This window comes from Pleurodeles waltl, chromosome 8, assembly GCF_031143425.1.
Source record: "Pleurodeles waltl isolate 20211129_DDA chromosome 8, aPleWal1.hap1.20221129, whole genome shotgun sequence".
NCBI classification, from domain to species: domain Eukaryota; kingdom Metazoa; phylum Chordata; class Amphibia; order Caudata; family Salamandridae; genus Pleurodeles; species Pleurodeles waltl.
Genome location: NC_090447.1, coordinates 99666939 through 99811117, shown reverse-complemented (window position 1 = coordinate 99811117; position 144179 = coordinate 99666939). Strand labels below are relative to the sequence as shown.

The 144179-nt window shown below is 45.9% G+C and overlaps 1 protein-coding gene across 1 annotated transcript; it reads left to right on the top strand.

Moving 5' to 3' along the window:
* Positions 1-96530: 96530 nt before the first annotated feature.
* Positions 96531-141315, top strand: MRPL48 (mitochondrial ribosomal protein L48). Its single transcript, XM_069203834.1, has 8 exons — positions 96531-96664; positions 105233-105285; positions 106264-106301; positions 111013-111101; positions 126196-126365; positions 131520-131622; positions 139873-139962; positions 141013-141315. The coding sequence occupies exons 1-8, from the start codon at positions 96644-96646 to the stop codon at positions 141085-141087; spliced, it is 639 nt and encodes a 212-aa protein (XP_069059935.1). The 5' UTR covers positions 96531-96643; the 3' UTR covers positions 141088-141315.
* The last annotated feature ends 2864 nt before the right edge of the window (positions 141316-144179 follow it).

The window sequence follows — 144179 nt, the reverse complement described above, 5'->3', positions numbered from 1 at the left end:
TAAATAAGGGATCACCCAACAAAAATGTGACAACTATATTATTATAACTACTCTCAGTTATTCCAATTTTAACCAGATCATCTCCGTCATTACATTTCTCTCACATCATACATATAACTCAATTTTTCTGTTGAGCAATCCTAAGTTTAGGATCTATCTGTAAACTTCAAGATCTAACTTCAGCTTCTTCATATTATTGCTAAGCCACAGAGCCTAATAGGTCTATTATGTTTATTTGCAGGAATCAAATTCTCCATTTCAGGCAGTGTGTCTAAAAGGAAGTTCATAATCCACTTCGAAGTCTTCAAGTAACAGAAGTAACCCAACAGGATAGACATGTAAACACTACGGGGGTCATTTTGAACACGGCAGGAATCCCCGCCGTGTTCATGCTGGCGGTCTTATCACAGACCGCCAGCCCTCTTGAGACCCCGCCGGCCAAATAAATAACATTCTGCTGGGCTGGTGGGCGGAAACAGTGTTTCCGCCCGCTGGCCCAGCAAAATGCTGGGCCGGGACATTGCAGAAGGCTCCACATGGAGCCGTCGTCAATGCCACTGTGTGGCGGGTGCAGCAGTGCCCGTCGCGCAGATCACTGTCTGTAAATCGGGCAGTGACCTGCACGACATGGCCCTGCACGGGGGCCCCGGAGCACCTCTTCTGCCAGCCTTTCCCTGGCAGGTGAAACCGCCAGGAATGGCTGGCGGTACAAGGGTTCTTTATCCAGAGGGCAGAGCTGCTTGCAGCACTGCCCTGTCGGATGAAGAATTCCGCCATCGTCAGGTTGCTTGTCGGTCGTAGCCTGGCGGTGGTGTAAGGCCACCTGTGGCGGTCCCCACAGTGTTCATTATGTGGCGGTCGAGACGGCCATGACGGTGGCGGTAATTTTCGCCACCGCCGGCATGGCGGTCTCGACCGCTGAGTTTATAATGAGGGCCTACATGCCAAGCCATAGGAAAGAGGAAGACTTATACCTGTAACACATTTTGAAAAAAGAAGAGGGTATGTGCATATGTAACAATGAGATAACATAATTATTGACCATTATTCCCTAAGCAAACTAGTATAAGTATTTTCTCCAAAATGTTTATTAGAACTATGATATAACCTTCTCTCTCTTTCAACTTTATCATGTTGATATATATTTTTGTTATTGGATGATACAGACACACTAATATACTAATTAAAACTATAAAAATAAAATGATAAAATCTATTTTTAGAGCCAAGCAAAGCTTTCTTTACATGTAGCCGTTTCCTTTCTATAAAATGCACTTCTAATAAATATTAGAAACAATACTAAGGCGTTCCTTATGACATTGGCGGTAAATCCCACTTACCGCCACGCTGACGGCCGCCAACCTACCACCGCGGTGGCAGATATCCGTTCCCCATATTATGACACACACACACCAATCGAACAGAATACTGCCACATACACAAATCTGCCAGACCAAAGGTCAGTGATAAAGTGGCAGTACCAACACCCATACCGTTACGCCAACAAAACAACGCCCACCACATTATTTCAACGGTGGTAAACCATTGGCGGTACATACCGCCGTGCTCAGAATCGACACCCACATACAAAACAACACTACATTGGCCAAAACGAAAATCACACACCTGACACTCATACACACACACCACACCCACACCACTATAAAACACCCACCCACAATACCCACAACCCTTACAAATACCAATTGCTACCAGGAGACTGAGAGGAAGAGCACAGAGACAACTAGACACACACACCACTCACACCCATACATCCCTCACGCACTCCACATCACACACCCCACCACATTACCCAACACACTCACACCAACACACACCACACAACACCCATGGCACCACAAAGGCACCCTTGTTTCACTTAGGAGGAGTTAAGGGTCATGGTGGAGGAAATTGTCAGGGTAGAGCCAGAGCTCTTTGAAGTACAGGTACAGCAGATTTACATTGCAAGAAAGATGGAGCTATGGTGGAGAATCGTGGACAGGGTGAACGCCGTGGGACAGCACCCAAGAACAAGGGACGACATCAGGAAGAGGTGAACGACCTATGGGGGAAGGTATGCTCCATTGCAGCAAGGCACCAGCTTGCCATACAGAGGACTGGCGGTGGACCCTCAACTCCTCCCCCACAGCTCACAGCATGGAAGGAGCAAGTACTGGAAATACTGCATCCTGAGGGACTTGCTGGAGTAGCCGGAGGTCTGGACACTGGTAAGCAACATTTACTACCTATCACTCCCCCCAATACCTCCATGCTATCTCACACCCACACCCTCACTCCCATCACTCCACTCCATCCCACACACTGCACCTACACATATGACTAACCCCAATGCCCAGCCCTGCATGCTATACCAATGCATGGACAGCCCTCCCAGCCCTGCATGGACACCCATCACTAAAGCATGCACAGCATAGGGGAACTAACAATCCTTCAAAACATCAACATACACAAACCAAGGTGGCAGGGCAACACCAACGATAGAGGGGAAGCCAGGGATGTACAAATGTCATACACATGAAGCATAATACATCACTTACATCCCCAAAGGTACCCAGCCAATGTCAGTGGAGAGGAGGTGCCACCACTATCCAGTCCCCCAACAGAAGATGCCCCCAGTATTGACAGTAACTCTGGACTTCAGGATCTGGAGGACCTACCTGGCCCATCATGACCACTGGACAACCGGTCACCCAAGCATAATCACAGTCCACCATGGAGCCAGGATCCAACACCACAGCACCCATCCAGCGTACCCAAACCTCTGTCTCCAGGACACGTCAATCAGCAGTGTGACCACCTGTACAGGGACCCCAGGCCACACCTCACCCCCAAGACAATCAGGGACCTGGGGTCAGTGGCAGTGGGCACACCGTTCAGGGGACAGGGACACACGCCAACAGGGAAACTGGGAGGACTGCTGTGCGCAGGGGGAGGACAGGACCAGGGAACCGACTGCCCAGGAGGCACCAACATTCCCAGGATACGATGGGGCAGATCTTTGACAACGTGCAGGAGAACAGGTGGCTGCAGGAGGGACAGTACCAGGGGATCAGGGAGGACTTGCAGGCCATCAACACCACTGTGATTCCCGTTGCAGGGGTGCTGGCAGACATGGCCAACATCATGGCCAACATGATGAGGGAGGCAACAGCACACCAGCGTGCCGCCACCACTAGCCAGTCAACTGAACAGCCCTCCACTTCCACTGCTGCTAGTGGCCAGGAGGCCCCACCACAGGACCCACAGACCACCAGCATCCCTCCCCCTGCTGAAGGTGAACCAGCCTGCAGACGTTCCCTGTGACCCAGACAGAAGCCAGAGATAATTGCCAAGACCACTGCCAGGATATGAGATTCTCGTGATTGTCCCCCTTGTGTCCCACACTATCACCTTGTCCACCTTGAACTGCCTTTGCTCCCCTTCCTATGGACACTTGGACACTGCACCTGTGCTACAAACAGACTGGAACAATACCCTGGACTTTCCTCCATCATCACCCTATTCCATTGCACTTTCCCCTTTCTTAGCACTACAATAGACACCCTTGAATAAACTCAAATACTTGTATTTCATGTTTTGAAACAGTGTATTAACGGAAACAGTTATATCCGTTGCAAATGAACTGTACAGTGTGAGAGCATAGAAATAATGACCTGTAGCTGGCTGTAGTCAGCACATCAATACACAGATGTAATTGCACTAACATCTGTAAAATGAGAATCCACAGGCGACATTAAGTAGAGGTAAAAAGTGGGTAATGCCATCATGCCACAGCCAAATACACCAATAATCAAAGAAATGTTAAGTTGCACTCTCACCTGTGTGTCATTGGACGTACTGACGGATAACTGATGTTCTGTTGTCCTCATCCTCAGCCTCTTCATCCTCACTGTCATCAGGGTCTACTGCAGCCACCGGGGAATCTCCAGTCTCCTCCTCCTGCAGAAAAGGTACATGGCGTCTGAGGGCCAGGTAGTGCAGCATGCCACGACTATATGGCAGACCTTCTTGGTTGAGTAGCACAGGGATCCATCTGTCAGATGGAGGCACCTGAACGTGGCCTTCAGGAGGCCGAAGGTTCTCTCGATAATCTGCCTGGTTCGCCCATGTGCCTCATTATAACGTTCTTCAGCCCATGGTTGGCATTCCTCACAGGGGTCAGCAGCCATGATAGGTTTGGGTAGCCAGAGTCACCTTCAGGTATTGAGGGACAACATTTAGCCACACACTATCCTATGAGGTTAACATCGGAGACATACACTAACATACTCTGGGTGGTGACCAAGGCTCACCTATAAGCCACACCCTGTGCCTCTGTAGTTGTGCCATCACATTTAGGATGCTGCTATTCATCAGGACAAAGGCATCATGCACCGACCCAGGATGGTTAGCATTGACGTGTGAGATGTGCTGGTCCGCCAGGCACACCATCTGCACATTCATGGAGTGGAAACTCTTACGATTCCTGTACACCTGTTCATTCTGGCGGGGGGACAAAAGCAATATGTGTCCCATCAATCACCCTAATAATATTGGGGATATGTCCCATTGCATAGAATCCAGCCTTCACAGTGGTCAAATCTTCCACCTGGGGGAAAGCTATATAGCTGTACACATGTTTTACCCGGGCAGACAACACTCTTGCCAGCACAATTGAGAACATTGGCTGTGACATTCCTGATGCCAAGCCCACTGTCACTTGTAAAGAACCTGTTGCCAGGAAATGGAGCACTGATAGCACTTGAACAAGAGGGGGGAGCCCAGTCGGTTGACGGATAGATGAGATCAGGTCAGGCTCCAACTGGGCACGCAGCTCTATGATTGTGGCCCTGTTCAGTCTATAGGTGAGGATAATGTGCCTCTCCTCCAGTGTAGCTAAGTCCACCAGTCGTCTGTACACTGGGGTATGTCACCATCTACTATTCATCCGCAGCGGTAGGTATCTAAGGGACACAAGAGTGAGTAAGCTGTCACAATTTGAACTACTACACCACAACAGCAGCCCATATAGTGCACTTATGTATTGGGACAGTGTAGGTTTTGAAGTATGTGCCTATTTAACCTGTGACACAGCAATTGTCAATAGGCCTGTTCACCCCCCCTGAAACGGCGACCGCCTGTCCTGTATGGAGGGACAGGTGGAAGTGAGGTAATTCTGCCGACGTTGGGCGTCGTGGCGGAAGGCGGTCGTGCACCGCCGTGCAATTCCTCATTGGATAATATTGGGCCCTATGGAGAACAGTGGCCAATGGGGATGTAAGCCGGCGGTGACGATGTACACCGCCGCGGACGTGACCGCCATTTTCTGTCTGATTCCTCACTTGTTTCCTGACCTTCAACAGGAGAAGACCTACACTGCGTGTGCTGCTGTGACCTATGTCTGGAACCTACCATGACCCGTGTGACCGGGAAAAGGGCCCCTGCCTTCACTTCAGAGGAGTTGGAGTGACTGATGGATGGGGTCCTACCCCAGTACGGACAGCTGTATGGGCCTCCAGACCAACAGGTGAGTACATTTTGGGCACGATGCATGTGGCATGGATGCATGGAGATGTGTGTGAAGGCATTGTGTAAGGGTGGGGGGGATTCACTGTTGACGGTGTACATGTTGTGCACTGGGCTATGTGTGTGCCAATTGTGATGGAAACGTGTATGGTGGCCAAGTGTGTGACAGGCTGGACTGTTAGTTTAATGGAGTTCTCCTGTATGTATTACCTCTGCAGGTCAGCGCCCATCAAAAGAAGGGATTATGGCGTGCCATCGCCAAGGACGTGCAGACCCTGGGGGGTCTTTGGCAGGCGGAGCACCCACTGTCAGAAACGGTGGGAGGACCTGAGACGCTGGGCACGGTAGACCACGGAGGCCCAGCTGGGGATAGCCTCCCAACGTCGGAACCTGACCCCCTTGACAGCCTGCATACTGGCGGTGACCAACCCAGAGCTGGATGGGCGCTTGAGGGCATCACAGCAGCCACTAGGGGGTGAGTACAGTGGGCATTACTACAATAATTGGTAGGTGGCATGGGATCCAGGTGGTGGGTGTGAGTTAGTGGGTGCCCATTAATGCCAGGTCAGACATTTCAGAGTGATCCAGCTCAAGGGTAATGGGAGTATGGCAAATGCAGGTAACCTAGCTTGTTAGCATTCCATGTCAGTCAGAGCTTTGTGGGTCCCAGGAGGGGAGCATTTGGAGGTATGTGGCCCTCATCTTGCCGTGGCATCTAGCCAAATCACTGACAGTGCAATGCATAGTGCTCAATCTTGATCCCTGTGTGTGACGGTGCTGTGTATGCCAACCGTGGTGTTGGTGCAGTAACTGACCCAGTGTTTCCTTTCTCTCTCCCACCCCTTTTTTCTTCTGTCATCCTGTCCATGTGTGCATTAGCAGCATCTGGCGGAGGAGCAGGGGCACTGGCGACAGAGGGAGCTGCATCCCACAGGACCCTGGGGCAGAGTCCACTGTTGCCGAGGGAACCAGTAGGACGGAGGGTGAGGGGAGCACCACAGCGGAGACAGGAGGTGACAACACAGACTCAGATACCTCCTCCGAGGGAAGCTCCCCGGTGGTGGCGGCCACCTCTGTGATCACCCCAGCTGCAGGTACAGCCGCCACCCTTGTACCAGCACCGCCCTCCCAGTAGCCCGTCACCGAGTTGCTCCTGCCCGCTCACCCTGGAGGGCGGGCACCTCCTTCACCCCAGGCACCTCAGGGTTTGCCCCAGTGAGCCCTGCTGCCCTGAGTGAGGAGGCTGTTGACCTCCTGAGATCCATCTCTATAGGGTAGTCAACCATTGTGAATGCTATCCAGGGACTGGCATCCCAGATGCAGCAATGCATTCCTGGAGGGCATCCACGGTGGATTGGCGGCCCAACAGAGATCGATTCAGGCTCTGGCCTCCTCTTTCATGGCAGCTATTGTCCCTGTTCCTACAGCCCCCTACAACTACCACTTCCCAGTCCCAGTCTCCTCGACCCCAACTCATTCCATGCACACATATAGACGAGCATGTACACAAGACAACACACAAGAGTGGCACAGTCAAAAACAGGCACAACACTTCCTCCCACAAGCACTCACGCAAACACCAGACAGGTGCAGACACAACCACATCCACTGCCTCCACTGTGTCCCCCTCCTCCTCCTCCACTTCCCTCACAGTCACGTCCACACTCACACCTGCATGCACTCCATCAACATCCACCAACAGCATCACCACACCAAGCAGCACACACACCTCACTAGCAGACACCTCCACGACATCCATCCACACATCCTCTCTGTCCCCTCCCACCCTGTCTGTCCCCCATCCTAAAGGACACAAACACAAGCACTCAGACACCCAACAGCCATCCACCTCACATCCGCACACAGCCCATGCACCTGCACCCAAGTCCAGCAGACATACACCTCCAACAACCACTCCCTCATCCTTCACTCCCAATACTCCTCCAGCCCCACGGTCCCTAAAAAGCATTTCCTTTCCTAATTTGACCTCTTCCCTACGCCTCCCTCCCCGGTCCTGCACGTATGGGCAGGGTGCCAAGGACTCAGCCCAGCACCTCAGCCGACCAGTGGTGGTAAGGATACCAAACCTCCATCACAGAAGGAACCTGTGAAGAAGGGGAAGGGGCCTGCACCACCTGTGAAGAAGGGGAATGAGCCTGCACCACCAGGCAGAGAGGGGAAGAGCCCATTCACCCCTGCCAGGAAGGGTAAGGGATCCACGACCCATATACAGCAGGAGACGAAGCACTCTACACCAGCGGAGGCTGACACCGCCACCACCACCAGCTGCCACGGGCCCCCCACCGCCAGCTGTGGAAGTGTAGCCATCAGAGAGTGCAGAGGCTGCCCAGGAGGCTCTTCCATCTATCCATCACCACAGTGCAGCCATCAGAGAATGCAGAGGCTGCCCAGGAGGCTCCTCCATCCACCACCACAGTGCAGCCATCAGAGAGTGCAGCTGCTGCCCAGGAGGCTCCTCCATCCACCACCACAGTGTAGCCATCAGAGAGTGCAGAGGCTTCCCAGGAGGCACCTCCAACCACCACCACAGTGCAGCCATCAGAGAGAGCAGAGGCTGCCCAGGAGGCTCCTCCATCCACCACCACAGTGTAGCCATCAGAGAGTGTAGAGGCTGCCCAGGAGTCTCCTCCATCCACCACCACAGTGCAGCCATCAGGGAGTGCAGAGGTTGCCCAGGAGACACCTCCAATCACCACCACAGTACAGCTGTCACCACCAGCAGACGCTGTGTAGGCCACACTCCAGGGGCTGCTGTGTGAGTTGGCCCCATCCAGAACTAGTGGGCAAGTCACCCACTTCAAAGACTGTGGCCTTGCACTCCCCAGGACAGAGCAATGGGCATGTTGCCTCCTCCAGAACCAGTGGGCAAGTTACCCACTTCAGAGACGGTGGCCTTGCACTCCCCTGGACAGAGCAATGGGCATGGAGCCCTCTCCAGAACCAGTAGGCAAGTCACTCACTTCAGAGACTGTGGCCTTGCACTCCCCAGGTCAGAGCACTGGGCATGGAGCCCCCTCCCGAACCAGTGGGCAAGTCACCTACTTCAGAGACTGTGGCCTTGCACTCCCCAGGACAGAGCAATGGGCATGGAGCCCCCTCCAGAACCAGAGGGCAAGTCACCCACTTCAGAGACTGTGGCCTTGCACTCCCCAGGACAGAGCAATGGGCATGGAGCCCCATCCAGAACCAGTGGGGACGTTCCCGTATTTGGCTGAGGACCCCCCAATCGCCATGAGGTACCTTCCCACTTGCAAAATGATGCCCCTGCAGTGTTCTCTACGGATGTGTCAAGATACAGGTTGGGCCTTGGACTGAGCCCTGTGGCCTTGTGTGCCCTTTTGACTTTGGACTGGGTATTGGCCCTTTATTTACATCTGTAAATATATTTGGTTAGTGTGGTGGGTTTTGCTATGCTAATACATTGACAGTACTCCAGCATTGTGGTCCGTGTTTTATCATGCCGTGTGTCGTGTGCCATTGGTTTACGTGTGCAGCTAGTTGTGTGTTTCGGGTGTGTGTGTGTTGGGTGTGTGTTGTGCATGTGTGTGTCACTCTTGTTTTCCTCCCACCTTCCCTTGTGTGCTAGGCGACTGTACATACTGTTGTCGTCTTCGTCGGCGTTCGTGTTCCAGGTGGAGCATGACGTAAAAGATCATCGGGAAAACTTGCAGTTCGGGTTCCATGGTGGCGTGGTTCTTCTCTGTGTCTCCAATGGTGAGTCCTTTCACTTCTGAGCTCTGTTTCCACCAAACTTTTGTTGGCGTTGGTACCGCCCCGAAAAAGGTGGAGGTTTTGTGTGTCTTAATATGGTGGGCGGTACTTTGTATCCCACCTGGCTGTTGTTGGCTACCGCCGTGGTGAATGTTGTGTCCGCCATGGCAGTTGGTGTGGTACATTGGCTGTCTATGGGAGTTCTCACCGCCATGGTCATAATTTGGTGGAACTTACCGCCAGCTTGTTGGCGGTATAACCACCAATTTTTCACTCACCACCTGGGTCATATTGAGGGCCAAAATCTCTAAACAAGGTACAAAATAATTATACAAAATCTTCACAAATGTTAACAATTTGATGTAAGTAATTTCAGTTTTCAAAAATAAGTTGATGCAAGCAGATGCCGGCATAAAATTCAGCAGTTCAGTTCACAAATCTAAATGCAGGTACAAAACTATCTTCAGCTGGATATCTAAGGTACAAAATGAATATTCTTCAAATGTGGGCATTACTATTAGAAATATGGGCATAAGCAAAAATCTCTATGACTCTAACATAGTTATGTAGGCACACCATGAAAAATCAAAACTCAAACATTTTCTTCTCAATGATTCAAAAAAATCAGTTCCATTACTCACTGTTGATCACTTTCATTCTCAGTTCATGTCAATTCATGGAGGTTCATCAAACAGAAATTGATAATGTCTCAGATCAATTTCTCTGTCTTCTGGTTTAAGCTTTGCCAAATATGCCCACTCAGGACTTTTCATACTTCTCTTCTTTGGCACTCTTACTGTTGTAGATCTCCTGACTTCAGGCTTTTAAGAATCTCTGTCATTCAGATCTGTCACTGGTTTAGCTGATTGTTCTCCATTTTGATTCAGACTGTCAACTCTTTGCAACACTTTTTTCCTTCTCTCACACCTTTATACTTAACAGCTTGTACCAAGCTTCCATCTTCAGCCACTCTTGTTCCGATTACCTATTTTTCATCTTCACTTGTTTCTTGATTTGCACAACTTGTAGCTGGAACAACACGAGTTGTTCTTGGAAATTCAGAGTTCAACATTTTGAAGTTTGATTTTCTTCTTTCATTTTGTTGTTATTTTTCTTTTTAAACTCTTTGTTTTTGATCTCCTTAAACTCTGTGTTCTTCCCACTGTGGATCCACGTAGCAAACTTGAGCTTGACCTTGTGAATTAGTGGTTTGTGTTACTACTTCATCATCCACAGCCTTCACTCTTTGTGTGAGATGTGTAAATCCAATGCAGCAAACCTCCACACTTCCCAGTAGTGTTTGTCACCAGTATCACCTGGAAAGGAGCTTTCCACCAAGGTTCTAGGCAATTCATGTTTCTTCGCAATGACCCAATCACCAGGCTCTCAGTTGTGGCAGTGCTCTTGGTGAAGGTGTAGTCAAATTTACCTGGTAAATGAGAGAACATACCAAATAAGCCACACCTTTGCCATAATCCAGAACCAGATCATCAGTAATGTTCACAAATGTAGCTGAAGGAATAACAAGAATTCTCATAGCCTGTCCTATTAAGACTTTGTGGGGAGACAGGCCTGTAGTCTTGTTGGATGTACTTCTCATATTCAGAAGGACTAAAGTAAGGGCATCTGGCCATTGCATTGCTGTTGCTGCACATACCCTGACCAGTGTTGCTTTCAGGGTAATGTTAGCCCTCTCTACAATTCCTGAGGCTTCTGGATGGTATCCACAATGGAATGTCTGTCCCAGATTCTGCGCCGTGCATAAGCCCCTCACAACCTAATTTGTTACAATTAATTATTTTATTAAACACTAAAGAAGTTGGTGAACCGAATTTAGGGATACATTCCCTTAATAAAAGCTTGGCTTTAATGAGTCCATAACATCTTCTGGTTGGGTATGCTTCCTCCCTCCAAAGAACTACTAGGAAATGGTTTAGGCCTTTACATAGGGGCATTCCAACACAACCTAGGCATAATCTTGTAAAAGGACCTTCTGATTTTTCTAAGTGACTCATGTACAACATTTACCCGCTGGCAGGTTACACACCTTTGCCACAAATTATCTGTGATAGGTCTGAAATGGGGATTGAATCAATACTTCTTAAATGTCATAATTATAGAATCATATCCAAAATGTGTAGGTCCATGTAAGTACCCTGCCATTGGCAGCAGCCTCTTTCATCATTTGATTTCCATACATCATCTTTACTTTGTGAACATCCTCCTTTCTCCCATCTTTTCTTTTCATTCTCTGGCACTTAATTTTTTAGTTCCCTAACCTTATCAAGAGACTCAACTAACATTGAAAAACATTATTGACATTTTCCATTTCACAATCTGATTCATCATTTGTTTCCAACGTGCTAGGTGCAAAAGCACAGTACTTCGCAACATCATCCATTAAAGAATTGCTCCCTGAAGCTATGTTGTCTCCACTCTTGTCTGTGGCACATTTAACAACAGCTAATTTTGGGGGGAATTGTAGGGCCTCTAGTAAATCTATAATTTATGGCCAATTTCTAATAAGCGTCCCTGCAGATATCTAAAAACCCCTTTGTGACCACAATTGGCCAAAGTCACGGCCACCACAAAACCGTATTTTCTATCTATATAGATTGTAACACTCAATCGTTTTTCCAAGCAGCATGCTTGTCACAACTCAAGACTACATTTGCACTCACCTGTAGTTTCTAAACTTAGCAAGAGCAATGAGTAATCCACAAATGACCAACTGTGCTCTGCAGTAACAGTGATTAATGCTCTATGCCGAGAAAGCTGAGGGGAAGAGAAGGAAAAGGGATCTGAGAGATAGAAAGCTGACCATTGGTGTTGCAAGACCTCTGCCCAACTCTGCTTAATTGTCTGGCTTGTCTTGGAAGATGTGTCTTTCCCCTCTGGCTTGCAGGCACTGCAGCTGTGTAGTGAACAAGAGTATAAAGTTAGTACATGAAAGTAGCAGAGTAGTCTGTAGGAGCTATGCCTTCATTGTGATCACTTATCTACTTCTAATATTTACCTAGTGTTTTGAAGTAAAGTCTAAACGCATGAATTGACGGTCTGGTTCACACACCTACTCTCTTTGTTCTCAGAGTTCAAGCTTTGCAACTTGTCAAACTCAGCTCCTGGTTCCTTCACCAAAGGTGCTATCATTTCATTTGGTTAGCAATAGTTATGCAAAGTCTTTTGGCTGGGATTTGCATTGATCAATAATTGTCTCTTAATACTTTACTCGCTCTCTAACTTGCACCAGAATTTTCAATGTTTCATGCTAGGAGAACCCCTTTTGTTATTTCCTCTATGTGAAGGCTGGCTGAGTCTAAAAAGATTAACTGCTCGGTTTAGTAATGTCCTTACTCGTGTATTGTCTGTGCATTCCATGCTTGGTCTACAAAGTGCAAACTAGCATTGAATGGAAATCTTACTTTATTTTTCTTCCCTTCAGTTTCACAGGGGGGGCACAGGTATGCAGCAACGGAGCGCTGCAGGAGGATCGGATCTGGCCCTCTTCAGATTCAAGCAAACGAGGTAAGTGACTGTCCTTTCAGAAACACGCCTCTACATCTGTGGCTGTTGCAGAGCAAAGCACCGCTCGGACATGGGCTTTTATACTGTGGGAAACAAAATGGCCACAGAGATTTCTAGATCTTGCACAACCCATGTAAAAAGTTCCAGGTCTTCCCAGGCTTTCAAGGTATTGGATGGTTGGGTGGTTACTAACGTCTGTGCTATGTCATGTTATGCCTTTACTAGAGGGGGGCATATAGCAGAAACATACCCCTGAGCCACACCTGCTACTGCTCCCTGATGGAGGACCCCTTGTGGGCCGCAGGGGTCTGCGCTGACTCCTGTCAGGCCTGACTGTCCTCTTCTTCTCTTCATCCCACCTGGTATTTTGAGGGCTGCTGCTTGCCCATACCACCCTGAGAGCAGCCCTGGGGACAGTCACCAAGGGCAGTATCTCGTACTTCTCAAACTGATCACTGGAGGCCAGCCTATGCGTTATTTAAGTCCCTCCCCCACTTCACCACCTCATCGGCCTTCAGGCCCACTGCCACAGAACCAGATGCATTCTGCTTTGCCCGTGCGGTGCTTCACAGCCTGCCTGCTGCCATGGGGAAAGCCTCTTGTAGTGTAGTACATTTATGTAAAACTGTTTAGTGTTTCACATGTAGTTTCTCTCATTGTTACGAGAGTGTTTTATGCATGTTTATTCTTATTGTGTATATGTATTGGTACTTTCCTCTTCCCCCTCTGCTCTGCTGTTTCTCTCGAGCGAAATGTGACCTGGCACTCGTGTCTTGAGAGGGAGCGGTTGAGGGAGGTGGGATTAACTGGTGTGGCTGGAGTTTCCATCTTCAGGAATTATCTTTAATAAATCACTTGGATTCGGATCATCCTACTTCGTTCATGACTGCTTATTCCACAGAGGGCCGTCACTACACATTGGCGACGAGGACCCAAAACTAAAGGTCAAATAAACAACAAGTTGAAATTACTATGTTTTAGATGTGGATCCTCTACTCACCTTGCCAATAGCAAAGACTGTCCAGCTATCAACGTAATTTGCAATAAATGTACCAAAAGAGGTAATTTTGCAAAATGTTGCAAAACATTATCCAAAACTAAAGTTAAAGTTCAAGAACTGGATTTTGATGAAGATCGTGAATATATTCTTCAAGTTGTTAACAATGTTAATTGTGTTTCCAGTACCTTCTGATTTTGTCAATGTAAATGGTGTCTCCATCTCTATGATGATGGATTCTGGTGCGAAACCTTCCCTTATATCACAACATGATTTTACAAAATATTTTAAAGGAAAAGATTCCCTCGTAGAACCAGATGTTACTCCATATAGTTATGGTGGTAAGCCTATAGAACTTAAAGGATATTTTGAAACCAACATAGATTTTAAGGGTACCACATTTTTGGGAAGATATATGTTCCTGTAGTTGGAGATACCATCCTAAGTTGGCCTCATCAGAAATTACTGGGTATTATTTTAAACCCAAATTTGATTCCGCAAGTACAAGTGCAGAAAGTCAATGATATAGGAGTTGAGTTCATGCATGAATTTCCTGATGTATTTGCTTCCAAAGTGGGTGTGTGCCTGGATACAAACACCACATATGTTTGAAAGAAGACTCTCAACCTGTGGCTTGTAAAGTTAGGTCCATTCCCTTTGCTCTTTATGAAAAAGTAAAGTTAGAACTTCAAAGGTTGCAATCAGAAAATATCATTGAGAAAGTTGAAGCTGCACAATGGATTGCACCTATTGTAATAGCCACCAAAAAGTCTGGTGATATCAGACTATGTAATGACCTCAGGAACCTAAATAAAGCAGTCATAGAGGATACATTTCCCTTGCCAAATATTAGTGAAATGGTCAGTTCGTTGGGGCATGCTAAATACTTCACAACTTTAGACCTGAGCTCTGCATATCACCAAGTTCAGTTGTGTGAAGAATCCAAATTGTTGACATCATTCATAACACATTTTGGAGTTTTTAAATCTAATAGAATGCCATTTGGGTTGTGTTCAGGAACTTCTGTTTTTCAGAGGCTCATGAGTGAAATCCTTGGTCACGTAGATTCTGTCAAATTTTTTCAAGATAACGTACTTATTTTTTCCAGATACTCTGGAGGAACACATCTCGAAACTCAGAGAAGTTTTGCTAATTTTTTGCCTCAAGGGAATAACGTTAAAGGCAGATAAATGCAAGTTTGCATGTTCTGAGATTTCTTATCTCGGACATATCATTTCTACTGAAGGAGTAAAACCGAAAGATGACCTGGTTAAGACAATAGTAAATTTAGCTGACCCTAAAAGAAAGGAAGATGTACAAGCTTTCCTTGGCATGGCAGAATTTTATTCTAAATATGTACCCAACTTTGCGAGCAGATTATACTCCATCAGATGCCTACTCAAGAAAGGCACTGAGTTCATATGGTCTGATGAGTGTAAGAATGAGTTTATTGATCTTAGAAATGCTCTATCTTCCGCTCAATGTCTTAGCAGTTTTCAACCTGGGTTGCCATGTTCTATCATCACTGATGCTGCTGATAAAGGATTAGGTCGTGTCCTTAAACAGATAGATGTTGATCAGGAACGCACTATTGCTTTTGCATCCAGAGCATTGAGAGGAGCAGAATCCAGATATTCGACTATAGAAAAAAAAGCATTGGCAATATATTGGGTAATCAAGAAATTTAAACACTTTCTTTGGGGATCTTGTTTATTGTACAGTCAGATCACAAACCGTTGCAAGACATTTTTGAAAAAAAAGGGTTAGATTGCATTTCCACACGTATTTGCAAATGGATAGTGGGACTTCAAGATTTCCAATTTTCTGTTAAATATGTCCCGGGTTGTGAGAACAGAACAGATGATTGTTTGTCGAGACTGCCGTCTATCAGTGGGGATATAGATGCAGAACATTATTCATGGTGGGTTGATGAAGACATCAAAGTTTGTGTTGTTACGGATGGATGTATTTTAGAGAAGGAATGGTTAGAAGAACTTAATAAGGATGATGAATTGTTACGCATAAAGAATTTATTAGTGTCTGGAAAAAATTTATCACATTCCGAAAAAGAGGGAGTGTTGTATAAGAAAATTTGGAACGAACTTTCAGTAGAAAGGGGTTTGATATTGAGAGGTACTAGGCTAATTCCTCCTGCAACTTTACGCGAGCGTTTGATATCTTTTGCTCATTCTGGTCATCATGGCATTTGCAAAACTAAAGAAGGGCTGAGGAATGCTTATTGGTGGCCGGGTATGGATTTAGCTTTAGAAAGGAAGGTCAGAGACTGTGTTGATTGTAGACTTGCAGACAAGACGTTAAAAAAGAGATCACACCCCATGGAGTTGAGAGAACTTCCAAAGGAAGTGTGGGATGAGGTGTCACTAGATATTATGGGACCTGTGAATTGTGGATCTACTTCTAAATACGTGGTGGTACTGACAGATATTTTGTCCCGATGGCCTGAAGTTTTAGTTACGTCAGACATTACATCTATGTCTATTATTAAATTTCTTAGGAACATATTTGCCCGAGAGGGTAATCCGAAAAGTATTTTAACTGACAATGGTGTTCAGTTTACCTCCAAATTGATGAATGATTTTTTAACTGCAAGAGGCATTGTACATAAAAAGTGTGCTCTATACCATCCAGAATCCAACAGCATGGTTGAACGCTTCAATAGAACATTAAAAGAATCCATCCAGTTGAGTAAGCAAATGGGAGAGAGTTGGATAGAAGCTGTGAGGGTAAAGTTCCAGGAGATCCCTATGGGCTGCAGCATTTCTTTTCCCACCCATCGGGAGCTCTGACAATTCTTACACAGGCCTGCCACTGCAGCCTGAGTGAAATAACGTCCACGTTATTTCACAGCCATTTACCACTGCACTTAAGTAACTTATAAGTCACCTATATGTCTAACCTTTACCTGGTAAAGGTTGGGTGCTAAGTTACTTAGTGTGTGGGCACCCTGGCACTAGCCAAGGTGCCCCCACATTGTTCAGGGCAAATTCCCCAGACTTTGTGAGTGCGGGGACACCATTACACGAGTGCACTATACATAGGTCACTACCTATGTGTAGCTTCACAATGGTAACTCCGAACATGGCCATGTAACATGTCTAAGATCATGGAATTGCCACCCCAATGCCATACTGGCATTGGGGAGACAATTCCATGATCCCCCGGGTCTCTAGCACAGACCCGGGTCCTGCCAAACTGCCTTTCCCGGGGTTTCACTGCAGCCGCTGCTGCTGCGAACCCCTCAGACAGGTTTCTGCCCTCCTGGGGTCCAGCCAGGCTTGGCCCAGGAAGGCAGAACAAAGGACTTCCTCAGGGAGAGGGTGTTACACCCTCTCCCTTTGGAAAAAGGTGTCAGGGCTGGGGAGGAGTAGCCTCCCCCAGCCTCTGGAAATGCTTTGATGGGCACAGATGGTGCCCATCTCTGCATAAGCCAGTCTACACCAGTTCAGGGATCCCCCAGCCCTGCTCTGGCGCGAAACTGGACAAAGGAAAGGGGACTCCCCTGACCTGCACCTCTCCTGAGAGGTGCCCAGAGCTCCTCCAGTGTGCTCCAGACCTCTGCCATCTTGGAAACAGAGGTGCTGCTGGCACACTGGACTGCTCTGAGTGGCCAGTGCCAGCAGGTGACGTCAGAGACTCCTTCTGATAGGCTCTTACCTGTGTTGCTAGCCTATCCTCCTTCCTAAGTAGCCAAACCTCCTTTTCTGGCTATTTAGGGTCTCTGCTTTGGGGAATTCTTTAGATAACGAATGCAAGAGCTCATCAGAGTTCCTCTGCATCTCTCTCTTCACCTTCTGCCAAGGAATCGACTGCTGACTGCGCTGGAAGCCTGCAAAACCGCAACAAAGTAGCAAAGACGACTACTGCAACCTTGTAGCGCTGATCCTTCCGCCTTCTCGACTGTTTTCCTGGTGGTGCATGCTGTGGGGGTAGTCTGCCTCCTCTCTGCACTAGAAGCTCTGAAGAAATCTCCAGTGGGTCGACGGAATCTTCCCCCTGCAACCGCAGGCACCAAAAGACTGCATCACCGGTCCTCTGGGTCCCCTCTCAGCACGACGAGCGTGGTCCCTGGAACTCAGCAACTCTGTCCAAGTGACTCCCACAGTCCAGTGACTCTTCAGTCCAAGTTTGGCAGAGGTAAGTCCTTGCCTCCCCACGCCAGACTGCATTGCTGGGTACCGCGTGATTTGCAGCTGCTCCGGCTCCTGTGCACTCTTCCAGGATTTCCTTTGTGCACAGCCAAGCCTGGGTCCCCGACACTCTAACCTGCAGTGCACGACCTCCTGAGTTGTCCTCCGGCGTCGTGGGACCTCCTTTTGTGACTTCGGGTGAGCTCCGGTTCACTCTTCTTCGTAGTGCCTATTCCGGCACTTCTGCGGGTGCTGCCTGCTTCTGAGTGGGCTCCTTGTCTTGCTGGGCGCCCCCTCTGTCTCCTCACGCAATTGGCGACGTCCTGGTCCTTCCTGGGCCACAGCAGCATCCAAACACCCTAACTGCGACCCTTGCAGCTAGCAAGGCTTGTTTGCGGTCTTTCTGCACGGAAACACCTCTGAAAGCTTCTCCACGACGTGGGACATCCATCCTCCAAAGGGGAAGTTCCTAGTCCTCTTCGTTCTTGCAGAATCCACAGCTTCTACCATCCTGTGGTAGCTTCTTTGCACCCACAGCTGGCATTTCCTGGGCATCTGCCCACTCCCGACTTGAGTGTGACTCTTGGACTTGGTCCCCTTGTTCCACAGGTACTCTCGTCTGGAAATCCATCGTTGTTGCATTGCTGGTGTTGGTCTTCCTTGCAGAATTCCCCTATCACGACTTCTGTGCTCTCTGGAGAACTTAGGTGCACTTTGCACCCACTTTTCAGGGTCTTGGGGTGGGCTATTTTTCTAACCCTCACTGTTTTCTTACAGTCCCAGCGACCCTCTACAAGCTCACATAGGTTTGGGGTCCATTCGTGGTTCGCATTCCACTTCTAGAGTATATGGTTTGTGTTGCCCCTATGCCTATGTGCTCCCATTGCAATCTATTGTGACTGTACATTGTTTGCACTGTTTTCTATTGCTATTACTGCATAATTTTGGTATTGTGTACATATATCTTGTGTATATTTGCTATCCTCATACTGAGGGTACTCACTGAGATACTTCTAGCATATTGTCATAAAAATAAAGGACCTTTATTTTTAGTATATCTGTGTATTGTGTTTTCTTATGATATTGTGCATATGACACCAGTGGTATAGTAGGAGCTTTGCATGTCTCCTAGTTCAGCCTAAGCTGCTCTGCTAAGCTACCATTTTCTATCAGCCTAAGCTGCTAGACACCTCTTCTACACTAATAAAGGATAACTGGACCTGGTACAAAGTGTAAGTACCCCTTGGTACCCACTACAAGCCAGGCCAGCCTCCTACAAGATATCTGTGGACTCATCCAAGAAACTCACAGGCTGAAGTTTCAGTTTTCAAACATCTATGAAGCTCACCTTGCTCTAAGTACTGTTTAATGTGATATTGATAATTTAAATAACTGAGTACAGTGAATTTGATTTGCCAAGCTATTCCTTCAACTCTTCAGTGGGCTACACAAACTAAAGGGGGTAACAGATTCACATTGATGACAGTGTCACATCAATGGCTCACTACTTGAAGGAGGTGCCAGTCAACATTCTGAAGCAAGTCAGAGCAGAAATAAGCAACCAGTTTCAATAGGACATCAAGTAGCATCTGACAGACTGACCCCTATGAATGTCCCTCATTGTACCAGCTCCAAGAGGCAGTCTAGGGGCCAAATCTGCATCTGTGTGGACAAACGCAAGCAGAACCTTGCAACCCAAAGAGTATGACACTCACCTCCCCGAGACTAGGATATGATTCACCTCCTCAAATGTGCTCAGATTTTTCCAATGCTTGATCTAAACCAAGGATATATCATGGGCCTGCGTTGTTACTTGGGCAATGTCAGAGTATTTCATGACAGTATCATGGGACCTTTGCTGTCTTGGACGTCCTTTTGTGACTGGGGGCTCAGGACCTGGTGGTATTGCTCTTGGTTAAGCTGCACAGTTTCCGAATGATGGCCAGGTCAGTGATGAACCTGTCACAGTCAGGCAACAATTCTGATGTCCTTGATTTTTCTGGGGGTCTGCACTCACCCCTTGGCTAGAGAACACCTAGCTAAAAAGAATTGTAGATTGCCATTTAGAAATTCTGTTTTTTTCTTGTACAGATTTGGGTCACAGTCTGGTATCCTCTGTAAGACTGTGGTAGACTTTAGTGGTGGTCTTTGATATTATTTGTGCATATCAGGATGCAATCGCTTCCAGTCCTACTAGAGAAGGCTTCTCCAACAATTAGCTCGTGAGCTACTAGTAGCTCTCCCGCTACCTATAAGTAGCTCTCCTCTGTGCAGCACACTGTACTAACTTATAAACTTTTGCTTGGCTGAATAAATATTTCCCAAAATTGAAAAGTACTTATTTAGGACATAAATGTGTATATTTTCAGAACTGATTAGCTAATGTTCGGGGGAAAATGCTATGTAAAGCTCATTGTTTGAGTGATACACCATGCAGCATTGGAGAGACTTATTACTCTTATTGCCTTGGTGCCAGGGGCATTGCGACTATGACTGTAGTGTATTAGACAGGATATCCGGAGGGGAGACTTTGGAGAACTGGAATTGGAGGGGAGAGGGGATAGGAGCCGGGAGAGACAGGGAGATGACTTGGCCTCTAGAGGGAAGCATTGTTAGTAGGGTTTATCTATTTGTTTGGGTGGTTCACATTAGCAGGACCTGCAATCTGGAAGCTTATTGGACACTGCTTGCCTACTCTCTGGGTTACGATATGGGGGATGGCGGGGAGGCTGCTTTTGGTGCGGTCCAGAGAGTAAAAGCTTAACGGGAGGATCTTCTGTTGACAGAATTGTGGTCTTTGCAGGAGCTATATATTTCATTTACTGTCCTGAGTTGTGTTGTGTTGTATTTTGTATGTTTATACTCGCAAAATAATAATAAACAGATTTGATCCATAACTTGGGCAGATTTCAATATGGTAGAACATGCGTTGGGCACTTCAAGCAACTAATCCAGGATGAGGGACATGTCCAAACTCAATCTACCTTCATTAGAATCAATCTCCGTAGCACTGATGATCTGCATCCTTGGATGATCGGAGGACTATATTCTTTAGCTTGGTTGTCATTAGTGCAGGGTTTAGCTAATTCCAATGGGCAACACCACTTCATGTTGTTGAACATGTCTGATATGAAACCTTTTATAATCTTGATTGATTTGTAAGGTGAAGTGTTCTTCAACAGCAGCAGCTGCGTTGCCATATTCCTAATCATCTCCTCTATTGTAAAAGTTAAAAAATAAACTGGTGTATTTCTTCTCCTGCACAGATGGCCTCTTTACAGCAACATCAGTTTCTCTGGTGGCATTGAAACATTACATTAACCTCCCTGTCTAGATTTTGTAGTGTGGGGCTGCTGTTACTAGTGCAGTTAGATCACTGAGTGACAGTAATGGGCAGGCCACCACCCTGCTGTAGTATCTGATGGGGCTGGCCACCTTCTCAGGTGACTCGTCTTCCATATTTAGGACCCCTTCAGACATGGCACATCACACCAATCTTCAGGGGCTTTGTTGTGCCCACTGATTCTTGCTTTAGAGAGAAATCTTGAAAACCTTCTTTGTGTGCTCTCACCTCTTCATGCTTCATGCTTCTTTACATTCCATTTTTTCAGTCTTTTTGTTCCGCTCTGATTTGCAGGCGCTTCACGATATTTTGTGCTCTAGGTTTGTATTCATTTATTGCCTTTCAACAGACCTTCATTACTTGCTGTGACCTCACTCAGAGAGAAAGAGAAGAGGCTTCTGTCTGGCCCAGTGTGAGAAATAGAGGCAGCTTGAGCTGGCAGAGCCTTTTCACGTTACTCTCTAATAGGATGGTACACAGATGCAGAATCAACTGTATACAGTATCAGGGGCTGCACAAGGGTTGACTGACTTGCAGGTAGCAAATATGCTAGGGCTGTGAGGAATGAAGTGGGTAAGGATGCAGACACACACAACAGGATAACATGGGCAAATGGTTATCACAGAGAAAGGACCCAGGCACCATAGCGCCCTATTATTAGCTCCCATGGCCATACCTGGCCTCCGTTTATGTGGCTGAGTATGCCTGGCATTTGACCTGAGAAAATCAGACATGTCGTATAGTATGATGACATCACTGAACATCAAATCACACGACCTGTGGCCCAGTAATGAGATCTTCAGACATCACAACATGCTGCCTTACCCTTAACAGAGGATAGAACTATGTGGTTTCAGATCTAGATTGCATCAAAGTAACACATATAAAAACATAAATGGGTGCTCTTTGTGCATTGTGGCACGTTTTAACATCACTAACACACATCTTCAGCAAACATGCTTTTGGGGTGCACTCATGTGATGTCCTGTTACAGGTAAGTGTAATAATAAGTTTGCTGTTATGGTCTCCATCTTGTAAGGTATGCTCCTAAAATCTTTGCTATTGTCTCGTCATACTGCATCGGGTCAGTGTCTTCTGCCATTTATACTGATTTTAGTCTGGACAGGTGCAGCTGGGCTTGAATTTTGCACTTTGGTGGCCTGCTTATGAAGCGATCGGAAGACCTACAAAAGTCCTCATGTTCTCTTCTTTGAGAGAGACTCAACGACCACATGTGTGGAAGAAAGGGGCATGGCTGATTAAATGCTCTTTAGAAGATGATGGTCCATCCATGGTTTATTGTGTGAGTTTCCCAATGCAAGGCGAAGGTGAATCTTTTCTTGTGATATTAGCTCCTGTTTGAACTATACATAACAGAAGCATCAACACATGATGGATCCATCGCAGCACATTCATTCATTTTATTTTGTTTGCATTCATCACTCACTTGCTACTGGTTTTGTACCTACTTTTTGCAGTCAGAATTGCCTTTGGATCACCTGTTGGATGTCCGGGCTTGGCTCTTTTCTATTTCCCGATATCAGGGAGAGTTTAGTGCCTTGCTGGTCTACTTCTGCAATAACTGCTATCTTCAGTCAAGATCTATTACAGCTACAAGATTGCCAACATGATTTTTCCTCTCATGGTTTTCCCTTTCTATCTGGGACCCCCTCAAAGAGACATAGGACACCTTTCATGTGTACTGTAAATTGCAGGCAGCACTGTGGCTAACTGAGGAGTTACCCTTTCCTCAGGTAGCAATGGAGCTGGCTTCATGCAGGAGTATCTAAACCAGGGGACAGTGAGGTGTGAAATGTCTGCACCTACCTGTCATCAGCCTTCTCGAAGCAGTAATCTGAAGCAGTCAAAGGGCCAGCCCTTCCTAGAAACCTCCTCACCTTGAGAACTAGAAACTGCGGTCTCTACCCCTACCATCTACCAAATGGTAGTGCTCATGAAGAATTAATCCGTAGTCTTTTAATATCACAGACCTCATGGAATTTTGCAAGGTAACATTGTCTCCATTCTCCTGTGTCTCCACCCTCCACCCACAGGAAGCCAGACAATACATTTCAACTATCTGTGGAAGCTAACCTTCTCTTCCCTCTTGTGCTATGTGTTAACCAGTGGGATCTAAAGCGGACCTCGCTGGCACAAGTACTTAATCACACCCACATACACATAGCTCTACAACCTTACTTGTGATACAATCACATTGCACACACATGCACTTGCCCTGCACACAGGATGTAAGACAGTGAAAGATTCTGGGTTTCACATAAAAGCAGAACTTTGCATGAGATGGGTAAGTAGACACCCCACTACCTGGCAGAGAAATAGGTCTGGTCACACTAAGGATTCACAAAACACAGTACACTGCCACCACAGTTTTACATGATCTACTCAAGGCATGGACAGTAGTCCATTGGCTGCAATGAGGATATGTTTGGTGCTTCCCTTGAGGTCATATGACTGGCCCTGGAACTTGCATTACCAGAGAGAGGCCTAGGCCTCTGTGCGTGCTAGTTTAGAGTGATAGTGAGGCCAAAATAATAGCAAGTATGCTAGTTTCACGTGTGGGAGAATATGCCCATTTACCATGCAGGAAACATTCTTGTCCCAACAGCAAGGAAGGCAAGAGGAAGGAGGCTTAAACCATTACAGCTACTCTTGACTCCCACTCTGTTTAAAACAAATACTATGAGCTCTGGCACTCTACATTATAAAGAAGGGGGTTGGCATGGGACTCCACAGAGCCTGTACCCAACCAACGATAAGATAGGAAAACCTTAACGATGAGACTGAGGGGGATCGAGAGAAAGTGACACTGGCATCACCACCAGGATTCTTACCCTCTCTTGACACTGTCTGACAAAAGTGGTACCTATTGGAAGGCTTGAGAATATTCCCTACCTAGGCTGGCACAGCAATGCTGGAAGATCATCATGCCGGGTGTGTTACAGGAGCACTCCATGGAAATGCCAGGCTTCTAAGATACCAAGCTGCAAGGCTAGGTCCATCCTCATAAACGAAGAATAAAATAGACTGGTTTCTAGATGTCACCACGGGAGTACTGCAAAAGCTGGAGCGATCTGCTTGTAAAATAAATAAAACAATAAAAGACTCTTCTCAAGATTTCGAGCAGCATCCAGTGCAGAGTTTGCCATAATGTGATAAACTGAGAGTTCAGGCATGCGCGTACTCTGTGTAGGGGAAGAGGCTAAACATTTGGTTGAGATATAAGGAGATAATGCAGTTTCCTGTTTCCTGAACATGACTTTCTATCATCATGTAAGGACCATGAGGAAGAAAATGGACTCAGTGGTAATGGAACTGTCCATCTTTCTCCTCCGTCACCGACTGCCTATGAATAGTATGTATTGTGTACCTGAAATATCAATGGCATGTATCTTGTATCTGAAATCAAAGTAGTGCTATTTTATATGTTAAAAGGTATATTAAAATCAAATGTGGGCCCAATTCAGACAAAAATGTGTAAATCTGCACCCTTATGTTTACTCTTCGCTTCGTTGCAAATTTTATTTTGTTAGGATTTACAAAGGTTTCCCTGAGTTCTCTTGGCATCCTTCCCACCTTGTAAACAAATGCCCTTGCCCTTGAGAGAAGTAAGGGCCATATGTATGAAAACTGGGGTCTGCGAATCGCAAATAGCGTTTTTTAAGAAATCGCTATTTCCGAGTCGCAATTGGCCATGTAACAAAATTGCGATTCGGAATTAGCGCTTTCTTAAAAATCGCTATTTGTGGTTTGCGAGGCCCATTTACCGAATCTCAATTTGTTTTCATGCAATTTGCGTTTTTTTTGCGATTCGGTAAAAAATCGCAAATTGCGAGAAAGTTCGAGAATGCACACCTGGAGGAGCCTGATGACATCACCAGCAGGAAATGAGTCATCCCAGGCAGTTTCAGGTGCCACACCCAAACCAGCATCCTGAGAGAGAGAGCAGCCCAGCCACATAGAGCAGCACTCAGCAGGAGCAGAAACACCTGAGCCAGGATCGAGACCCCAGGAACATCACAGGAGAAGCAGGAGAGGAAGCTCAAGTTTAGTGAACAGGAGCTGGAGGTACTGACTGAAGAGGTTGTGAGGAGCTATGACCGCCTGTTTGGGAAATCTTCACTCCAGGTTCCTGAGAGCAAAAAAAGAAGGTTATGGCTGGACATCCAGGGAAAAATTTGCGCCATTGGAGTGTCACAGCGCTCCATAGAGGAGATTAAGAAAAGGTGGTACGACCTGCGCTCCCGGGCAAAGGAGAGGGTGGCAAGGAGACTTGCGGAGGCCAGGGGCACAGGTGGCGGACCACCAACCGAACCACCATCCACAACACTGGAGGACCTGGTGGAATCCACACTCCCTGAAGCTGTGACAGGGGTCACAGATATCGACACCTCCGGTCAACCGAGTACCAGCCTAGGTAAGTGCAATGTTGTTTGTGAACCCAATATGTGTATGCACAAAATCCCCTTAGGAATTAGCATGTAATGTAAAGTAGTGTGTGAAGTAGTCCAGTCCACATCTTAGAAGCAGCACAACAATGCATTATGGGAGTTGCGGTCCACTAACTAGTACAGACAGTACCATAACAATGTAATGAAGCATAGTGACACCCAAGGTAACACAACACACACAACACCATGTAGAGCAGTACCTGTACCTTTATTGCCATTTTCAGACAGATAATGTAACATACAGAACTGACATGCTGCATATTGTTGTTGCAGGTGGTCCAGGCCCAGCAGCCACACACAGTCCATGTGTAGGGGAGACGGACACCCAGCAGCCCTCTGACACCAACACCAGTGGGTCCCTCCACATCTCGACTGTACGACGCAGGCCCAGGGCACTACCACTGCTAGACTTCAGCGGCGACTCGGATGTGCAGCAGGAAGGGCTAGGCACACCGTCTGCACCAGACAGGCGCAGCCAGATACTGGAGGGTAGGGGTCAGCCAGCACAACGCAGGAGTGCCACAGTGTCCCAGCAGCAACCTCATGAGGTAGGTGAGGGTCCGTCCTTGTTCGGGGGCCTTGAGGCTGCTATGTTGCAGCAACAGCGCCTGCAAAACAAGCACATACTTAGTTTGGACCGGAACCTGAGAGTCCACAATAGACACATGATGGGCCTGCATCGGCAACTAGACGCACTGAACAGCAACATCGCACAGCTGCGTGAGGGACAGGTGCAGGCTTCTGAGGACACTAGGGACCTTACTAGTGCAGTGCGTGACCTCTGCCAGGAGCTGCGCCATGAAAGGGTTAGCCGGCGCAGACAGGAACACCGATTCAGACAATGTTTGGCAGCTACTGCAGGTCCTCCAACAGGATGGCGAACTCCACAGCACTCATCGCCCGTCGCGCTGTGGCGGCACAAGTGGAGGCTGCACACATCAGCAGGGACGTGGTCCAGGGCCTTGTGCACATCACTAATATGACTGAACTTGTCATGGGACAGAGATCTGCCACTCCCAGTGAGGTAGCCTTGGGGGACACGGAGGACAGTTCTAGCCTCAGTAGTGTGGCCGTACCTGCAGCAGACACCAGACGGCGCAGTGTCAGGTGCAGCACTGCCACTGAAGGTGACATTCAAGGTGCCAGTGAGTTAACTGGGCACCCGAGTGGTGTGCGTGGGAGGAGAAAGTGACTCTTGCCGCAATTACACTGGTGTTGCCACTATGACGTAATAGTGCGTGACTCAGTTCTTTTGTTAATTTTAGTTTTTTCCATCACCTGTTAACTTCATTTATCATTCATTCATTACCTGACGTAAGGTAATACATTTCTATCACTACAGGTACAGTTGTCAGTGGATTGTTGTCATTCATACTCACGTCTGAAATGGTTGTGTGTGATGTCGGAACGCCTTTGCCTTCCCTCTGCTGCACTGGTCCTGTCTGCTGGCTGTAGAGGTGGTATGGGATCGTCATCCTCATCTGATTCAGTGTCACTGATTTCTATAGGTATGCCCCTGGTTGTAGCTATATTGTGCAAGATTGCACAAATAGCCACTATTCTACATGTGGTTTCTGGACTGTACTGTAGTGCCCCTCCACTTTTGTGGAGGCAACGGAAGCGACTCTTCAGCAGGCCAAATGTGCGCTCCACAATGTTGCGGGTTGCCCTGTGTGCTGCATTGTATCTCCGTTCTGCTGGTGTTGCGGGATTGAGGTAGGGCGTCATTATGTAGGTGCGCACTGCATAGGCACTGTCTCCTGGAAGGGACAGAAGGTGTGATGAGTAACTCTGCCATCTGACATGGGTTTGTCATCTATGCGCCAGTGTACAGAGGGACATTACCTAGTAGATATCCTTCACCAAACTCCCCAGCTAGCAGTCTTGTGTGAATACCGCTGTGGCGAAAGATGTAAGAATCATGTGTGCTCCCTGGGTACCTGGCCACGAGATCAGTTATGATATAGGAGGCATTGCATATCACCTGTATATTCATGGAATGTTGGTATTTACGGTTTCGGTACACATACTCTGTGACTGATGGTGGACATATTGCCACATGTGTGCCATCTATGGCACCTAGGACGTGGGGGAACTGTGCTATCTGGTAGAAATCAATTTTTGTCTGCTGTATTACCTGTGGGAGTTTGATGTACTGTTGGAGTTTGCTTAGCATGGCGTTGATAGAGGGTACTCTGTGACACCCCCCCCCCCAGCCGCTGCTATGACTCCTTGATAGCTCCCTGAGGCAAGTAGGTGTAGGGAGCATAATACCTGCACATGGGTGGGTATGCTGTGAGTCCTTAGTGTTCTGCGCTGCAGTATGGGTTGTAGCTCAGCTATCAGATCAAGTATCATGGCTGAGTTCAACCTATACCTCTCAAATATTTCCTCCTCTGTCGGGTCAAATAGTGTAATGCGCACTCTGAAAATGCGCTCCTGTCTCCTCCTCCCTCTCCTCAAACCTGGCAAGATCCTCATCCTCCTCCCCATGACGTAGAGTGCAGCCATTGTGGAAAAGAGTCTGAGGCATTCTGGGCCTCTTTATATAGGTTGCACCTGGTTACCACCTGGTTTCACTTAGTGGTATTTTGCATGTGCAAAATGCCATTCTGCGAATAATCGCTAATTGCGATTTTTTGATGCATCTATTTGCGATTTGGATTTTGCAAATCGCATTTTGCGCCTCGCAATTTCCTACTGGAAATACCGAATCGCAAAATGTGACTCGCAAAACCAGGTCACACTGCAAAAAATCGCAAATTTTGCAATTTCTTATTTTTGGTCTGCAAATGCCTTTCATGCATCGCAGACCACGTTTTTGCACTCGCAAACTGCCGATTTTTGCGATTCGCACCGTTTGCGAGTGCAAAAACATTTCATACATCTGGTCCCTAATCTCTTTTAATCAGGATTCCAAACCGTGCTGTGGGGAAGGATGAACATGCTTATGAGGACTGGTCGTGGATTGCCGCAGTACTGGTCAATGGTTCAAGAGCGCCCCCTACAGGAGAGTGGGACTGAGTAAGGAAGGATCTGTCCTCCCAGGCTGTTATTGCATCTACAAACAGTCCTTTTAAAACCACAGTATTAGGCATCGCTGGCTTGGAGATCTTACAAATGTTGCCATGGAATATAGTGGGCATGGCTAACAAAATGGAGGAAAGGGACAGGTTGGAATTCATCGGTCCATATGATATTTGCTGCTTTCAAGAAACTTGGGCTCGTGATGAAGTTTGTGCTAATGGGTTTTTGGGTATTGACACCCTGGCCGTCCGTTCAAGGAAGGGGCAGCCACCTAGAGGGCTTTCAATATGGTATCTTGTATATTGAAATGCAAGTTAGAACAAGTAGACCCACCATCTTTGTCTTCTAATGTGCAGCATGTGAAGCTCTGGTTTGGAGGCCCTCAGCATGGGGTGGTCGATATTTTGGATGTGTATATTCCGCCAGGTTGGGCCACAGAAGTCCAGGTGCTGTGGAGTAACTGTGCTACATATAATGGAAGTTTTAGAGAGGTTGCAATCAATGATAAATTGACCAAAGAGGACAATGGAGGGAAGTATCCGATGCTTATCTGTGGAGATTTTAATAAGTAACCCTCCAGTGCCATCAGCAACAGTGAGATCATCACAGAAGACCGCTGTTTGAGCATTCCTGAAACAGCTGTGTGTTATTTTAAATCCACTAGAAAGGCTTAGGCATTTTCTGACCTCTTGTTAAACTGCCATCTGCGCTTTTTCAATGGTCGCACCGCTTCGGTTAGTACTGCTAAGGCGACCATTGACAACGGGCGAAGCTCATCACTAATTGATTAAATAATTATTAATATAGAGGCCTGGGAGTGCGTGTGCGACATGGCTGTGATTAGTAGAGTGGAGAGTGACGACAATCCTGTGGCCCTCCGTATGACGTTGTGCTTTGCGAGAGAAGCGTGTATGAAAGATCGAACTGAGGGGAGCTATGGGCATGAGATCGTCCCTTCCAACTGCAGGAGAAGAATAAGATGGACTAGTGAGAAGTACTTATTAGACCTTCCCCAACCCAAATATATAGTGAAGTATGGCACACTAATCACGGATACGCCGACCAATGATAGCAATATAATTTTAGCCGCATACGATGCGAGTGAGGAATGGTTGATACAACGGGGATTGTGCTAGAATGAAAGGAGTTGTTTTGTATGCCCTAGTGTGGTGTAATTGTAGCCTCCAAAATGAAACAGAATTTAAAGAATGCAGGAGAGAGTACAAGAGCTTGCCAAGAAATAGTCGTTTTAGATGGCACTATAGGAGAAACTGAGGGAGGCAGCAGCTAAAAGAATACAAAAAGGTTCTAGGAACTTGTAACAAGGACAGGGAAAGGGTGGTGAACACTGTAGAGACTTACATATGCTTACATGGGCCCATCACTTTAGTACTTTGTATACTGCTAGCCCTATAGGTTCATTGACCCCCTTGTTGGTGCAAGAAATTCCATCTCTGGGCTGTGGATATACTGACTCCTCAAGTGGCTAGAGCATTGGGTGCCATGAAGATGCACAAGGCTCGGGCCCTGATCTTGTGCCTGTTGATCTTTATTGTGAAGAGCCTCAATACAGGGCTTGTATCCTCACCAAAGTGTTTAATTCATCCCTCGCTGGTAATGTTATACCATCATCTTGGCACTCTGCCACCATCGTCCCAATCTTCAAGAAGGGTGATCATGGAAGTCCTGCCAATTATCACCCGATTTCCCTCCTTGATGTGCTGGAAGGTTCTTGGGAAAGTTCTCCTCAACCGCCTGCAGGGATAGATAGATGGCCACATCATGACAGAAGTGCAAGCTGGCTTCTGGTCTTGTTTAGGTACCACTGATTAAGCCCTCCACCTTTATATGATCTTATATAAATTCACAATAGTAAGGAGTCATCGCTGTACCTGATTTTCGTAGGCCTGAAAGCAGGTTTTGATTTAGTTGACAGGAACAAACTTTGGAGGTCACTGATAGACAAAGGGTTTGATATCTCCCTCGTAAAGGCAGTAGTGGCTGTACACTCTTGCAACATGGCCAGAGTTAGATATAGTCCCGGCTTGGAGTGTACTGAACCATTCCTGATGGAACAGGGCATTCGGCAAGGATTTGTACTGGTGCCGCTACTGTTTAGCCTTCTCTTGAATGATGTAACAGATTATCTGCTAGAAGAACTGCTAGAAGTACCGATTATGGCTGGAAGGACGGTTCCAGTACTACTATTTGCAGATGGTGCTGTATTGATAGGGTGTACAGAAAATGCAGCCCATAGGCTGCTTAACCGATTTTACTGTGGTAAAATATCATCGGTAATCAATAGTAATAAGATGATGAGTATGGTTATGCGGCCATCTCCTGGTTTTAAGCAGAAGCAATTGATTGATGGTGTGTCCATAGAAACAGTTAAGTATATTGACTACTTGGGTATTCGGTTTGTGGATAAACTGCATTGTAGCAACCACGTATGGAAGACATCCCTAGTTCTTAAACAAATGGCTAGGGTAGTACTGAAGTTCATGTTCATGGTGGGTGCTAGAAGTAAGGCAGTGGCCACAGAACTTTATGTGGCAGAGCTCTAGGGTTATGCGAATGCCAGCTCATTACAAATGGCTGAGAATAATTTTCTTGAGAGCATTACTGAGGTTGGGACCAGGAACCCCCTTAATGGCACTCTATGTAGAGCTTGGCCTTACACCAATATCAGAAATAGCAGCCCTAAGGCCAGTGCTCTACTGGGTAAGGCTGGTCCATAACCCAAAGGCAACAGTATATTTCAGAACCTAGAAGAAGCCAGCTCAAGTGGTGGCCCTGGCGGTTGTTCGTGGGTGTCCCATGTGAAGAAGGTCCTGGGAGAGCTCCAGTTAGAGACCCTGTGGACAGAAACTAGTAGGGTGAGGCAGAACTTTGTGAAGCAGACTAAGGACCAGTACCACGAACACAAGTTGATGAGGGCACGCCTCGCTCATAGGCCAGGATCACTTTTAAGCAACTATTTCAACAATGTCTGTGCCCCCCCTTGCACTGGGTATGTGGACCAGATATACCCTGAGCTTAGGCGAAAGTGGTACGTAAAGTATAGTTTGGATGTATTACCAATTAGCGACTATATACTTGTACCCGTAGGCTTACGGCTGGGCTAGAGCACTATGATTGCAGTTTCGGAGGAATTGACAACTTAGCTCACTTTACCCTGTTTTGCAAAAAAAATTGACTTTGCCCAGCGCCGGTGGCTCCTCCCCCTTTTCCAGACTTGGGGGTAAAGTGTACCAAAGCAGCACTAGCACTCTGCACTAGGCCTGGCGACATCAGTGCACACAACTCTATAGCTTCTTATGTAAGGACTGCAGGCCCTGCCTTGGAAATATGCCAACTGAGCTTGGTCTGGCCTAACCATAAGAATCCTTTAAATCATCTGTACCTTGGCTCCGGGCTAGGTGATTACGTAAGATAAAACCTGGCACTTTTTCTTTTTTGAGTAGCTTTCTGCAGATTTCACAATGTGTGGTGCACAGCTTCAAGGACAATTAGTTGTTTTTCCCAATCCTTTTTTGCACAAGCACTTTCCTCCCAAGCCTTTTATGCACAAGCACTTTTGTACAACCTGGGTTTGCACTGGTGATGTGGTTGGCTACCTACTAAGAACGGAATAAGGCTTTCAATGTATTGTGATGCTGTAGTGTCTTAGATGATCATGCTGTATGTGTATTTTAATTAATTATGTTTGTGCCCATGAATTAGATGAGCGCCTCAACAAGAGTGTGCGTAGCTGTAATGCTATTAGCTGACAATCTTGCACGTTTTTATGATGTACTTCCTTCTTTTAATAATTGTTTTTGTTATTTTTTTGGTTATGTTATACATATTTGTTTTTACTAGTTGTAAGGCTGACAGCTGAAACAATAAATGAATTAACTTGAAATCTTTTTTTTTCGAAGGTGGAATTGACCATGAAAAGGTTACTGTGTACCCACAAATTAATCTTTGTATGAATTTCAAAACCTTTAGGGCTGTCCTGCCCTGGAAAGCCCATTCCCAGCATCTCTGAGCAGGATGTACTCATGGCTTGTTATCTACCATTCACTGATACAGGAAAATAAAAACTTCATTGTATCAAATGCATGATAACTAATAACCCAAAGGTCGGTTTCAGGCTGAGTCAAAGCACAAGATGACGAGGAGTGATTCAGTTCATTCAGGATCAGGGTGGGAACTCAGCAGGCAGTATGTATGTGTGTGTGTATATATATATATATATATGTATATATATATATATATATATATATATATATATATATATAACAAGGGTTGTCCTCTATGAAAGTGCACTCCCAACAAGTTATGTATTAGGGAATATGGCAAAGCCAGCAACTCACATTAAGGGGGTGATTCTTACCTTGGCGGGCGGCAGAGGCCGCCCGCCAAAGTACCCCCGCCAGAACCCCGCACCGTGGTCGTCAGACCACTGCGGTGATTCTGGGTTTTCCACTGGGCTGGCGGGCGACCGCCAAAAGGCCACCCGCCAGCCCAGTGGAAAACAACCTTCCCACGAGGACGCCGGCTCTGAATGGAGCCGGCGGAGTGGGAAGGTGTGACGGGTGCAGTGGCACCCGTAGCGTATTTCAGTGTCTGCAAAGCAGACACTGAAATACAAAGTGGGGCCCTCTTACGGGGGCCCCTGCAGTGCCCATGCCATTGGCATGGGCACTGCAGGGGCCCCCAGTGGCCCCACGACACCCCATACCGCCATCCTGTTCCTGGCGGGCGAACCGCCAGGAACAGGATGGCGGTATGGGGTGTCAGAATCCTCCATCGAGGATTCATTTGGGCAGCGGAAAACCGGCGGGAGACCGCCGGTTTTCCACATCTGACCGCGGCCAAACCGCCGCGGTCAGAATGCCCTGCGGGGCACCGCCAGCCTGTTGGCGGTGCTCCCGCCAACCCTGGCCCCGGCGGTCCATGACCGCCGGGGTCAGAATGACCCCCTAAGTTCTTTTGACCTTTTCATTATTCCTGGCCTCATATATTCATTCATCTCTGGACACGTGCTTCAGGGTTCATCCCTTCATCAGCAGAGAAATGTAGTCTGTAGTGTTTCACCTCAGTAGGTGCAGCCAGTGCTGAAAGCGTTCCAGACATCTCCTCCCTTGTTCAAAGGCCAAGTGCATGGCTGCTCAGTTGGTTTTAATTGCAGACACCTGATTACTCTGTTAAATACCAGTTCTGCCCCGGTGGGCCTCTAAAGTGAGTTGAAAAGTGCATTCTGGTAAAGGTAGTCCTGCACATTTTATAATATTTTCCCAAGTGGGTTGCTGGAGCCAAGCGAAATAAAAAAAACAGAGTTCATTACCTAAAGTAGGCAGATTCAATCTAAAATCATCGGGTTTGCTGAAAGTGTCCTAACCTGCTGCTCAAAATGTGACAGTCCATTAAGTCACATTTACCATATTCCCTAAAACATAACCTGTTGGGAGTGTGCCTTCATAGAGGACAACCCTTGTATGTATGTATGTATGTATATATATCCCTCCTCCCCCCCAACTCTCTCTCTCTTCCGAACAGTCACAGGCGTGTTTGTCTCCCGTGTCTCTTTCTCTGCCCTGCCTCCCCCCCGGGGAAATGGAATAGGGTGATCTACTTCTGAGTCCCTCTCTACCTAATCACTCAATATCTATCCACCTGTCTTTCTACCTATCACCTATCTCTCACCCTCTTGTCTCTCTCCCTCCCCCATAATGCTTGTTAGAAATGGGGTCCTTGGTTGACAGTCAGGTTACCCCCTGTTCAAGCAAAGACCCTCACTCTAGTCAGGGTAAAAGAGAATCACCCTCAGCTAACCCCTGCTTACCCCCTTGGTAGCTTGGCAGAGCAGTAGGCTTAACCTCAGAGTGCTAGGCGTAAAGTATTTGTACCAACACACACAGTAACTCAATGAAAACACTACAAAATGACACAACACAGGTTTAGAAAAATAGGAAATATTTATCTAAACAAAACAAGACCAAAACGACAAAAACCCACCATACACAAGTCAAGTTATTAATTAAAAATCAAAAAGAGTCTTTAAGTAGTTTTAAAAACACAATAGCGCTGCTAGAGTGAAAATGTACCTGGTGTGCGTCAAAAATAACCCCGCACGGGCGGGCGTGCGTCGAAAATAACTCTGCACGGCGGTACTCGAGTCAAAAATCCAGCCGCACGATGAGTCGAAGGTCCAGCCGCGCAGGTTGCGATCTCCCAGCCTCCGTCAGCGATGCTGCGCGTCGTTTCTCCTGCTCCGTGCGTCGATTCTTCGGTCGCGTTTCCTGCGAGCGTCGTTTCTCAGCTGCGGAGCTGGCGGCGCGTCGTTTTTCAGCCGCAGATCGGATTCGCGTCGATCTTTTCCCCGCACGGCGCTCTGTGCGTGGATTTTCTTGTCTTTAAGCTGCCAGCTTCTCCTTTCAGGGTCCCAGGAACTGGATTGGCACCACAGGGCAGAGTAGAAGTCTCTCCAGAGGTTCCAGGTGCTGGCAGAGAGAAGTCTTTGCTGTCCCTGAGACTTCAAACAACAGGAGGCAAGATCTAGATCAAGCCCTTGGAGATTTCTTCTCAAGATGGAAGGCACACAAAGTCCAGTCTTTGCCCTCTTACTCTGGCAGAAGCAGCACTGCAGGAAAGCTCCACAAAGCACAGTCACAGGCAGGGCAGCACTTCCTCCTCAGCTAACAGCTCTTCTCCAGGCAGAGGTTCCTCTTGATTCCAGAAGTGTTTCTAAAGTCTGTAGATTTGGGTGCCCTTCTTATACCCATTTTAGTCTTTGAAGTCACCTTTCTTCAAAGGGGACTCACACCTACTTGTGAAATCCTGCCTTGCCCAGGCAAGGCCTCAGACACACAACAGGGGGTTGGAGCCGGCATTGTTAGAGGCAGGCACAGTCCTTTCAGATGAGAGTGACCACTCCAACCCCCCCTCCTAGCAGAGATGGCTAATCAGGAAATGCAGGTTACACCCCAGCTCCCTTTGTGTCACTGTCTGGTGTGAGGTGAAAAACAACCCAACTGTCAAACTGACCAGACAGGGAATCCACAAACAAGGCAGAGTCACAGAATGGTTTAAGCAAGAAAATGCTCACTTTCTAAAAGTGGCATTTTCAAACGCACAATCTTAAAATCAACTTTACTAAAAGATGTATTTTTAAATTGTGAGTTCAGGGACCCCAAACTCCACATGTCCATCTACTCTCTAGGGGGATCTACGCTTTAATCATATTTAAAGGTAGCCCCCATATTATCCTATGAGAGAGACAGTCCTTGCAACAGTGAAAAACGAGTTAGCAGTATTTCACTGTCAGGACATATAAACCACATTACTATATGTCCTACCTTATCCATACACTGCACCCTGCCCTTGGGGCTACCTAGGGCCTACCTTAGGGGTGCCTTACATGTAAGAAAAGGGAAGGTTTAGGCCTGGCAAGTGGGTACACTTGCCAAGTCGAATTTACAGTGTAAAAATACACACACAGACACTGCAGTGGCAGGTCTGAGACATGATTACAGAGCTACTTATGTGGGTGGCACAACCAGTGCTGCAGGCCCACTAGTAGCATTTGATTTACAGGCCCTGGCACCTCTAGTGCACCTTACTAGGGACTTACTAGTAAATCAAATATGCCAATCATGGATAAACCAATCACATACAATTTCACACAGAGAGCATATGCACTTTAGCACTGGTTAGCAGTGGGAAAGTGCTCAGAGTTCAAAAGCCAACAGCGACAGGTCAGAAAAAAATAGGAGGCAGGAGGCAAAAAGACTGGGGATGACCCTGCATAAGCAAAAGTCCAACACAACCCCCTACCAGCCGAAAGCCAGGGGGGAACAATCAATACCTTGATGTACTTCCCTGATTGGGGCGATAGAACAAGGACCCAGGCCCACAACAGCAGGGGCATGTTCCAGTTCTACGCCTTCCTGACTCCAGTTGGATCCCTCTGTCCATACTCTCAGGGCCCACTAAGCTAACCCATGGGAAACCCTTCTCCACATCTACAGACACCATCTGTGCAGCACCTAACTTTACTTTGCTCACAGATGAATTGCAATGGGCAGATAGTACCACCAGGGCCAACACAGTGGTGTTGCTCACTCCACCCCCGGGGTGTGACTCTCGTCCCCCCCCCAGGGGCAACTCTGTCCACCAGGACACCAAGCCACGGTGGCCCCGGACAACTGTCAGGGATGAGAGCCCGACCTCAGGCCTCTCCAACCACTGTGACTGCGGAGAGTGGGGGGCGGTAGCCCCAGGTGCCTGGCACCCTTTGACCACTCTCTCTTCCACCAGGTCAGGGATGACAACCTGACCCTGGTCCTCCCCTCTGGGGCTCTGTACCCTCCCTGCAGAAGCGGCACCCCCAGAGTCGAAAACTGTCAGGGTGCTTGTAGAAGCAACCCTGCACAATTCTTCCACCAGTGCAGGGCTGTTAACCTGCAACTGGTCCGCCAACCTGGGGTCTGTACCTTCAGGTTGGACCAGGGCCAGGGGTGAGGCTTCCCTCCCCCTGCCCTCCCTTCTGGGGTCCTGCACCCCCCGACTAGGAGTGGCCCCCTCAGAAGACAACCTGGGATGGGCATTGTTAGCAGTAGCCCCTTCCTCCAGGTCAGGGGGGACACCCTGAACCTGGCCTCCCAATCCAGGGTCTGTACCCTTAGATTGCACCGGGGCCAGGGGTGAGGCTCTTCCTCCCCTGCCCCTACTCTCAGGGTTCTGCACCCCCCCCTCAGGGAGAGTACCCCTTGAAATCACACCAGGGGGGGTGATTGGGCAAACCGCCCACCCCTTCAGGTCAGGGTTTACCCCCTGCACCTGATCCTCCAGTCCAGGGTCTGTACCCACAGACTGGACCACTGCCTGGCAACCCAGGACTTCCTGGGGGGCATACCTACCCCCCACCAGGTCAGAGTTTACCCTCTGAACCTGGTCATCCAACCCAGGGTCACCACGCTGCGGTTGAACCACTGCCTGGCACACCAGGACTTCCAGGGGGGCACACTTACCCCCCTCAAGGGGGACACTGTCCCCAAGGGCCACACAAGAGTCTGGCTGGCGCAGGTCTCCTGACCTCTGCCCATCTGACAGAGTCTGGATTCCCCCCAACCCAGAAATGGTCTTACCAAGGTCATTCCTGGGGGGCTCTGCTCTCAAAGCTGACCCCTGACCCTCCAGGTTCTCCACTGGGGTCCGCAACCCCCTCTCAACCCTCTGTCTGGACTTCTGCACCCCCTCACTAGGAGTGGTACTGCCAGACACCAGAACTGGTGGGACGCTGGCTACAGCCGCCCCCCCAAGTTCTCCTGACACTGTGGGGTCTCCCTCAACAGATGGCCCTATGGTACAGGATAGGCTCCCCTCCTGGTGTTCCCTCATGGAACCCTCCAGGACCTGGGACCGGATCTCGGGCACCTTGGGCCTCAACCCATCCCCACTCCCTCTCCTCTGACACTGGACATGGGGTCCCTCTCCCATCCCACTACACTGGGACCTACCTGGGACACTACAATCCTTCCCTACCTCACCTGGTTGGGAACTACCTAGACCACTCCTCTCAGGAGCACCCCCAAATGCCTCTTCAGACTCTCTGGTACTCACCAAGAGGTCTGCCTCCATTGTAAGCTCCCTGGGGTCAGAGAACTCACACTCCACCTGGTGTTGGCATAGCTTTGGAAAATAAGGACTAGACATATGCTCTCCAGCAATTACATCACTCAGCCCCTCACATGAATTAACCAAAGTACCCTCCACCCAACCATCCAGTGACTCTGCTTTGGAAAAGCACCCCACATCACCCTTCTGAGACTGGTGAAACAGTACCTGACTGTCCCTGACACTCAACCCACACTCTTCTGGGATGTCTTCACACTCCATAACCAGGACTTCTACCTGGGGGGAACCCCTCTCCCTGTCACTCTCACCTAGAGTCAGTAGAGTGTCCTTCCCACCAGTAGGAATATGACTCCCCATGCCAGTTCCCCAATCCACCTCAGGGACCCTGTGCATCACTGGAGCTACCTCATACCCCTGAACCTCCTGGTGTGTGTTAACTCCCTCCTTCAAGTAGGGCACCACATCTCTGGGCATGTGCATTTCTTCAGCAGCACTAGATATAAAATTGTTGCTGCCACCATTCCAGCTGGATTCAGCCCTCATGACTTCCAGCGGTTTCAATTTAAGCTTGTAAGCATAAATCATCTTTTGTATCTCGAAGTCCCTTTCCCACTTGTCATACTCCCTTTGCATCCTCAACTTTTCTGCCTCCAACCGGCGAACCCTTTCTGCCTGTCTGTCCTGCACATCTTTAGGAGTCAGACCCTTAGACGACACCCTGCTACCCCTCCTGGGGACCCTCCCCCCAGGCGTAACAGGTACCTCCACTACACCACTGTGTATCCTCTGCACTTCCCCACCCACATTCTCCTCCTCTGTGTGCCCTCCAGCCTTCTTGATTGTCACCCCGGCCCTCTGTGCCTTTTGCAGCTCCCCCTCCCTGGTGGAGCTCTTAGTGGGACAGTCAAGATCTTTAAGGAACTGTTTCAATTGAGCAACTGAGTACTCCTTCAGTTTCTCCATTTCAAACACAGCTCCAGCTGTTGCATCTCCAGATTGAGACATGATGGTCACAAGTGCAAAGTTCCAAAGGCAGAAAATAAGTTCCCAATGAAGTAAAAAGAATCAGTCAAGGGATCAGCAAAATCATGGAAGTAGAACAAAAAGGAGTCCTTAAGAGAAAAAGCAAAAGATCACCAAACAAGTAGTATGTGGTCACGTAGTGGTCTGAGATCAAAACAGTAGTGTACACTTAATCACTGTATGTCAAGTACAAATACAAGTCCAAATCCTGACCGCTGATCACCAATGTTAGAAATGGGGTCCTTGGTTGACAGTCAGGTTACCCCCTGTTCAAGCAAAGACCCTCACTCTAGTCAGGGTAAAAGAGAATCACCCTCAGCTAACCCCTGCTTACCCCCTTGGTAGCTTGGCAGAGCAGTAGGCTTAACCTCAGAGTGCTAGGCGTAAAGTATTTGTACCAACACACACAGTAACTCAATGAAAACACTACAAAATGACACAACACAGGTTTAGAAAAATAGGAAATATTTATCTAAACAAAACAAGACCAAAACGACAAAAACCCACCATACACAAGTCAAGTTATTAATTAAAAATCAAAAAGAGTCTTTAGGTAGTTTTAAAAACACACTAGCGCTGCTAGAGTGAAAATGTACCTGGTGTGCGTCAAAAATAACCCCGCACGGGCGGGCGTGCGTCGAAAATAACTCCGCACGGCGGTACTCGAGTCAAAAATCCAGCCGCACGATGAGTCGAAGGTCCAGCCGCGCAGGTTGCGATCTCCCAGCCTCCGTCAGCGATGCTGCGTGTCGTTTCTCCTGCTCCGTGCGTCGATTCTTCGGTCGCGTTTCCTGCGAGCGTCGTTTCTCAGCTGCGGAGCGGGCGGCGCGTCGTTTTTCAGCCGCAGATCGGATTCGCGTCGATCTTTTCCCCGCACGGCGCTCTGTGCGTGGATTTTCTTGTCTTTAGGCTGCCAGCTTCCCCTTTCAGGGTGCCAGGAACTGGATGGGCACCACAGGGCAGAGTAGGAGTCTCTCCAGAGGTTCCAGGTGCTGGCAGAGAGAAGTCTTTGCTGTCCCTGAGACTTCAAACAACAGGAGGCAAGCTCTAGATCAAGCCCTTGGAGATTTCTTCTCAAGATGGAAGGCACACAAAGTCCAGTCTTTGCCCTCTTACTCTGGCAGAAGCAGCACTGCAGGAAAGCTCCACAAAGCACAGTCACAGGCAGGGCAGCACTTCCTCCTCAGCTAACAGCTCTTCTCCAGGCAGAGGTTCCTCTTGATTCCAGAAGTGTTTCTAAAGTCTGTAGATTTGGGTGCCCTTCTTATACCCATTTTAGTCTTTGAAGTCACCTTTCTTCAAAGGGGACTCACACCTACTTGTGAAATCCTGCCTTGCCCAGGCAAGGCCTCAGACACACACCAGGGGGTTGGAGCCGGCATTGTTAGAGGCAGGCACAGTCCTTTCAGATGAGAGTGACCACTCCACCCCTCCCTCCTAGCAGAGATGGCTAATCAGGAAATGCAGGTTACACCCCAGCTCCCTTTGTGTCACTGTCTGGTGTGAGGTGAAAAACAACCCAACTGTCAAACTGACCAGACAGGGAATCCACAAACAAGGCAGAGTCACAGAATGGTTTAAGCAAGAAAATGCTCACTTTCTAAAAGTGGCATTTTCAAACGCACAATCTTAAAATCAACTTTACTAAAAGATGTATTTTTAAATTGTGAGTTCAGGGACCCCAAACTCCACATGTCCATCTACTCTCTAGGGGGATCTACGCTTTAATCATATTTAAAGGTAGCCCCCATATTATCCTATGAGAGAGACAGTCCTTGCAACAGTGAAAAACGAGTTAGCAGTATTTCACTGTCAGGACATATAAACCACATTACTATATGTCCTACCTTATCCATACACTGCACCCTGCCCTTGGGGCTACCTAGGGCCTACCTTAGGGGTGCCTTACATGTAAGAAAAGGGAAGGTTTAGGCCTGGCAAGTGGGTACACTTGCCAAGTCGAATTTACAGTGTAAAAATACACACACAGACACTGCAGTGGCAGGTCTGAGACATGATTACAGAGCTACTTATGTGGGTGGCACAACCAGTGCTGCAGGCCCACTAGTAGCATTTGATTTACAGGCCCTGGCACCTCTAGTGCACCTTACTAGGGACTTACTAGTAAATCAAATATGCCAATCATGGATAAACCAATCACATACAATTTCACACAGAGAGCATATGCACTTTAGCATTGGTTAGCAGTGGGAAAGTGCTCAGAGTTCAAAAGCCAACAGCGACAGGTCAGAAAAAAATAGGAGGCAGGAGGCAAAAAGACTGGGGATGACCCTGCATAAGCAAAAGTCCAACACGACCCCCTACCAGCCGAAAGCCAGGGGGGAACAATCAATACCTTGATGTACTTCCCTGATTGGGGCGATAGAACAAGGACCCAGGCCCACAACAGCAGGGGCATGTTCCAGTTCTACGCCTTCCTGACTCCAGTTGGATCCCTCTGTCCATACTCTCAGGGCCCACTAAGCTAACCCATGGGAAACCCTTCTCCACATCTACAGACACCATCTGTGCAGCACCTAACTTTACTTTGCTCACAGATGAATTGCAATGGGCAGATAGTACCACCAGGGCCAACACAGTGGTGTTGCTCACTCCACCCCCGGGGTGTGACTCTCGTCCCCCCCCCAGGGGCAACTCTGTCCACCAGGACACCAAGCCACAGTGGCCCCGGACAACTGTCAGGGATGAGAGCCCGACCTCAGGCCTCTCCAACCACTGTGACTGCGGAGAGTGGGGGGCGGTAGCCCCAGGTGCCTGGCACCCTTTGACCACTCTCTCTTCCACCAGGTCAGGGATGACAACCTGACCCTGGTCCTCCCCTCTGGGGCTCTGTACCCTCCCTGCAGAAGCGGCACCCCCAGAGTCGAAAACTGTCAGGGTGCTTGTAGAAGCAACCCTGCACAATTCTTCCACCAGTGCAGAGCTGTTAACCTGCAACTGGTCCGCCAACCTGGGGTCTGTACCTTCAGGTTGGACCAGGGCCAGGGGTGAGGCTTCCCTCCCCCTGCCCTCCCTTCTGGGGTCCTGCACCCCCCGACTAGGAGTGGCCCCCTCAGAAGACAACCTGGGATGGGCATTGTTAGCAGTAGCCCCTTCCTCCAGGTCAGGGGGGACACCCTGAACCTGGCCTCCCAATCCAGGGTCTGTACCCTTAGATTGCACCGGGGCCAGGGGTGAGGCTCTTCCTCCCCTGCCCCTACTCTCAGGGTTCTGCACCCCCCCCCTCAGGGAGAGTACCCCTTGAAATCACACCAGGGGGGGTGATTGGGCAAACCACCCACCCCTTCAGGTCAGGGTTTACCCCCTGCACCTGATCCTCCAGTCCAGGGTCTGTACCCACAGACTGGACCACTGCCTGGCAACCCAGGACTTCCTGGGGGGCATACCTACCCCCCACCAGGTCAGAGTTTACCCTCTGAACCTGGTCATCCAACCCAGGGTCACCACCCTGCGGTTGAACCACTGCCTGGCACACCAGGACTTCCAGGGGGGCACACTTACCCCCCTCAAGGGACACACTGTCCCCAAGGGCCACACAAGAGTCTGGCTGGCGCAGGTCTCCTGACCTCTGCCCATCTGACAGAGTCTGGATTCCCCCCAACCCAGAAATGGTCTTACCAAGGTCATTCCTGGGGGGCTCTGCTCTCAAAGCTGACCCCTGACCCTCCAGGTTCTCCACTGGGGTCCGCAACCCCCTCTCAACCCTCTGTCTGGACTTCTGCACCCCCTCACTAGGAGTGGTACTGCCAGACACCAGAACTGGTGGGACGCTGGCTACAGCCGCCCCCCCAAGTTCTCCTGACACTGTGGGGTCTCCCTCAACAGATGGCCCTATGGTACAGGATAGGCTCCCCTCCTGGTGTTCCCTCATGGAACCCTCCAGGACCTGGGACCGGATCTCGGGCACCTTGGGCCTCAACCCATCCCCACTCCCTCTCCTCTGAGACTGGACATGGGGTCCCTCTCCCATCCCACTACACTGGGACCTACCTGGGACACTACAATCCTTCCCTACCTCACCTGGTTGGGAACTACCTAGACCACTCCTCTCAGGAGCACCCCCAAATGCCTCTTCAGACTCTCTGGTACTCACCAAGAGGTCTGCCTCCATTGTAAGCTCCCTGGGGTCAGAGAACTCACACTCCACCTGGTGTTGGCATAGCTCTGGAAAATAAGGACTAGACATATGCTCTCCAGCAATTACATCACTCAGCCCCTCACATGAATTAACCAAAGTACCCTCCACCCAACCATCCAGTGACTCTGCTTTGGAAAAGCACCCCACATCACCCTTCTGAGACTGGTGAGACAGTACCTGACTGTCCCTGACACTCAACCCACACTCTTCTGGGATGTCTTCACACTCCATAACCAGGACTTCTACCTGGGGGGAACCCCTCTCCCTGTCACTCTCACCTAGAGTCAGTAGAGTGTCCTTCCCACCAGTAGGAATATGACTCCCCATGCCAGTTCCCCAATCCACCTCAGGGACCCTGTGCATCACTGGAGCTACCTCATACCCCTGAACCTCCTGGTGTGTGTTAACTCCCTCCTTCAAGTAGGGCACCACATCTCTGGGCATGTGCATTTCTTCAGCAGCACTAGATATAAAATTGTTGCTGCCACCATTCCAGCTGGATTCAGCCCTCATGACTTCCAGCGGTTTCAATTTAAGCTTGTAAGCATAAATCATCTTTTGTATCTCGAAGTCCCTTTCCCACTTGTCATACTCCCTTTGCATCCTCAACTTTTCTGCCTCCAACCGGCGAACCCTTTCTGCCTGTCTGTCCTGCACATCTTTAGGAGTCAGACCCTTAGACGACACCCTGCTACCCCTCCTGGGGACCCTCCCCCCAGGCGTAACAGGTACCTCCACTACACCACTGTGTATCCGCTGCACTTCCCCACCCACATTCTCCTCCTCTGTGTGCCCTCCAGCCTTCTTGATTGTCACCCCGGCCCTCTGTGCCTTTTGCAGCTCCCCCTCCCTGGTGGAGCTCTTAGTGGGACAGTCAAGATCTTTAAGGAACTGTTTCAATTGAGCAACTGAGTACTCCTTCAGTTTCTCCATTTCAAACACAGCTCCAGCTGTTGCATCTCCAGATTGAGACATAATGGTCACAAGTGCAAAGTTCCAAAGGCAGAAAATAAGTTCCCAATGAAGTAAAAAGAATCAGTCAAGGGATCAGCAAAATCATGGAAGTAGAACAAAAAGGAGTCCTTAAGAGAAAAAACAAAAGATCACCAAACAAGTAGTATGTGGTCACGTAGTGGTCTGAGATCAAAACAGTAGTGTACACTTAATCACTGTATGTCAAGTACAAATACAAGTCCAAATCCTGATCGCTGATCACCAATGTTAGAAATGGGGTCCTTGGTTGACAGTCAGGTTACCCCCTGTTCAAGCAAAGACCCTCACTCTAGTCAGGGTAAAAGAGAATCACCCTCAGCTAACCCCTGCTTACCCCCTTGGTAGCTTGGCAGAGCAGTAGGCTTAACCTCAGAGTGCTAGGCGTAAAGTATTTGTACCAACACACACAGTAACTCAATGAAAACACTACAAAATGACACAACACAGGTTTAGAAAAATAGGAAATATTTATCTAAACAAAACAAGACCAAAACGACAAAAACCCACCATACACAAGTCAAGTTATTAATTAAAAATCAAAAAGAGTCTTTAAGTAGTTTTAAAAACACACTAGCGCTGCTAGAGTGAAAATGTACCTGGTGTGCGTCAAAAATAACCCTGCACGGGCGGGCGTGCGTCGAAAATAACTCCGCACGGCGGTACTCGAGTCAAAAATCCAGCCGCACGATGAGTCGAAGGTCCAGCCGCGCAGGTTGCGATCTCCCAGCCTCCGTCAGCGATGCTGCGCGTCGTTTCTCCTGCTCCGTGCGTCGATTCTTCGGTCGCGTTTCCTGCGAGCGTCGTTTCTCAGCTGCGGAGCGGGCGGCGCGTCGTTTTTCAGCCGCAGATCGGATTCGCGTCGATCTTTTCCCCGCACGGCGCTCTGTGCGTGGATTTTCTTGTCTTTAGGCTGCCAGCTTCTCCTTTCAGGGTGCCAGGAACTGGATGGGCACCACAGGGCAGAGTAGGAGTCTCTCCAGAGGTTCCAGGTGCTGGCAGAGAGAAGTCTTTGCTGTCCCTGAGACTTCAAACAACAGGAGGCAAGCTCTAGATCAAGCCCTTGGAGATTTCTTCTCAAGATGGAAGGCACACAAAGTCCAGTCTTTGCCCTCTTACTCTGGCAGAAGCAGCACTGCAGGAAAGCTCCACAAAGCACAGTCACAGGCAGGGCAGCACTTCCTCCTCAGCTAACAGCTCTTCTCCAGGCAGAGGTTCCTCTTGATTCCAGAAGTGTTTCTAAAGTCTGTAGATTTGGGTGCCCTTCTTATACCCATTTTAGTCTTTGAAGTCACCTTTCTTCAAAGGGGACTCACACCTACTTGTGAAATCCTGCCTTGCCCAGGCAAGGCCTCAGACACACACCAGGGGGTTGGAGCCGGCATTGTTAGAGGCAGGCACAGTCCTTTCAGATGAGAGTGACCACTCCACCCCTCCCTCCTAGCAGAGATGGCTAATCAGGAAATGCAGGTTACACCCCAGCTCCCTTTGTGTCACTGTCTGGTGTGAGGTGAAAAACAACCCAACTGTCAAACTGACCAGACAGGGAATCCACAAACAAGGCAGAGTCACAGAATGGTTTAAGCAAGAAAATGCTCACTTTCTAAAAGTGGCATTTTCAAACGCACAATCTTAAAATCAACTTTACTAAAAGATGTATTTTTAAATTGTGAGTTCAGGGACCCCAAACTCCACATGTCCATCTACTCTCTAGGGGGATCTACGCTTTAATCATATTTAAAGGTAGCCCCCATATTATCCTATGAGAGAGACAGTCCTTGCAACAGTGAAAAACGAGTTAGCAGTATTTCACTGTCAGGACATATAAACCACATTACTATATGTCCTACCTTATCCATACACTGCACCCTGCCCTTGGGGCTACCTAGGGCCTACCTTAGGGGTGCCTTACATGTAAGAAAAGGGAAGGTTTAGGCCTGGCAAGTGGGTACACTTGCCAAGTCGAATTTACAGTGTAAAAATACACACACAGACACTGCAGTGGCAGGTCTGAGACATGATTACAGAGCTACTTATGTGGGTGGCACAACCAGTGCTGCAGGCCCACTAGCAGCATTTGATTTACAGGCCCTGGCACCTCTAGTGCACCTTACTAGGGACTTACTAGTAAATCAAATATGCCAATCATGGATAAACCAATCACATACAATTTCACACAGAGAGCATATGCACTTTAGCACTGGTTAGCAGTGGGATAGTGCTCAGAGTTCAAAAGCCAACAGCGACAGGCCAGAAAAAAATAGGAGGCAGGAGGCAAAAAGACTGGGGATGACCCTGCATAAGCAAAAGTCCAACAATGCTCATCCCATTTTATCTTTCTATACTTTTCTGTTTAACTCACTCTAACTTACTCCTACCTCTGTTCATCTACCGTGCTTCTCTCTCTTCTTCCCATCTTTCTATATTACTTTTCTTAACTTTATCTCGCTGCCTCTGTATCTGTTTGTGTCTTAACACTCTCTAAGACACTAGTCACTAAATCCCTTTCTTCCTCTCTATACCATTCTAGGTCTCTGCTATCTTTCTGTCTCATGCCTCTCTGCACACTTCGCCTTTTCTACCTCACCCCATCCCTCTAACCTATTTCTACATCTCTAAATGATAATCACTTACGTCTCTATCTCTAAAAGGTTTTACCTTATCTCTTCCAATACACAACTGCAACTCACTGCTCTGTTGCCATCACACCTTCAAGTGTCTCTCCTCCAGCCACTCCACCTCGTCTGTTTACCTAATCTCTTATTCCTCACCTCTCTCTTTCCATCACTGTAACCTCTATCTCCAGCTTGCTCTCTCACTACCCCCTCTCTCTACCCCATCCCTCACCTCCACCTCCTTCTCAATATAGTATATCTCAATTCACCTCACCATACATTTGTCAGCTGGACTCTCCACCTCCCCTCTCTCTTTCTATCTCTGGATCTGATTTAGATGTTGGCGGACCGGTTAGTCCGTCACAACAGGGATGGATTCCCCCATCCACTGAAATCTAAATCCCATAGGATTTCATGGGATTTAGATCTTGGCAGGTGGGTTATATCGAAACCAGGCCCTCTGTTCCTCCTTCACCTCTCTCTGCCTCACTCCTGTTTCTGATAAAGTTTTCTCTCCCTCTGTCTTTTTTCTATCATTCCATGATAGTTGGGTAGGTAGATTTGATACTGATAACCAATATCTGTCAATGAAAGATCCAATTTCTAGCGCTATGTGCTTATATCATATTTCAACATGCTCCCGGGTCCTCTAAACATCAACCAAGTCATTGTCTTGCAACTAAAATGTTGTTGTAAAAAACAATGTACATCTTAGCGCAAAAAAGGAATGGATTCTTCAGTGAATGTTCTCGCTTTCTTCTGGTGCTGTGTGGCTAGTGGATGATGCACAACTTCAGCTTTGCACCTGTTTTGCAACATATACTTTAATACTGTTCAGCATTATGAGGGCTTGAAGTAGCTGAACGTGAGTAATAGATTCAAAGTTGATCTGATCTGGGGCCTCAAAAATGGTCGTGCCCAGGGCCCCAAAACCCTTTAAGATGGCACTCAGCAAAGGTGTATTGAGGCAACAGACCCAGATGAACACAATGGGGCAATAGTACGTGTATGTACATCCCTTAAATAATTCACATTTGCATTTTGTGAGTTTCAAAAGTGGATTTGCATTTGTAAATCAAGCCATTTGCACACAAAATTTCACCTTGGATGCACTAATAGCTTTCTGTAGGGCTCTGTATACCTGCAATGACAAAAATAATATGGTTAGATTCGGGTTTCTAGATCAACCTGGTGGCTAGTTTTTTTGTAAATGCAGATGCCCAAAAGTGTACAACATTTGTTTTACCAAATGTTGGGTAATAGAAATAAATTCATTAAAACATAGAAATAATGATTGGATTCTTTATTGACATGAAAAGCCTTTGAATACACAAGTCAAGTGCACTCTGTATTTTTATTCTACTTTCTATGGTACAAATTCACACTTCAGCTGTGATTTGCTTAATCACGTTCAGTGGCCTGTGCTTCTTTCGAGGCTGTCGCACTACCTGGGCAATCTGCAGCCACAGGAGCTGCCAGTAAATTGTCCGTGGAATGAGGAAGTGTCCCCTGGGGAGGCTGCATAATTCATCCACACACCTTAACACGCCTCGGAATCTGCCCGACAGACATGATGGACGATGCTATGAATTCCTGTTTTTTTGTAGTTGTCACTGTTATAGTTATTATCCTGTTGGCGATAGTTGCCAATAATTTTTTAATTTGACAGTGGCGCTCGTAGAAAAAATATATTCTATGTGTTAAAACAAAGACAGTTTGATAGAGCTGATACCCCATAACAGTGGTTCCCAGGCTTTTGACTTCTGTGGACCCCCACTTTATCATCACTGGAACCCGGGGACCCCCACTGAATTATTATTGGAATCTGGGGACCCCCCCACTAGGAAATTACTGAAAGCTGGGGACCTAATCTGTTAAAATTATTTAATTTTCTAAGCAGTTGCAGACCCCCTGAGGAGGCTTCACGGACCCCCAGGTGTCCCCGGACCACAGGTTGGGAGCCACTGCCCCACGACATGTTTGTGTTCTGAGGTTGGATGTGCTGATCTAAAAGTGGTCCAGTGCCATGTATAGGCCCGGGCACCAAGATGAAGATAGACCCTATTAGCGAACAGGTATTTGCAATACAATAGGTCTCGCATATTTTCAACAAGTTAATTGTCATCTTTTAACAACAGATCCCAGGAGCAAAAACAAAAAAAAACATGTGTGGAAACTGAGAAAAGATAACTTAACAAAATAAAATAAAGTTAGCTTTAAAAAATAAAACTTTGCAATTTTGTTTGTCCTGGTGGGCAAGTTTTTCCCAGTCACAAGCCTTCTGTTTGCGGGTCACTGGAAGTTAAAAAGAACAAAATAGTGCCTTGCTCACTCCGGGAACAGCGGACAGGCACTAATTAAGTTGAAATCAACTAGTTCTTGATCCCTGCTCCACACAGAGAAACGGAAGTGATGCCAGGCTTTCCTTGACGAATTACGAGGCTGTAAAGAAGAGTGCCACACAAACCAACAAATGGTGAGCGACAGGCGGGCTCCAAGCCTTTTACTGTACAAAACAGGTTCTCGCATACGAGATGCATGCGCTAGCTCATGTACTTGCAGGTTGACCATAAAACGTGGCCCATGTTTGCAAACTGGGGCACTTTTAAACTTCTGAAGATATGCTTTGTAGGTGTTCTACAAGGTATTGGAGACTAAATGCATTTGTGCAGACAATATTTGTGGTAATATCAGGGAAATCAATAGTAAAAAGTGGCCCACCGGACCATAAAACAAGCTCACACAGAGCCCACACATGGAACTGTCAGACCAAACGTTCTGGCACCAACAGATTACCCTTTAGGTCAGTGCTCCAGGTGAGATATTCAGCCAGTCCTACCTTTTCAGTCGACTGCGCTTCATGCTGGGACTTGTAGTTTTGCCATTTTATTTGGAAGTATTGGGTTATATGTTCCATCAGTCAAAGTGCCCTTGAATGAGAATTGAAACTGAATGAAAGTGTCATATGTGACATGGGAAATACAAAACATTAATAGGTTGAATGTATGAATTAATCTGAGTCACTGGCCATTACAAGAGTGCTTCCCAGTCCATCTATTTAGTCCTACACTGCAACTCCGGTCAGAGACCAACCATGTGCAAATATGTCTTTGTCCTGATCCAGCGGGAAAAGGCCTAGCCTGAAATACAGTGCCCCATCCTCTACAGCCAGGAACATAAGCAATCTCAGATCAGTTTCGGCTTCTTTCAGCCTTTTCCAGGAGGTGCAGCTTAAGTCCAATGACACAATGATCATGGCACCCAGGTCTGGGCAGATATGTCACAATTAGGGTGTCTCCCTTAAAAAAATACAAATGTCATAGATGGAAAGCTTGAATTAATCTCAGTAATTGGTATATACTAAAGTACATTCCAAACCATAATTTTGTTGCCTACTATGCCAATCCAGTCATTTGCAAATTACTCTTAGGCCTCATTACAGACAGGGGGGGTCAGAAAACTGTCACATTATTGTTTACGGTCGGACTGCCGCACTCCGGCCAGCCAAATTACGATACTGGCAGGCGCATCTGCCAGCGGACATGACAGCGGTCAGAGTTGTACTCAGCCAGGGGGCGGCGCTAAACTCAGTGCCGCCTGGCTGGTTAGAACTCCTCTCACCGCCAGCCTTTCTATGGTGATTTCGCCGACATGGAAAGGCTGGCAGTGAGGATGTGTTGGGGGCCGCATGGAGGACCCTGCACTTCCCATGCCCATGGCATAGTCAGTGGAGGGGCACCCCCTGCCAAACATCATAGGAATGTGCACTGTCTGCTTTGCAGACATTGCACTTTGCAGACAGTGTGCATTCCGAGGGTGCTGGTCGGCCTCCTCTGTGCTGCAAGCTAGCACTCCGTGCTATCTCGTGGTAATCTTACTGCTGGTCTGACCAATGAGAATGCTCTATTGCAATATTCCCGCAGGTCAGACCTGCGGGAACATTGTATTAGGGCAGAGGGACACCACCGCCATGGCGGTAGTATCCTCCCTGCGAGTTTGGCAGTCTGCCGGTGGGACCACCAAACTCGCAATGAAGCCGTTAGTCCTGCTCCAATAGGAATAGCCTGTCCAGGTGTGTTCCCCACTGGATGTGGCTCCAAGCCTTATTGGACATTATCAATGATGTGCAGCTCCTGTTCTGCAGCACTGCCGGTATCCTTTGTCCCATGTTTGATTTGTTTTGTTGAAAGCAGATGGTCACTGCCAAAACCACTCGGGGAAGAAAGAAAGAAGAAGAGAGGAAGCGAGGGATCAGCAGTGTCAACCTAGAGAACTGCACAAAGGAGACATACTATATTCTGAATGTCATGCAGTTAAAAAAATAACCATATGTTTCACTGTAAAGCATGTGAAATAATTATTTTAACAAACACAGGATCACAGCACTGGCCTCTCCCCCTTATTCTCCAGGAACACAACAAGGATTTGGCAAAGAGACCAACAAATGTACACAGTCCAAACCTCCTGACGACTTATGTTATCAAAAAAGCAAGTAATTATTTAGGGAGACCCTCACATTTCGTTATTCTTAATGAATGGTGGTTTGGTCGATTAAATGATCCAGCCTACCCATTTGAGGAATTGGCTATGCAGAGGCTCCTGATTGCTCATATCCTGTATGAGAGCCCGCCCCCTCCATCACGTCTTCCAACTACGTCCTTAGTATTTCAGGTATGGGGAGATATGCTCAAGACCATAGACAGGATCAGGCATTTAACTTGGGATGCCCCCTTATGGAATGAGCGTTGGCTTCTGCAGGTCCTGGAGCTTTGGGGTGTTATAAGGAATGGAATCTTATTGGCATCTACTGTTTAGGGGATCTGATGATTTGGGTCACCATTAAATTCTTTGCTGAGCTACAGACACAGTTTGGACTTCATTGAAATCAATTTGATCGATTTCTACAACTCCAACATGCGCTCCTACCCTGTGTCTTGAGTTTGGAGAAGCTCTCAAAGTACAGCACCTGGGAGGCGCGAGTGCTGCTCTGTGAACACACAAGGCATAAATGTTAGTACAAATACAAATCTCTTCTCATATATACCCCAATTCCTTCCCTCAACTTCGCTGAGCTTGGGCTCAAGACCTTGGCCAAATGACAGACCATGATTGGCAGGAAGCTTTGGGATCCCTGGCAGAAGCTGCCAGCACAGCCCAGTTTTGGTTTATATGGTTGAAATACCTGCTTCTGGTTTACCCTATGAGGTCTAAGTTGTGGAAAATGGAGGTGATCACCCCACTGCTCTCCCAGTCTTGCTTTGCCTAGCGGGGGCTACCTCCTTACAGTCTGGGGCTGCCGAGTTCTCAATACATTCCTGACTGGGGTACTGAAATGCCCGGGGAGGGGGATATTGGTCTGGTCCCTCCCTAGTGCTCCCAAATTAGATCTACTACATATGACTAAGGACATGGAAGGTATTAGGTATATGAGAGTACTATCGTGGATTCGACTGGTGTTGGCCAAACGCAATATTGCCAGAGATTGAGAAAGTGTAGATGGTCTGTCGTTGGTGGAACGGAAGAGGAGCCTGGATGGGTTTATGAACCTGGAAAAACAATATACATAGGTAGAGGTTGTCCACATACGCATGGTAGGATCTGGAAAGACTGCTCAGAACTAAGGTATTTTGATAGAGCCTTATGCCACACAGTCCTAGTCTATAGACAATGAGGTGCGCACCTTTGGGTCCTAATGGGCTCTGGGGGCGATGGTGGTTGCGGAGATAATTAGGCGTATGAGCTCCAGACAGTCTCTATGGATTGTGAGCCAATGTTATGTGCTACAAGAGAAGTTTGCGTTTGTTCAGATCCCCTGTATGGGAATGATACTTTGTCAATCGTGCCAGATTCAGGAAAGATTTTTCCACCAGAGACTTTGCCGCCTGTAGTATGTAATTATTTTCGATGAATACAACAGGGTTTCTAAGGTTGCAAAGGATTACTAAGGTTATGATTCACCCACCTTATTGGGGTCCCCATCCCCCTCAAGGGGTAGGTGGCGAGGTCTCTGGAAAAGAGAGAGCTATGCGGCTCTGGCTGTGCATGCTGACTCTGTGCCCTGGAACACCAGAACCCTAGCCCTAATTTGAGAGAGACAGGGTGTGAGAAAGTAGCCTCTTTCTAGCCTTGTTACCCCCACTTTTGGCCTGTTTGTGAGTGTATGTCAGGGTGTTTTCACTGTCTCACTGGGATCCTGCTAGCCAGGGCCCAGTGCTCATAGTGAAAACCCTATGTTTTCAGTATGTTTGTTATGTGTCACTGGGACCCTGCTAGTCAGGACCCCAGTGCTCATAAGTTTGTGGCCTATATGTATGTGTTCCCTGTGTGATGCCTAACTGTCTCACTGAGGCTTTGCTAACCAGAACCTCAGTGGTTATGCTCTCTCTTTACAAATTGTCACTAACAGGCTAGTGACCAATTTCACCAATTCACATTGGCATACTGGAACACCTTTATAATTCCCTAGTATATGGTACTGAGGTACCCAGGGTATTGAGGTTCCAGGAGATCCCTATGGGCTGCAGCATTTCTTTTGCCACCCATAGGGAGCTCTGACAATTCTTACACAGGCCTGCCACTGCAGCCTGAGTGAAATAACGTCCACGTTATTTCACAGCCATTTACCACTGCACTTAAGTAACTTATAAGTCACCTATATGTCTAACCTTTACCTGGTAAAGGTTGGGTGCTAAGTTACTTATTGTGTGGGCACCCTGGCACTAGCCAAGGTGCCCCCACATCGTTCAGAGCAAATTCCCCGGACTTTGTGAGTGCGGGACACCATTTCACACGTGCACTATACAGAGGTCACTACCTATGTATAGCGTCACAATGGTAACTCCGAACATGGCCATGTAACATGTCTAAGATCATGGAATTGTCATGAGTCTCTAGCACAGACCCGGGTACTGACAAACTGCTTTTCCTGGGGTTTCACTGCAGCTGCTGCTGCCAACCCCTCAGACAGGTTTCTGCCCTCCTGGGGTCCAGCCAGGTTTGGCCCAGGAAGGCAGAACAAAGGACTTCCTCAGAGAGAGGGTGTTACACCCTCTCCCTTTGGAAAAAGGTGTCAGGGCTGGGGAGGAGTAGCCTCCCCCAGCCTCTGGAAATGCTTTGATGGGCACAAATGGTGCCCATCTCTGCATAAGCCAGTCTACACCGGTTCAGGGATCCCCCAGCCCTGCTCTGACGCGAAACTGGACAAAGAAAAGGGGAGTGACCACTTCCCTGACCTGAATCTCCCAGGTAAGGTGCCCAGAGCTCCTCCAGTGTGCTCCAGACCTCTGCCATCTTGGAAACAGAGGTGCTGCTGGCACACTGGACTGCTCTGAGTGGCCAGTGCCAGCAGGTGACGTCAGAGACTCCTTCTGATAGGCTCTTACCTGTGTTGCTAGCCTATCCTCCTTCCTAGGTAGCCAAACCTCCTTTTCTGGCTATTTAGGGTCTCTGCTTTGGGGAATTCTTCAGATAACGAATGCAAGAGCTCATCAGAGTTCCTCTGCATCTCTCTCTTCACCTTCTGCCAAAGGATCGACCGCTGACTGCTCAGGACGCCTGCAAAATCACAACAAAGTAGCAAAGACGACTACTGCAACCTTGTATCGCTGATCCTGCCGCTTTCTCGCCTGTTTCCTGGTGGTGCATGCTCAGGGGGTAGCCTGCCTCCTTCTCGCACCAGGTCCCTGGAACTCAGCAACTCTGTCCAGGTGACTCCCACAGTCCAGTGACTCTTCAGTCCAAGTTTGGTGGAGGTAAGTCCTTGCCTCCCCACGCTAGACTGCATTGCTGGGTACCGCGTGATTTGCAGCTGCTCCGGCTCCTGTGCACTCTTCCAGGATTTCCTTCGTGCACAGCCAAGCCTGGGTCCCCGACACTCTAACCTGCAGTGCACAACCTCCTGAGTTGTCCTCCGGCGTCGTGGGACTTCCTTTTGTGTCTTCGGGTGAGCTCCGGTTCACTCCTCTTCCAAGTGCCTATTCCGGTACTTCTGCGGGTGCTGCCTCCTTCTGTGAGGGCTCCCTGACTTGCTGGGCGCCCCTTCTGTCTCCTCATCCAAGTGGCGACATCCTGGTCCCTCCTGGGCCACAGCAGCATCCAAAAACCCTAAACGCGACCCTTGCAGCTAGCAAGGCTTGTTTGCCGTCTTTCTGCGTGGGAACACCTCTGCAAGCTTCTTCACGACGTGGGACATCCATCCTCCAAAGGGGAAGTTTCTAGCCCTCTTCGTTCTTGCAGAATCCACAGCTTCTACCATCCGGTGGCAGCTTCTTTGCACCCTCAGCTGGCATTTCCTGGGCATCTGCCCACCCTCGACTTTTTCGCGACTCTTGGACTTGGTCCCCTTGTTCCACAGGTACTCTCGTCCGGAAATCCACTTTGGTTGCTTTGCTGGTGTTGGTCTTCCTTGCAGAATTCCACTATCACGACTTCTGTGCTCTCTGGGGAATATAGGTGCACTTTACACCTACTTTTCAGGATCTTGGGGTGGGCTATTTTTCTAACCCTCACTGTTTTCTTACAGCCCCAGCGACCCTCTACAAGCTCACATAAGGTTGGGGTCCATTCGTGGTTCGCATTCTACTTTTGGAGTATATGGTTTGTGTTGCCCCTATACCTATGTGCTCCTATTGCAATCTACTGTCATTCTACATTGCTTGCATTACTTCCTTTTGGTATTACTGCATATTTTTGGTATTGTGTACAATTATCTTGTGTATATTTGGCATCCTCATACTGAGGGTACTCACTGAGATACTTTTGGCATATTGTCATAAAAATAAAGTACCTTTATTTTTAGTATATCTGTGTATTGTGTTTTCTTATGATATTGTGCATATGACACCAGTGGTATAGTAGGAGCTTTGCATGGCTCCTAGTTCAGCCTAAGCTGCTCTGCTATAGCTACCTTCTATCAGCCTAAGCTGCTAGAAACACCTCTTCTACACTAACAAGGGATAACTGGACCTGGTACAGAGTGTAAGTACCCCTTGGTACCCACTACAAGCCAGGCCAGCCTCCTACACAGGATAATAACTGACGCCCCTCTGCTGGGCAGCAAAGGGAAGGGAAAAGCAAGATTTTGAGACCATCTTTGCCTTTTCCCTAGGGACTATCTTTGCTTTTTTCCCTGACAGAAAGGTGGGGAGGTGAAGGGGCATGCAGGGTGGCCTCTAAGCGAAAAATATAAGCATGAGAATGAATCTTATCATAATCATATTACTACAAGGCTGTGCAAGTCAGGGCACCAATCCTGTAACAGGGGAGGTACCAGTGTGCTTCTTAGATACCCACTGATGATATCAGGGGCTCGCAGGTGTCTCCCACCTGGTGAAATTATGTTATGATTTGTACAACACTAATGTCTATGGCTGTCATATGAATGGAGCAGCGCTTAATCTGAGCCGGTGGTTTCCGGTGAGGGGCACTGGTACTTATTTTTGAGGGCTGGCACTTATTTTTCTGCATCCGGCATTGACTGCGAGCAAAAGACACATATAGGAGAGAAGGAGGAAGAGAAATATGGAAAAGAATCAGAAAGGGAGAAAGCAGAAAGCTCCAAGAGTGAGCTGAAGAGGCAGGGAGTGGCTGTAAATGGATTAAAGAGGCTCCAGATGGCTTCAGGATTACGCTGCCTCAGTATTCAGTGTTTAAAGGCAGCAGCCACATGTTTCAGAGGGGAGCTGTGGGCACCACACGTTTGTATTTCCAAATTAAGCAGTTGCTTGGAATTATATTGGGAATTACACATAGCTACCATTAAAACAACTTAGTACAATATTTATAGTCTAAGGGTAGGACTAGGGTTTAAATTAGGTTTTGGGTATAGATTAGCCTTAGATTTGGGTTAGGGCTAGTGTTAGCAATCAGGGGTTGTATTGTTGTTTGTGGATAGCTGTGCAAGGCTCTACAATTGTCCACAAAGGAGTGAGAAGGAACTAACACATTACTATACTGAAACTATCTACAACCCCTGATACAGTAACTATAGCTTCCAAGAGAAACATTGTCTGGACGTGGGTCTGTTGGTACACCCAGGAGTGATACGCACTACTAGGGATTAACAACCACCACATTTAAGTGGTTCTGGGGTCCATCCTGTCGTGGTCTTAGTGATATCTGATGAAATCAACAGAATCAAGAACATGAAGGCACCAGGTTTTACTAGGAGTGGTGATGGTGAGACCTACAGTAGCAGGTATTATTGGGATCTGGAAGGGGAAGCCAACAATATGTAACCTTGAATAAATAATTATGATTATGGAAGTTGAGGCGGGGTGCCAGGAAATGTAGAAGGGTATGTGAGTGGGATGATCAGGTAGGGATTCTGGCCCTAGGTGCCCGATGGACCTAATGGGTTTAACAGGGAAAATGCTCTTAAACTTGCCACCCCTGGCCTGGAGCCCAGACAATGGGACATCCTGGGAAGCTTGGTCATAAAGGAGCAGTGAATGTCAATTGCCTGCAGGAGGAGGGAAGCAGAGTGCTAAGCCATCTGAGTAGGTCTGCCAATGGGGAAAATGTCAGACTCTGCAACTTGTGTTGAGATTTGGATGGGGGAAATGAGGGGCTTGCACGAGGGCTGTAACCTGCAGATACAAATAACCTGCAGGTAGAAAGAGGCACACAGGAGCAATGCAGACAGAAATGCAAATTGCGTCAAGCTTCCCCACTCAGGAAGCACAGAAAAAGAAAGTCCCACCCTAGTGTGTTTACTGTGTGTGTTTAATGCTCAAATCAAGCAGTAGTGCTGGAACAATTTTCAGAGTGCGGGTTGCTGCCATCAATGTTACATCACTGAAGTTATAGGGATGGTGAAAAATCCAAGTGTCACACAAGGAACAAGTGCAGAAAATGAGCAGCGCCCATTCAGCAGGACAGTGGTAAGGCTGTGGTATTTAGCCAGTGGTGCATTTTGAATCACACTGTCACCACACATTACTAAAGCATGGTGTGGTAGGACACTGCCATTTACGTACATTTCCCATTGAAATTTGCACAGAGATACAGTTTTACTGATTAAACTATATAACACACTAACAATAATGTGCAGAAATCAGGCTTCTCGAATATTTATCATTGAGCACCACCAAGTAAAATGCCTTGATGTGTTCTGATCATATGAACATGTTTATTTTCATCACACTTCAGAATTACAAAACTAATGTGCTTCAATTGTGTTTTTCTAATTGCTGATATATTTTAAATAGTTTGTACACTTCATTTACAGGTATTTACATGTTGTTGTGTGTTCGAAAAACATTGACGTTCTGCAGCCTTTCCTTCCACGTTCCCTGTACCCATCAGAAAGTATGGCTACACACATAGTTCACTGTACATAATCCTCTCTTTGCAGTCAGAGAAAGAATAGTAAATACCAATCTCCATGTTAAAAGAATAAACAATTTGACAGAAGACACGGTCTGTCTTCTGTCTTTGCACTCACAGTAAATGTAAAAAGATAAAAACTAAATCTTAAGTCATATTTGGTGCTCCTTAACTTTCTGACCTCTAGCATGGTTGTGATGGGGAACCTGCAGGACCCCTCCCCGCCCTAAACCCCGCCCCCCCCGCTTCCAGCTGAAATCAAACCTACGGGACAGCAATTTTAAGCCAAGTGATGCCCTCTTCCCAGCACCATCTGTTTGTAGATGCCATCTGCTGGAGCTAGAGGTCTGAATGGGTGAGAAGGGAGAGGTCGATGTCACCTGAATAGGTGTGCCACTAGGAAAAGAAAACAGCCCCTGCAATGTATGTTGGAAGGCAGGTGGGGTGAGATAAGGAGCTTCCAATATTGCTGTATCCTGTAAATAAAGACAGCCTGCAGGGAAAAGATCAATGCACAGAAATGTACATGTGGGCCAGTTACACAAAAAGGAACTTTTGCACCACCGGGGTTACAGAGTGTGCCCTTGGGTGCCTTGGGCTAGAACCAGCGGTTGAAGTGGAAATGTTGAAGTACCAGTACTCACTATCCTAGAGCACCTGTTTGCTACTGAGAAGTGCTGGTGCTCTCCTAGTAAAAATAATGCACCCCTGCTGAAAAGTGCTTGTATCTCCCTTTCAAATTAAGGAAGTGCAGATACTAAGTACCTGACCGCACCTGCCTATTTACCTCACAGGATAGGATCAAGTCATAGGGAAAGCTATTTCAGACCCAAGGATTTCTCTCTTCCTCTGCTTATGCTCAGGTCTATACTTAGGGTGAGGGTAATATTAAGTTATAGCCTTACATTTAAAGTTTGTAACTTACCATTCAACCTTCGGTTTGAGTCAGTTTCTCCTGACCGCCCATGGTACAGGTGGCACTTGCTGTGGGCTCCTACTCTTGGAGTAATAAATACTTTTAACTTATAATATCATTACTCCCAAAATATAATTTTTTAATAGATGCTTGCAACAACTACTCACTAGTATTCTCCATTACTCTGAGTCCAATTCTTCCTCATTGGGGTCTTTACTAAATGAGGTGACCTTTTCTCTTGTATTAAGAGCGTTTCGCCCCTAATCTTATAGAACTCTTTCTCTTGCCAAAATACCTCTAAACATTTTTAGAAGGATGCCTGATAGTTTCTCACTCGCTTCTGATGTTAGTTAATAAGCTGAACAACAAACCCTGTTATGTTCGAAGCTAAATTGAGGTTGTAAATAGGATTTAGGAGGTTAGGGACTTCAGGAATGTAACAAAAAAACTTTATGGCTCATTCCAAGTACCAGAGGGACCCAAAATCAGGTGTAAAAAGGAGTTGGTGGCCAAATTAGGATTCTGAATTTTGTGGAATTTGCCACACATCCAAACTTTTTTCGCTTCACTTTTTACTGAAATTTGATTGGGACAGCTGCTTGAACAAGGAGGAAAATCTACGGCAGTAGATGTGCAAATCTTTTTTTTTTTCTTTTTGGAAAATCTTTTTATTTGAAGAAAAGTATTGCAGGTATAACACGATGCATATGGTTCAGGGTGCCTCATCATAACACCGTACATAGTATCATAGCATAAAGGCATCCTGCTGTCCTCAAGCATGCAAATAGATGAATAAACTCGATCCCCAGGTTCCATTGTCGCCAATCTCGTCTGCAGATTTGCAAATCTTGCGACCCCGGGGTCTCAATGGTACTTTCTATTGGTTGGAAGGTAAAGGAAGTTACAGAATTGATCACATTGTTGTTTCAGAGTGGCATATTGGGAGTAATTTGTCAAGCACCTCATTCTAACATTTATTGAGTCAGTTTAAATCTATGTAATATTATTCAGTGAATGCATGCATTCGTTGGTGTCTTTGGGGTACAGTATGTTGCCTTTTACTACTGGAGAAGAAGAATCGTTTGGGATAGCTTACCATATGCTGCATATCAGACATTGCATAGGAAGCTGTCTGACTTATATGTTGAATGAAGTATCATTGGAATGTTGAAACTTTCCAAGGAACTTGATTAAGTGCATATGAAATAGTATTTGAAATTCTATCCAAAAGTGTGATAGTAATATGTGGTTTAACTAGCAACTTACGAGATAAGTGCAATTTGTTCATTTTTTGAAGCCCCTATATTGCCTTATTTGTTTCCATAACTGATTGAATATGAGAAATATTAAATATTTCTTTCTGTGGTCATGGAATCTAACTTGGCGTAGCATCTGTAACAATATGATGCTCTCCTGTGCTTGAGTGTTGAAGGGGAAAGGCCAAAAATATGTTTCTATGAACCATTCTAATTGAATAAATTGGGATAGGGTGGATGTTTGTCTGCCTACACTGTTACTGATCATGTGGATATTTTCAACTGAGAGATTACATTCACGATGATTACTATTTATTCCATTCTTGATTTAAAGATGACATCACAGGTGATATCTTGAACAACCAACTTTATTATGAATATAGTTGTGATTGATGAAGACTATGAATATTTTTCGATCTACTGATTTCTGGATATGCGCATACATTTATTTTTTAGAGTTAACCATGAACTATTTTACAGCTATTTAGAAAGATGGGAGATTTCACAATATTCTGCTCACAAGCACTGAGATGTCTTTGGAGGTAAGGGATTAATATAAATGGAAAGAAAAAAACATAGAAACTCAGTCTTACCATACAAAGTCAGGCTGTGACTTAGATGAAAGAAATTTCCTGTGCTGCTCACCTGTGAATTATTGGTAATGAATATTATGCTCTGTGGTATGATGTTGGATTGTAAGGTTATGTCATAGATAATGTAATGTTAGAAATATTATATCAATATATGTTTGACCCATTGTCTTGAGTATGTATAATGACAGTACAGATTATGATTGTGTTTTTAATATTTTTTACAGCAATGATGAATTGAGATGAATATCACAAACAGATTTTGACTCAGGATAACGATACCTATGACTAAATTATAAAATAAAGAATGAGCTTTTATCACAGTTTAAGATGGTGCCTCTGAAATCTTTTTAATATTACAAATACAGTATTGCACGCCTGGGACCAAAGTGCATATTCAGTGGTGTGCCAAGCAAGTGCCAACCCTTCTATTTCTACAGGTCCTAAATGACTGTAAATGATTACATGATTATATGTTTGATTTTAAAATATTTATAAGTATTACAATATTACATGTTGCAGGCTATTTTGGGGGAATAGGTGAGTAGTGTTTTTTATATGTAAAATGTAAATATTCGGGTTGTGAAAATAATTGGTTATAACATATTTTATTATGTTTCTTTTAGGTGTGTGTGTTTATAGGGGTTTTAAAGACGCTGATTATTATTATTTTTTTATGTAAAAATTTTAAAATATTTGTTCAATTCTGATATATTTCTAAATTGCTAAAGAATGTAGTTGCTTGTTTCAAATTTTAAGATATTTTATTGAAATGTATTTTTGTGGTTATTTAAAATTCTGAAATATATTTTAATTTGTGCTTATATTATTTGGGTGTAGTGAATATGGCCACCCAAAGCATCTGCACTTTCTCCAATATTTGTTGACTTGGAGTCAAAATAGTTATCTGACACCCCAGTGTATGCATTTTCCACAAAGTTTGTTGACCTTGAGTTAAATGGTAAATGTGACCTTCCAATGTATGCATTTTCCGCCAGTGATAGAGTAAAATTAGAATAGTTATAGTAAGTCTGCAACCTGTACGTGTGTATTACCCTGTTCTAGTTCACTGGAGTTAGAATAGTATGTCTGAATCCTGTCCCGCCCTCCCCCCATGTATGCATTTTACTTTTTCCATAATGTGTAGGATTTTAGATAGAATAGTTCATTTTATTTTTTATAATCCTGGATTATAGTTAAATTACTACAGATTATTTCATCCAAGATTTTGTTAAAGATATGTTGTGCATATTTCATTCAAAAGTGTATTTTTTCTAGTTATCTTATTTCTTTTAATTATTTTTCTATTGTTTAAATGTAAAATATGTTTGTATATATACATATGTGTAAAATAAAATATATAGCAACTTATTTAATTTACATTGCTACTGTATTTTATTTTTATTTGACAATTATTTGATTTGTCTAACAAAATATGTTGTGATTTATAATTTAACAGTATTGTTTAACTGACAAAAATAATTTAAACTTATATGTATTTTAAGATTATTTCAAAGTTATCACCATTAAATACATATAATTAACAAATATATTGTAACTATTAGGATCAGAATATTTTGGCAGTGAATATATGTGCTCTCTATTTTAAAAGTTGATATTTTCGTTGTTAATATTCTGACAGTGATATCTTGGCACTACAATATTGCCATGCTCAATATCTTGACATACTATATTTTCCTGGTCAATATCTTGACATACCACCCTGAGGACCACAAGAAAGCCTTTCCTTCTCCCAGACCAAAGCAATACTAATTAAACCAAGGGAGAAGAAGTATTTTCTTTGGAAAGTAGACCACCCACCAAAAACACATTCCCAAAGGACGGTAATTGAATATTAGAATAACTGTCACCAGTGGACAAACATTATCTGCTCAGAGTGGTATAAAATCCTAAGCCCTCATGAAAAGAAACATTTGCAAACATACCCATGTGGACAAAAAAGGATGTATGCACCACTTATAAATGAGAACCATAGGTGAAATGTCAAAGGCTAAAGCCAAACAGAAGGAAAGGCATTTAATGAAAATCACTTCACCTTTTGAAAGTCTTGCCTCGCCATCTACTGGCCTACAAGGACCCTAGAGGAAGTTCTGACTAACTACAGGAAAATAGGAGAGAGACTATTAATGGCAGATGTACCATTGCTGGAAAACAAGTTTTCAAGGAGACTCGAGTGCAGCGCTACTTTTCTTGCGCCCCCTTAGCGTCCCCCTAATGCCACCATGTGTGTGCCATATTTTAAATACAGTGTAACTTGGCGGTAGTCAGGGTGACTAGCGTCAGAATTTTTTACGCTAGTCCGACGCTTTGCAGAGTTGGCATAAAAAATGATGACGCTAATCCTGCAAAGCACCCAGAGGCCCTTTGAAAACAATGGGAGCCTCTTTTTAACACCTGCTCTTTGCAGGCGTTAAAAATGCCAATAAAAATGATGCAAAGAAATCTATTAGATTTCTTTGCCCCATTTTTTCAACCCCCCCTGGTGCCGGAACAGCCCCCTTGCATACATTATGCCTGGCACAGGCATAATGTGGGGCAAGGGGTTACAAAGTGATGCACTTTGTAAATAAGGGCGCAGAGTTTTTGACCTTTCAACACCACATTAGTATAAATAATATAGCGCTAATGTGACATTTGAATGGAGCTAGGCCACCATAACTCTGGGCCTAAGTATCGAACTAGAACCCTGGCCTATGCCTATTGTTAAAAAAAAATGTGTTTATCTCGAGACAAGGGCTGGAAGTTTATCAGATTTCAAGCATGCATTTAAATGATTTATTTTCATCCTCAGAGCGCTTTGCAGCAGAAGCATCGGGTGCATTGCTTGAGGTGATTTGCTGCAGTTTCACATAGTGTGCGTGTGATTCAGTAGTTGGGTACAAGTTGTGTGTTTGTGTGCGAGTGTCTCTGTTTGTGTGTGTGTTAGTAAACGCTTACCTTTATGTTTTAGTGGCTGTTTTGATGGTATGTGTGGTTTTTAATTATATACATCTTTAATAAGGCCTGTGAACTCTTGGCCCCTAATCCCATGGGGCCGCAAATTCCATTGCCGTTGCAAACTGCTGTTTGTCTCCACAGTGAGATTACCGTCTGCCCCCAGGCGGCTTGTTTTTCTGTCCACGGTTTTCTGCAGCAAAAAAGCTCACGCATGCAAATTGCACAAATGTACTGTTTGCAAATACAGGAAATTCACGAATGGGGAAAACATGTTATTTGCCTGTCCTTCCTATTCACCCGTAATCCGACTCCCTAATTTGTTAATTTGTGAACTCCACACACACAATTGCAAATTATATAGTAATAGTGCACAGTTTGTTCAGGGAAAATGCAACAACCCCTTTATGATCGGGCCCCGGTGTTGTTTCGCCAGCATCTGGATACCCTGGGAATTCTCTGACAGACTGTCATTTTCAGTTCAGGAACACAATCAGGCCCGAATTTGTGTGTGTTTGTGTATGGGGAGGGGGCGGGGGGGGCGAGTGTCGGAGCCCCTTCACCCTGCCCTTCCGGGGCCCACCAAGTGCATGAGGAATGTCTCTGATGTCAACTGTTATCCAGTGCTTGGTAAGCTTCCTACACCTATGGGAACGTGAAATAAATTATTGATTTACTTTAAGGTCAGGTCAGTGTTTAAATGTTTTATGTAAGTGCCACACAGAAATCATGTTATTACGCATACACCAATTTATATACTAATTGATGTACAAAGGTTAGGCGCTTGGCTTGGTGTGTTTTGATTGGTTAATTGATGGTGACCAATAGCAGAAACAAACTAATTACACCAAATGGATGTCTTGCTGCCGCCTTGCAAACTCTCCAGAAAGCACCCGCCTGGTATCCACAGGTTGTACGTCTTGCTTAAGGCTTCCAAGTAAGGTTGTCTCTTTGTTGGGACACAGAACACTCATGGTTGATGCTTGACCTGTTTCTCGTTATTTTTAGATACATCTACCTTCTAAATGTTCTTTTTGGGATGGGACATAGACACACCAGTCAGATGAGTAATCATCTCTGAATTTCCTTACAGGCCATAAGAGCTCAGTGAAAACAAATTAACAGGCGGTGGGTGCAGAAATTAATATTCACAACAAAATGAAAATGTGTATCTTAGAAGCTGCACCAGAAAGCGTGTAGGAAAAAGAGCCCCAAGAGCCAAACCCATACTAATTAGTGGGTTTCTTTCCTGGTTTCAGCTGCTGGAACTGCCACCGCATTTCGCCCCCCACGTCATCAAAAAAGGTGGCAGCTGAAACCCCAATGTATTCTGGTACTTGCAGTCTTTCACACTGTAGGAAAGCACCATCTTGCCTGACATGTTACCCCCATTTTTACTTGTGTGTCAGTTTGTTTTTGCCTGTCTCACTGGGATCCTGCTAGCCAGGACCCCAGGGCTCATAGCTTGTGGCCTGAATGTGTGTCCCTGTGTAGTGACTAACTGTGTCACTGAGGCTCTGCTAATCAGACACTCAGTGCTTATGCTCTCTCTGCCTTTAAAATTGTCACTGCAGGCTAGTGACCATTTTCACCAATTCTAATTGGCACACTGGAACACCCTTATAATTCCCTAGTATATGGTATGTAGGTACCCAGGGTATTAGGGTTCCAGGAGATCCCTATGGGCTGCAGCATTTCTTTTGCCACCCATGGGGAGCTCAGACAATTGTTACACAGGACTGCCACTGCAGCCTGAGTGAAATAACGTCCACGGTATTTCACAGCCATTTTACACTGCACTTAAGTAACTTATAAGTCACCTATTTGTCTAACCCTCACTTGCTGAAGGTTAGGTGCAAAGTTACTAAGTGTGAGGGCACCCTGGCACTAGCCAAGGTACCCACACATAGTTCAGGGCAATTTCCCCGGATTTTGTGAGTGCAGGGACACCATTACACGTGTGCACTACATATAGGTCAATACCTATATGTAGCTTCACAATGGTAACTCTGAATATGGCCATGTAACATGTTTAAGATCATGGAATTGTCCCCCATGACAAATCTGGTATTGGGGTGCCAATCCCATGCATCCCCGGGGCTCCATCATGGACCCCGGGTATGCCCAAACCATCTCTCTGGGGTTTTCACTGCAGCTACTGCTGATGCCAACCCACAGACAGGCTTATGTCCTCCTGGGGTCTGAGCAGCCCAGTCCCAGGAAGGCAGAACAAAGGATTTCCTCTGAGAGAGGGTGTTACACCCTCTCCCTTTGGAAATAGGTGCTAAGGGCCTGAGAGGAGTAGCCTCTCCTGGCCTCTGGAAATGCTTTGAAGGGCACAGATGGTGCCCTCCTTGCATAAACCAGTCTACACAGGGTCAGGGAACCCCCAGTCCCTGCTCTGGCGCCAAACTGGACAAAGGAAAGGGGAGTGACCACTCCCCTGTCCATCACCACCCCAGGGGTGGTGCCCAGAGCTCCTCCAGTGTGTCCCAGACCTCTGCCATCTTGAAAAAGGTGTGAGGGCACAATGGAGGCCTCTGAGTGGCCAGTGCCAGCAGGTGACGTCAGAGGCCCCTCCTGATAGGTGCTTACCTGACTAGGTGTCCAATCCTCCTCTGAGGGCTATTTAGGGTCTCTCCTGTGGGCTTTTCCTCGGATAACAAATGCTAGAGTTCACCAGAGTTCCTCTGCATCTCCCTCTTCGACTTCTGCCAAGGATCGACCGCTGACTGCTCCAGGACGCCTGCAAAACTGCAACAAAGTAGCAAGAAGACCACCAGCGACATTGTAACGCCTAATCCTGCCGGCTTTCTCAACTGTTTCCTGGTGGTGCATGCTCTGGGGGCTGTCTGCCTTCACCCTCCACTGGAAGCCAAGAAGAAATCTCCCGTGGGTCGACGGAATCTTCCCCCTGCTAACGCAGGCACCAAACTTCAGCTTCACTGGTCCTCTGGGTCCCCTCTCATCGTGACGAGCGTGGTCCCTGGAACACAGGAGCTGGATCCAAGTGACCCAGACAGTCAAGTGGTCCATCTGTCCAAATGTGGCGGAGGTAAGTCCTTGCCGCTGCTAGGGCTTCTGTGTACTTTTGCAATAAATCCTTTGTGCACAGCCTAGCCCAGGTCCCCAGCACTCCGTCCTGCATTGCTCAACTCGCTGAGTTGACCACCGGCTTTGTGGGACCCTCCTTTGTAGTGTTGAGACGACCGTTGTGCTCAGTTTTCTTGAACCTGTGTTCAAGTACTTCTGCGGGTGCTGCCTTCTTCTGCGTGGGCTCTCTGTGTTGCGGAGGGCCCCCTCTGTCTCCTCTTTCAAGTGGCGACCTCCTGGTCCTTCCTGGGCCCGGGCAGCACCCATTTCCTTCAACCGCGACCTTTGCAGCTAGCAAGGCTTGTTTGCAGTCTTTCTGCAATCAAACAACTCTGCATCCTCCAGCAATCTGTGGGACATCATCTGTGCAAAGGAGAAGTTCCTGGCATATTCCGTTGTTGCAGAATCTTCAGCTTCTTCCACCTGGAGGCAGCTATTTTGCACCTTCATCTGGGGTTTAGTGGGCTCCCGCCCCCCCCGGACACTATCGTGACTCTTGGACTTGGCCCCCTTCCTTTACAGGTCCTCAGGTCCAGGAATCCATCTTCAGTGCTTTGCAGTCAGGCGTGGTCTTTCCAGAATCTCCTATCACGTCTTTAGTGTGTTTCTGGGGAAGTAGGGTCACTTTACTCCTACTTTTCAGGGTCTTGGGGTGGGGTATCTTGGACACCCTTAGTGTCTTCTGACACTCCCAGCGACCCTCTACACACTACACTAAACCTGGGGTCCCTAAGTGGTTCGCATTCCACTTTCTTAGTAAATGGTTTGTGTTGCCCCTAGGCCTATTGCATCCTATTGTATTCTACAGTGTTTGCACTACTTTTCTAACTGTTACTTACCTGATTTTGGTTTGTGTGTATATTTTGTGTATTTTACTTACCTCCCAAGGGAGTATATCCTCTGAGATATTTTTGGCACATTGTCACTAAAATAAAGTACCTTTATTTTTAGTAACTCTGAGTATTGTCTTTCTTATGATATATTATCTATATGATATAAGTGGTATAGTAGGAGCTTTGCATGTCTCCTAGTTCAGCCTAAGCTGCTCTGCTATAGCTACCTCTATCAGCCTAAGCTGCTAGAACACTACTAATCTACTAATAAGGGATAAATGGACCTGGCACAAGGTGTAAGTACCATCAGGTACCCACTATAAGCCAGGCCAGCCTCATACACACATCATAATCTTTCATATTTTGTCTCAATTTTTAAACTCATTAGCACATTGGAAGTAGACAATCTCCTTGCAAACATTTTACATTTTTATGGAGCTTTGGTGATCTTGGCTTTTCAGTAGTTACTCTGCCTCGATCGGAGGAATGCTTGAAACAAACACTGTCTGACACATTCGCTCAGTCAGCCACAAGAGCGCACTGGACTGGCGGCAAGCCATCGGCCCGGTAGTCCATATAAAATGATTAAAGAGATGTTGCGCTCAGGCCAGGAAGTTTTAGTCTTTAACAATGTCAGGTGTTGGGATCCAGTGTCTTCTGAGGAACAATACGGGATTCTTATAAATGCTGAAGCTGTTTGAGTGCACGCAATACTATATTCATCCTCATTTCTTTCAATGTGCCCTTCTACCAGTAGCCAGATATAAGTTATTGTTGCCACAAACTTTGGGAAGGCTAGAAACTCCAGAGTGCGGAGGGGGTGGGCCACAGTGAGCACAGATGATGTGAGCTTAAGGGGCAAAAAATACAGGGCCTAAAACGTTTGCTGTCAATGTAGTGGTAATACCCAACCTGACCCCGTCATCATTCTTTCCCGGCCGAAACCCACCCTCCACACCACTAAAAACCCACCTGGGGGCGTGGTCAAGATGGCGGAGCGCTAGGACGTTTCTTTCTGCGCTCCGCCGCCTCGGCCCGAAAAACCGACTTGTGGCCAGTCTGGGGAGGCCTGGAGGCTTTACCCGTATCGCGCGACTCCCCCTGGGTGTTCTGGGCGCGGCGGCACCGGTCGGAGCCAGGTTGCGCCGCTCCCGCGGGAGGAGTGGGGCTCGGCCCAGCAGTTGGGGTGCGGCCTTCCCCTGGGTGCTCCTTGCGGCCAGGGCGCCGGAGATTAAGGGCCGAGGGGCCTTCCTGGGGCCCCCTGACAACTGGAGAGAGCTGCGGGGCCCGGCACCTGGTGGATAAGGCGCCTGAAGAGTAAGTGGTGCTTCTGGGTGCCCTCTTGAATTGGCGGCGACTGGTGGAGCTTCCTTGCCCTGGCGACTTAGAGCGAGGTCGGTGAGGCGCAGGGCCCTGGTGGATAGCGGGACCCGGTTACCTGGCTTCCGGGGGGGCACACCCCAGTGCTTGAATCTTTGGCTAGCCTGGCCTGCAGTCCCGTGGGTGAGCGAGGGGAGCGGACCGCTGTTCGTTGTGGCGGCTAGGAGCTGTGCCTTGGCGCGGTTCCGGAAAGAGCGGTGCACGACGACCGGCCTTGGAAAAGTGATTTTGGAGGACTCACGGTGCTGAGCTGGTGAGGTGAGATCAGGCCGGCGCGCCATGGCGACATCGAAGTCCAAACGTGAGCGCTCAGTGAGGGATGTGTTGGCAGGGGCGCGCTCTGCACCTGGGTCTATGATGGAGGACTTACCTGAGACGAGGGCCTTGGAAAGTCGAGTTGAGCCGGAGGAGAGCTCTTCTGTGACGAAGGGCTTTTTGACCTCTCTGTTTGAGTCGCTCCGAGGCGATATCCAAGAGCTGCGTAGGGACATCTCACGGGAGGTGAAGGAGATACGAGGAGAGGTTACCTCCTTGGGTGAACGTGTATCGCAGCTTGAGGACAGTGAGATCCCTCGCGGCGAAGAGGTCGCGGGCCTGCAACAGGAGGTAGTTTGCCTCCGAGAGCAACAGGACCTTCTTCATATGGCGGTTGAGGACTTGGAAAATCGCTCGAGGAGACCAAATATTCGTATACGAGGGGCCCCGGTGGGTGCGGAAAAAAGGGACATCGGGGGCTACATGGTGGATTTGTTTCGCTCCCTGCTTGGCACAGAAGAGACACAGAAGGTAGCCTTGGACAGGGTGCATCGAGCTGGGCGTGCTGGGGGCCCTGGAGACCGCCCCCCAGACATTGTAGCCTGTCTCCACAATTTTGTCCTCAAAGAAAAGATTCTACAGCGGGCCCGCAACCTCCAGTCTGTCCTCTTTCGAGGGCATGAACTTCAGCTCTTTCATGATTTATCTGTGCAGACTTTGCAGAGACGGAGAGAGTTTAGGCCGATCACAGATCACCTGAGGGCACACAATGTGTCCTACTCTTGGGGCCATCCGTTCCGCCTGGTCTTCCGTTGGGAGGATCAACTTTGGCAGGTGAAATTGGTTACAGAGGCTGGCTGCGTCCTGGGCCTTGAGGACACAGGCCGGGAGGTGAGTGAGGGGGCGGCTCTATCGGCGGGGGGCCCTCCTCGGTGGCGGAGAAAAGGAAGTTGCAACGCCAGACGGCCTTGGAGCTGAGATCGGAGAGAAAAGCCGCTTTGAACAGTGTGGCAGCCGGCACTTCGGCCTAGTCTGGGCACCCGGGGGCGCCCAGGATTACTGCAGGCCACAGTCGTAATAATATGTTGATTGTTGCAGACGGTCGGGGTGGCGGGGGCAATGGATCGAGTTACTGATATGGCGGAATTTACTGCCCCGTGGAGATTTTACCTCACGAGGATGGACGATCGAGGACTTTTGTGTCATATGCACCTGTTGTGCTTTTTGTTTTTTTGTTATTGGTTTTCCTCGCGATGTTGGTCTTCTGAGAAGACATCCTCAGGCCTGCTTGCACTAGGCGATCTAGATAATACTGTGGGTGGTAGTCCTAGGTTGTGCTTTTGTCTCCCCTGCTTGCTTTCTTCAGTATAAGCTATGACCATCAAATGTATAAGCTTAAATGTTAGTGGGCTAAATAACCCTACTAAGAGGCTAGCCATCCTCTCAGCTTTAGAGAGATCCGGGAGTCATGTATGTCTTCTGCAAGAGACGCACCTTGTCCTTAAAGATACCTCCCATATGCGATCCAAGTGGTTTCCCAGGCAGTTCTGGTCCTCCCTGCCGTCAAAGCATGCATGGGTGGCGATACTTTTATCACGCACATTCCCGGGGGAATTCATATCCAAATTGCATGAGGTCCCAGGGAGGCTCTTGGCCTTGCGGATCCGATTGGGGGGGTTTACTCTCACGATCACTTCCCTTTATGCACCCAATTCCCAACAGGAAACCTTGTTGAGACAGTCTCTGACTCCGATTCTACAGTCCCCTGATGGTGCTGTATTGCTGGGGGGTGATTTTAATTTGGTGATGGATGGGGACCTGGATCGCTCAGGTCAACGGTATGGCCAGACTGGGTCATTGTCGGATTCTGGGCGGCAGTGGCTTCATGATTGTGGTCTGGTGGATGTGTGGAGGAGCGCGCACCCTACGTTGAGGGACTATTCCTTCTACTCGCCGGCAACCAAAACATACGCTAGATTAAACCTGTTTCTGGCATCTCAGGAGCTTCTCCCCAGAGTTAGAGACCCAGCGATCGAGCCGCGGGCCTTGTCGGATCATGCTCCGGTAACAGTTGAGATTCATACGGACATGGAGAGGGTTAGTCCATCGGGATGGCGATTTAGAGACTTGATGCTCCAGAACGACGCAACGGTAGAGACGATTTGAAGGGCAATAATAGATTACCTTAGCTTTAACGACAACGGGACAACAAGCATTGCAACACTGTGGGAGGCACTGAAGGCTGTCTTGAGGGGTGAGGTGATGTCGCTTTCTTCTAGGGATAACAAGGCGAGGACTCGGCTCCGGGGGGACTTGGAGCAGCGAGTGAAAGCGCTAGAGCGCTCACATAAACGCACCGGTGCTCCTAGAATATGGCGAGAGCTCGAGAAGGTCCGGAAGCAACTGAGGAGGTTGGACTGGGACAGGGCAGAGTATGCGGTAGTCCGACTCAAACAAAAGTATTATGTAGGAAGCAATAAGTGCGGCAAGCTACTGCCACATAGGTTGAAAGCACAGCGCGCATCGTCACTGATAAAATTTGTAAGATTCCCTTCTGGGGCGGAGGCACGTACGAGCGACCAAATAGCGCAGGCTTTTGCGGAATTCTATCGAAGTCTGTATATTGCCGAGAGGCCGGGGACTTAGCCCCAGAATCCTTCTTAGATGACATAGCAATCAAGCCTATGTCGGTGATGGACTCAGCTTCGTTAGACCAACCTATAAGGGCTGAGGAGGTTATATCTGCGATTGCTCGCTTGCAGACCGGGAAGTCACCTGGCCCCGATGGTTTTTCTGCGCATTTTTATAAATCCTTCTGTGCGGAACTCGTTCCCGTTCTTGTGCGACTTTTTAACTCTTTTCGTCAAACGGGTGTGCTTTCGCCTAGTAGGTTAGACGCTACTATCGTTGTTATCCCGCAACTGGGGAAGGATCCCGAGGAATATGCCTCGTATAAGCCGATCTCCCTCCTGAATATCGATGCCAAACTGTTTACTGGCATTTTGGCACACCGTCTCAACTATTATATGCCGGGGCTTGTGGACCCCGACCAGTTCGGATTTATACTTCATAGACAGTGCAGCGATAATACCAAGCGATTGCTCCATCTCTTGGATAAAACTGAACATTCACGTAGGGCGGCGCTTTTCCTGTCTGTGGACGCTGAGAAAGCCTTTGATAGGGTTCACTGGCCATACCTGTTCAGGGTGCTCGAACGCTTTGGACTGGGTTCAGGTTTTATAACGTGGATTCGATACATTTATCAAGAGCCTCGGGCATCGGTCCGGGTTAATGGGACGCTCTCTTTGCCATTCGTCGTCCAAAGAGGCACCAGGCAAGGGTGTCCTCTTTCGCCCCTCCTGTTTGCGCTTTACATGGAGCCACTGGCGCAGAAGCTCTGGGACAACCCTCAGATCACGGGCATTAGGTTCGGGGGGGATGAGCATCTTATTTCGCTATATGCGGATGACGTCATTTTTACTTTGGCGGAGCCCATGAACTCACTACCAGCACTAATGGGTGTTATTGAGGAATTTGGGCAGGTTTCGGGGTTCCGAATGAACATGCTTAAATCGCAGGCTCTGGGCAAGTTTATCACTGCGGAGAATGAAAGGGACCTGAAGGCCCGTTTCCATTTTACATGGACCTCTTCGGGGCTCCCATATTTGAGGATTGAGCTGGGCACTACGGTAGCCAGTACAGTGAAGTTGAACTATTCGATATTAACGCAAGAGGTGCAGCACGACTTGGAGTCATGGGGGAGGCTTAAACTGTCCTGGCTCGGCAGGGTTGCGGCGGTGAAGATGACCATCATACCACGTATACTTTATCTGTTCCAGGTGCTCCCGCTGGAACCCCCGTGAACGATAGCGTCCCTCCAAACGGCTGTCCTAAGATTTATTTGGGAAGGGAAGGCGGCGCAGATATCACAGCAGGTTCTGTACCGTCCTAGGAGGGAGGGGGGACTGGCGGTCCCCTGCCTCCTGTGATACTTTCAGGCAGCACAGTTGCACTTCCTTTTGGAATGGAACCAGCTATCTTCGGAGAAGCATTGGTGTTTCATGGACCAAGCAGTGGCGGGCTCTCATATATGGAAGGAACCCTGGCTTAGGTGCCGCCACAGGGCGCAAGGGTTGTATATATCACCAATTACGGAGGTTACGATGAGAGTGTGAGATCGGGTGGCCGGTAGGGCGGGTTTGATGACCTTCCCGTCTCCAATGACTCCACTGGGCGCGAATCCTGATTTTGGACCTGGCTTACAGCCGGAGGCATTACGTCGGTGGTATGAGAGGGGATGCAAAAGGGTAGGATACCTATTTGATGAGCAGGGGGTAATCCCCTTTGACCAATTGAGGGAGCAATATGGCCTGACTGAGGCCGATAGGATGATGTACTACCAAATTAGACACTGGGCACTGCTTCCGGCCCATAGTGTATTAATCGATAGGCCATTAACCCCATTTGAAAAATGGATTCTAATGAAAAAGGACGATAAGCATGTGGTTTCAGAACTCTATGCCCTCCTGCGGGGAGAGATCCGCTCAATCAAAACTAAGGGTCAATTGAGATGGGAGAAGGAGCTTGAGAGGGAGCTATCGAAGGATGAGTGGGAGAGTGTTTTTTTATAGGGTGCACCACACAGCTTATAACTCAGCAGGTACAGAGACAGCCTATAAAGTAGCCTCCTCCTGGTATTACACCCCTAACAGGATCCATGCTTGGAATCATGATAAATCTAGTCGCTGCCGGAGGGGGTGTGGGGGGGCACGCTTGTGCACCTATTATGGCATTGCCCCAAGCTACACCGGTATTGGAAGGATGTAATAGACACTGTAGACAGGGCCTTTGACACTCAGATCCCTAGATTTCCTGTGTATATTTTGCTTGGTCTCCCCAATCCGCTCACATTTCCCCTAAGATCTTTGAAGGGTCGGCAGATGGCCTTGGCCTTGAATGCTGCCGTACAGCTTTTGCTATCAGTGTGGGGGACAGAGCAGATCCCGTCAACAGTCTCTTGGCTGCACAAGCTATGGTTTATCCTCGCCATGGAGAAGCTCTCCCTGGCCTCACAGCTGCGGGGTGGAGACTTTAGGGAACTTTGGCAACCGTTTTTACGTACTCTATCTGGGGAGTTTTCAGAGCTGACATGCCCAACCTACCTGAGGGTTCTGAACTTGAATTGATTGCCTGGGAGGTCATCTACGAGGTGATTTTAATTCTGGACTAGAATTACATGGTAATAGAGCCGGAGATTGTTTGATTAATGTATTTCCAACTAGCTGTGGGGAAAAATAGTTGTGTTAACTGTATCATTCTTTTTCTTTCATTGTTTTGCATTGAATAAGCTAACTATGTGCCTGTTCGCAATATTGTGATGTAGTACATGTACATGTGCGATGTTCTAAAATTGAAAACCTAATAAACAGATTTGATCTATAAAAACCCACCTGCCTTTCTTTGCCCCCAGTTCCATTACATTGTGCCACGCCCACACACAATGTCACCTACTTTTGCTCCTCAGGGGATGATTTGATAATCACACAAGACTCGGAGAGTCACTCAGGAAAAGTGCGACTCGAGTCACAGCAGAAGGTGTGGTGTCTCTCTCCCGTTCCCTTGTGCAAACGTAGCCCGACGCACAAAGAGTGGGGAGATACAGGTTGGCTGAGCAGCCCAGCAACTGCAGAAATGGCCAATCACTGCATGGCTTCTCAATTGGTCATGCCTGGCAAGAGCCTCCCTCCCCGAGGTGCCTCACCAGAGGCCTAGAGTGGGCCTGGCAACCCATGTCTGAGCCAATCCAGACGCTGCTCCCTTGCTGCTACACAGCGTCAGTGCATCACCAGGACTGGCTAGAGCAGGCCAACTCGCCCCCCATTCAGGAGACCGGGGGTTGCACCTTTGATCAACCCCCAGCACTCACTAATGCAGGTGGAGAAAGGCTTTAGTGCGCATGTTGGGCTGGCCAGAGAAAGACAGCCGTCCAGCACAACATGCTCACTTTTTGTGAGTAGGCTAGGTGGCTTGTGCTGGTGTCTATCAAATTTCAAGCCCCAACCCCTTCAGAGCACCGATGAAGACACCACCCGCAGCTGAAGACTAACTGCCATGGGTGCTGTGCCCAGCTTTGGGAGTCTGTTTTTAAGATCAAATCTGTTTATTGTTTTATAGATATATAAACATACAAAACAACACTCATCGTGGGACATAAAATGAGATATATCAGCACAGAAGCATTGTCGTATCTTCATACAAATGTCTCTCTCGTGAATCCCAAAACCATGCTCAGAGGAACCTCTCAGACAATCCTCTCCTTGCTGAGCCATGTGCCCACTGGCGATGACCAATAGTCATCCAAGATGTCAGTCCCGCAGATGAGAACCACATAAACATATAAATAATAACACTTCAACAATGCTTCCCTTCAAGAGTCCGTGTCATCCTTCTACCTTTCCCGTCCTCAACCCCCTATGTCATCCAAGCGCACTACCTCTCCAACAACTTCCCCCGCAACACTCCAACCCAGGATTCAAATCAGCCTCAAAACTCTCAGGTAGGTCGGGCATGTCAGCTCAGTAAATTCTGCAGAAAGAAGCCAAAGGAACGGCTTCCACAATGCGCCCAGGTCTCCTACCCGCTGCTGGGAGGCTAATGTAAGTTTCTCCATTGCAAGAATAAACCAAAGCTTCTGAAGCCATGAGACACGAGTCGGGACCTTATTTGTACCCCAAAGAGCTAGAATCAGCTCAGCATTGAGTGCTAGGGCCATCTGCCTCCCTTTTAGAGATCTTAAAGGAAAAGTAAGAGGATTGGGCAGCCCCAATAAAATGTACGATGGGAATCTCGGGATCTTAACCTGGAACGCTGCATCTATATCATCTATAATGTTTTCCCAGTAACAATGTAACTTGGGGCAGTGCCAAAGCAGATGCACCAGTGTGCCTGTAGCTCCGCACCCTCTCCAGCAAAGGTCTGTCTTATCATGATCCCATGCATGCAATCGCGCTGGAATGTAGTACCAGTAAGAGGCGACTTTGTATGATGTCTCTGTCCCTGCAGCATTATATGCTGTATGGTGTATTCTATAGAATATGCTGTCCCATTTCTCATCCGAGAGTTCTCTCTCCAGCTCCCTCTCCCATCTCAGCTGACCCTTTGACTTAGGCAGACGGCTTTCTCCTTGCAGAAGGCGATAGAGCTCCGATATAATTCTCTTATCATCCTTATTTAGGAACAGTCATTTCTCAAATGGCGTGAGAGGCCTATCTATCAGAGCTCTGTTCGCCGGCAAGAGAGCCCAATACCGAACCTCATAATACATCAGCCTATCTGCCTCCACTAGGCCATAGGCCTCTCTCATCTGGTCAAAGGATAAGACCCTGTGTTTGTCAAAAAGGCTTCCCACCCTCCTACAGCCCCCCTCATACCAATGTCTCAGGCCTTCCAGACGGAGTCCAGGCTCGAAATCAGGGTTCGCACCTATGGGGGTCATCAGGGAAGGGAAAGAAGTCAGTCCTAGACGGCAAGCCACCGTATCCCATGCCCGTAACGTTGTCCCAGTAATCGGGGATGTATAAAGACCTCCAGCTCTATGCCTGCGCAGGAGCCAAGGCTCCTTCCAAATATGAGAGCCCGCCACCGCCTGATCCATAAAACACCAGTTTTTCTCCGTGAGTGGGCGACTCCACTCTACGAGAAAGCGCAGCTGTGCTGCCTGAAAATATCTCAGAAGACATGGGATCGCCAGTCCCCCACTACTCTTGGGGCGGTATAAAACCGGTATAAAACCTGCTGCGGAAGACGCGCCAGTTGACCCTCCCATATAAATCTCAGGACCACCGATTGTAGGGTGGCAATCGTCCGGTTGGGTGGGAGTCTGTTTTTAAGTTTATTTATGAATATTATTCACATGTAATAGTGGGAGCCAGGGGGTCAAAATATGAGTGGGGCAACGCCCCAATGCCCTAAGGCAGGAACCACCCCGGGTCAGGTGTGCTGTCTGTAAACTTTCCTGTGTACTTCTTTACTTTAACTAAATAGAGGTTACATTTTGCCTGCTGAAACAAAACATATTTCCACCCATATCTCAATTTTACGTAAGATGGGCAAAGACATCTATTATGTATAAACCACACTACATAATGGTGACTTCAAATATTTATTTCAACTGTAGCATAACGGATAGCACTTCTGCCTGCAGTCGTCTGTGCTCCCACAGAACACTCCATGCATCTAAAAAACGGAATGCCATTACATCAAGGACAAACCCATAACAATGATATTGCTGAACATAAAGAATACAGAGCACAGAAATGGTAATTTTTGACAGAGGCTGGATGCAACGATGACACCTTCTTCTCAACTCTGGAATGTCGGGAGAATGAGTGACTCTATCCTGTAGTCAAAGTGCTGCCTACGCCTTACAGTAAATTTGTGGGTCAGCAAGTGTCTTCAAGAATACACCACAGTTTGTAGGAAAAAGCTTCAAAGGCAGATGGAATGTCATAAAGAAGGACAAGTTAGAGTGTAGCTGGAATAGACTACTCTAAATAAGGTCGAACAGGATCAAGAAATGATTGAAGATCATCAAAAAAAATTGAAAAATATCCAGGAGAAAAGTAGGGACAAAAATCATAGTTGGTGTTGCAGTGCATCTGCCTTTGGTTCCAGGTACCTTTTGTGAAACGATAAAGAAAAGACCTCACCAGATAAAAAGGAACTCCATCATAGTTGGGGAAGTGGATGTTAGCTGAAATGGATGTCCAGCCACTTTTGATTGGTTGACAGTAAAATAAGAACCTCCCACAGAAAGGATTTCCTGTCTGGTGCCAAGGAGGAGGAGAAGCAACATGGTTGCCATTCTTTGTATTATGTACAATGTTAGAAGAACCTTTAAGAGTCTTAGAATCCACACAAGCTACGTCAAACAGTAGCATAGCATTGGTGTGCTTATAAAAGGCAGCATCAGTGGCCCATAGGCCGTGGGCTCGCAACAATATTCATAGTTCACGGGTGCAATCTGCATCTGGGGCAGATGAATGCTGGAGGACAGCGGCTCATACTGTAGGTTGAAGGTACTGCTGCAGCCCAAGCAAGCTAAGCTGCCGACCATGGGGACAAAGAGACCTCACCTGGGAGGGGCTGTACTGGTGTAGTGTTTGAGGAGCATGTCAGCCACGACTGACATTGCAACACATTTGTAGGTTGGGTGCGACCTCCACGATAAATAAACGGACATCCAGCCGCTCGGGGCAAAGTTCATAAGACCACACTAGTGTGTGCATGTTTTATTTTGTGCAGCATGTACAGCTCGCTCATCCAGGCCCTGCAGCAATACAAAAGAAGCATTTGCAATGCAATGGGTCTCGCATTTTCTCTAGTTAGAGCTATTAGTGTTGTAAACTCCTAACCGGACTTTTCTTGCCACATGAATTGAAAATTAAAAGTAATACAATTTCACATAAGCGAGCCAATTCAAAGCGCCACGCCATGAGCGTGAAGGAGGCACACAAAAGGAAAAAGAAGTTCGCTCGCAGTCAAACATACCAGCAAAAGTGCAATTAGCCATGTAATAGGGTCGATGCCGAAGACGGTAACCAACCGCCCCAAGGAGGGACAAACGTAGAGCATTTACCAATGACAACAAAGGATTTTTGAAGGGCAAACCCATGAACGAGTGAAAGTGATGGACGCGTGGTGGGCATGGTTTAAGGCCCAAATAGATAACAACACATCGGAAAAGCAGTGCTTGTGCGCTGCTATGCTCGACTTAAAAACTGGCAAGGAAGGGTGGCCTGCGGTGTGCTTGCTGCCTCGCCCGCAAGGCATCAATTGCCAACTCCTCTGCCACAGGCTCCAGCTGCTGAGTTCCAGCACTACTAGTGGCATGATAGCCCGCGGCCTGAAGATCCTGATCCTCCTCGGGCTCCCCTGCTGTGACGTTTGGCCTGTACAGAAGCCCTAGGCCCTAACACATGGGCCACATTCAAGACAGCCTTGTTGCCTATAGACATTGAGGACCCCTTCAATACCTCCAATTTGGGGGTTCCTTCCTGCTCCTCCTGCCAACCTGTGGGCCCAGATACCGCACGGTGAAGCCTTCCACAGTGCAATCCAAATCTGTGATAACACAAGGAGTGCCTCAGGTCTCGCCTGCCACACCACAGGGGGGACATTGTTTGAATCCTGGCAGTCCCACTCCCTGAGGCACAAGTGACAGCACTCTGCAAGTGGGTGATTCCAACCCTGCGAATCCCGAAAGCATGCTCCAGGTCTCAGCCACAGCGGGCAACTCCACACAGTTCCAAGACAAAGCCGCTGGATCCTGCTGCTTTGCACCTACGATGTTCCAGGACCAGCACTGCCAGCACCCCCCAGAAGCTATGACAGCCAAAGAAGGAGGCCCTCCTGCAGTGACTGCTCACACTGCTGGTGCTAACCACCCACCGGCTCACAATGTCCTGCAATTCAGTTAACTTGTCAATCCTGCAATAGAGGCCGCAAGATGGAAGACCTAGCTCAACAAGCCCACAAATTACTACTGAGCCACTCATGACACCGACTCTTGGAAGATGCTCACGGTTTCTGCACTATGCAGGTGAAGACATTTTTATGTTAATTAAAAACCTCTCCAATACTGGCAATGAAGATGGCTGCGATGCCAATCTCAATGCGCATTTTGATCTGCAGCTCAACCCAGATTTTGGCACTTCAAGTTTCGCCATCGCAGCAAAGGGACAACAAGTCTATTGCCGGATTCTATGCGCAGCTGCGAAAAATGGCAAGCACTTACACAGACAATGATCCCCAAAAAGCGGTCAGACCTCAAATTATCCAACGGTGTAAACTTAGTATGCTGAGGAGATTCATATTACGAGACCCATGTATGACGCTAGACAACATACTGACCCTTGGCTATGCTCAAGAACTGTCACACAGTTGAGCAGAGCGCATGGAAGAGGCCGTAGCCAAAATCAGTGTGTCACAGCCAACTGCCTTCGAGCCCAAAGTCAAGACTGAAACAATACAGGGAGTGCAGAATTATTAGGCAAGTTGTATTTTTGAGGATTAATTTTATTATTGAACAACAACCATGTTCTCAATGAACCCAAAAAACTCATAAATATCAAAGCTGAATATTTTTGGAAGTAGTTTTTAGTTTGTTTTTAGTTTTAGCTATGTTAGGGGGATATATGTGTATGCAGGTGACTATTACTGTGCATAATTATTAGGCAACTTAACAAAAAACAAATATATACCCATTTCAATTATTTATTGTTACCAGTGAAACCAATATAACATCTCAACATTCACAAATATACATTTCTGACATTCAAAAACAAAACAAAAACAAATCAGTGACCAATATAGCCACCTTTCTTTGCAAGGACACTCAAAAGCCTGCCATCCATGGATTCTGTCAGTGTTTTGATCGGTTCACCATCAACATTGCGTGCAGCAGCAACCACAGCCTCCCAGACACTGTTCAGAGAGGTGTACTGTTTTCCCTCCTTGTAAATCTCACATTTGATGATGGACCACAGGTTCTCAATGGGGTTCAGATCAGGTGAACAAGGAGGCCATGTCATTAGATTTCCTTCTTTTATACCCTTTCTTGCCAGCCACGCTGTGGAGTACTTGGACGCGTGTGATGGAGCATTGTCCTGCATGAAAATCATGTTTTTCTTGAAGGATGCAGACTTCTTCCTGTACCACTGCTTGAAGAAGGTGTCTTCCAGGAACTGGCAGTAGGACTGGGAGTTGAGCTTGACTCCATCCTCAACCCGAAAAGGCCCCACAAGCTCATCTTTGATGATACCAGCCCAAACCAGTACTCCACCTCCACCTTGCTGGCGTCTGAGTCGGACTGGAGCTCTCTGCCCTTTACCAATCCAGCCACGGGCCCATCCATCTGGCCCATCAAGACTCACTCTCATTTCATCAGTCCATAAAACCTTAGAAAAATCAGTCTTGAGATATTTCTTGGCCCAGTCTTGACGTTTCAGCTTGTGTGTCTTGTTCAGTGGTGGTCGTCTTTCAGCCTTTCTTACCTTGGCCATGTCTCTGAGTATTGCACACCTTGTGCTTTTGGGCACTCCAGTGATGTTGCAGCTCTGAAATATGGCCAAACTGGTGGCAAGTGGCATCGTGGCAGCTGCACGCTTGACTTTTCTCAGTTCATGGGCAGTTATTTTGCGCCTTGGTTTTTCCACACGCTTCTTGCGACCCTGTTGACTATTTTGAATGAAACGCTTGATTGTTCGATGATCACGCTTCAGAAGCTTTGCAATTTTAAGAGTGCTGCATCCCTCTGCAAGATATCTCTCTATTTTTGACTTTTCGGAGCCTGTCAAGTCCTTCTTTTGACCCATTTTGCCAAAGGAAAGGAAGTTGCCTAATAATTATGCACACCTGATATAGGGTGTTGATGTCATTAGACCACACCCCTTCTCATTACAGAGATGCACATCACCTAATATGCTTAATTGTTAGTAGGCTTTCGAGCCTATACAGCTTGGAGTAAGACAACATGCATGAAGAGGATGATGTGGTCAAAATACTCATTTGCCTAATAATTCTGCACTCCCTGTATATCTAATGCCCAACACACGTCCTGCTGGACATAGCCCGAAAACCGCCACAACTGTATCACAATGCGATTACTGTGAATGAGATCTGCGCTGCACTTCACAATGCTCGGAGCGGGGTACAAAAAATGCGCGAAGTATGGGAAGTATAAACACTTTGCGTGAGTTTGCCGATCCAGAGGGTGGTGAGGAGGCACACAACTACCTGCCCGTAACCCCGTTTGAGCTGTCAGAACAGGAGTAACAGAAGAACCCAAGTACCTCCCAGGAACATCTACCCATATGACGCTATCAGGGACAGTGACGGAGACGTGTTTTTCCTATCATATACCAATCACGAAACCATATGGAAACAACCACAACTTGAGTGCAGTGTGTGCATCAATGGCCAGACTATTACCACACTCATTGATACCGGTGCATCAATTAATGTAATGACGTAGAACACAAACAAGAATCTAAAGGATAAAACACCTCTGACCACCAGAATTTTCGGGTATGGGAGCGACACCCCTTTCCATTACCAGGAACTTTTGGCCCCAATGTCAGTCATGAGAGTCAGCAGACGCCTGCCAAATTCTATGTCACTATGAAAGTCGGCAACACAGTACTCAGTTGCAGAACTGCTGAAACCCCTTTGGGTGATGGTGTTTGCAGCGCAAGTACACCACCACCAGCTGGACTCAATTCTGCAGGAATTCAACCATGAATTCACAGGCCTAGGGTCTCTTAAGAAGTACCTTGTGAAATTACACATCATTACCTCCATCAAGCCTGCTGCATTGCAACATTGTCACATTCTATTCCACCTCTGCTCTTATGTGAAAGACAAGCTCTCAAGACTCGAAAACTTGAAGGTGATAGAGAAGGTTATAGTCAAGACACCGTGAGCTTCTCCAGTGGTAATTGGGCCAAAACGAAAGCAGCCCGGAGCAGTGAGTATCTGCATTGACATAAGGCTATCTAGTCAGGCGATTCATGTGAAAGCCACATCATAGCGGGTCTCACATGAGCCAGCTGGTTTTCGAAAACTGACCTCAACTCATGCTACCATCAGTTAACTCTCAGCCCAAAAAGTACATACACAACCTCCTCATGTTGGCCTACAACACTACACCAGACTGAACTTTGGCATATTCCCGGCCGCAGAGATCTTTCAAAATGTGATAAGAGGAACACTACCCAGTCTCCAAGGTGTTATACATATCAGCAACAATATCCTTATTTACTCCATATCTGAGGAAGAACACCAAGGACACATCCACGCAGCTCTACAAAGGATCTCGAACAGCGGCCTGATGCTAAACCGTGTGTGACATGGAAGAGGACTTGTCAGAAACTGTGTTGTGGTCTTTTCTTTCTGAGCACGAACCAACAGAGGGGCTTCTCACTCTTTTGCAGGACAAAACAAGCATGTGTCCCCTTAAGCTTCTTAACCCGGAGGGATTGGGTCTCGAACCATTGCCCTGGAGGGCAGACTGTTATTTAAGATCACAAGGAAACCCGGAAGACGCGGAACAGTTGAGGAGGTACACCAAAAAGACACACCTCCTGAAGGAACCTCTGAGGACGCCAAAGCACTGAGACAGAGAGGGAAGGAAGTCGCCCAGCATGTATGCAGAGAAGATGCAGATGAGTCCGTGAGAGAGGAAAGAGTCATTCGACCTGAGCGTAGAAAAGGAGCCAACCACTCTGTGGGAGAAGAAGAAGCCAACCTACTTGAGAAAGGCGCGATCCGCCAGCGTGCTAACCGTCCCAGCCATGCTCCCGGAGGACTGTGGCTAACACAGGTGCATGAGAGGCTCCAGAACTGGGGTGGAGGGAGAGAAACCTCACGGGGACACTGCTAAGGATCAGAGGGATGAACCACAGGATATTAAATGGCATGATTGAAGCTTGTACACTTGGTGATGGGAAGCGGTGGTTGTTTCCAAGCATGGTGGTTTTGCTTTTCTATAGCTGGTTACAAAAGCATCTAGGGGAACCACTTGACCATTACTCCCTGACCCCAATTCACTCTTGGCATTACAATATTAGAGAATAAGGACATCACCCTTAAGAAAAAGAGACCGAAAGGAAAACAGAACTGGTGATTTACTTGTATCACTCTTCCTTTTAAATAGGATGCCGGTGGGGAAGACTCATGGCCCAGGAACTGGATCAAAGAGCCGAAAGAAAGAGATTATTCCCTGAAAAAAATACAGTTGTTTAATCTGTATGGCAATACCTGGAAAAGCACAAAATAATAAAAGGTACCACTACAACTCATGTATGTCTCCCTGGATATATATGTTACCCCTTGCTTCTGAGCAATGTATCACACCGTGCTAAACGCTCCTTCTTCGAATAGGAAGTTGAATTCTTCAGTTACATATTCTCAGCCAGCGGAATCCGTGTTTGACCCAAAGAAATCCAATGACATAAGAAATGCCCCAGCTCCCGCATCAGTTTCTGAGATTTGGAGCTTCCTGGGGATGCAAACTCCTGTGGCCAGTCTATCCCCTATCTCGCTACTCTCACAAGTCCTTTGAGCGTACTCACCACAACTCGTGAAGTGAGAGTGGGGAGCAATATAACGAACAGCATTCCAAATGATTGCAGATGCTGCGCTCCACGGTGTGACAATGGCCTATTTTGAACCCACCCTGGACATAGAACTAATCGTCAATGCTATTCCTGTAGGGCTCGGGCTGTCCTGGTACAGAAACAAAAGTCTGATCAGTGAGTACATGTAGCCTTCGCAGGCTGTGCCCTGTCTGAGGTGGAAACAAAATATGCTCAAAAGGCACTCACCATCAAATGGGGCTGCACTCACTTTCATCTATCCATAAAGGGGTGCAGATTCCGAGTCATCACTGATAACAAGCCATTAGTAAATGTCTGGGAGCACCTCAAGGTGTAGTCATAACATTAGGACCATGCTATACTTTCACATTTTAGCTTGAAATCTTTTATAATGATGACATTTTACATATTTTTACACTAACACAATAATGTTCTGAGAAGTTACTGTACATGCAGCTTATTTCTTAATAAGCATTCCTATCAGGTTGTTCGTACACGTTGTCAAAGACGAGGCACATGGAACGCAAAGCCATTGTATTATGTTGTCCAGCTGCAGACAGCTCTAAGGTTCCAGACAAACCCTCACACTGCTCTGCACCTTTAACGCAGTGCGATTTCAAAGATGCTTTTATTATATAAATTGCCTCTGTGTTATATTCAGCAGAGGAGCACTTCTGCTGGGATTATCCTGGAACGCATTGTACCGTGACTGAGATGCACCTGACTTCTATTCTGCAGAGGACAATAGCCTGCTCTACATCATACTGGCTTCCTGGCACATCCACAGGCATGGAGATTTAGGCTATCAAATGGGTCTGGCAGAGGGTACTCCCACTATCCTATTGACAGTGTAGGTAGAGGTAGATAGTAAAGTAACTTTAACATGCTTGAATTGTTCATCTTTTTCACCATTCTCATTGTTACACATTTTCCAATAAAAATGTAGGACTGCGTGGATGGAAGAACTTCAGGACTGAGTCCATCAACACCAGAGGTCTTCAAACGTTTTGATGCTAGGACCCGCTTCTCAAACAAAATTTTGGTGTAAGGACCCTCTCCTGACAAAAGTTTCTAGAACCTGGTACTCCTCATCATCGCCAACCATGAACGTCCCCAATTCCCACAGCAAATTATTTTTTACATTGAGGAAATAATATTAAACAGTGTTTAGCAAACCAAAGGTCATTAAGTGTGGGGGCGTGGTCAAAGGTGTGGCCAAAAATAAAGGTCCTCATTTATGAGGAATTGGCATAGGGCAGCACCGCAAGTCTCATTGCTACACTGCCCTAGGCCAATTTAAAAGGGCAGGAATGCACTGTATTTATGAAATACAGTGTGTTCCTGTCCTTTCCCTCTGTGCTGGCGCACAAATCGCTGCCTAGCGCCAACGTTTGCAGGATTGTTTTTGTGCAGGAAGGGGTACCTTACTGCACAAGAACAACCCAGAGAGGGATTTTTCTCTTTCTGTGTGTGCGTTGTCACGGTTTCGGGCGGGTCTGATCAGGACTTTGGTTGGGACACCCCTTGAGGTCACCGAATATCCTAAAGAGGTAGTACACTGGGGCAGAGGAGCAGCTAAAGGCATACACGGAAAGGACAGCTATGGATAGGCACAGGAAACAGGAAAGTAAAAGCAGAGCAACCCTTGTGCGAACAAACAGGAAACAGATTACCAGTGGACAAACACGCTGGGGTTGTACACAGAGTAAGGCGCAGAACCTCCCACAGTGACAGGGAATCTCAATGCCTCTGTGCAGTTTGCTCTTACAGATAGTCACCCTGCCAGCCCCATAGAAAGGAGGCGGCAGAAGTGATTCTGTCTCTGGACCCTAGAGCACAAACAAGGATAGTACTTACATACACAGGACACGCTCTTGTGGGTCCAGCTGGAAACACAGTGGCGATTCCTGAGAAAACAGCAATAGCACACTGTCACTGTTAGGCACGATATACAACGTATAACACTGGACAAGGATGGGGGCTGGAATTGCCTCCTGGAAACCAGGAGCCAACCCCAGTACACAGGAGGACACGTATACACTGGTGAAGACTGATAGAACACTTACCAGACACAAAGAACCAAGAAGAAACAGAAGGGAACAAACAAAGAGGCAGAGGCAAGAACTAGGAACAGGCTCAGGCTGAAGCAAAGGCGGGTCTAGGACTTGAAAACAGGGCGCAAACTTCTGTCTGGGACAGACAGAGACAGGACTGGGAAACTGAGAACCGGCTCTGGCTGGAACAGGACTGGAATACAGGGAGTAGGAAATGAGCAGTAAACAGGACTGGGAAACAGAGAGAAGGTTCAGGCTGAAACAAGGCAGGAGCAGGGCAGAGAAACAGGGAGCAGGCTTTGGAAGAAACAAACAGGTACAAGGCTAAGAAGTAGGGAGCAGACTCTGGCTGGAACAATCAGGAGCAGGGCAGAGAAACAGGAAACAGGATCAGGCTGGAAAAGAACAGGAACAAAACTGGAACACCATTCGACAAGGGGTCTGTAACACAAAGGAATTGAAGCCCGATGCACGACGGGGAGCTTGAGGAAATGGCTGCTTATAAGCAGTTCCCAGCTGGGCTGCACAGGAGAGGTCACAGGTGTGTGTAGTTTCGGACACTTGCAAGTCCTGGAGGAGAGGATCCAGTCAAAAGGAGCAACTGGACTTCTCCCATTGAAAACAATGGGAAACAGAATCCGGGTTTTCCTGACTACCAAGCTGTGCATTATGGGATTTGCAGTCCCAAGAAGCAAATGTAGTCCTACACAAGTGTACCATGGACAAAAGAGAAACAAACAGGAGTCAGCAAGGGACTCTAGATAGGTGTTCAAGGTGATTCCCAGGCTTCTGACAGTCCCCTTACAGCGCCCCCTGGAAATGGGACGACAGAGTCGTAACATGCGTAGGCTAGGTGGGATGTGCTGTTGTCTATCAAATTCCGCACCCCACAGATTGTGGACCTCTGATCTACCCCATCAGAAACTGTTGACCTACTTCCTAGCTAGCTCACAGTTTCACACCTGACCCCCAACCTTTCCAGGCTAACAGATGATTACAGAAACCTCGAACATGACACTCTGACTACCAAGTAAGTTGTGGAAACTAATTTTTATCATTTTTGTTGTTTACTTATACAGGCCCAGGGTAAACATAAGAGAGACACAAAAATAATATTTTAAAACATTTATTGAAACAATTATATTATTGCATAGAAAGAATGAGCTGTGATTATTAGGCAGAAGAAACAAAGAATTATAACCTGTGTTACTAACATGGTGAAGAAATGAACAGCCCAACCAATCTTAGACCTATATCTTCCTACATAGCACTATCTAAAATCTGAGAGCATGGAGGGTGTACCCTCTGCCTGTGCCCAATCTAGGAGGATAGCCTGAGACTCCCATACCTGGAGAGCTGAGCCAAGGAGCCAGTCTAGAGTGGAGTTGGCAGTCCTTCTCTACAAGACGGAAGATCAGCCTTGTTAGACCTGGCATAATTGACATGGTTTTCCCTGTCTTTTTCCTCTGCTTCCTTTATTTTTAATTGTGTGCTAGACTTTGTTTATGCTGATTTTTGGTACTCTGGGCACTTTACCACCACTGACCAGTGCTAAAGTGCAAGTGCTCCCTGTATAAATTGTGATTATGATTGGTTATCCGTGACTGGCATATTTGAATTACTAGTAAGTCCCTAGTAAAGTGCACTAGAAGTGACCAGGGCCTGTAAATCAAATGCTACTAGTGGGTATGCAGCACTTATTGTGCCACCAACATGATTAGTCCTGTAAACATGTCTCAGACCTGCCACTGCAGTGTCTGTGAATGCAGTCTTGCACTGCAAATTCGACCTAGCAAGTGTACCCACTCGCCAGGCCCAAACTTTCACTTTTACATATAAGTCACCCCTAAGATAAGCCCTAGGTAGCCCCTGGGCAGGGTTCAGTGTATTTAAGAGGTTATGTTATGCTATTTATATAGCGCATAGCTGCCCTCAGGCTTCCCAGCGCTTTGAGGCAAAAATCTCCATCAGATAGGCACAAAGAGCAGGTGTTAGAACAGCAAGGTTTTTTAAAGATGACGAAATGACAGTTCATGACTCGTCTGCTGAAGAGAAAGAGGCAGAGAATTCCAGAGCTTAGCACCGAGAAAAGACATGGATCTTCCGCCCCATCTAACTTTTTTTATAGGCTGTATCACTGCTAATGTTGCTGAGGAAGACCTCAGGTATCTAGTTGGCTCATAAAAAGTAGCTAAGGAGTGTAGATGCAGGGACCCTTAGCATAAAGAGCTCTATGGAAACAACAGTGTCTTAAACTTTAGTCGTTGCTCAAATGGGAAGCCAGTGAAGAGCCATAAGGGCGGGTTTGGCCGAATGATGTCTGGCCAAATTGAAGAGAAGGCACGCTGCCGTGTTCTGGAGCACCTGCAGCTTCTTTTTGACATAGAATGGTGAGCCTAAGAACATGGCATTACCATAGTCTAGCCGTGAGGTGATTAGAGCTTGTACAATAAGCCTCTTAGCGATGAAAGAGAGGACTTTAAGGACTTTTCTAAGGAGTCTGAGTATCCCGATGCAGGTGGAAGATATTTTCTTTGCATGATAGTCCTTTGTGAGCCATGGCTCTAACCCTACACCCAGGCTCTTAATCTGGTCCTTAGGTGGTGGGAGGTCACCTAATGAGTCCAAGATAGGTGTTACTTGGGATGGGAGTGAGTGATATCCCATGATCAGGACCTCTGTTTTATCTCCATTCAGCTTGAGCTTACACTCCGCCATCCAATTGGAGACCGCCCGTAGACAGGGGGAAATTTGCGATTTAAAGGAGTCATGAGAGGACAAGAAGGAAACTACCAGCTGGGTGTCGTCAGCATAGCACACCAACGAAAGACCGAAGGGTTCCACTACTCTTACCAGTGGAATCATATAAATATTAAAAAGCGTGAGGCTTAATGATGAGCCCTGCGGTACTCCCCAGAGGCTCTTAGAGGTGTCTGAGAAAAAGGAGCGATCGAGCACCTAAAAAGTTTTCCATCCAAAAATTCTGTTAACCATTTAAGGGCATCTCCGATTATTCAAATTTCCCTCAATCTGTAGAGTAAGATACCATGATCAACGGTATGAAAGGCTGCACTAAGGTCAAGCAGCACAATTGCGGAGGCCTTACCCAGGTCCATTCGCTTCCTGACTTCTGTCATTCCTAACAAGGTTGACTCGGTACCATGGGAGGGTCTAAAACCCATCTGGGAGGGGTGAAGAATCTGGTTATCCTCCAGAAACGTGGGTATTTACATGGTAGGACATGTACTGGTGTGTTGTACATGTCCTCATAGTGAAATGCTGCCAAATTTGTTTTTCACTATTGCAAAGGCCTATCTCTCCCATAGATTAACATGGGGACTGCCTTTAAATGTCTTTTAAGTGCAGCTTCCCATTTGGAGCAAATAGAGACATGGAGATTAGGGTCTCTGAACTCACAAGTTAAAAATACATCTTTTTGTAGAGTCGGTTTTTAGATTGTCAGTTTGAAAAGGCCACTGTCAGAAGATTACCCATTAAATCAAACTTCCACAGGAGCAGATGCCTTTTGCCCAACTCCCTCCAACAGATGCGTGCTCAGTCTTTAACTGATTATCTGAACCCTGCATCCACTAGGGGTAAAGGGGAATGGGAATAGAAAAAGAGAGACCGCCTACAGATCCAGTTCCAGCCTGTGTTTCCGACTTGAAGATAGGATATTCAGTGTGTATCTCTGAAAACCTGCACCTTTCTTCTTATTGGGATTTCTTTAAAGGAAGGACCTGCAGTTGGGTGATAAGAGCAACGATAAGTATATTCCTATTGCGCATTCAACTGATTAGGAATACACATTAACCCAATTCTATTGTTCTCCTAACCTGGATCTTTTGAGAGACTAGCCTATCTCTCAGAGAACAATGTTAACCTAATATCTTCTTTTGTCCAGTAGTCAGAGGTTTCCAAGGTTATCTGGAGAACAGTTCAAAAGTTCACAAATACACGAACTACTATGTCTTTTACAGGAAACTAAAACTCCTTCTCAAGGTTCAGTTTTCTCAATCACAGTCTCTAGGAATTAGTCTGAGCACTGAGGTTTGTCTCTAAGACTGACAAGTATGCAGAGCAAAGAGTTCTTGAAAATATATGTACATATATAAATATTGGCAAGTCTGGAATTCCTACAAAAGGATTCCTTACTGCAGTTGCCTGAAGTTCTGTTAAGCCAAAACAAATTCTCCTCAGAAAGCTGATAGGCAGTAGTTAGAAGAAGGACAAAATGTAGCTTCTTGAAAAGGGAAAAAGTAGCCTGTGTGCACACCGAAACAAGAAAAAGAAATAATTACTCAAAACTGGAAGAATTCTCTATGAAACAAAGTGCCTCAGGAACACTGCTCATTCTCCTCAGGATGACAGTTGAAGTGCACAGCTCCCAGAGAAAAACAGCTGGAGGGAAGCTTCAGCACGAGACTAAGGTAGAAACACTAGAGCGCTGACCTCACAAGGATTTGCGGCCACCATCTATCTTGAATGGCACTTAAACCTGAAGAAGCTAGTTCTAAGAACAGCCTCTGCAAGAGCCACCGGGAGTGAGGAGGGAAGAACTTAACAACGCTGGCAATAGTTTTCCTGATAGCCACTTTTAGAAATTGGGCATTTTCTTGCTTATACATTCTGTGCCTCTGCCTGCCAGCGGAATCTACGTCTGGGTGAGACTGACAGTTGGGCTGTTTGTGAATTCCCTGTAGACAGTGACAGAAAGGGGGCTGACGTGTGTCCTGCATATCTTGATGAGTCTTCCTGGGGTAGAGTGGGGAGAGAGGAGCTGACACCTGCACCTAAAAGGTCTCTGCCTGTCCTCACACAATGCAGTCTCCAAACCCCTGGAATGTTGCTGTGGCCAGGCTTGGGCAAAGCAGGATCGTGTCAGCAACAGAGACTTTCCTTTGAAGTTTGCCTACTTCAAAGGCAGAAATTAGTATAAGTAGTGGACCCAAACCTCCAGATTTTGAGAATACTTCTGGATCAAGAGGAACCTCTGCCAAGGAAAAGAGCTGGAGGAGGAGTGATGTCCCTTTGCTGTGAGTGCTTTTCTTGGCTGGCCTTCAGTTGCTGCTTCTGCCTTAAGGATGACAAAGACTGGACTTTGCTGTGTATCCTGCTTGTGAAGTTTCTCCAAGGGCTTGGACTGAGCTTGCCTCCTCTTAAGAAGTCTCAGGGACATCAACGACTTCACCTACCAGTGTCTGTGTTTGCTTGCTGTGGACCGTACCTCTCCAGGTGGTGCCTATTCCAGTTTCTGGGCTCTGGGGAGTGAAAGCTGGGCTAAAACCAAGAAGAACCAGGTGCACTGAATCCCTACAACTCCAGGACCAAACTCCGCCTTCAACTGAAGCCATGTTCCCCGCTGGACTGCGACACTGGGACTGACACAGCAGGTCCAACACCGCTGCAGCTCCGCAACTCTGTGAGTCCCGAGTGCTGTGCCACTGACATCCATGACACTCGACTCTGCCGCTGTGCCTGTAGCCCCATGGGGTGACCCAACCCTGCGAGGTCGCCCAACATGTCTTGACCCACCAGATTCATCGACCCAGCTGGATCGTCAGGAACCAACACCACATCACCTCCCCTGCTCTGTAGTAAGGAACCGACGCTGCACCGGATCCAGCGATGCCTTACCTCCCTGACTCCGTGCACCAGCTTGTTTCCTTGTTTACCAAAGGTGTGGTACCTGAAGTCTGTGCGACTCTGTGACGGGCGCCGTCCTTCTTCCGAGTGACGTTGGATTGTTGGGAACAACTCCGTCAATAGCACCGCAATAGCCCAAGTTGGAGCTATTGTGTTTCTAATCGCTATATTGAAGTTTAATATTTGAAAATTCGTATCTTTGCTTGTGTGTGTTGGATTTTTGTCATTTTGGTCTTGTTTTACTAAGGTACATATTGGCTATTTGAGTGCTTTTGTTGTGTTTTCACTGTGTTACTGTGTGTGTTTGTACAAATACTTTAACATTTCCTCTGAGATAAGCCTGACTGCTTGTGCCAAGCTACCAAGTGGGTGAGCAGGGGTTATCCTAGGTGTTTATCTCCCTTACCTTGACTAGAGTGAGGGTCCCTGTTTGGACAGAGTGCAAACTGACTGTCAACCACAGACCCCATTTCTAACAAGTGTTAGCAGAGTTGCATGTCAAACACAGGATTTGTTCCAGGACGGTAGTGGCTGGAGCACTCCTTTGACCCCTCTGGGGATCATTTAAATAATAAAAGCCACACTGTATTAGAGGCACAGCTCTGATGCAAATATATGTCTAGATGCTAGAAGCTATGGCCGAGTGGACAACCCAACCACTAGGATATCTTGTTCTAGGTTCCTAGCCTTGAACAGACTGTACAGATTACATATCAATGAAGGCTAGCTAAAAACAAGCAGCATGCAAAATGTATTCTCTGAATAATATTGTGGTAGTATAAAGTATGTGAAATGTCATTGAGAAAAAGCGGTCAGCTTAAAATTTGTAAAATGTAAAATAAAAAACAAAGCTAAATTGGAGAACCACGCGGGCCCAAGAAGGCTTCAAAACATCATAATGCTGGTTACAATGCTTTTTTTCATGTGGCTGATAACTACAGCTTATTCCTTCCATACAAGAAAACGATTGTTCCAACAAATCTTTGAAAACCCATTTTTTGTATACTTCTTGTGAGTATCTTGGACATGCAAAGTAATGACGAAAGGGTAGATCTATTTTCACAATTCCGTTGGGAATAAGAGTGGTCAAGTTCGAGGTTGTTGATACCATCTGGTACCCTGGTAAAGTAAGGGGTTTAGATGGACTACCGTGAGATAGCTAGGAATTATGTCAGCATTTGCCGATGGTATGTGTAAAATAAGTCCCTATATTCCGAAGTTCATGTTGACCTGATACATAGTCCTACTTAATTCGTAGGAACCATAAAACATGGTGCCACCAATGTTCTAGATCAGGTACGTATTTGATGGATCTCCTGAGTAGTTATTGTGTGTGCCCAATGTCCCCTTTCCATCTTTATATGGAGATGTCTGTGGTGTTAGGGATTAATCCTCCTCAGCTTAATACGAAACCCATATTTCTGTCTGAAGGTTGTTCAAGCTTGATCCTTTAAAAAAATAACCTCACTATAGTGTTTTCTTTCTTTGGATTTCAATAATTAAATATGGCACAAGTAGTTAACATTCCTGTTAATTGTGGACATGTTGTTACAGCACATTTACTGGCACAAGGGCTCCCTGTTGGGGTGGAGATGTTCCCACCAAGTGGGGGGAAATTCAGTTTTGGATTGTATAAAACAATAAACAGCTTGAAGCAGTGCTTCCCCATCCAGGACCCCAAGACAAACACAGAATTGTCATACTGTCTACCAATTGGTATGGTTCCTATATAGAAGACTGTGCCACTTGGGGCACAGTCTTTGCTGCCATGTATACCATAACACACGGTACACCACCCATTGCTGTTTTGCCTAAAATGCTAAAGCAGATACAAATTGAATACAGGGCTGCCCCTGTCCTGGATTTGGAGATGAAATTAACTGGTAACTTTGCCCCCGCTTCCTCAACTTTTTAAGTAATATCATATTGAAGGCAGCAGCACTGAAAGTACGTCAACACCTCATACAGGTTCCAGTTGTGGACTAGGAACCTATATTACCAAATATTATTGTTAAAACCTATACATCTATAGGTCAGTATTATTGGAGAGCCATCCAAGAGAACTATACCCACTGATAGGTTGGTAAGACTCATGTCTGTTTGCCTGTGGGTCCACGTGCTAGCTACGCATCTACAAGAGGCAGTGGAAATGTATCTGGAGTGTGAGGGAGCATGTGAGAGGGAAAGGTCTAAAATCATATTGCTAGTATCACCATAAACCCGTTAGGGAGGTGCTTATGCCTCCACTGCTTCTGGGAAGACCCCATATGTCCCATACCAAGATATCTCAAGAATTTCTTGGTTTATGCCTTCATCGCTTTTGTGCTGACTTTTTAGACTTTTATCACAGTGCAGAGAGAGGTGACATCAGAGTTATGTGAAAATTGTTTTTCTGTTTGTAAATGAACTTCCCAAATTATCGTTAAAGTCATATAAAAACATCAACTGAGATGTTCCCCCTCGTAGACTAGGGACATAGCACCAGTCTGATGAGTTTACACTCAGTCCCTTGTGAAAACATAAAGAAACGTCAACTATTAGCTCAGGTTGTCACAATATAATACCTAACACCCTTTGGCCCACCATGCACTGGTATATCTCACAAGGGTTATGGATATTTAGGCAAATAAATACTTTGAGGCCTATTTCTTTTCCATAATTTCTCAGGGTTCTCGATTCAAATAATAGTCCCAAAATATGAAACAAAAATGGTAAGCTTCTCCTTACATCATAAGAGGAGGTTTGTGCAGTTTAATTGATAGTTGAAATATGCCGTTTCCCAGTGCTTGCTTTAGACTACAGTTCTGCGTCAGGGCCGCTGTGTTTGAGGACACTGCACCACGCCCTCCTGGCCATTGAGTACTTCCAACAAACCATCAGGTAGTCTTTGTTTGTGATGTCCGCTGTTGTTATACAACCAGCTTTGTTATTTATGCCTCTTAACGTTTTTCTGGTGTTCGTCCACCTTTACCTCTTTTTGGTTTGAGCACCTACTTCACTCACTCTCCCTCCTTTTTCCTTCTTTATCCGGTCTCGCCTTCCAATCAAATAACATGTTATTTTCATAGTCTGAAGCCCCTTTCAAGACCTAACTTCTTCTCTTGCATACTTTTAATATGCTACAGTCACCGATAATTATTAACCCTGAGGAACAATTGGACATGTGGTGTTAGGGGTACCCTGTTACACCGAGGTCTCGTGGATTGGTTAGGTTACACCGTCACTGCTTCAGGGAGGACCCCTTAGATCCACATATGCTGCTCTTTAGCGTGCTTTATTTTAGTTGTCTCCCACCTAAAATCTCCTACACTTCAATGTAAGTTAGTTCCCCTGATTCTTTTTTAATCTCCAAACTGTTGGCATGTATGCCTCTGGTGCAGTACAAATCCACATCTGGCCGTACCTGGTGCACTTAAAGCATCCACTGCAACAAATAACAAAGTGATGAAAGGTTGACTTGATCTCAGCCGCAGCTATCGTTGTGATCTTATTCACCTGAACCAACTCTGCCCACATTCAGTAATGCTACCTCCCACCAGGGATGATATTTTATTCTAACATCTGTGATCTTAAATTCACGTTGAAACACAAAACATCGTGTGCCACAACTCAATGTTAAGGCAGGGCTTAGCCAGCAAGCTCACCATTAATCACTGGGTAGAGAAATGCTGACATCTGGTTTTTGCGTGCTTGTGTACAATGACATTTTTTAACCCGGCTCCTGTTTCAAGTGCTATGCCTCATATTTTCTTACGTGTCCTGTAAAGTAAACAAACATGCTTACACATAAGGGGGCGCTTGCTCTTTCCATAAGTCGGGAGCTGAACTTCCCCACGCTGTGCAGTGCTCGAGCGCCTTGTGGGAACCTCTGCTCCCGGAAGTAGAAGTGCAGGCTCGCGCGGAGGGAGGGGCCCGGTGCTCCCGCACTTCCTGTCCCCCGTGCCGCGGTCCGTGCAGAGGTGAGCGGGCGGGAGAGGATCGGAGCGGCGCGCCCTGTCCCCGTGCAGGATGAATGCGGTCAGGGCCGCGGTAAGGACGAGGGTCCCGGCCGGGGGGATGCGGGAGGAGAGGGGGTTTGGGCCAGATGCACGTGGCGAGTGTTGCCTTCACCCCCCTTGGAAAGCATGCCGCAGAGGCATATGCCGAATGTGCCCTGGTCATATGTGACACCTCAGCCAGTTCGGATCTCTGAGTGAAGCGCTTTGCACTCTGGGACTTGTAGTTTTACATTTGACACTAATAGATCCAAATCCATCCAACCATGGGCCAGCAAGCCTTTGGGTAAAAAGAAAGGGAACTTGCGGGGGTGCCTCTCATGATACGTGGCCAGTAACCCTATAAAAGAGGGTAAATTATGTATAAACTGAGACAGCTTTCCTTCCAGAGAAATTTGAATATACACTAAAGGTGGGGCTTTTCTAAAAGAGGCCCTCAAACATCCCTGCTAAGTTTCCCAGGTCCAGCCGTGATATACTGCTCTACTCCAGGATTTCTGTTAGAATTCTGGGACTTGTAGTCTTGTTTATCCCATTATAAAACATGATTTCAAGTCCCAGAATGCAAAGGAAAAGACCTGGACTGGAGCAGTACATCATGCATGGACTTCGAAAACTTGCCAGCTATGCTCAAGGGAAACAGCCTGAACAAGAACACGGGAAGAGCGAGGGTCATTGTCCACGAAAGAGGAACAACACTTTCCTGAACAACAACCCTGTTTTCCTCTCCTTAGCCATGCATGTCTGAACAACGAACATGGTTAAGGCAGAGGAAAACAGACTTGTATTGGAGAGGACACGGTCAGGTAAGTAGGGCTGGGGTAGGGTTGGGGGGGTAGTTTTAGGGGCAGGGGTAATTTTAGTTTTTAGGGGTGGGGTGGGGGTCAGGGTAGTTTTAGTGGCGGGTGGGGGGTCGGGGTAGTTTTAGATTTTTGGGGTGGGGGATCAGGTAATTTTGATGGTGGGGGTAGTTTCAAGTTTAGGGCCGGGGTGGTTTTAGGGGCGGGGGTGGGGGTTGCGGTAGTTTAGGGGCGGGGTGGGGTTTGCAGTAGTTTTAGGGTTGGGGGTGGTTTAGGTTTTAGGGGTGGGGTTGCAGTAGTTTTAGGGGCGGGATGGGGTCGGGGTACTTTTACGTTTTAGGGGTGGGGGTTGCAGTAATTTTAGTTTTTAGGGGTCGGGGTAGTTTTAGGGGTGTTGGGTCACAGTAGTTTTAGGTTTTGGGGGTGGGGGGTCGCAGCAGTTTTAGGGGCGGGTGGAGAGGTTAAGGGGATCGCATGCTGGAACCACGCATGCCGTTCTGTACAACAAAAAATCATTGTTAAGGCATTCGTGGTAAAGGCATTAGTGGTAACAACGCGGTCGTTGTTCAGGCCTGCGGGGTTCCAGCATGCGTTGTTCCGACATATATAATATAATATATATATATATATATATTATTTTACACCTTGGACTACTTGAAAGTGCACCAGCACCGTTGTGTTCTCTGCTTTTGATTGCTTCATGCACTGCAGGTTACTACCGGCTTCTTAATTTTTGGTTCTGACGATGACCCCGGCTAGCCATTCCTTTGTGGTCAAAACCTGAACATTGTAGCACTTTGGACTGTCGTAACGATGTTTTGACCAACTGTACACAGAACCTTGCCTTAACCTTATAGAGTATTTGTTAATGTGGTGAATGTGGCAGCCTTTCCTCCTACAGGAGTGCTTTTTTTGTGTTTTCATTTTGTCACTTACTTGAGAACTGCACAACGCCACATCACGTTTAGATGCATAGCGCCTTTTGTGTATATGAACTGGCATACTTACAGATTTTATTTTGTCCCGTCTTTCTCTTTACATCTGATAACCTTCTGCATTTAAGTCTCTCTCTCCTGGGCCAGTATAAATGTCCTACTAGTTTTAATTATATATGAACAGCAGTAGATTGAATAAGTAATCTCTGTCTTCGTTCTATATTTAATTTCATTATCAGTTGGTATTTACTTTCTTGAAAATGCCTCCCGAGGGAACCCCTGTGATGGATTATATGCTCATGATATGGCACTACTGGACATCCCCCTAAGATCCCTCGATACATATAACCGCCTCTATCTATTACACTAGTTTCAAGCAGATACTTAACTCAGTGTTGTCAGCAGATTTATGCACAATCCTTTCCAACTCCATGCATTAGCTCTTCTTACTAATATCATTATAGCCTATTGGATTTATATTTCGGCGGACAGGATCTCCGCCCCTGTTGTAGCAGAGTAACCTCTCCATCAAACTCTAAATCAGACCCTAACTACTGATGACCATGGCTAGCACTTAGTAAGGAACACTACAACTTTGCCCACAGATATGCATTGCATTGCCTTTATTCACGTTTCTCACTAGTTTTTCAATGCAGTATAAAATGCACCTTCTTGCACCTAGGGGTAAATTGATAAGAGAAACCTAGTAATACAAGTTTTAAAACCAACAGAGACTCCCCATTGGACTATCCAGGCTCCCTGCTGTAAGTCAGTGTCTACAAAGGGAAGGACTTTCTCTTTCTCAGTGCAGTGGGATCATCGTCTCCTTGTAACAGTGGGTACTGTATCAGACCACTTAAAACACTCAAGTGGAATTTATTGAGCACAGTGTGGGACCTGGTCAGACTATGCTTTGAAATACATTAGCTACTTTGTAGACATGCTTGTCACTACCTTGTATGTTGTATGGCGCATGCTACCTTCATATTATGCTTTCAGTAGCATACAACGGTGTGGACCATCACATCCTTAAAGAATAAAAACAGGAGCAGGCAGTCCCTTAATTTGAAGATGAATTGATCACTCCTCGCAGCACAAATCATTTGGGGAGTATCTCAGGGCTTCTCTTTGCCATCTGTGTTAAAAATTTGCTTGCTCTAATTGTCGCAAGTGCTAGGGAAGCATAGAGTGCACATTCAAATGTACACAGATGACAACCATATTCACTCCCACCTGGAGAACTATTTAAGTAGTCACTCAAACACTACTAAGTTACTCAAACTGAAATGCAGATTATGCTTTAACGTCAGGAAATTAAATTCAGTAAACATGGCTTTTAAATCATTTAGTTGTTCCTGAAGGAATCAATAATGCATGCATGTGTAGCTGAAAGGTGGCTAGGCAATGTACATGATCAAAGGCAAAGATACAGTCAGTATGTGGCTGGAAGGTAATTGGTTTCTGAGAGGGGAAGTGGACTAGTACATTATCGTGATAACCAAGGCTTAGATTCTGTGCATCAAATGCAAGGTCTGTTGGTGTAAAGCAGATGTCTCCAACCAGTCGATCGCAAGCTCCCAGACATCTTCACAGTAGCTTGTGGCCTTGAGTTCATTTTTTAAATAAGCACAGGGTCATATTTTCCTTTTAAAGTTAAGGGAAGGCTGCTTTGATTTTGCATTATTCACAAGAGGTTGCAGATAACACGGCTTGATAATGAGCAATGCTCAGTCAGATTTATGGCCCAGGCTGCAGCTATGGCACAGAGGTGAAAAACCAAAGCACTGAGGCATTTAACTCTTAAATAAAAGTCCTTTGTCAACTCAATTTTGGAAGATGAGAACAAAATGATATTTCTGAATGCTGTTAAATGAGAGAAATGTAAATTACTTTAATGATTAAGTTCAATCTTCACACAGCCATATGTAGAACTAAAAAATACAGTATTTTTTTTTTTTAAATGGGAGAACTTTAAAGTGTTCCATATGTTAACCTTTTTGAAGAACATTCGTCTGCACTTTCTCCCATTTAAAAAAAAAAAAAAAAAAAAAAAAAAAATAGTTGCATGTTTGTGTTATACATGTCACGATGCCACATTTGGTGAATGGTGTGTCCTTTGCCATAAGTACATACAACACAGGCTCTCAGTCACCCATACACATATATTGCATTCATAATCCCACATACATATCCCTTAAAGACCATGCTCTCAGTGACACACATGGCAACCCTCTCATATAGCCCCTAGTCAAAGTAATTTGTTCAAATAATAGTGTCTGGCTCTATAGTCAATGAAGCTGGCTGACTGGATGTCTGTTAACAATGCGCAAGTTGTTTAGCCTTCAGTAGCTCACAATGATTTTCACTGATCAGAAGTAGCTCTCAGTACAGAAAAGGTTGCAGACCTCTGGTGTAAAGGTCCAGACTTCTTACGAAAACCAACACCAAACTACACCCCTGCTAGAGCTTCTTGATCAACCATGGTTAATATGATTTATCAACAAGGTTTCATACAGTTGAAACACCGTGGCAAGTCCTTGGGAGTACAGTGGGCTATCATTTTAAATGATTTGACTTGCTGTGAGCGCAGTACTTAAACATTTGAGATTCTGAAAACTCCTTGTTCAAACTAGTATTTGGCTAAGAACAAGCAATCTGGAGGGTAGTGATTAAATACTCCTGGATAGCAAGTCCACGCTCATTCCCGGGTGGTCCTAACTATTCTTGCTGCATCCCTAATGCTCCATGGTGAGTTCGAAGGTAATTGGACTCAGTGACTCCATAACAGTTTCAGCAGTGTCTGCTTTCTGGGCTGCAGTCTGCCTTCAACCCAGAGACTCAGTCTGCACTGCAACAACACCTGTTGGTCTGCTGCACAGGTGTCTTAGTCTCCTTAATGTCTACCAGCATTTCCACCATACTGATGTTTGGCATGTAGCTCCCTATTACACATCACCTTGACCATTTGCTTCCCCTTCCTTCAGTGTTGAAAGCCCAGCAAAATGCCTGTCAATAAGTCCACATGCAGCCCTATTAGTGTGCCTTTATGGATTGAGAGCCAACAGCCAAGCTGGGCCTTGACTGAATCTGAAACATAAGATCATCATTCGATGAGGATTGATGGTGTGTTTGAAAAACTGACGGACTTCACCTGATGATAGCCTACAGCCCCCACACTGCTGCCTCCCCTCCCCCAGTTTTCACACTTGCACACTCATTCTACAGTCTGAAAGAGCACCTGAGCCTGTCACCCAGTGGTGAATAAGGCCCAGTGAAGAAGATTACGGAACTCCCTTTTAAGGTATCACCGACAGACAACTTTGTCTTTCTGTTGTAGAAATATCTATTGTGAACTATACCCATACATTGTGCTTTGTGCCTGCCCATTGCTTACCATTGGTTGTCTTTCCTGTCAACCTAATTTGTTTTCTTCTTATCCAGTGGCTCTCCTTCCTTATATGTTTGCCCCCCTCCTGGATCATAGCTTCATTACCATCCTTTTAATTGGATGGCTTATATCCTTCCACTGTTCATATTTAGGGACCTACTTTTTTCTTTTGCTTTGAGCATTTCTTGGGTGTGAATGTGTTTCAACACTCTCTCCCTCTCTTCCCCTATGTGCTGCCTCCCCCTTCACATCCTTGCACCTCGCACTCTCGAAGTTACTGGCAAACCCCCAGCTTGTCGTTGCTTCCCTTACTCCTCCCCATCCTGCTGTTTTTGAATACTCTGGGCCCCCGCTCCATCGCTTGCTGCTGTCGCTCATAAGTGGCATTTTGTTCCTCCCCTGACTCCTGTGTTCCTCCCCTTCCTTCCTTTTGATAAAGTCTAAGGGCATTCTCCATCCTAGAATGGTAAGGTTAAAAAAAAGAAACACAAAAGACCACCATAACATGGTAGGTTTATGCATAAACCTTCACTATGGGGGTGCTGCTGTAGCATAATGATGCATTCATATGTGATGACACATACATATAAATATCCTCAGGATTTTTTTTAGGTTTTGCTTGCATGCGCGTTGCTTGTGAAATCTATTGTGAATTAAAAAAAACTTTAAAAGGGCTTAGAACCAGCCCCTTACTTACTTGAGCTTACCATTGGTTTATTCCAACGTTGCTTGAATTTTCTTGCTTCTGATTGGCCAGTACATCGTCTGCTTTCACTTCCTGCTCTTTGCTGCTTGCTGCTTTGCTGTCCTGCTGTTGTGTTGCCTCTGGATCAAGTACTTATTCCAGTCACTGCCACCTTTTATTCCCCCCCCCCCAACCACCACCCCCACCACCTCACTCTGTACATTCTTTGTTTTGCCACTTTTGTTGTAGAGCGAGTACTGGCACTTCTCTATTAAAGTTTGTTTTACAACTTCAGATCACACCCAAAAGTATTATTGTTTGTAGCACTGGAATGCCACTTTATAAAGTAAACCACAAACATAAATAATTCTTAGCTATTACACAACATTAACTGTGAAGACGAGGGAGTGGAAAACATTAAAGTAATGCAGTAGGTGTTGATACTGGCCAATGTGTGCTCACTTCATCTGTTTTCCTGTTCCTTGGGCTTCAGAGGAGCCACACCAACACCACTGATAAGTGTAATAGCATCAAGTATCACGGCACACCACTGAAAAGTCCCTAAGTCAGTCCTTTGTGTAGTAGACAAGAATCATATCTCAACGCAGTAAACTTCATCAAGAAAAATATTTTGTATTCATTGGTTAAATTGTACATCTCCGGTGTAGACCACAAGTGTTCCATGTGCGCAAGACATCCTTCAAATGAAAATACAGCCGACACGTGTTTCGTCAAAAATACTTTTTCAAGGCTGGCAGATAATGTGAGTAGCTTGAAATGCGGAGTCAACATTTATTGTTTGCAGAGGAGCCTTGATAAGTCCCCCAAGTTCATCAGCAAAATGTGATGGAAATCAGGTGGTACAGGTGATGAGTGTGATGTTAATGGCCAGTGAACAACATTTACGCCACCACTTGATTGAAATGCCCAAACAGGGATATTTATAACAAAAGATATGGGTCATCGAAAGGTACAACCCTACCCTAGACGAGATATATTAGCAGGCCAATTTTCCTAGGTTCCAGAGGCACGCAACAAGTTCTAACAAGCATTGGCAAAGCCAATAAGTTTTGTCTATGCGAAATCTATTAGCTTTGTCATTGTTTTTTTTTACATGATGCATGACAGTTGAGCTCCTTCGTAACATGGTTTTAAGTAAATAACAACGTATTGATGTGCTCAAAGCATGCTATGTCATAGCGATTTTTTTTTTTTTAATGTTAAGCCATGTTGCACAGCAGCTGAACTTTCATGCAACATTTGAAAAAGCTAATAGATTTTGCATAGGCAAAACCTGTTGACTTTGCCAATGATTGTCTTTTTTCGATGTTGTTGAACAATGTCAATAACCTTTTTTTCACTATTTCTAGTGCTCAATAGAATCTGCACACCAAAAAGACGATTCTAAGAAAATTCTGTGTTGTACCCATTCTGCTCTTAGTCTGACAGCATAGCATAGTCATTTGTAGGAAGCCTTAGGCATGTGATTCGCTCCCCTCATACCAGAAAGCCACGTGCACATTATCACCCAGCTGCAGACGCGGCTCCATGGTATGGGCGGTAAACTCTGTTTATCCTTTCCATGCAAAAGGGGCGGGACATTGGGGGTGACGAGCTGAGGGGAGTGCACTGTGCACGCCCCTCAAAGCGCATGTGCAGCCAAACACTCATCCTCAGGGCTCCCTCCAGCCCAGCAACACAGTTGCTGGGCTAGAGAGCCTGCACAGGCTCCCAGCCCGTCCTTACGCTGCTCTGAGCAGCCTCAGGATTGGCACAGGGCAGGCTGGGGGGAGCCTGTGCCTGCAGCAGCGACTGGAGAGGGGCGGCGGGGGAGCAAAGCAGGTAAGTGTTTTTTTAAATTAATTTTCTCTCATGCCCTCTACATGCCGCACCCCCCAACCTGCCCAGCCCTGCAAGCCACTCTTGCAGCTGTCTCCATCACCTCTGTGACTCTTGGTCGTCCTGTTTCAGTGCCATTAACACCTGTTTCATGTTTTCAGCTGATAAATAGCTTAAACAATTGACATCCATATCAGTTGGTCTATTTTATTGGGCTATTAAATAATGTAAACAATTGCGGTTTCTTTTGTTGCGGACAAATTGTGAGGCCAGTGTCCTTAAGTGCAGGAAGTAGTGCATTTGATGCCCAGGTGTATTCCAATGTTAACGTCAAACAATTGTCAATCCATTTTTTGCAGGGTTAATTTGAGTCCAAGTGAAGCTCAGCGAATCTCTGTGACCAAAGCAGACTAAATAAAACCCAGTAACAGCCTGGTTCTGCTTCCGAAGTATATAGTTCCTTCTGTCTCAGCCCATCTCATGCCTAAAGGAGCGTTTTCTGTTACTTGAGGTGGGCCTGGTTGTTGGGGCTGCTTTTGATCAGGGATGAGGAATCGGTGCAGCTTCCCTTTAGATGGTTAAATCAGTTTTCCATAGATGCAAGTGGTCCACCTCATTGTCTACGTAATATTTCAACTTTATTGGGAGACAAACTCAAAGATGTCTCATAGATAACACAATATGAGAAAAATAGTTGTTTGTTTCATTTAATTGACCCAAAATATCTTTTCTGCACCGAGGCACACCTCAAAGCCGAATATGCAAGATACATTTACATAAAAACGAGAGTTAATAAATCACACACTAGGAATGCACTCATCATTTAATTGAGTTATCAAATAACATTTTGTCAGCAGATGATAGGTCACCAAGTCAGTTGTTTGGGGGAATAAAGCCCAATCTGCCCTTGTGCAAAGCTATTTTAAGAAATGTATTTGTATTTTTTCTGTTTTAGGTACTGCGCTTAAGAAGCAAAATAATAGTTGGACAGGCTGCTGTACTTTCTAGGTAAGGAAACCTACAAAAGAGCTTCAGGCAAGCATCGGCCAAAATTTCTGAAAAGTTTGTTTGCCTTGTTGATCATGGTCCGTTGCCTATTTTCTGGGGTGACCGGTAGCGAATCCATTTGTGTCTGTTGCCTTCTTTCCTAAACCGCCGACGGATCAGAGAGGGCAAAACTACCTATCTCTGAATTCTGGCCCCGTCTTCTTCCTTTTAGGTTTCAGGAAATGGTACACACGTGCCTTCCTATGGTTAGCTTGAAACAAAATGTACCTCTCCTCTCCCTGTCCAGTCTTTGACACGCACAGATGAATTTTGTAGGGCAGAAAGGGGCAAAATAAGTGACTGATGCCTCCCTGCTCACGTCCTAGCGCCTCATTACAGCTCCTGCTCCATTCTGGGTGCTAGAACTGCTGTGCAGCAAAATTCAGTATCGTTGTTTGGGTGCAAAACCCAGGGTGGGTCCGAGTAGAGATTAGTGCAGGGGTTGCAATGATGGTTTTGGTTAGTACTCACTCTGTAAAGTCCAAACATGAGCTTTCTGACTCACTGAAGTGCAGTCACACAGGGACCACCGCTGGCTGTGCGGTACCGCGTATCTCCTCCCAAGTCCAAGCCCCGTGCCAGGGAAGGCCTGTCAGTGCCCTCGTCCTCCACAGGCCGTGCCAGGCTCCCAGTGATCAGACATTGAGCATCAGCGGGCGGATCCGCCCCTCCCATGATCCCTCAGAGCTGCGCTGGGTCAGTTTCTGTGGAGACCGGCCGGGAGCTGCAGAGACAAACCAGGTATTGATTTAAACTGCTTCCTTCGCTGCCCGGAAGTGGTCTCTAGGGACCTTTAAATGTTTCATTCCTTTTGTGCTCACGAAGAGTGGCTGGCAGGGAGACGGATTTACTGAGCTTTGGCCTGCAGTGTTTGGCATGTGCTGTCTCGTGGCCACCAGGTGTAAGATATTTATGTCTTTTCATTGTCTTTCCTCCTAGATCGTCCGCTCAGAAGCTGCTTCCTCTCAGCCCAGCAGGTACAGTAAGCTCGAGTGATCTGTTTAAAGAATCCTTTGTTGGAAACGTGACCCATGATGCAGGGTGTGGGGGCTGAAATAACCATTTTAAAGCACAAAAATTATAAATCCACTATCACGGACCTAAAGTAGTCCTATGCCGCTGCGCCACCACCTGTTCCCTTGGTTGCCTTGCATGACAGAATCTCTGTAGCGCTCAAGTACCTATTTGCGAGGCCTCGGAGCACTTTTGTGTTGATTTGGTAATTTGTTATTTCGTTTGTTGTGTGAAGTGTCATCTGTGAGTGGTGGCTGGGGATGTCAGCTGTGAGTGGTGGCTGGGGATGTCGGCTGTGAGTGGTGGCTGGGGGTGCCATCTGTGAGTGGTGGCTGGGGGTGTGTCAGCTGTGAGTGGTGGCTGGGGGTGTGTCAGCTGTGAGTGGTGGCTGGGGGTGTGTCAGCTGTGAGTGGTGGCTGGGGGTGTGTCAGCTGTGGGTGGTGGCCGGGGGTGTCGGCTGTGAGTGATGGCCGGGGGTGTCGGCTGTGAGTGGTGGCCGGGGGTGTGTCAGCTGTGAGTGGTGGCTGGGGGTGTCGGCTGTGAGTGGTGGCTGGGGGAGTGTCAGCTGTGAGTGGTGGCTGGGGGAGTGTCAGCTGTGAGTGGTGGCTGGGGGAGTGTCAGCTGTGAGTGGTGGCTGGGGGTGTCGGCTGTGAGTGGTGGCTGGGGGTGTCGGCTGTGAGTGGTGGCTGGGGGTGTCGGCTGTGAGTGGTGGCTGGGGGGTGTCGGCTGTGAGTGGTGGCTGGGGGGTGTCGGCTGTGAGTGGTGGCTGGGGGGTGTCGGCTGTGAGTGGTGGCTGGGGGTGTCGGCTGTGAGTGGTGGCTGGGGGTGTCGGCTGTGAGTGGTGGCTGGGGGGTGTCGGCTGTGAGTGGTGGCTGGGGGAGTGTCGGCTGTGAGTGGTGGCTGGGGGAGTGTCAGCTGTGAGTGGTGGCTGGGGGAGTGTCAGCTGTGAGTGGTGGCTGGGGGAGTGTCAGCTGTGAGTGGTGGCTGGGGGAGTGTCAGCTGTGAGTGGTGGCTGGGGGAGTGTCAGCTGTGAGTGGTGGCTGGGGGAGTGTCAGCTGTGAGTGGTGGCTGGGGGAGTGTCAGCTGTGAGTGGTGGCTGGGGGAGTGTCAGCTGTGAGTGGTGGCTGGGGGAGTGTCAGCTGTGAGTGGTGGCTGGGGGAGTGTCAGCTGTGAGTGGTGGCTGGGGGGGTGTCGGCTGTGAGTGGTGGCCGGGGGTGCCATCTGTGAGTGGTGGCTGGGGGTGTGTCAGCTGTGAGTGGTGGCCGGGGGTGTCGGCTGTGAGTGGTGGCCGGGGGTGTCGGCTGTGAGTGGTGGCTAGGGGTTTCAGCTGTGAGTTGTGGCTGGAGGTGTTAGCTATGAGTGAGGTGCTTTACCGTGCATGAGGCCCTCAGACGTGCTCCAGACCTGCTGCAATAGTATGCCAAGGGAGCCTGAGGGATGGTTTCACACACTGCCTCTACACGTCAAGGGACTTCCAGTCCCCGAGGCCGTTGAAATATTACTTGGGGAACAGCTGGGTCTTTATTTGTCCTTCTGAATTATAGCTGCCTGTGGGTAGTGCTTATTTTCTTTGGGGGTTTGTTCCAGCTGCAGTGGTTGCAATTGGAGATTTATTGTTTAGTGAACACTTCTACAGTACATGGCCATGTATAGAAAGTACCTCTGAACGAGGACTGTTGTATTTAGAAAAAAACACTACTTGTGTTAACTACAATTCCATCATAAGCACCCATACGTGATGTTGCAGCACTGATTGCGGAGCCAGACCACGCGGTTGGCCTTTGCCACGCATGCGCCTGAGATGATTGTGCACGCGGGGTGTCTTGGACAATAAGGACTGTATTGACTCACTCCGGGGGCAGTAATGCTATTGACAGGTGAAGGTGTTGGCTCAGTCATCTCCCTCCCCCTTCTGCAGTTGGCCTAAAATAACATCTGTCTGTCGTGAGAGCTGCAACTGAGGACCCTCCTGGAATTCAGAGACTACATTCCGAGGAGTTCCATTGACTGACCACCCCCTCCACCCCCGAACATACGATTAAATGCACTAAAATGCATTTCTTTAGGGTTACTGCAAGTATTCCTGATGCTCAATAAGCCTGTTTCCTAGTGATAACAGTTGCTTTAGACATGATCGTTCCTGGCCGTGTCTGCAGGATCACCCACCCCACAAGCATCTTTAATATGTAGGATGCCACTGAAACCCACTTGTAAGATGACCTCGCGGTGCAGCATTGCCGCCCAGTTCAGGATCTGCCTCCTTGAAACGAACCAGGAAGGAAGGCAGTTTGATTGTCGCGCAGCTGAACACATCATTTTCACGCTGAGCTGGACAGTGAATCGTCCCTTATGGGTGTGCTGTATCCTGCGCCTTCGTTTCCTGTACTTGCATGAGACCAGACAGCACAGGATTCGCAGTGTCCCCCTGTTCTGCTGCTTCCTTCCTTAGTGTGTTACATGCAAGACATACCTATCTATAGGCTCAGTTTATGGCAAGGCCTTGTCGTGCCTTCTGCTTTTTGGGGTGTTATGTTAGGGTTATCCACAGGCGGCCTAGGTTCAAGAGTTTTCAATGCTGAGCATTGTGTGTGTTTTTTGTGGTCTGTACATGTTAGGATTTCTGACACACGGTCTGAGTTCCGAATGGCTGCTGGATGCATTTTTAGCTGTTGTTGGCTAAGGTCACCTAGAGAAGATATAGGTTGAAGGCGTGGACCTGTTGTGTGTTGTATTTTCTTTGTGGGGGTTACATTAAGCCCTCCTACATGTAGCCTTGGCTCAAAGGACAGTCCTGCCATGCTGTATGTTTTCTTTGGTTGACATGTTAAGGTCTCCAGCAGGGGATCTGGGGCAGAAGTTGACTCTCGTGTTTTGTGCTTTCATGGGCTGTTCTCATGTTAAGCTCTTCAGCAACCTACATGGTTTCAGACATTGGCCTCTTTGTTTCCTTGGGTGTCCTGGTATAAACTCTCCCACAACTATGTAGTTTCAGACGGGACTAACTCCAGAAACCACTTAACTGTTTTCACACTTGCACACTCCATTATTTGGCTTTCCATTTGGTTTGTTAATGAAGCTCTCCTACCAGGGGACTGACCTGGGCATGGGCCCTTGTTTCACTTTCTTGGGTGTTTTACACATAAGCTACCATGGAGGAGGTGAGATTTGGGGGTATTAATGCCCTCCACAGCTAGCAAAGTTTGGGTGTACTATGACTTTTGCTGTTGTCTATTGCTGTCATGTTCAGCCGTTCCCCTGATGGCCTGGAATCCGGACTTGGTCCAGTTATGTCTGGTGTGGGGTGTTTTTTCATGGTACAATTCCCAGGATGTGGCAGAGTTAAGGAATTATGTCCTGTTGTGTTGTTGCATTAAGCTCTCTCCAGTGGACTTGGTTTCAGGGTTTGAACCTGTGGCACAATATGCTTTCTTCAGGGTATTTATTTTAAGTTCTCATATAGAAGGCACGGCTCAGGAGTTGGCCCTATGATGCCCTGTGCGTTACTGCCATGTTACGCTCTTCTACAGATACAATGGGATGAGGGCATGCAAGTGTATACCGACCCTATGCGGAGATGTCTCTGATAGATAGTTGGTGCTAATTAACTACAGTGCCCTTTGAGTTGCAGTGAGGATCAAGCCTTGTATACACTTTGGAATACCGAGGGGCAACTCATTGGAAATGGCCATCTGTCACTAGCCTTGGTATATTTCCTGTGGCATCTAGCAACCCACAGAAATGGGCATTAAGTGACCCACCATAGTATGTGCTATGATCAGTCCTTCAAGGAGTGAAACAGAGGAGCAATTATTGTTGGGCTAAAAAATATATATGGCTTGGTGACTCTAGATGTGGAAACCACCAATCCATCAATAGGATTTTAATTGAAAATCCTGGGTTGTATTCTCAGGATTCCTTCAGAACTGGCAGATAAACATGTCCAAGAGATGATTGGAAGATACTGGCGCTTACTGAGGTCGTGTGATCGGTTTGACTTGGTGGTCCGCAGATTACCACTCATGCTGGTGGCATTGTTCTGACAAAAACATGGGTTGTTCATTACCTTTCAGTTCAGGCAATCTTTAAACATGGTAACTATAGTACTTGGTGTAAGCAAATTACTTTTTAGGGCAGTTTTTCTGCTCATGCAAGCACTGGTAGATCAGAAATACATTTAACTTAAGTGGGCCTTGAAGGGGCTGCTAAATGTGTCTGAGATGGGCCTCTGTTGATGGGCATTGATTGCATGACCTATCCTGTTATGAGTGGTTTGTCATGGAACGACAGATCAGCATTTCAAGGATAGTCGGGAGGGATTAGTGCAGCCCCAGGATGGAAAAGGTTGCAATTCAAGGTAGTGGCTGAGAGTACATTTCCTTTCAGGTGAACCTTCAGTCTTTGAGACTAAATGGTGTAGTCGGCAGCACTCAGGCATTCCATACTGAATACTGGACGATAAAATTATTCGTCGCACATAATTCATGAGAAAGATCATCTTTAGGACAGCAAAGCGATCCGAGAGAAAGCTTCTTTTAAATGCTGCGCAATTTCTGTGTCTGATTAAACTGGGAAAACATAACTTTTTTTCGCTGAATTCCCTTTGATGTTGGCTTAGTAAAATAGGACTATCTGCACTTTTACTGACGGAAACTCCTCTTTACTTTCATCTCTCAGGTGGCGATTGGCCGAGCGGTCGGAGGCATTACAAGTCCAGGCCTACTCATGGCATTGGGAGGTACAAGCACCTGCTGATCGAGGAAGCGGTAAGAGCTGCACTCACAGACGAGCAATGGATGTGCTGGTTCAGGGTGTGAATGGCCGCCTCGTGCATCACTTCCTGTTACACAGGAAACAACCCAGAGCTGGTAACAAAGTTAGACACATTTCTGTATCCCTCTATCTGGCCAAGCATCCTATTATGTGTGCACCATGGAACACAAGACGTGGGGCCTGAATGGTGCGCGATAATAGTCATCTTTGTTTTATTTGATGGTGTTCAAAGAAGAGGTAAATGTTTCTGAAGTGGCTGTGTTTTCAGAGAAGAGATGGAGGTGTCCCAAGTGTCTGGGCATTCGTATGGGTGACCAGGCTCCCTTTGCAAATAGCATCCAGTACCGTTTGGCGATTGTTCACCATTGAACAAAAGAATATGCTAGGTATCAGAACCAAAATAAGAGGATGGAAGTTATTTCCTTCCTTGTTCTAGTTTTGTTTCTTAATGAACCTAATGTAGGGGAATACCCCTCGACTGGTGGGACTAATGATATAAAACACATAAGAGCCCCTCTAAGGGTCCCTATCCATTGCCCTGGTGATGATGTGGGTGCTAGAGAACGTTGCTCCCTTGTGCACTTCTTGTACCATGGGCAAACATTCCCCACAGCAGTGCTCCACTCAGATGTGATTCCTCCCTCTGCCTGTGCCCTTTAAGCCATCACAGTTGCCAGAGGGCACAGATCCTTGGTCATACCTTGGCGTCTGGGGCTGAGCATCTCTTGTCCAATAATATATGGATCCTGACCATAATTATACGAGTGGCTTGGCTCTATCTTTGGGTCCTTCGCATCTCTAGCTGACTCTTCTCTTCCTCCCCTGCTCCTCACTCTCCTCTGCTCAAACCCACACCTTCTCATTCTCCTTCTTTATCTCCCACTTCATCCACACTTGCCAGTGGGTGGACTCTTCAGTACTTTCCACATCTAGTCAGGCCACTTCAGGTCTCTCAAAGAGGGAGTTCTTGTGTCCTGATGAACTTGTGAATGTATCTGCTGTAGGAGAAACGTGAGCATTCCTTGTGGTGGGCACCTGGCCACAGTGTGATAAGGGGTGTTAGCTTTAACTTTTTTCCTGTACTAGTCTACATGTATAATAAACATTACACTGGCTTGTTTCTAATATTGCACAAGTTTGACACAATAGCTATTGCTACTGATCCTTCTGCCGCTGGTTCAAACAGACCCCCTTCTCCCCCTAGTGTAGACCTGGGAGAACATAACACCCTGTGGGGAAAAGGGTGATATAAGTTTGATGAGAATGCCACACACCCTCCAAGACTAAACTTTACATACAAAACAAGCCTTTGCAAAGCCAGTTGGTCACACCTTTGTGACCTGTTTGCTTTTTGAATGGTTTGTACCATGCTGCGCGGCATCTGCAGTCCTGTGCAGCAAGGTTAAAGATTAAAAAAAAGCCTAAAGGGAGCAGGTGGGGGAAGCGGAAGCAGCACTGGAGGGTTGGGGTGGAACGGTGAAGCAACACAGGGGGTTGGGGAGAGAACGGTGAAGCAGCAATCCGGAAGGTGTGACGCCGAAACAACATGAGGGGGGATGAAAATCAACTGGGGAGGTGGGCAGAAGGGGGACACGAAAGCAACGTAGGGAAGGCAGGAGAAAAAGCAACATGGAGGCCTGGTTGGGGGGTGGGGGTGGTAAAGCAACAAGAGGGCCTGGGTGGGGGTAAGCAATTGGGAGAAGCACTCCAGCGAGCACCAGAGGAACAGGGGTGGAGAAACAGGCAACAGGGAGCAACATGGGGTGCAAGTGTAGAGCTGTATATGAAAGACCGACACACTAGTGGAGTGCTTTACACAAAAGAGAAAAGGAGTCTCTAGAAAGCAAGCAGTGATGCCAGGAAGCCACATGAACTGTTAAACGCAATGCTCCATGGGACCAACACAAGAGCGACTAACCGGCACACCAAAAATGAGTAGACAAATTACAGTGATAAGGAAAACTAACCATTGGTAAGCAGTGGGTGGGTTCCAAGCTCCTTTGTGTACGCAGCAGACAGTGCATGCTCTGTCTAGAAGGTTTGACCTAAAAAGATGTGACACCCTCAGAGATCTCTTTTCTGTTGTGATCTGTTACCTTTTTGTTTGAATGTCCTTTAGCCCAGACAGTTATTTAGGCTATAAGGCTCTCGTACAAACAGTGTGGCTGGCTTCATCACTGGTTTCAGCATTTGAGAAACATCCTGACTTCTTGTAAATTGCCTATAATTGGGATTAGTAATGCTCTCAATCCTGCCTAGTTGGAGCACTTTTAGACCACTGCTACCTACAAATGTGTTTCCTAACACAGAGTGTATTTCAGGTAAGATTGAATGACTTGTTGTCATAAACAGACCAAACCTAAAATCGTGATAGGACAAGCAGGAGTGAACTTTACATTTGCTTTCCCATCACAAATGTAAAGAAGAGGTGCTCAAGCGATAGAGCCTTCATATTTTTTTGTGCCAATATGCTTCTTTGCTCTTGTTTTGTGCCTCTGTTAGATCCAGGCCCTATTACAGATATGGTGCACTTGTCCATTTTGTGCCTCGGTGACCTATTATGTTCAGTGCTCTGCCCTAGGGGCAACCGCAAACTTGCCATAGGGCAGCACATTCATAAGAAATACGGAGGAGCTGTTTAAAAGCTGCTCTGTGTTTGTCTGTACAGGCTGCTACCCGCCTGCACTTTTAAAAGACACTAGAGATCCCCTTGCAGGTGGGTGCAGTGACTGCCTGAAAGGGGATGTCTGAGTTTGGGTGGGGGGTATCCATGGGACCCCCCTTTCATCCGTCCAGAGGGCTCCCTTTAGGAGGTGCGTTGAAAGTCTGCCACACTTTTGTGGTGCACTTTCACTGTGCCTCCTAAAGGCTTGTTTGCCTCTGTGCCTACATCGGTAATACAGAGCGGGCAAAGAGATTCCCCCATTTGCATGGGTCACGCTCACATACAAATGAGTAGTGCTCTCTAATAATAGCTCTGGTGCTACATGTGCACAGATGTTTGCCACCCTTTCTGTAAAACCAGTGTCCCCCCAGGGCACCCAAAGCAGGCCCATTGGCCCATTATGCCCCTCCAGTGCACTTCTGTAATACAACCCCAGGTGCATTAAATAGGGTGTTGGTCCCTGGTGATCTTGGAGGGTAGCAGTCTTGCACTTCTCCATCACATATTACGAAAATCCCTCACATAATACCAAACTACAATGCAAAACGAAACACAAGAGTGCTCATTCGGTTACAGTTCTCTTCAGATGATGCTTTCCATGTATCCATGGAAATCCAGCCTGGCTGTGGAGATTGGCCTTGTTTGGATCTCTGCGTTGAAGACCTCATGGCATTATTAGTAGACCACAGCCTCTGTCCCTGTGTCCCTTTAATATTTTTATTTTGGAAATACCTTAAAATGTACCTAAAATGTGTGTGTGTTCTTATCATGAGCTTAGCACACCTCGGAAGGCAAAGGTTTCTGTTACATTTCTGCTGGACACAATCTCAATGTACCTACTTTTACATGTTAATTCTCCTTAATGTTTGGCAAAGGGTGGTAATCGAGTATTAAGCTACACAGGATTGTGAGGGCAGTGAAAGTCAAAGGACACTTAGCTGGCAAGCGGGTGGGGGTTGTGCACTGATGAAAGGTAGAATTGCTTTATAGTAGGTGATGGAATCATATTTGCTGTATTCTAGCAAACTCTGTGTTGCGGACAGAGAGTGTGAGCCAGAGTTGGGAGCCAGTGGCCCACCTTGAGGTGATGAGAGGAAAACTATCAAAGGTTGGGTGAAAATCATTTTATATTTATGATGTTGAAGGAGAGTGAGAAGGTTGAGCCAGAAGGAATTCTGGTTGGTTGAAAGTTTTTGTTTTTAATGCTTTTGAAACCCTTTAGAGACGATTCACATAGTGGAGAAGAGTCTGAAGAAGACAAATCTCAGTAGGATTTCAGTGGAGGAATGTCACTGCAATGAGTGGATGACCTTGGGGTAGAAACCCACCAAGCAGATAATGCAGAGGGATGTGAATCAGATCTGTTTAGATGCTTGCAGCCACTACAGAGCACAAAACTCTGATATGGTTTCGAAATACCTCTTTATTCCTGTTTGGAGGTGGGATGCTGCATTCTGGAATCTTAGAAGTCTGCGCATGAGACATGATGGGGTAGACCTAAGAAGATAAAGTGTTCATTGGTTAATTCATCACATCAACAATAAAAAAATATATAGCAAACAAGTGATTTGTGAACCATTAGCTGTAAACTTTGAGTTCTTGGGAGTCTAGAAAGCATGCAACATCCAGCAACAAGAAGGTCAGAGTTATTCAAATCGCTGTCGAAGGCCTGTCCCCCAGTATTGAGTGACATATTTGCAATATGATGATCAGATGTTTAGATGGTATGTTTTGTGAACTTCAAAATAAGAAAGCGGTGAGTGTGTTGGATAAATTACAGATATTACTTAAGTGCTTAGAGGCTTTGTGTCTGAAAGTTGAAGTAAGTTAAGGACTGAGATGGGTTGGGGGGGATAATTAGTTATTAGAGATTTGTATCTGTGATTAGGAGGGTGCTCGGTTCTAGCAGACGTTTGAATACTGGTACATAAAGCGGAGAAGACAAAGCCAGTGACGTAGACATCAAACCTACAAAGAGGTGCTTGAGGAAGAAGAGGTTGATGGTGACATTGTGGGTAACCAGGTGCAACATGTAATGTGGGATTAGCAACTTACCATGAGTCATTATTTTTAAATTATCATAGGACTTTTCTATTTAATTTGTAAGGGGTTTGTAAGTCCTTTGGCGATGCCCAGAAATGGTTCATTGATTCGCAAGTTCAGATAACTAGGTGTCTTGTATGAATGGCTCTCTAATACTTTTCTGTCATTCTTTGCTTGCACTGTTTGTATCTGTAGTTTTTATTTTTTTATTTTTTTTGCAACATAAGCAGTTTTTGTTAACGCATCACTAGAAGGTTTTTAAAAGGCAAGTGCGCTTTGTTATCTGTGCTGTGTAGACTTTGCCCCAGGAGTAAAGTGTTGTCCAGCGTGGCAGCTATAAAGTTGCATCAGTGGAAGGAGTAAGATCTTGCAATACTTGTGATTGCGGTGGCATTACTACTATCGGCATCAAAGCGTCTTTAAAAAAGAACCTACAGAAGAACCTTCACCTAAGTGCCGCATTAGTGAGGTTTATTGTTTAGAAACTCTGAGGACTCTGGCAGTGTTACCAGGTGTTTTTTTAGGGCGTATTTCATCTCGTATGTGAATTACATGCATCTCTTTTTTTTTTTATCATTGTCATCTTTGTTTTACATGCAGGTGTTTTTCTGCCCCTCAGATTTTCTATTTGTGCATGAGTATGAGCGCGAACCAAATAATTAAGAAAAAGGCAGAAAAATAAATATTAATGTATGGTTTTATAAACTTATTAACACTTTGTTAACAAAAAAAGTATTCAAATTGGAGTGCAGCTCATGGGAGGTGATAGATCAAGATTTTGCATTTACGGGGTTAAAGAATTTGACAGTCGTCAGGTAGTGATTACAACACTTCGCAGAGTGAGTTGGAGAAAAACTTGTTTGTCTGCATTACAGTCTCTTAGTAAACCTTAAAGGGTGTTTCGTGTTGTAAAGGTCATCCACTGTTTTGGGCTTCTGATTTGGGCCTTTTCAGGTCTGTCAGATTTCGGGAAAGTCATCATGTTGGAGGTAAACAGTTTTGAGACACATACTTTGGTAAACATGCATCCTTACCAGTAAAGCTTTGATTTAGTCTCTTTTAAAATATGTTTGCAAAAAGTAACCTATTCTAGTTTGATGTATTGTATGAACATTTCTGGTGCCAGGAGAGAGTAGGTTCACATTGTGCAGCACTGCTTGTCTGACACAACAAGTGTTTTCACCCTAATACATTTGTTCCTTGAGCCTTAAAGGGCTGTGTGAATGTTGTAATCTGCATCGTTGGATATGTAATGGCCAGAAACAGCTGTTCATCAGTCACCTTCATATTGGAACTGTATTTTGCATTCAGCGTAATTGGTATTGGCACTTCAAAGCTACGTGAAATTTAGGGAGCAGCATCTGCTTGTGCCTTCACAAAAGCATGAACCAGTTGATCTTGGGTTCTCATGTGTTGCTGGCTGAAGCTTAACCCAGATAACGCAGAGCAAACAAAAGAAGGTTTTGAGTTCTACTTGAGAACAAGACATAGTAATTGTGTGATTGGAGTAGACCTTCTCTACGATTAGTGATTGCGTGATAGGAGTAGACCTGCTCTCTGAGACAAGAGTCTGAGAATATAGTACTTTTAAAGTATCCATAGCGCAGAGGCTCAGATAGCTACTTTGTTTAAGATGAGTTTTTACCCTGGATACTTTGAAACACTTTAAATACAGATTAAGCTGTGTCTGACTGGAAGACTGCAGGTTTTATAGTTGTGTAGTTAGGGCGTGCTTAAATGCAAGACCAAGCACTTGCTCAAGAAAAGTTTGCATGGGCATAATGCTTATTGACCCTCAGGTGAAGTTTGCTTAAAAACCTACACCCTGCTTTGGAAGGTTGGCCTTTCTTGGGTGCACTCTTGCTCATTGAATGTAGCAAACTCTTTCATGCTGGATAAATGATGAGTTCCTCAGTCCATCAAACTATCACCCTTGACGTGGCCAAATCCAGCATACTGCTTTGGACTTCATTTGTTCCTCATCCTTAACAACCAAAATCCATTCTGCACAATCATCTCTGTCCTCTTCGCCCAATCAAACTATCAGAACCCTATTAGTGAATTTGTGTCTTACTCATCCTTAAAAGCCTCTACCATAATAAATACTCTGCACCATTATCTCTGCCCTTACCACTCACCTCTACCCCACTTCATGTATTTTCCACTCATTCTGTCAAGTATTTGCCTGACCTCTCCTACTGAACTGATTCGAGTACAACTATCAGCATAGCCCATCAAATGCCCCATATGACCTCTTCACCCCCAATTAGTGAAGCGATAATCCTAGAGTCTTCGGCTGTCTTTTCTGCCCCATTAACCACTTCCTTTTCTCTGACTCTTGCGGCGTATTTCATTAATTCTGCAATTGTACTTGCTTTGTTAAAAGACAAGTGATGGCTCTTTCCTCATCCAATTCTTCTTCTGCCTACTTTTGCTTCTTCTATTCTTTAAAAAAACAAAGCAGCACAAATGTTCAGCTGGCACACTGGCTAGCTTTCACATTACTTTACCCACTGCAATTTGATTTTCTTCCTCAACATTCTGTGGGAGCAGCTCTTCTGGATACTTCCAGCTTCCTCACCTCTACTGACCACAATCATCTTTCATTCTTCGTAACCTTTCTGCATCATTGGACTCAATCGACTACCCAAGGGTGTATTTCATAATATCGAGCACTAAAGTATCATGATTCAAAGATATTGTGGATTATCAAAACATTGTGAAGATGTTTGTATTGCAGCAATTATTTACTAGACATTAAAGCCAGCACATAATGGGTGACATTTTACAGAAGGAGAACATTATCTTTGGTGGAACTGCATGCTTTGTCTTTTCAGGCGGGTACATTTTGTTTTGCCATTTTGATATTCATTCTTGGGAAGTATCTGACAAGCGGAAAATGATTATAGCTGGCCCTAATGTTGTCTCAGTAGTTACTTTTGGCTTCAGATCATCCACCGGTAAAAACAAATAGTGGAAGGATGCCTTTGGCATATGTGCAATAGGTACATTAATGAAATGTATTGCCTTGACTTTTTATTAACTATAGAAAGTGCAAAATCTCAAACTTCAGTTTCTTGATAGTGTATGTCTGTGGGAAATTCTATAACAGAAAATATCTGAAATCGTACTATTTCCAGCATATGAGGAAAACATGAAAATAATCAGCTATTCTAGAGGAATTCACACCTGAGTTACATAAAAGTTAACCCTAAGAAAACCTGAAACTTTCTTGAGGAAATCTAGCCCAGTAAAAAGCTAATTACTGTGCAGGTTGAGCAGAGAAATAAGAAATCATTCTTATCACAAACATGAGACTGGAAAGTCATCGGCAAAGGGTAGAAAACTGTGTAGCTACCCTTTAATGGTTTTGTAACTGCACTGGTCCCCATTGAGTCTAAGTACATTGGGAAGGGCACATCTCAGAAATATATATACACCATCTCCTGTCCTCATAAGAAGTAGATATTTTCCACTGTAAATCTCAGATGTACAAATATAAGCAATTGTTTTGAACACCAAACTATGGGTTAGACTTTTTGTTTGGTAAACCCTTCATTGATAAAAGAAGCTTGATTGTCTTCAGTTGTATCATAGTAGTGTTAGACATTAAATTATTAAAATGGTAGGGGATGACCCCTACTAATAAACACAATCTGGTTATGCCATAATACAGTCCTGTGACAACTCAACCCTGGTAGCTATTGCACAAATCCCCAGAGAAATTAGTGTTGTGTTCAGGCAGTACCAAGAGTCCTAAAGAACAGAACACAACATTCTCAAACCAATTTAGACAAGTAGGTAAAAATATGAGCAAAAAGACATGAAGTTAAGGGGAACTGTAGATATATATTTTTTTAAGATTAAGCCAAAAAGCCTAGAAAATGCAAAGCACCATGGAAAAGCAACTGTTCGCAGCTGACCAGGACCTAGTAAAACTTCAGGCAAACTCAGTGGAGCACAGGCCTGATACACCATGCAAGTTGTCTTAGTGAAAGTTTTTAACTTTGAACGTAGTATCTAAAATTAAATTCAGAATCTTCCAGCGAGGCAAGGTCCAAGGCTTGTGCTGTCAAAAATCCCTTAAAGTTGGATACTTCGTTGTAGAGCACCTGCTGAAATCCTTGGTTTGAGCACCAGAAGCTGCAAGCCAGACACCTGGATTTAATGACCGAGGGTGCTTCGCCAGTTGGATAACTTTGCTGCCTTACCCTTGTCCAGAGCTTTACCTGAGAATTAAGTCACTTTCTTACAAGTCAGAATCCTCCAGCAAGGCAAGGCTCGAAGCTGTAGCAGGACAGGGCTCCTTTACCATGAGGTCCAGCTGAACCTTTTTTCAGTGTGGCAAAATGTTCCTAGTGGGACAAATATGGCTTTCTTATCTGCTGACAGTATAAAATTCCTGTACAAGCTTCTGCGCCTTGTCTCAGTCCTCTAGAGGTGGAATAAATGACTCACCAACACTGTGAAAATTCCTGCTGATCAGTCCTGCAGTTCTTAGCTTCCTAGTGCCTGCTTCCAAGTACCAGCTCTCACCTCAGCTTGGTCTCCTGGCAGAAGGCCCACCATACAGTCGGGATCCCTTCTGCTTTTGTGTCATTAAACCAGACATACAGGAGACCAACCACTCGACCCTTGAAGACCAGTTTCTGTGACTGTGTTACAACAGGTGTCCTTGGATACTTAAGTCATTGGGTAAGCCCTCTTCTTCCTGCAGGCATTAGAAGTTTTCTTTCAGTATGGCCTTCCGCAGGTGTATTCTTGCCAGTTCCCGGAATGTTCTGAGGAGGTAGTGGATGAGTTGTGCCAAATTATCCTGTCCACTAGCCAGTGGTTGGAGAAATGGTCCAGCCAATCCTGCTTATTTTGTGGAGTCTCCCCGCCTTCTGTTTTAGCACTTCCTCTTTGCCTTACTGTAAAATTACCCAGGAGTCCTTTTTTCAATACGGCAGAACCCTTTGGACCCCATTCAGGCCTGTCCTGATATCTTTAGACACTCCCCTTTTAGAATGCACTCTCCTCACCCCCTGCCAGGTTCCAAACTGTTTCTCTCTCCTACTGGGACTGGAACAAACTTTCTAGAAGGGTCCTGGGCATGAATAGAGAATGACAGGGAGAAGGCCTTTCACTCATCACCTATTTAAAAGGGGAAGTGCTAAGTTGCTTTATTAGCTGTTCTTAACAGTCCAAGATAGTTAATCTGTGCTAAGTGGTTAGCCGCTATCATTGCCCTGTCCTTTCTTGATACTGTGTTTCTCCCATTTTACCACTTTTTGCTGGGGCTCGAGTCCTAACACAAATGTTTCCCATTCCTTGTTGGTGAGAGTATTCTCTAGTTCTAGCTCCCATCTCTTTTAGGCTGCTATTTTGTGTTTGGGCTGCATCTATAACACATGTTTGTATAAGGCTGGTATAGTGTGTTTATCTTAGATAGCAACCGTCGGCCATTTCTCAAAATTGATTAGCTCACATGAGGCCCCCTCTTTGATTGCTCATTGAACTACACAATGTCTTACTTTGTGGTGAAAACATCTTTCAGCTTCTGGAAGGTTGTATTGGCACTTAAGCTCCTCAAATTGTTAGGTCTGGTCATCTTTAAAAAAGCAACCTGCTGTTACACACCTGTTCTTTTGCCACTTTAGAAAGTATTGATTGTCCAGGTCTGGGAAGAATTCTGAATTGAAAGATATGGGGGAAAATGGGCGAGGTAATTTGTAGACCCTGTCTTAGCAGTCACCATGTCCATACAGCAAGGGTAGAGTGGGTCGCAAGTGAATAATACTGAACCGAGCGCCTATGAGGATGTTGGAGCCATGGGTTTACCAGAGGGAGACGACCACTAGGAGATGGTCTGTCCCACACCATAGCTTATATGTTTCTGTTTTCTCCTGTTCCTCAAGATATCGTTAACAGCACTCCGGATCAAAACTGATTTACATACGGTTGGATCTAAACTGATGTGGCATGGTGGGCAAAAGAACGATGGGTTGGAATGCTACCGGAGCAATTGCCAGTGGTTAGACTTACTGCAAGTATTCCTTCTATCACCTTTTGTGTGCTTTAATGTAATGCCCTGGGTGCACCAGGTGTGCTCAGACATGGGTCCCATGCTCACCGTGCCACTGGAGCCAAGCTACACCCAACGGGAGGGTCCCAATTACTCCAAAACCGTACTTGGGTTGCTTGTGTTATAGTTCAGGGAAAACCTGGCCCAACAGTTTGGGCTGGACTGCTCCGCTCCGCTTGAAGCACTCAAGACTGCTTTGCAATGGCTGGGTCTAAACAGAGGTGGCATGGTGGGCAAACGTTCACTGGGTTGAAATGCTACCCCGAGTCATTGCCGGTGGTTAGGTTTCCATCACCTTTTGAATGCTTGATTATAATTGCTTTGTCTGTTAATAGGCTTGGACATGTTGTATCGCTAATGCTCCCTGTGAAACCAGCTTATATCTATATCTTACCTTTATTCTCTGAGTTTCTTTCATCCTGGTGTAATTATTTATCAGGGCTTGCCTTTGATTAGAGATTGCCTGAAACAAGGAAATCGTAAGCCTTTGAAAGAGGCAGAGCCTCTTTGGCAGGATCCTGATTTTACGAATGGCAACTCCACCAAGCCAATAGAAGTGCTGCAGATGTGACTCCTGTAAGTCTTGCTTTTAATTATTTTAGTCAGTGGGAGTAGTATAGGGTAGCAACTTGCACACTTCTATGATACTGCTTAATCCCCAAGAATGTTACTGCTCTAGCCCTCATTCCTCCCCCGGGCCTCAAATTTCCCACAGTCATTTTGAACCCAAAAACAGCATTATAGACCTCCTTTTCTTCAAGTGAAGCACCCACAGATTGACTTGGTTCTTGCAATGACACTGTGATGTCACCCACAAACATGGTTAGTTTAAAATTATTGTGACCTATTTTGACACCTTTTATTTCCTCCCATTTTCTAATACCATTTGCCAACAGCTCCAGAGTCAGTGCAAAAAAATTAGCGGTCAAAACGGGCACCCCTATCTAGTTCCCTGGTCTATACAAAATGTTGAGGAGGCTGCTCATCCTAATATGAGCTTTCGGAGACTGGTAGCTAGCACTAGACCAATTCAGGAAACAGTGTCTGAAACCCAACCCATACTCCTTCTGCACCAATATCAGTATGAATATAAAACACATACATCTTTTTACACAGTTTCAATGTAAAGACATCAATCTAGAATCTGGAGCTAAATGGCTTATCATAGATCCGTGATGTTGTTTTATTTCAGGTATGTGATAGAGCAGATCTAGCACCATGGAGCAGTGGAATAGTGTATAAAGAAAATCTTATTTTTTTTACAGGAGTACCTTAAACTTGAGGTGCTGTGTGTCAAACAGTATTTATTTTTATTTAATTGGTACTTTTTGTAAAGTGTTCAACCCACCTTGTGGTGGCCTCAGAACGTTTCATTAAGATGTCTGGGCTCCAAATGAGAGCTGAAACCAGGATATGCTCATGATGGATGTGAGCGAACAGTGGAGACACTGCACTCTCCCGCAACATAATTTAATATTTGCAATTTATGGCACAATGGGAACACGTGATTTGCCCAGATTCATATAATTTTTTGGTCAAATGGCAGGGGTCCATCTCTTGAGCTCAAGCTTGACAATGTAGCCACTATACCTGACCTTCTCCTGGAAACACTTTCTGATGCTTATCCTGTGCCTTACTACTATGTAAAACTCATGGTAGATCCACTGATGAGTTGTTTCTCTATTTTGCAGAGATAAAAGTTGTGTGGTGAATCCATTTTAGGTTCCTATTTGGACACAAGGGTTTAGCTTAGCCTTTGGCTTGCAGGCCTGTGCCCCATCACCTAGTGACTTTTTACCTACTTAACTTGCTGTGTTTTATTTTATTATTTCTTCTAGCTGGCTGCCATTGTTTATTTTTTATAAAACATGTTTTGATTTGCATTATCAGTGCCACGCTGAGAAAGTGTCAATATCAGCGTCATGATCATTGATTAACGTAGGTATTGTCATGTCCCTTTCTTGCTTATGTGTGATAGGAACATAATGTGCACTTGTGGGGATTGTTTATGTAATTGCCGCCACAAGTCTGCCACCATATCAGTTGTTTAGAAACATACCTGCATCAGGGATCCTACACGATCTGTATAAATACATCTCATACGGACAAGGTCATTAGAGTTGTTCCTTCCAAATGCTATCTATGCTGCACATCCCCTTGCTGCAGAACTCAGCCTTTGTTCACCACAGAGTCGGAGCTAGAGACCTCATTCCAAGATAACACGGGTTGGGGGTGCTTCTCATGGACATGGTACTGGCAGATTAGGTTTATCACACCTAGTTCTCACTAAGGTAGAGAATTGGGCTTTCGTGGTTAGGAATTTTATAACTGATGTTTATTGTGAGATGTTTGGGGGTTTTCTATTCACAACTCTCATCTTCACAGTTCTTCTTCTTTCATTGTTCATTATGATAGCCATTGCAGCAAGTGCATTTTATCGTAGACTGTATCTTTCCAATACATATATTGAAAACTCTCCTGCCTCTCCTTCATTGCCTTTGTGTGTGAGAGGTCTTATCTGGAGTCCATGCATAAGGCTGCCAGAAATCACCTTTGCTTTCTGAGTTTTGGTGAGGTACCGCTTGTGAGCCGGAAGGGTTGGGCCGACAGTTGCAACTTATTGTAGGATTGCCTTAGTCGCCTACTAAAAAAAGTGCTGTTATGCCTAAATCTGCAGTCTTGCTTAGAAGCGAGAGACCAATTACAACAGTTGTTTACATTAATTAATAACTTTCTATTCCAGTCTTCTTTCCTTGACCCCTGATCTTGGAGGATGTCCTTTTTGTACCACAGCAGTCTTCGTATTATTTATATGCGAGTAAGGAGTTTCAGAGAGATAATCACCATTAAGGTTATTTATTTTATTCATCTTTGTTACAAGTGAGGCAGGTCAAGGCTATTTTCACAGATTTATCTACACAACATAAAGTCATGTTGTTGCATATTCCGCAAATACTCCACTTTGAGTACATACTCCTTAGTTGTTTCTCAGCCTGATGAGCCTCTCCTCCTAAAAGGTGTTTGGACGAAGATCACCTCCTCCTTCCCCTCTTTTGATGATACTCAGTGCTTCCCAAACTAGTTTATGCATACAGGGGAATACAGTGACTTTCCTGTAACAATAGACCTCCAGTGTGGCCATCATCCAAGGTTATCTTCCAATCCCTTGTCTATTCTGTAGACCCGCTAAACAAACTTGTATGTAAAAGTACATGTTTTTGCACAAACTGCTACTCTCCTCGTGGTAGTCTCTTGATTCTGAGTTACCTTGAGATGCCATGAAACCCCAACTATGTGTTGCAGATTTCTACAGATCCTCAAAATAAAACAAAATTGCATGAGCTTGGAACCTGCAGGTTTTCGTTGTAATTTTGGTATTTCCCATTCAGATAAATGTTTTTTGCAAACTGACTCATCTTCCTGTATTTGAGTACTGCCACTGTCTCTGTCTTGCAAAAGTACTGGGAAGTCGGCAGAATGGCGGCATACAGCATTGTATTCGAACAAATGTAATATAAGTAAGGGGGTAGGAAAATGCTTGCACAGAACTTAGTATTTATTGTACATATTGTTATTGAAACCTCTTGAATTCCATTCTAATGCAGGTATTTTTGTAATTTGTTAGAGGAACACACTGAACAGAGAGCAACAGTATTTAAACCAATATATTCTCTCAGCTGCTGCTATTTCAGTTATGGTACTTGAATACTTTTTATAGTTCCCACTTCCATAATATTGTAGCAGAACAAAAATAACGACAAGGTAAATATAAATAGGAAAATATAGCTCTATAGTACTTAACTATAGAAATATGTACATGACTGTGTGTGTGGTATGTACACCTTCAGGATCCTTAAATGCATAGATGTGGGAGTATTTATGTATCTTCTCGATTCTTTGTCAATATGTTGGCTGCAATATTATGATCGTCGTATGATGTTTAAAGACTTGATATTCTGACATTCAGTCGCACTTGCAATGTAAATGGGAACTGTTACAAACTGAATGTAGCCCAAGAAAATCTGATCTATGCCCCATGGTACTGCACCGCCTTTAAACCTGCCTCTATAGCAGTCAGAGCTATTTCTTCTAGACTAGTAACGGGCTTTGTGGTAGACTAAAGTTGTACATTTATACAAATGCCAAAGATTAGGCATTAATGTCAGAGGAAAGTAACATTTGTTATCTGACTCTGTGCTGGTGGTCTTGGGGCTGAATAGATTTGTAGGTAATCTGTTCTTTTCTCATCTGTAATGGATACTGATGTTAATGGATACCTTGGCTCAGTCATACATTTTCCATCTTGTTTCAGCCAAAGAAAAAGAAAGAAAAGGTACAGATGAAGGAGATCAGTGCTGGCACTGATTTAGAGTTTGGGGTCCTCAACATTCTAGTGTCCGGCTATGACATGACTTTGGTGGAACACTATGCACAGTATGTGCACTGCCTTTGCAACCGGCTGAATGTGAAAGTAGAAGAGAGGTGGGTAGTTCATATATTTACTACATGTCCAAAGTGTATGCGTGTCTGTCTGTCTGTCCGTCTCCTTCCGCCCAGGGTTTTCTCCCCCAACAGCATGAACTCAGGACTTACTAGTTGTATTGGGCATAATATAGTTTATTTAAATATATCAAAAATATTAAACATATAGGGGCACATTAAAAGTAAAAGTAATGTGTGTGTGTATATGTGTATATATATATATATATATATATTTATTTCCAGTGAAAAAATAAAGGTTAACGCTTAATTATAGTTAGTAAACTTTAGTTATTCTTTCTATACAAACCAAAATTAAACTACACACACACATTAGAAATGCTACAGTTATAGTTATACCTTAAACTTATAGCATTCCCAACGACTCATGATGTGAAATCCTTCATAAAACACTTTTCATGGTAGAGCAGCGAAGAGTGAAATAGTGTAGAGTGGAATGGAATAGCCTAGAACAGTGGTTCCCAACCTGTGGTCCGGGGACCCCTGGGGGTCCGCAAAGCCTCTTCAGGGGGTCCGCGACGGCTTAGAAAATTAAATAATATTAGCATATTATGTCCCCAGCTTTCAGTTATGACCCGAGTGGGGCTCCTCGGGTTCCAAAAATGATTCAGTGGGGGTCCCTGAGTTCCAGTTATGCTAAAATGGGGGTCCACAGATGTGAAAAGGTTGGGAACCACTGGCCTAGAACACCTTGGAGTGCCATGAAGGGGTGGAGAGCAGAATGGTGATGCATGGAGTTGACCGGAATGGCGTACAGTGGATTGGCGAGGAGTCAAGTGGCGTAGTCAAGTGGTATACTGTGGAATAGCGTACAGTGGAGTGGCATAGAGTCAAGTGATATACAGCGGAATAGCTTGGAGTGGTGTACAGTAGTGTTGTAGAGTTTAATAACATGCAATGGAGAGGCATACAGTGAAATAGCGTACAGTGGAATAGCATACAGTGGAGTGCCATAGAGTGTACTGGTGTGTCGTGGAGTGTCATAGAGTAGAGTTTGGTACAGTGTCTTATAGTGGAGTGGCGCGTCATCGAGCTAAGTGGCATGTTGTAGAGTGAAGTGGTGTGCTCTACAGTGGAATGGAATGGGGTGTTGTGGAGTATTGTTTGAATTTTTCATCGACGTTCAGGGGTGTGGAATTTATTAAAATATCTACTTGTCCAGGGGACAGGTTGCTTCTCAAATCTACTTGTCCTGTAAAAAGATCTACTTGTCCCTTTGGTGCCATGTAGTGTGGCGACAAATTATGGCAGCAATTAATAGCCTCTCTGATTATGCCAGGGCTACTACCATAGTAGGGCTTGAATACTTGGAGTTTCAATCCCTACTGTAGAAATTTCCTTATTTTGCCACCTTTCTGCAGATCTGCATACTGGGGCTGGAGGAAGCAGTAAGCAATAGTTCCAGGGCTGGAATGCCTTTGAGTCTGCAAACCTACTAACCTGCATGTTTTAAAGATTTTTACCAGCTTCTCTCTAATATTTTCCCATAATAAGAAAGGTTGGACATTTACTCCTGACAATGGCAGAATTAGAACTTCTTCCAGGGTTGGGAAGAAAGTGGCTGGAGGGAAAATGAACTTGCAAATGCTCAATAGATTTTCACATGAGCAAATCTACACATCGTATTTACCCACGCTAAAATACAGTTCACAAATATTTTATAGGGGTACGACATATACCATGGGTGCACTTTTGTGACTTTCTTTAAGAATTTGGGGCCACAAGTAGGTAGGTTCAGATTTGCGACCTGCAAATTGCGAGTCGCAAATCCGAATGTAGGATGGTGTCCTTGACACCATCTGTGATTCGCAAGGGCTTCGCAAATGCCCACATCATGAATAATCATGAGGTGGGTCGCAATTTGCGACCCCCTCACGAATGGTGGCCTGCTGGAGACAGCAGACCACCATGTCTGTGACTGCTTTTCAATAAAGCAGTTTTTTTTGTAACGCAGCCCGTTTTCCTTAAAGGAAAACGAGATGCATAACAAAAATGAAACGTTTTCGTTTCATTTTTTCAGAGCAGGCAGTGGTCAACAGGACCACTGCTTGCTCTGAAAAAATGTTTACAGTGACATTCACAATGGGAAAGGGGTCCCATGGGGATCCCTTCCCTTTTGCGAAAGTGTTAGCACCCATTTGAAATGGGTGCAAACTGCGATTGGTTTGCGCCCGCGTTCGCGGTCACAAAACAATCCTACATTGCACTGCGAGTTGCAATTAGGAAGGGAACACCCCTTACTAATTGCGAGTCGCAAACCCGTTTTGTGATTCGGTAACCAGGTTACTGAATCGCAAAACTGGGTTTGTGCATCGCAATGTGCTTTTTGCACGTCGCAAACAGCGAAAGTCGCTGTTTGCGACATGCAAAAAGCTACCTACATGTGGGTCTTGGTCCCTAATTAGGTCTGGTGTTAACAAAGACATTTTCTTTTTATTAAACTTCTATTTCTCTCTCTTTCGGCTGGCTTTACTGTGAGTGATCGCATTCTGCTCTTCCACAAGGAGCATATTGCCACACAAAGTAGTTTTGTTCAGTGTCAGGAACTACAGTGGCAATCAGTGACGTAACGAAACTGGAGGGTGCCCCTTTGCAAAGAACATGGAGGAGCCCCCTCTCCAGACTCACTCAGGGCAGGTGCTGTGCTGACGGGGCCCCCTGGAGGGCGGCTGCGGGGCCTTTGTTATGCCGCTGGTGGCAACGTGTGCTTTAAGAGTTCAAAAACTTTTTGGGGGGGTTTTGCCAATGTTTGTTACAATGTTGAGGGCCTGGTAGCTCCCACAACAATAAAGTGTTACAAAAGCCATGTCAAAACAAGACACACATTGATGAAACTAAAAGACTTATAAAAATATGTCAGATCAGTTGGCTTTGTCAGTGTTTGTTTATTTTCATGCTTCCCATAATCGTGTTGAAAATGGTTACACTGATTTTCCATTAGAAATATTTTTGGGAAATACTAGCATGCATCAACACATTTTACTAAATGACACTTCATTTGCATATAATCAGAGAGCATTCTGGGAGCATTATACTTAGCCTCTTAGCCTAAACTTTTCAAACATGTGTGTACAGGTTTTTTTTTTTTTTTTGTACTGGAACCAACGTCAGTAGTGAAGTGTGACCTTAAAACATTTATTTACAGCACGCACCCTAATAATGAAGGCTTTCAAATAATGAACCATAAATACAAGTTCGAACAGCATTATCCTTTGGAAACACATTACCTCAACTGCAGAGAGTTCAACTCTCTGTAAACAGGCAGCCAAAGGGTTTGTGCTGCAGGGGGTTGGGCCTACTTGTCCCAAGGACAAAGTAAACATAAAAACTTGTTGCCCTTGACCCCAAACAAGATGTCCCGGGCGTCGGGCGATAGGAATTCCACATCCCTGACGTTTTAGACAGACATAGGAGCAAAAAGTTCCTGTGTTCGGAGTTTGTACTTTAGATATACTTTATTAGTATTTTTCACTCACCTATAGGAAGACACGAGGCGCTTTACAACAATCTGAATAGGTAGAGAAAAGTATTTTTATTTTTGTATCTATTTTTTGGAAGTCTTAATCTTGGAAATACTCCTGTACTTAATGTAAGTAATAAAAAAAAGATGTATAACAAACAATAGAACAATAACTGCTAATGTTGTTTATTATTGTTTCATTGTTTTAATTTCCTTTTTAACTGCAAAAGGTACCACCGTACATCCTAGGTAGTACTGCAGTACTCAATTACTTTTTTTTAATTTTTTTTAATAAATATAGAAAAATAAAGATATGCTTCCCTGCCTAGTGGCACTTTTATAAACTGCCTCGTGCTCCTAAAGGTTAAAAAAATATTTATTTAGTATATATACTTCCCCCCTAAACAAAGAACACAGCCAAAGCATGGCTAAACAGTGCTACCTTTTACTTTTGTAAAGGCAGCCATTAGCCAATCATAGTGTGTTTTGTGAGCTCCATATACCACTTTATACTGTGAAATTACTGCGGTATACTGTGGCCCAATATATCACTGTTTTGATCCCTAATTACTGCAATACTACTGAATGGATTTTCATGAAATAGCAAAAAAAGGTTCCCTTCCACACCATAATCTATATTCCTGCCAAATTTCATGAAATTCTGTTCTGCCATTTTTCTGCTACGTCTCCTACAAAAGCGTATGGAAAATTAAATGGTGGATAAACGTGTTTTGAGGTCCCCCTTTTTCTTTGCACCCCAGTAACAAATTGCCTCAACACTTTGAATCGTCATCCAGTAAAGAAAAGCAATAGGTCTGCAAAGCTTTGTGGCCATTCCTCAAACGGTGGCAAAAGTATTACCAAGCAAAAATACGAGGAATTCCTATCTCCAGGAATCCTAACTCTAAACTGCAGAGTGGTTGCCTTCACTCTTTAATAAATAATTATTTAGATAGAGAGCAGACCGTGCTTCCTTTTTTGAATAATCTATGTGCCACTCTAAGCCTGAAAGGATATTGTCTGCATTTATACTGGGTGCTCACTTGTGCAGGGCAAAGTCATACCTCTCTGAAGAGCTCTAATAAGAGCGAAATGTGTGTCAGGGGATTCTGTTATTCATTTAAAGTTGGCTAGGATGATATTGTACTAATCCAAAGCTGTAATACTGAACCTGGTGTGGTAAAAGACTTTTGTCATTTTTCAGCTTGGTGTAGATCGCACTAGCTGATCCTATGCTTAAAGACTTTGTTGTAAAAATGGCAAAAGTCTTTGTCACTTTGTAGCTCAGCATGGATAGCACTGTGCTAATCCTATGCTTGAAAACGTTGCTTAAATGCAGACATTTAAAGTGAGCATTGTCGGTGGTGATGTGGGGTGCTCCATAGAAAGGGGCTGCTCTCCACCTAAACTTGGGAACTACCCAGAATTCTCTGCTTCCTTTTTTGCATAATTGTTGTGGCTCTCTAAGACTGAAAGGGAATTGACTTGATATTTGTATTTGTTTGACCCAGATCATTACTGCATGTGCTGCGATATAAACATTACAGTTTTATTTTTACTCTTGGGAGCTACTGTACTTGTCGTTAATTGGGTCATCTTTGCAGTGAGTTGTTTGAGAGGACTTTGTCATACTTTGCTGCACGTGAATCTTCACAACTGGTTTATGATTTCTGCAGTTATGGCTTACCCACAAAGTCCATGGAGGTAATGATGATGCCGGAGCAGGGCTCCAAGATGTATCTCGATGCTGTACTGACGACCCATGAGCGAATTGTTCAGGTACTAATTTTGGTTTTCTTCCAGATGGTGGAAATAAACAATTTTGTGAAACCTACCTAATTTTGGTAGATGCCAGGCACGGATTGTTTACATAAGGCTAAGATTACATTGCTTGTCTGTGCTGTGCTCGGAGATAGAGGTGGCCAGGTGAATGTTGCTGAGCAGCATGCTTATCACTGTCCATGTCTAGCCCCCAATCAGAGGGTAGATAATTCTGTGATTGAGTTGGAACAAAGAAAGCTTTCTCAGTTACAGGCTTCAGATGAAGGAGCACCAGTAGAGTCTTTTATTTTAAAAAAAAGTGCAGGAAGGAAACAATGCCCAAATTCAATAAACCATCTATGTATTCTTAGTCAGCAGAATGTGGATTGAAAATAACTCAAAATTTTCGCACCTGAGTACTTGATCAAACAAATTGGAGAATTAAAGTTTAATTACACACAATTCAGGGGTAGAGAAATCTAATGAAATATAATCACTACAAAGACATATAATGCATTTTAAAGCTTCTGTAACATATAAGTGAGATACAAATGCCCCAGTATGATGGATGCCCGTGTTCTTACAGAATTCACTTTGACCATAGGCAGGCGGGAAGACAAAAAGCATATTAGGAATATATGAGTAGATTGAAGGTAGCATGTTATGCAAAAACATAAGGCCAGAGTGGACTTAAGTATGATTTTATTGTATATTATGACAGTGGTTGTAATAGTCTGATGTGTTTAGCCCTAGTTGTTAATGGGAGCAATCTCATAGTGTTTTGCAAATGCTAGAATTGTGCTACTATTACTGAGCTTGAGCAGGTTTCCTGTTGAGGAACATATGTAGAAATTTTCAGTTGTGACTGAATACACGTACAAAGTTCATATCAGCGGTCATTCTCCCGCCAAGACTTACACCTGCCTGTAGCACCTGCGAGGCAATGTGTGCCCTGCTATTCCCAGTCCAAATAGTACCATCTTCAGCTGGGTTCCTATTGCTTCTTTGCAAGAGGGCCTGCATTCCCTGTCCTTTCCATTCCCTTAATCATGGTCATGTTGACTTTATTTGACTGGTTTCAGGAAGGCCTCATATCTGGTGGTTCTGCCAGGCTTTGTAACAACGCTGCCCACTCTGTTAAGTCCTCTGCTAGTTTTTCACCCCTCCTCACCTTTGCATTAGTCCCTCCTCTATCACTGTTCATTCATGCATATCCTTCACCTGCGCCTTCACTGGGGGTCCCTTTGGGCTTACCAAGAGTATACCCTTGCGATGTTCACACAGGAGTCCCAGATTTGGATGATCCTGAGCTGAAAGTCCCCTTACCCCTCCCAGAGTAAACAGTTTACTTTTATTTATACTTATTTGCAGGCCAGATACTTTCCTAAATCCGTCCAATTCTTTTAACAGCTGGGGACTGATAAGTTGGTTGCCTCAGGGAGACTATGGTGTTGTCTGAATACATAGATATTACACGCCTAGTGTCCCCCACAATTATCCTTCATTTACCCATGGCGGTTTGTAATCCTAGCCCCTTGAGTTCTGTTTCCACACAAATATTATCGGCGAAAGTAGACTGGCTTGCCCATTATCCCTCTCTATTTTCTAACTATCAGAAATCAGATGTCTTGTTTTCAGTTTCGCGGTGGACCCCCTATACAGTGATATAATTTAGCCCAGAAACTTCGGCTCAAACTCCATCCATGTCTGTGCCCGAAAATTATTTTCCCACTCCACAGTGCCAGATGCCTTTTGTATGTCAAGGATTCCTAATGCACAATGTGAGTCCGAGTCTTGCAAGACATATTTTACAAGTGTGAGTTGGCAAATATTATGTGGGGTACTTTGTCCCAGGGATACATCTGCACTGATCAAGCTGTACTAGGGATCCAGCCAATGGGTTCAATCTTTTAGCCAGTGGCTCACTCAGAATGTTTGCACCTGTAGATCATAGAAAGATTTTATATAATGTACAGTAAGGGAATAGAATCCCATTTTGGGAGGTGTCTGTCACTTTGTGGGGATGATTTTGTGATATTGGATTTGTGCTTATCTGGCTTTCTTTCAGAATTCTCCATTTGAAAGACCAAAAGACCAAAATCATTATGAAATGAGGCCAGTAGGTTAATAGATCAATCCTATATAAATTGTTGACTATTGAAAATGTATCTGGATGTACCTAGATATCCATGAATGCCAAATGTTTTGTTCATTTTAACGTTTTTACTGAAGCAGATAGCACTGAATCGCTCACTTCTTTCATGTCAATCTATCATTAGAGAACTGTTAAAAAATGTTCATTGTACAAGACAAGTTGAAGCTGTAACTTTGTATATTTATTTATTTCAGAATCCTTGATACATTTGAAAGTTGATTATGACACCATGCCAGTACTGAATGTCATTCTTTTCCATTGAATCATGTCGTTTTTCGATCTTTATTCATGGTTGTTTTTTTTCCCTGCAATACATTGTTTAGTGTCCTAGTTATCTTTTTTGTAAAATGTATTAGAGAATGGTATTGGACCCAGAATATAAAACTAGGAGAGACAATGTGAAATATCATCTTCAAAAGCAGACACTATGACTTTGTGTGTAGACAGTCCATCCTCACAACGCCCTCTAGGCATCCCTTGGCCAACCACAAGTATGCCAGCTTCAAAACTTGAGAGATCAACATGGACAAGTGGTTTTCCATGAGTCTCTACAGAACGTACCCAGGGAGAGTTTCCAATTGACATGTAATTCCTGTTACAGAAGGTTTTTAGATAGATTTTCTTATTTCCTTTCCATCCCCCCCATATACACAAGAAATATAAATGAGCATTTTATAACCCTTTATTCGAGCCAATCTAATGCAGAACATTTGTGAAATTATTAAAGCAGATATTAAAATAAGTGTAGCAATTATTAATGATTAAACATAATGTATTAACTGAATTTCCTTTACTTTCACTTCGTGGTAACAATAATTAACACAGAAAATATTTGCCACCATGAGGGGTGTATGGCAGTAGTCGCATGCCTAGATATCGAGGTCAAACAGCTTGGAAGCTGCCTACAAGGTCAGTTTATATTTTTGAGAGGCCAGGGTGTTAGCTGTCTGTAGCTTTTATAGAAAGACAACAAGTTCCCTGGGAGGTGCTATGTTCCTAATTCCCCAGTAGGGCTGACATTACTTTTGTAGTTTTGTTTTAAAACGTTTGCGACAATAACCTCACTGCCACTCGTGATATAACATTAGAGCAACCCCTTGTAAGAAAATGCATTACTAATTGGAGAGGGTGTGGGTCCTTCACAAGTACTAAGTCTACTGGGAACTAAGTACCCTGTTGTAGCGCTCGACTCTCAGGGTAGCGCAGCCCAAAGCCTACTCAGGGGGTGGTGGTATGGACTAGTACACAACAAGCAACACCCAATAAATCATTGTCCACTCAGTGCTTTGACGTATGGAAATTAAATGTACTTTATTATGCAGACAGTACTCAACACTTAGCATGTGCATGACCCGTATACCCACCCTACTCCCATGTATACTAGACACAATACAATGGAGTTTTGTTATCAAAAGGCAGGCCTTCTGGCTTTGCCTGGATGTCAGTGCCTTAATAAATGCACAGATATGTCATACTAAGGCAATGCAACAACATTACTTGTGCTTAAGATGGTACTGTCTTACAATAGCAATCCATAAGACACATAGGGCCTGATTCTAACTTTGGAGGACGGTGTTAAACCGTCCCAAAAGTGGCGGATATACCTCCTACCGTATTACGAGTCCATTATATCCTATGGAACTCGTAATACGGTAGGTGGTATATCCGCCACTTTTGGGACGGTTTAACACCGTCCTCCAAAGTTAGAATCAGGCCCATAGTGACTTGTGTTAACTATGTGATTTTCAATAAATCATTTCTCAGACATTCCTTAATACATAGACAGATTCACTGTTAACTTGAATGGATGTGGGTGCTCCTTTGGGGACCTCTGCTGTGCTCTTGGCAGCCCCCGAGCACTTGACAATAAGTTGGTGGTGCCTCTGCCCTCTCTAGGGCACCATAGCAGGAAATATGTAATTTTTGTTATGTGCCTCAGAGGTTTCTTGGCAGTTTTTTTTTTTTTTTTTTTTGGCTCCGGAGTAAAAATAATTTTTAATGAGCAGCATTGTGCCACAACAATGCTTTTACTTCTTTTTTCTTTTTATTAAAAAGAAGGCCCCGCTTGGGCACGTTTTCCATTATTTCTCATATTGGGCCATGTGCCCCTGCTCCTTCGTGTAGCACCAAGATACTTTGCTGATATAGACTGCGCTGTAAGCCCATGTCTACACAGCCAGTTTGGCTCCTTGCTTAGCCGGCACTATTTTGTGCCGGCGCAGGAGACAGCTTCTACATTCTCCTACCTGCATCAGTGCCGCGGTGTGCTGATTTGCTCTGCGTTCCCCACCGCCCTGGATACGGGCATAGGAGGCAGAGTAGACACATCACCTTTCTCCCATGGCTTTGACCTCTGGAACACATCCAATGGGCACACAGTAGCACTCCTTCTGCCATCTTCATCTTTGGGAATGTCTTGGGGACATTTTATTTCAAGATAAAGGGGGGCGGGTACTATGTACATCCCAACTTACTTTCTTCCTGGGCCAGGCCCCTGTGGAGTTCTACATTTGTGCAAAGGAAACCCCTTATGCCCTGACTTGCTGGTCTGCCTGGGACACCGGGAAGCATGCTTTTATTCCTTCTCCAGCCCAGTACAAAGGGCCTAGACACCCCAGTCGATCTCTGGCCATGGTGGGCCGTTTTTCATGGGTTAAAGTGTGTTTTGCTGCTGGTGACAATGTCTAGCTGCTAGGACCATGTAGATCCGTCCTCCTGATCTCATTTTGTACTGCTCCACCTTCTGCACAGGACCAGCCTGGGTATCTTACATGTCTCCTGGACACTGGGCCTCTTTCAGCAACGCCTCCACCAGGATCAGTGTAAGAAAGATCCAGGAGAGCCCTCAAATCTCTCTGCTGCCCCCCAGAGGGAGTAGGAGGGACAGTACCACTAGCCCAGGAGGAAAAAATGCTAGACCCTGGAAGCCAACTGAAATTGTAAGTCCTTGAGTCCATCTTCGCAGTAGGGGTCTGGTGTTTTCCAGCTGGGTTTCCCTCTTGCATTGCCTTCCACTAGGCCCGTACGGTTCTTAAAAGTTCATAGCTTGTGCATGTGTTTTAAATGGGTGTGGAAAGCTCCAGAAGGTAGACACCTCTGCCCAGTCTTAGGATGACACATCATCTCTCCCCCCAGACTTAACTCATTCAACAACATTCTGGGAATTTCCAAGATGGTCTTTTATAAGACATTCTCTGAGAGCGTAAGCCCAATTCCTAACTGACAGAGCTACCTCGTCTCTTTCCTCCAGAACTTCAAAGGGCAGCCCCCAGAGTTCTAGCTACCCACCTTTGTTTGTGTGGTGACCCTTTCCAGACCAGGTCCAATGCGAAAAGTTTTTGCAACATGCCGGTTCCTTCCCCACCCTCTCATCTCCCAGGAACAGGCCTAATTACTCTTAAATGGCTCAGCTGTGTTGGGAGGGCTTTGAACCTCCGACTTGCTAGCAGAGTAATTGATATGGCCCATTTGGGGGATTCAAAGGCCTGAATCTACTTAATAGCTGTGTCAGGAAAAAAATGCTAAATCCTGATGCCCCACAAAGAGTGCAGATATGTAGAAATTAATGTTGGCTCTGCATTATGGATCCTGAGTTACTACAGGATTGGTGTGTCACGCTGGTGGTTTCTAGCCCTAACAATGGCAAGACTGTACTTGGGTGCAGATTTTGTCCATAGTGTACAATACAATCAAGTACTGTACATACTTCACTGAAGGACTACAGATGTACATACTTACTATCAATGTCCACTCCTATTTTAAGGCCTGCACAAGTCTTCTCCATACCGTGTAGGGTCCCCTCTGCAACAGGCTACCTGTGCACAGATATCAGGTTGAGTTAGACAGCAGTCTCAAACGCTCTGCTTGCACATGTTTGCACACAAGTGTGTGCACATGTTCACATGCAACCGGCCCAGAGCTGCTTCTATTTGAGCAGCAGTAAACCTTATTATAAAGGTTGGACACTGCTGGCTAGCACTCTGAATCCATTTCAACAGGGCTTACAGTGTGTGAGATCTGGGTGAGTGACAAATGATGGACATATGCACAGCATGATGAGCACAAATGCAAAATACATGACAATGAGATGTTACCTCTAATATGTATCCCGTTGAAGATGATACTTTATAGAAATAATTTCTAACAAGTGGCTAGGAGCTAGGATAAACAGCAGTAGGACAATTCCCTGTTTGGTCTGCCTATGATGAAGAAAGATTAGGTGTGTGCTGTTCACAAATGCACTGGGTTTTGGACAGTGACATACTACCATAATAAAGGAACTCAAACCAGGTGGGACAAAAAGGTGAAGTTGAATCAATGGTCAAAGATGTTTCTGCTGGAGAAGTATGACCCTGAAGCAGAATTTATCATCAGTGAAATAATTAGGTGCAGCAGTTCTGAACCCTTCTAATAGCAGCTCAGGGCAATTCTGAATCTTTAAAATCTTTCCAGTAATGGCTTAGAACTTAGCTCCATAGGAAGGCTTGGATAGCTAAAAAAAAAAAAAAGTGGACATAATTGCAAGGAAGCATACAAAGAACCCTGAGGGGGTCATTCTGACCCTGGCGGTCCAAGACCGCCAGGGCCACGAATGACAGAAGCACCACCAACAGGCTGGCGGTGCTTCCAAGCCCATTCTGACCGCGGCGGTAAAGCTGCGGTCAGAAAACCGGGGCCGGCGGTTTCCCGCCGTTTTTGCCCCGGCTGGGCGAATCCGCCAGGGCAGCCCTGCAAGCAGCGCTGCCCTGGGGATTCTGACCCCCTTACCGCCAGCCTGTTTCTGGCGGTTTTCACCGCCAGGAAGAGGCTGGCGGTAAGGGGTGTCCTGGGGCCCCTGGGGGCCCCTGCACTGCCCATGCCACTGGCCACTGGTATGGGCAGTGCAGGGGCCCCCTAACAGGGCCCCATGAAGCTTTTCACTGTCTGCCTAGCAGACAGTGAAAAATGCGACGGGTGCAACTGCACCCGTCGCACCGCCGCAACACCGCCGGCTCCATTCGGAGCCGGCTCCTGTGTTGCGGCCCCCATTCCCGCTGGGCCGGCCGGTGCTAACTTGGTTAGCGCCCGCCGGCCCAGCGGGAATGTCGGAATGAGGGAAGCGGTATTTTGGCCGCATGGCGGCCAAATGCCGGTTCCCGCCTGGCGGGCAGCGGTAGGGTCGGAATCAGGCCCTGAGTCATTAAACTTCTCCACCGGCTAAAGCATTTTTCCTGGGAACACGTCACATGAGGCAAAACCCCATACAAGCGTGGTAAGCGTAGCCCTTGGCCCCACTATTTTGTGCTGGAAACATGAGGCAGGTAGCCAGGGAAGACAACATAGTGAACTTTAAGACATGCATGCCCCCAATGGCGGCGGATGTAACATAAGAAGAAAAGAGAAAATAAATGTAATAATCACCAGTGTCTACAAAACAATTACAAGAGAGCCAAGACATATCCCAAAGATTAAAAGTAGAATTTTGCATGACTAAAAAAAGCTTGGCTTTGAAATTTTAGGATGATGAAATCTCAAGACTGTTATTGGGGATCAGGGTTTGGTCGTTCAGCAAGGACTGTATGAGTGGTTGTTTGCGGACAACAAGATCTCAGCTTGTGAATATCAAGAGGATAAGTTTTTGGAACTGAAAATTGTGCTGAGCACCCCAAGTCCCCAATACCGTGGTATCTCAAATGGCCTTAAGAACCCACTCGTGCCGTCTTTTTGTTCAAAACGTAGGACAGAGGCGAGCTAGTATCTATGAAAAGGAAAAGTGCCTTCCAAGCCCTTCAGGGCACCCTGTCCTATATAGTTCAGAAGAGCCGATTTCAATATCACCTTTAACATACAATCTATCTGAAACCGCTAAAGTAAAGGTGCTTTTGTTTGATATTTTCATATTGACTGGAAGTTTGTCTGTATTTGTGTTATTTCTGTTCTCAATCTATTTTGCCATATTTGTTATTTTTCCTAAACTGCGCTTTGATGATTTTATTTTTCTGACTCATAAAAGGCTTTGGAATCAAACCTGAACTAAGCTTGCGTTTTTGCCTAATATTGTTGCAGATCTGACTTTAAAGTTATCACATTATTTTTGGTCATTGTGCTCCTTTATTTTTTTATTCCTATTTTAGATCAGTCATTTGAGCCCCACATTGGCTCCTATTCTCCTCGAGGTTCTGCAGAGAAATCAGCCTGAAGGAGTCAAGATAGAAGTTAAAGAGGTAAATGTGCATCACCTTTACGTGTTATTCATACGCCCCTTCGAGGTTCCTTTGAGAAAAGTGGACCCCGGGGTGATGCTCAGATACTCTAGTCAAGACCATGGATCATAGGCAGTGGAACTTAATGCCCAGTTGTAGAAAGTTCCATAGAGGAGTATAATGTGTGTGAATGAGACATGGTTAGATATAAATATTCCTTGACAAGAATACAGTTCTTTGATTGCGTGAGACATGTTTAGATATGAATATTCCATGACAATAATACAATTTTTTGATTGCATGAGACACGGTTAGATATTAATATTCCTTGACAAGTATACATTTATTGGATTGCTTTTTGTAGTTTTCAACTTTCTTGAAACCTTTTTAGGTCCCACTATGAACACCATTATATATAGCAACAGAATGATTAAAATATTATCGTGGAAAGGTACAACTATTTTTGCAGCACATTTGGTAATTAAAAAATAATTAAAATAAATCAAATCTAGAAAATATGAAATCTAAGCATGTTTTAATAATATAGGTTATTGTAAATGTATTGCTGTTAAAATGTTCCATTTCGTATTCAGTAGCAGATCCCCCGCCGCCTCTGCTGTGGAAAATTACAGCCATCTTTCTCACCATCTGTGTCGATGTTGCCAATGTTTTTTTCTTTCAGCGTCTCTTTGAGCTTTTGTAGTCTCTGGTGAAACTAAAGCAAAGAGAGCACTCCCACAAAGACCTGACCCTTTTCTTTCAGTTAGTAGGAGAAGGCAGGAAGTAGCTGTACATTAGTAGTGCTGATTAGGACATCTAACTACCCGTTATAAATTATTACATGTAATTTAATTTTCTTGTTACAGGTGAATTCTGACATCAGAGACTGACTATAATATCAAAATTCGTGTCAGACTTTTATATGGAGATTTTACTCTCCTATGTAGTAGAAGCTCCCCAAAGAACAGAAAGCTATATAATATGTTGCACTGAATGATAAAACATACTGAAATTCTGTTTTAATGTATCCTTTGTACTGAATAATCGTACCTTTCTCTGTCACTTCCACAGCACACAGAAGCAGACTACCAGATGAGGTTCAAGGCCAGACCAGAGTTAGAGGGACTGATGGCACAAGTCACCTGACCTGTTACCGGATGATGTTTAGCCCATTCATTCTGTGTTAAGTGGCTTTGTGAAGACAACACAGTTGTACACCCTTCTGGATAACAGCCTCTATGTGTGATCACACAAATAGTACAGAACTTTTATAACAATCAGGTGTTCTTGTCTGTTTACTCTGTGGCTCTTTGTCGCTGATCAACCATGTAGAACTGTGCATAAATAAATCATCACATTATGTGTGCAGATTGATGCCTGGTCCCTGGAGGGCTTTTCCTTCCCTGAGAAGCATTTGATGGAATACCTGTTTCCACGCGGGCAAAACGCGGAGTATTGAGAGGAATAGAGAAGGAGATTGTGCATGTCAACTTCATTGTTCTAGAGTGCATTAATCGCCATCTTACCACATCGTGTGCGGTCCGCGTGTACCACTGGTTGCTTACCCTCCTTACGGGTCGGATATTGAGGTAAAGCGGTATTATGTGAAATTACATTGGGACAGAGAGAAGCTCTGGTGTCAACACTATGCTGGTTACATGCAACACCCTCCAGCATGAGTGCCTCCTGTGCAGGAACCGTCAATGCTTGTCTGGAGTCACAAGTGACAAGTATATATTACCTGTGCTGACTGGGTTATGTTCTGCCATTCCCAACATCTTTTAGCATTTCTCTTCCAGCATGTGTTTGTACTGAAGTAGTAATGAATTAGACGAGTTTGAAGTGGCAATGAGAAGTTAATTAAACAATTATTATATATTTGAAATCAAGTGGATAAATACTTGCTGGATTATGTTGAAGCGGGGTTGAGAGCTTGAGGGTTGTAATGCACTCTTATTATAGATCCCTCAAATAATGGTACACATCAATAATTGTTGGACTCCATGAATAACTGAAGGATTTAAGGAAGAGTGTGGGTGATGAGAATTCCATTCTAGATTATATGATTGCCATGAAGCAATTAACTAAATGGATAAAAATCACAACTAAGGACAAGAACAAGCAAGAGTGTGAAATATGTGTCACAGTGTAAAGCAAACTCTCTGAATAGACTATAGGTGACTGATGTAAAGAAATTAAATGTTACAGGTGTAGCAGTAGCATAAACAGTTTCATCTTCATCTAGGCCTTCGTTGGGAAGAATGTTCGAAGTGTGAGCATGGTGGGCACTTTCTACATGTGTGCAGGCATAAAAACACAATGCTAACGTAAATGGAGGTATAAGTGGTAAAGGCATGATGTGATAGAGACTTCTAGTTGCAGATTCCTTACATTAGAATTCCCCCCTGGTGTCAGTCTGGATCCAGACAGTTTTCTCAAGCAGTACCCCTGCACACCGTCAGGTGGCGTCAGTCGACTCTGTGTCAGTCGTTGGCGCTGTGCTTGCCAGATAAAATGTCACGGTCATATATAGGTGCCACCCCGGTGCATTGACTTCAGTTCTTTTCTTCCCATGCCAACCTATGCGTAGATCTGAAGAAGAGCTACCCCACAGTCACTTTTTGACTGGCTTTTTCGATTTTTGTCAATGTTTTTATTTGACCTCCAGGTGCATCAAGTATGTCGTCATGGAAGACAGGTTTCAAGCCCTGCAACTCCTGTTACCAGATGATGCCCATGACGGGTCAACACCTCGTGTCTTTGGTGCTTGGAGCACGACCAGGACCTGAAGTCGTGCTCCAAGTGCCGGGCCATGAACCCAAAGGTTTTGAGGGAGCGGTCCCTTAAGCTCATGGCAGCCCGGCACTCGGCTCCGTGTTGCTTCTGGTCTTGTTTGAGGGGAAGGTCACAAGACTGCTTGTGGAGCCCGCACTCTTCCTCGTCCTATTCAAAATCGTCAGGACATTTGGGTAAGCATAAGAAGTTGTCGAAGGAAAGCAAATGTTCTTCGACTTCACCCTGTCAGTTGGCTGACACAACACTGGAAAAAGAGCGTTGTCGATATAGGCCTACTTCTGAGTCGGCGCTGCATCTCCCTGAGTTTCCGGGAGCTGGAGCCACCCCTGCCTAACTTTGTGAGTTCTGTGAGGCCATGCGCCTCATATTTGGGCAGCCTGACCCTGCTGGATTGCCTTTGGGCCCCGCGGGGTCGGCAGGGTCCCCCTCGGTTTCTGCACCGGTGACTTTGGCCTCAGCTTTGGAGGGAACCTAGGGATCGGCTCCTGGTTCCACACCTACGTCGGTCGTGCCACTGCAACCTTCCCCGGCGGCAACATCGACACTCCTGAAGCCACCCAGGCCTATGGTAGACTCCGATTCCATACTTATAGTCATATTAATGGTCTGACTTCAATGCCTCCCCTGCCTTTGGCATTTTTTAATAACGCTTAACCTAGCCATTCCCACCACTGGGAGATCTCCCCAGACTAAAACTCAATCCTTTCGACGTTGGCATAAATTTAAGGCGAACAACTGGATTAATACCTTGGAGAGGTTGAAACCTTCCCCCAGGGATAATAAGATGGGCTTTCTGGAGACAATTAATGGCTGGATTAGTAATAGCTTAGATTTGCTTCTTCCTTACTCAACTAGAACTGGAGATGTTCACACGAAAGGTGCTCCTTGGTTTTCTTCCCATTTCCATCACCTTAAAAGAGAATGCAGGCAACTGGAAAGGAGATAGAGAAAAACCTATGATTACTCTTTAAAATAGGACTATAGGAAAGCCATTAGATTCTTCCATTTGGAAATTAAATCGGCCCAATCCATTTATTATGCCTCTAGAATTGAGCAGGTGTCTAACTCCCCTAAAGAGATCTTTCATGTACTTAAATAAATTGTACAGCCACATTCTCATATGGACTATTGGTTGCTTCCCAAGAACACAGCAACAATCTCACATTATTTTTTCAACAAAAAATATTAAATATCTATTCGACCTTCCGGTAACCTCCCCACAGGCTTCCGAGCCGATAGGTCAGCAGACATCATACCCCATCTCCCTTTTGAAATTTTCTCCCCTCTCCGAGGACATGGTAATGAATTCACTTGCTACTCTTAAGTCAGGCTCTCCCCTTGACCCAGCACCTCTTCACGTGCTGTCTCTAGGTGCCCCCTTTATTGCACCTATTATTACTAATCTTCTGAACTCCTCACTTTCTAGGAGCTCTGTTCCGGAC

What these genes read in the sequence shown, in the direction of transcription:
- MRPL48 (XM_069203834.1), top strand. Translation starts at nt 96,644, where the DNA reads ATGAATGCGGTCAGGGCCGCG. An exon ending in TGAATGCGGTCAGGGCCGCG is followed by an intron (nt 96,665 to 105,232) that starts GTAAGGACGAGG and finishes TTTCTGTTTTAG; the next exon opens with GTACTGCGCTTAAGAAGCAA. An exon ending in GCTTCCTCTCAGCCCAGCAG is followed by an intron (nt 106,302 to 111,012) that starts GTACAGTAAGCT and finishes TTCATCTCTCAG; the next exon opens with GTGGCGATTGGCCGAGCGGT.